The sequence below is a fragment of the Peromyscus maniculatus genome, chromosome 15, assembly GCF_049852395.1.
Source record: "Peromyscus maniculatus bairdii isolate BWxNUB_F1_BW_parent chromosome 15, HU_Pman_BW_mat_3.1, whole genome shotgun sequence".
Classification (NCBI taxonomy): domain Eukaryota; kingdom Metazoa; phylum Chordata; class Mammalia; order Rodentia; family Cricetidae; genus Peromyscus; species Peromyscus maniculatus.
This window is the reverse complement of record NC_134866.1, coordinates 82354450-82461355: the sequence shown is the minus strand read 5'-3', so window position 1 is coordinate 82461355 and position 106906 is coordinate 82354450. Positions and strand designations below refer to the sequence as shown.

At 42.4% G+C, this 106906-nt stretch overlaps 2 long non-coding RNA genes and 1 pseudogene across 2 annotated transcripts; 1 reads left to right on the top strand and 2 right to left on the bottom strand.

Annotated features, from left to right (window-relative positions):
• Window positions 1–19400: 19400 nt before the first annotated feature.
• On the bottom strand, window positions 19401–49334 carry LOC121822843 (uncharacterized). Its single transcript, XR_013044843.1, has 4 exons — window positions 49243–49334; window positions 47200–47364; window positions 20021–20156; window positions 19401–19507 (listed from the first exon to the last, which is right to left on the bottom strand). It is a non-coding gene; the product is annotated as an uncharacterized LOC121822843 (long non-coding RNA).
• A 3988-nt stretch (window positions 49335–53322) lies between these two features.
• Window positions 53323–59292, top strand: LOC121822842 (uncharacterized). Its single transcript, XR_006064121.2, has 3 exons — window positions 53323–53458; window positions 54147–54240; window positions 59192–59292. It is a non-coding gene; the product is annotated as an uncharacterized LOC121822842 (long non-coding RNA).
• Window positions 59293–96194: 36902 nt separating this feature from the next.
• Window positions 96195–97185, bottom strand: LOC107401913 (glyceraldehyde-3-phosphate dehydrogenase pseudogene; annotated as a pseudogene).
• Window positions 97186–106906: the final 9721 nt, after the last annotated feature.

Here is a 106906-nt window from a genome sequence, read left to right as displayed (position 1 = left end):
TGTTTGTTTTACTTAAGAAGGATTCAGAATAACTATAGAGGTGTCGAACACTCAGGCTACCATAAGACAGAGACACATTTTTTTTTTTTCCTATTGGGAGCTATTGACCTCTGATAGAGAAGAATCAAGGGAACACTTTGTAAAAAAAAAAAAAAATCAAATTTGCTTTTGTCCTTCAGGGAAATAGAAAATATTGAGTTTTCTGACTTTCAAGAGCAAGGAATGTAACAATTTACTCAATAAACACCTCGAACGGATTTCTAGAACTTTAAGAGGCTTCAGAGGTCATTTAGTCTACCTTTTTTACTTAATAGAGGAGACAGCTGAGGGCCAGGAATATAGACCAACTCTGTCATCCCTCTTGGACCATGACCTCCCCATAGGAATACTTTTCTTCTAACCCCTAGATTTTTTTTTTTTTACTATATGTTGTGCCTACTTGTTTATTACAAGGGCCATGTGTTGGCACATGCCTGTGATTCTAGACACTCAGGGGCCTGAGGCATGGGGACTGCAAATTCAAGGGTTGCTTGGCTATATTTGGAGATGTTGTTTCAAAGTGAAGAAAGGGCTTGGGATGTAGATCAGTGGAAGAACATTTGTGTAGCGTGTGTGAGGCCTTGGCTTCAGTCCTCAGCACTGGAGTTGGAGATAGACATAGGGCTAGACAGAGATAGGTAAACAGAATGTCCAACAGCATTAAGCTTTCTTTAGGTGACTATCATGGCAAATTATGCTTCTTGATATAGCTCTGCCAATCTGAATACACAGTCTATGATGATAATGCTCAGGAGAAATGTTGGCAATTTAGATTAAGGTAGATTCCAGAGGAGGAATATTTAGACTCCAAAATTTATCTCTTTAAAGTTTAGAGGGATAGAGGCATATTGTATGATTAGATGTTAGAAGATACAGTGAATGGAAGGGGAAAAAAAAAGAATCCAAACATGTTTTTTGAGGCAGGGTCTCATGTAGCTCAGTTTGATCTCACATTCACTGTGTGGCTGAAGATGACCTTGAACTTCTGATCCTCCTGTACTACCTCCTAATTGCTGAGATTACTGGTGTGTGCTTCCACGCCCTGCATCCAAACATTTTGACTTTAGTAATTAGGGAGTTGGTGATATAATTAATTGAGATGGGGAAATCATTGGACATGCCATGTTTGGTATGCCCAGGAAAATTCTGAGTGTATGTTGGGAGCTTGATTCTGATGCTCATGAAAGAGAGCTACGATGAAGATATAAATTTGGGAATAGTCAGTGCAAGAATATTTATGGGACTGGATGAGATCATCTAGGGATGAGATGGAAATAGAAAGGAGAAGAATGCTGAGATCTGATTCTGGAGAATTCTATCTTCTAGAGGGCTAGCAGAGGAAGAATGTCAGTCAATGAGACTCAGGGGTTATTCCTTGGGGAATTTTTGAAGATGCATTTTTTTTTTGGGGGGGAGAGTTCTTTTTAGGGTAATTGGGCTTTAAAACAAGCAATTCAGTAGGATTGTTTATAATGAAAGAGGGACATGTAGAGTTATGTGGGTGGATAGCAGGGAAAAGTGAGGGAGTGAGGACTGTATGTGACAAAGTCATATCTAAGAATGAGCTGGTAGAGGCCCAAAGAAGACCTGCAGGAGAGTATCTCACGTCCTACTCTTGTCTCACCAGTGAGGCTAAAGATCCCTTGAGTGGGTCAAACATAAAGATGGAGAGGCCGTTACGACTCAGAATGATAGTAGAATTTGAAAGGCTTGGCAAGCTGTAGAAGATGCTCTCTGTTGAAGTCTGTTGGGCTAAAGCAAGTGGGATGTGGTGAGAGTCTGGCCTGAAAGGGTAGCAGTAGGAGGACTGGATTCTATCGGCATTTGGAAAGGAAGGGTTGGCAGGGTTTTAAGACTGACTGGACATCGGTGATGAGCAAAGAAAAGAGGCCTGTGCAGTTTGAGAGCCCTGCAATTGCTTTGGGGGTGATTTTGACTTTTTCCTTATTTTTGAAAATTTCACACATGTATATAATGAAATATAATCATATTTACCTCCCACTTTGCCATCCAGTCCCTTTCATACGCCCCTCCCAAATTCATATCTTTTTTTGATGACTCGTCAAGTCTAATTGGTGCTACCCATATGTGTATAGGTGTGGTGCCACTAACCATAATGTGGGAAACCTGCCAGAAAGATGAATACTTTAAAAAGGAAAACATGAATAAGGAAAGAACAACTAAATCATTCTTCCATGATGTCTCTCTCTCTCTGGGTTTCATGTATCCCAGGCTGGCCTTCAACTCACTGTGTAGCAGAGATACCCCATTTCTCCCATCTCCTGAGTACTAGGATTATAGGCCTGAGTCATCATACCCTGTTTACTCAGTGCTAGGGGTCGAACCCAGAGTTTTGTTCCTGGCAGATAATCACTTTACCAGCGAGTGGAGTTACAGCCCCAGCTCTTCGATGACCCCTTCCCACATTTCTATGCTTCGTGCCAGTGCTGAGAATTGAACCTAGGGCCTTACGCGTGCCAGGCAAGTGCTCTATCACTGAGCTAAACCCCCAGCCCCTGCAACTCATGCTTTACCACAACTGTTAAGAGCTGAGAGTTTGATTTCACCCACTTCGTTCCGTATATTGACAGCATAATAAAAAATTTAGCAAAAAAGTATAGTGAATTGGCTCTTCAAATCTTAAAAGATAGCTAATTAGCCGATTAATGTGTTTCTGTTTGCACAAAGGCCTGTAGCTGAAGCCAAATGATGTAATAAGATCAGCTCAGACTTCAGTTTTTGATGGTTTGCCAGGTGAATATTGACATGACTGCATTTATTTATGAGGTTGCTGATCATCTGAATTGCCCTGTGAGGGCTTGAGTTATTTTACAGCGCCATTCTCTCCTGCTTAACTAAATGACATTAATCTTACCCTTCGGATAGCAGTGACTGTGGGCCAAGTTGAGATTTCTGCGAGTTATGGAAGATGCTTTCAGTGACTGGAATGTGTGAGCGCCTTGCCTGAAAGACCTGGAGTTCTTCCTGTTCCTTAGAGACTAGTAAGCTTCTGAGTGGGCTTCACGAGGAGCAGTCATGCTCAAAATTGCTTAAGGAGAGAGAGAGAGAGAGAGAGAGAGAGAGAGAGAGAGAGAGAGAGAGAGAGAGAGAGAGAGCGAGCGCTCTTTCAGGTACATATTTATATAAGCACTCATTACCATATGATCTCTTTCCTAACCTGGTTTGCACTGGTGTATTTCCTTGAAAGGAATGATTATTATTGCTTTAAAAACTCTCAGATTTGGACTCTCCCAGCAAGCATTCTCTCTGAAATGAGTCCGAGTTCAAAAGCCTTGCTATGTATGTCATTTTATGAACTTTCTGAATTGCTATGAAAGAACACGAACTACTTAAATCCAAAGAAAAGCTTGCTCCCCACTTGCACCAAATTCTGATCAGGACGGCACCCACTTAGGGGATTTTAATAAATGTTAGAATAGTAGAAACTTAGACACGGAGCAGAAATGAGATATGGTCCGTTCTGTTTCCTCTCTTTTTCAGACAAGGGAGCAGAAGCCTAAAGAGGCGAGGCATTTGGCCAAGTTCATTTCCCTGATAGATTACAGCAATGTTGGGTTCTCACTAGTCTCTATCAGGAGCTCTGTGATTTTTTTTTTCATTGCTGGTAATGTTAACTTTGTGTGCTGGCTACCTTTGTGCCAACTTGGTACAAGCTAGGATTATCTGGCAAGAGGGAACTTCAATTGAGAAAACGCCTCCATGAGATTGGCTAGTAGGTACATCGTGGGGTATTTTCTTGATTAATGATTGATGTGGGAGCCCAGCCCACCGTGGGTGGTATCATCACCTGTAGGCAAGTGGTCCTGGGTTAAATAAGAAAGCAGGCTGAGCTGTTTTTTTTTTTTTTTTTAACTCTAACCCTTTTGAGTCTGCTCTTTTGGGGGCCTGCCACCCAGCTCCCAAATAAATCACACACGGAGTCTTATTATTTATTATATTAGTTATGAATGCCCAGCCTTGGCTTGACTTGTTTCTTGCAAGCTTTCCTTAACTTAAGTTATCCCATCTGTCTTTTGCCTCTGGGCTTTTTCCTTTCCTTATTTTTGTATAGCTTACTTTCACTTTTTCTCCGTGGCTGACTGTGTGGCTGGCCCCTAGTGTCCTCCTCCCTTGTTTTTGCTCCTTAATCTTTCTTGCTCCCTAGTCCCACGTTTTTCTCCTTCTATTTATTCTCCCTGCCTGCCAGCCCCACCTAGCCTTTCTCCTGCCTTGTTATTGGCTGTTCAGTTCTTTATTAGACCAATCAGGCAAAGTAACACAGTTTCACAGAGAGTTAAAAAAATACAGCTTAAAAGAATGCAATGCATCTTTGCATCATTAAACAAACGATCCAGCATGAACAAATGTAACACATCTTATAGTATTCTACAACGTTGAGCAAGCCATGGGAGCAAGCCAGTCATCAGCATTCCCCCGCGATCTCTCTCCGCTTCAGCTTTTGCTTCCACGTTTCTGCCCTGCTCAAGTTCCTGCCTTGGCTGCCCTCCATGATGGATTGTGATCAGGATGTATAAGCTCAATAAACTCTTTCCTCCCCACATGGCGTCTTTGTCACAGAAATAAAAACACTAAGACACTATGGCTACTTGATTAAAGGGATGTTTGTCAGAATTTTTTTCAACAAGGAAGATATTCTTTCCCTTCTGGGATCGTTAAGTACTTGGTAGGGAAGCGTTTTTTGGCAGTGTATCTATTTTCTCTCTAAACTTTGACTATTCCCCATGGGCACTTCTTGGTTGGATTAATTTTTACTGTGGTGCTTACCAAATGGCATTTCCTGATTCTCCCATTCCTTCTACAAAGATTGGTTGGAATTTCACTGAAAAGAAGTTTTTTTTATCTTTCTGTTCTTGGACTCATGGTTTTCTATTTATCCAATGGTTTATAATGTCATCATAATGTATATCCATTTCTACCTCTCCACTCCCATTTAAAGACAGGGTCTCATGTAGCCCAGGCTGGCCTCAAACTTATTATACAGTTAAGCATGACCTTGAACTTGTGATCCTCCTGCCTCCATTCCCCAAGTGCTGGGATTATAAGCATGTGCCACTGTGCCCAGTTTATGTGGTGCTGGGGATTGAACCTGGGGCTTTCAGGCAAGCACTCTACCAACTGAGCTATGCACCCAGCCTTCATTCCTACTTATTTTGAGGAACTGTTTTCCAGAAACATTGGCGCATCTTACATTCCCACTAGGAACACTTGTAAGAGTTCCAGCTTCTTCAGGTCTTTGCTAGCCCTGTTTTCTCTATGTTAAATTATAGTTGGTCCTAGTGATGGGGATATAATATTTTGTTTTTCCTACTACCAACGCCATTAAGTATCTCTAGATGTACTCTTCTGACATTTCTGCATATTCATTGCAGGCATAAGTAGTTAATCATTTTTAGTTGGGTTGTTAGTCTCTTTGTCATCAATTTTAGGTATTCTTCATAGATTCTGGGCATCAGGTCCTTATCCGATACATGGCTTGCAAATTTATTCTCATTCTGCAGGGATGCATTGTCATAGTCTTTGATGAACCAAATGTTTTTAGTTTCAGTGAGGTACAGTTTGACTCTTTTCCTTTGTGGCTGTTGTTGTACCTGAGAGGTCACAAACACCTACAAGGTCAGGAAGATGGTTCTTGTATTTTCTTTGGAGTTACATTCTAGCTCATACGTTTTGGATCTTATACATTGCGAGTTAATATTTTTGTAAGCTGTTTGCTAAGAGGAACTCAACCTATTCTTTTGCAAGTAGATAATCATATTGAAGAAACTGGTAGCCTGCCTGTCCCTCCCCCCCCTTTTTTTGAAATTTCTTGAAATTTAGACCAGTCCAGTACTTTGGGCTTTTTCTTCCTAGCCTTGGAATAGCCCCCCCCCACCCCGTCCCCCCTCACAAGAGGCCCTGGTTCTTTTTATTGAAGAATTGTATTCAGAAACCAATATTTTGATTGGGGATATAGTTAAGTACTGAAAAATTTATTCTTTGCATTCAATTTCTATCTAACACTGCAAAAATTTTTTAGTGGAAGTTGTTTTGTATTTTTTCTTTCCTCCCAATGCTTATTATGCTTAATTTAATGTTTTTGTTGGGCTATTTTACAAAATTAATTTTCTAGCTAGAAAATGTAGATTATTAAATTTTTTTCTTAGCAACCAGGTCTTCTCATTTGCTTCTATGGCTAGCATTTTAACTAAAGGACTTAGTTATCCTTTTCTTTTTCTTTTTTAAAAGATTTATTTATTTATTATGTATACAGTGTTCTGCCTACAAGCATGCTTGCAGGCCAGAAGAGGGCACCAGATCTCATTACAGATGGTTGTGAGCCACCATGTGGTTGCTGGGAATTGAACTCAGGACCTCTGGAAGAGCAGTCAGTGCTCTTAAGCACTGAGCCATCATCTCTCCAGGCCCAGTTATCCTTTTCTTTATGTGTATGTGTCTGTATGAATATGTACTACTATTCTCCCTCCTTCCCTCCCTCCCTCCCTCCCTCCCTCCCTCCCTCCCTCCCTCCCTCCCTCTGTCTCTGTCTCTGTCTCTGTCTCTGTCTCTGTCTCTCTCTGTCTCTCTCTCTCTCTCTCTCTCTCTCTCTCTCTCTCTCTCTCTCTGTGTGTGCTTGTAGAGGCCAGAAAATGGCTTCAGATTCCCTGGAGCTGGAGTTACATGCAGTTGTGAGCTGCCTGGCATGGGTACTGGGACCTTAGCTTCTTTGGAAGAGCAGCGTGCTCTTAACTGCTGAACCATCTTTCAGACCCTCTGATCAGCTTTTAAAAAATACTTATCTTTGAGATTATAATTACATCATTTACCCATTTCTCTTCTTCCCTCCAATCCCTCCCATCCATACCTCCTTGTTCTCTTTCAAATCCATGGCCTCTTTTAAAAAAAATTTTTTTATAGCTATGTACATACATACATACATACATACATACATACATATTCCTAACCATAACCTGTTGTGGAATATTTGTTTAACCAGGCAAAGATGTGTTACATTTGCTCATGTTGCATTTGTTAACTATGTAAAGATGTGTTGCATTTGCTTTAATTAAATAAAATTAACCTGGGTTCAGAGAGGCGGAGTTAGCAATTGTTTGACAGGAAGTAGCAGGGAGGAGCTTAGTGGTTTTTTTTTTTAAGTTGGGGTGGTATGGAAGGGAGTGGCTCCCCGGATACCAGCAAGGAGAGAAAGTTAGCTAGTGGCCACTCTCATTCTCTAGGCTCTCAGGTTTTCACTTTAGCCTTTGAATCTTGAGTTTTATTAGAACTATAGAGACTTAGAACCACCTTCAACAGAGCCATTGTCTGGGGGAACCCAAGTCCACTCCACCCACGTGCAGCCACTGTAACGAAGGTAAAACAATAACCGGGTCATTCTGCTTAATGTTACTTGTATGTACGTTCTCAGGGTTGACCATTTGGCATTGCCATTGGTGTGCTCTTCCCCGGAGAAACTTATTATTCCCACTCTCTGCATCTTTAGTTGCCTGCAGTTCTTTGTTTAGGGTTGAGTTTTCGTGGGCTCTGTCCTGTCCACTTTGTCCGTTGTTTATGTCTTCATTCAGCTTATGTTTAGGTAGTCTATGGTGATATTGTGTTCTCCAATATAATGCACCCTAATAAACTTATCCGGGGGTCAGAGAACAGAACAGCCACAATATTAAACACAGAGGTTAGGCAGTGGTAGCACACACGCCTTTAATCCCAGCATTCCAGAGGCAGAGTTCCATCTGGATCTCTGTGGGTTCAAAGCCACACTGGAAACAGCGAGGCATGGTGATTCACACCTTTAATCCCAGGAAGTGATGGCAGAAAGCAGAAAGATATAAGGCATGAAGACCAGGAACAAGAGACTGGTTAAGCTTTTAGGCTTTTGAGCAGCAGTTCAGCTGAGATCTATTCAGATGAGGACACAGAGGCTTCCAGTTTGAGGAAACAGGATTAGCTGAGGAATTGGCAAGGTGAGGTTAGCTGGGGCCTGTTCTGTCTCTCTGATCTTTGAGCATTCACCCCAATACCTGGCTCTGGGTTTGTTTGCATTAATAAGACCGTTTAAGATTCGTGCTACAGTAGTCATGTGGTGAGACTTCTGACATTTCTAGGAGACAGTCTCACAGCAACCCCCCCTCAACCCGATCTTCTGACTCTTAGCAACCTTTCTGCCCCCCTCTTCTAAAATGTTCCCTGAGCCTCAGGTGTGGGAGTGTTTTGTAGATGTATTCAGTGGGGCTGGGCTTCACAACTCCACATTTTGATTAGTTGTTGTTTTCTGCTGCAAAGAGAAGCTTCCTTGATGGAGGATGAGGTCTACACTTAGCTGTGGGTGTAAGGACAAATGTTTAGAACGTAGTGAGGGACTGTGCTGGTTTAGTCAAGTGGTGGTTTTAGATTCTCCCTTAAGATCCATGACTTGATTAGCCCTTGGTCGTTGGCTAGGTTTCCAATACCAGGCATGATTTTTTTTTCTTCTTGTTGAGCAGGTCGTAAGTCCAATTAGAGAGCTGTTGGTTACTGCCAAGGTGTGTAGGCCATTACTGCTGCACTCTTAGGGTCATTGTGCCATGCTGGTCATTGTTGTGGTTCACAGGCCTCATAACCGTACAGGACTGTTGGTTGCTTTCTTTCTTTAGAAGCTTTCATGGCACTTTCTGATGTGAAAGCTAATCTTCAGAGAGGAGGCAGTCAGGTCGGTTCCAGCTCCGGGGCCAGTGTACCCAGTTTCTGAAGCACAGTATCTTCAGCAATAGTGATTTACCTTCTACCTCAAAGAGGCAACCAAGGGCAATAGCAAGAGACTGCATGTCTTGAACAATCCTGGACCAACCACTCAAAAGAAGGCTTCTCACGCCTAGTATTGGGTTTTTTGTTAGGGGGTCTTTTGCTCTTGGAAGGGAGCATTGCCAGCTCAGATGAGGAAATTTCATTTAAACTATATATATACTTATACTTAGAATTATGTGTATTATAGGTTTTTTAAAAAGATAGTTAATAGTATGATTCTTTGACTCTTCCAAGCATCTTTATCATTTTTACCTTCCATTCTCCTTTTGTATTTACTTCCTTCTCTCTCCTTAATTAGAGCCCCCCCCCCTTTTCCCATTTCCCACATCAGATCACTTTGTACCCTGCTATTCTCTCTATTGTTTCACGATGCCCGTACTCTGGCAATGGTCTCTCTTTAATTTCCTGGTTTCCAAGTTATTCTAGGATATGTACTCACATATGAAGATTTGGAGCTAGGAGGGTCCACTGAGGAAAAAAAAAGTGATATTTTTCCTTCCAGTCTGGGTTACTGTACTTAATGTGATCTTTTCTGCTTCCATCTATTTACCTGCTAAATGCATGCTCTCAGTTTTCTTTACAGATGAATAGTATTCCATAGTGTATATGTACCCCGTTTTTATTATCCATCCTCAGTTTGAAGAATGTTTAGGTTGTTTCCTAGCTCTTGCGAATAGAGAGGCAATGAATATGGCTGAGCAAGTATCTGTGGAGTAGGATGTCAATCAAGTCTTTTGGGCACATGCCACAGAGTTACATAGCTGGGTCATATGATATATTTATTTTCAGCTTTTTGAGAATTTTCCACACTGATTTCCATAGTGCCCGTACCAGTTTGCAATCCCATTGATAGTGAATGAGGAATCTGTGTTTTGTCCACACTTCTTTAGTATTTGTTGCTGATTGTTCTGTTGATCTTTGCCTTTCTGACTGGGGTAGGGTGAAATCTCAAAGTTTTTTTTTTTTTGAGAACTCTGTTCAGGTCCAAGGCCCATATTTGAATTGGTAATTTTTTTCATACTTTGTTTTTTGAGTTCTATACATCTAGATATGAGGTTTTATATCCAGAATATACAAATAAAACCTCATATCCAGATGTATAGCTGACAAAGATTCTCTCCCATTTTCTGTACTTCCTCCTTACCTGCTCTTTAGCCATTCAACAGCTTTTGAGTTTTAGGAAGTCCCAGTTGTCAATTGTTGGCCTTAGTTTTTGGGCAAACGGAGTCCTATTCAGAAAGTCCTTTCTTGGGTCTCTATCTTGTAGGGGACTGCCTATGTTTTCTTGTAGCAGTCTCAGGTTTCATGTTTAAGTTTTGATCCATTTGGAGGTAGTTTTTGTGCAAGGTTATAGAAATGGGTCTAATTTCATTCTTCTGAATGTGGACAACCAGTTTTCCCAGCATCATTTGCTGAAGATACTTTCTCTTCTCCAGTTTATCTTTGTCAAATTTTAAATAGATGAAGCTATGTGTACTCATGTTTGGGCATTTGATTTTGTTCCGTTGGTCTATATGTCTATTTTCGTGCTCATACCATATTTTTATTACAATAGCGCTCTGTAATCTACCTTAAGATTTGGAATGGTAATTAATCCAGCATTTTTTCGTTTTGCATAGGAATGTTTTGGCTATCTGGGGGTCTTTTGTGGTTCAATATAAATTTTAGGATTTTTTTTCTAACTCTGTGAAAAATGAAATAGGAATTTTATTGGGATTTCATTGAATCTGTAAATAGCTTTTGGTAAAATGGTCATTTTCCACAATGTTAATTCTACCAATCCATGAGCATGGGATGTCTTTCCATTTTCTAGTGTCTTTCTATACCTATTTCTTCAAAGGTTTGAAGTTTTCATTGTAGACATCCTTCACTTCCTTGGTGATATTCCTAGATATTTTATTTTCTTTGAGGCTACTGTGAATAGGGGTGTTAGCATGATCACCTTCTCAGTAGGTTTGTTGTTGGTGTATAGACGAGCCATTGGTCTGTACAGGTTGATTCTGTATCCTGACTCACTTCTGAAGTTATTTATTGTTTCTAGAAGTTTTTTTGTAGAATTTTTGAGATCTCTAAGATACAATAGTATGTCATTTGCAAATAGGGAGAGCTGGACTTCTTCTTTTTCTACTTGTTTCCTGTTAACTTTCTTCTCCTGCCTTATGGCTCCAGCTTGTATTTTTATCACAAAATCAAAGAAGAGTTGGCGTCTTCATTAGGGTTTCTATTACTATGAAGAGACACCATGACCATTGCAACTCTTACAAAAGAAAACATTTAATTGAGGTGGCAGCTTACAGTTTCAGAGGTTCAATCCATTATCATCGTGACAGGGAGCATGACTGTGTGCAGGCAGACATGGTGCTGAAGAAGGAGCTGCTACATGTTGATATGTAGGTAACAGGAAGTAGACTGCCTCACTGGGCATGGCTTAAGCGTATATGAGACCTCAAATCCTGCCTTCACAGTGACATACTTCCTCCAACAAGACCACACCTACTCTAATAAGGCCACACTTCCTAATAGTGCCACTCACTTGGGAGATCATTTTCTTTCAAACCGCCACAGTGGGCATAGTGGATATACCTGTCTCATTCCTGAGTTCAGTGGGATTGCCTTAAGCTTTTCTCAATTTAGAATAATGTTGACTGTGAGTTTCTCATATATAGCTTTTATTATATTGAGGTATATTCCCTCTAGTCCTACATTCTCTAGGACTTTTATCATGAACACATGTTATATTTTGTCAATTTATGTCTGTTGAGATGATCATGCAATTTTTTTTTTTCCAGGAGCTGAGGACCAAACCCAGGGCCTTGCGCTTGCTAGGCAAGCACTCTACTACTGAGCTAAATCCCCAACCCCAGATCACTCAGTTTTTACCAAGTCCATTTATGTAGTTTATTATGTTTGTTGACCTGTGTATGTTGAACCTTTCCTGAATTTCAGGGATAAAGTCAAATTGTTCACGGTAGATTTTTTAAAATGTATTTTTGTATTCTGTTTACAAATATTTTATTGAGCATTTTGAATCTATGTTCATCAGGGATATTGTCCTGTAGTTTTCTCTTTTTTTTTGGTGGTGTTGTATCTTTACCTGGTTCTGGTATTAGAGTGATATTGGCTTCATCGATGTAGTTTGGGAGTGTTCCTTTTGTTCTATTTTCAAAAAAATAGTTTAAGAAGGATTAAATGTAGATCTTTGAATGTCTGGTAGAATTCTGCTGTGAATCCATCCATCTGGCCCTGGACTTTTTTTTTTTTTTTTTTTTTTTTTGGTTTTTCGAGACAGGGTTTCTCTGCGTAGCTTTGCGCCTTTCCTGGAGCTCACTTGGTAGCCCAGGCTGGCCTCGAACTCACAGAGATCCGCCTGGCTCTGCCTCCCGAGTGCTGGGATTAAAGGCGTGCGCCACCACGCCCGGCTTTTTTTTTTTTAAGTTAGAAGATTTTTATTACTATTTCAATCGGCTCATTTGGCCTATTTAGATTGTTGACTTCTTGGTTTAATTTTGGTGGTTTGACTGAATCTAGAAATTCATCCATTCCTTTTATGTTTTCTAGCTTCAATGAGTATAGTTTTTTTTTTTTTTTAATATTCTCTTATAGCTGGCTGTAATGGTTCATATCTTTAATCCCAGCACTTGGGAGGCAGAGGCAGGCAGATATCTGTGAGTTCAAGGCCAGCTTGGTCTACACAGTGAGTTCCAGGATAGTCAGGGCTATATAGAGAGACCCTGTCTCAAAAACACCAAAAAAATTCTCTTATAATATTCTGAATTTCTTTGGTGTTTATTGTAATGTTTCCCTGTTCATTTCTGATTCTGTTAATTTAAGTCTTCTCTTTCTTTTTGTGAATTGGGCCAAGGGTCTGTCAATATGGTTCTCAAAGAACCAGCTCTAATATTCATTAGTTCTTTGTATTGTTATCTTTGTTTCTATTTCATTGATTTCTGCTCCGCTTTTTTATTTCTTGTTTTTTTTCTGTTTCTTTTGGTTTTTTGAGACAGGGTTTCTCTGTGTAGCTTTGCGCCTTTCCTGAGACTCACTTGGTAGCCCAGGCTGGCCTCGAACTCACAGAGATCTGCCTGACTCTGCCTCCCAAGTGCTGGGATTAAAGGCGTGTGCCACCACCGCCCAGCTTCGCTTTTTTATTTCTTGCCATCAATAGTGTTTGGATTGGTTCATTCTTATTTTTCCATATATTTGAGTTGCACCATTAAGCCATTTCTTTGTCCTCTCCCAAATAATGTTTTCTTCTGGTTTTATGTCACATGCATTCCATTGTTTTATCCTTCTCTGTCCTTGAAACCACACACACACACACACACACACACACACACACACACACACACACACACACACCCCTAGAATCCACACAGAAGATAAAACATGCAATGTTTGTCTTTCTGAGTCTAGCTTATTTTGCTTAACACGGTGATCTCCCGTTCTGTTTTCCTACAAACTTCACTCTTATACGTGGCTGAAAAATTCTGTCATATGTATGCACCACACATTCTTTATTCATCTGTTGAGGGCCAGCGAGGCTGATTTCATTTCTTAGCTGTTGTGAATCGTGCAGCAATAACCGTGGGTGTGCAGGTGTTCATGGTGTCTACCCAGGAATAGATGGGCATTCTATTTTCACTTCATGTGAGGAAGCACCCTCCCTACTGACTTCCGTAGTGACAGCACCAGCCTATAACCCTGCCAGCAGTGAGTGAGGGTTCCTGTCTCCCCACATCCTTACTAGCAGTTACTGTCATCTGTTTTCTTGATGACGGCCATTCTGACGGGGATGAGAGGGAACCTCAGAGCAGTTTTAACTTGCATTTGCTTTATAGCTAAGGCTGCTGAACACTTTTTCAAATATTTATTGGCCATTTGTATTTCTTCCTTCAAGAGTTGTCAGTTCAGTCCATCAGTCCATCCATTGATTGGGTAATAAGTGGCTTTGGAGTTTAGTTTTGGAGTTCTCTATATATTTTTGTTAGTTACTGACATGTCCAATGTCATACAGTGGCTTTATGAAGTCTGTTTGAAGATATCAATGAGCATTTAAAAATACTGTCTTGATTTCTTCAGAATGCTTTCAATTTTATTTCAGGTGTTTTCCTTTTCCATTTAGATGCTCTCTCAGAGGCCTGGTGATCCCAGGTGGCCAGTGCATGTCATGAATGAGGCACAGAAAAGCACACGATTACCTTTTACCTGCTTATTTCACTTTTATTAATGCAAGGCCGGAGAATTTAAGGTTACATATTTAAATTTTTATGTTATGTTTCTATCAGCCAGTACTAATTCAAACAACTATTTGGGAATGTATCTGCACAATCCCCCAAATGCCTCTAGGAAAACTTGCTCAATAAAATATGAAGACAGTCTCTTTGCAAAATCGTGAAGACTATGCAGAAACTTAGATAAGGGAGTTGGAAAAGCAGATGCAATAACGAAAACGTATTTCAGAACCATTTTTAAATATTTTTAGAGCAAGGGCTGGCAAATTTAGTTTTGCCTTTTGGTTCAGCAGGTCTGTCTTAATTCTTTAATCCAACTACTCAGAACAGAAGCCAGCCATGGGCAGTCCTTGCACAGACGGGTGTGGCTGTGTGTTGGTAAAACTCAACTGAGACAGGTTCCTAATTTTCTCTCTGTTCCACAGTTTATTAGTTCTTACTGTTGATCAAATTGCTAGGAATTCATGTTTCAAAATTCCCGACAAAATAAAATTTAAAATGACCTGGTTGGTTTCAAACAACCAGATACAAGTACAAGAAAGGTCTGAATCAGTGAGAAAGGGAATGTTGGCCTTATTTGAAAAAAAAAAAAAAAAGATACATTTCACTAAATGAGACAAAGGTGAGAAAAAAATGTAAAAGTTATTTCTTTTTGGTACCTGGAATGATTTCTTTTGAAGTCATGAACAAAAGTCAAAGATGACAAGCAGAAAGTCTTCCTGATATCTGATGCACTTCTCCCTCTTGTCACTGGAGTTAACTCTGGTCATGAGCTGCATGGGATGGATGGAATGGCTGTGGTAATGAAGAGTGTGGAGGCTCTGGCTTCTGCTCAGCATGTTCTCCAAGCTGTTTTGAGGAACTTCATCCCAGAGGAGGCTTAAAGATCCATGGTCCTTAGAGAGATCTGGACCGTAAAGCTGTACCACCTAAGATGAATTTTTTTTTGGGGGGGATGCAATTCTTTATTGGAATATATATTTTTAATTGTGTTTGCAAACATTGAACACAAGGGGAAAACAAACGGTCCTCCTCCTCCTCTCTTCCAACTTCTAGGTCAAAACAATCAGAAAAAGATGTCTGGAGACTTCGGCAGGGGTTAAAGACCATTGCCTCATTCATCCCACACTAGGCTGGAACTAGGGAACCCCTGCCTCTGCCTCCCAGTGCTGGGATTAGAGGTGTGTACATTTATCCTGGCTGAGTCACCTTTATAAGGTGGTAACTGGTTCCCAGGCAGCCTTTGGAGGCTTAATACTAACATCCAAAGACTGCTGGGCTCCAGACTCATGGTTCTCCACTAGACAAATCTAGGTACTCTCCCCAGGAACATCCCCTCCGCCCCCCATCCTTGCCCACCCCCACCCCAGCCAAGAACCACCTCAGAGAACTCCACAGAGTGCTGCTGGGGGTGGGGGTTTGCAGCCTCACAGACTTCAATGGGAGACTGCTTAGTGACATCCTGATGGACCTCGCCTGAAGTGTGCATGGTGGCACCTTTACTAGCCTCCTCAAGGATCGCCACAGGACCCAGCTGGGTGGCGGCATCACCAACCTCCACCAGAGCCAGCTGGCTGGCATCACCATCTTCCACAAGAGCTAGTTGGGTGGCAGCATTAGAGTCGGCCACCGGAGACAGCTGGGTGAAAACCTCAGAGTCCTCCACCGGAGACAGCTGGGTGGCGGCCTCAGCGTCCTCCACCGGAGACAGCTGGGTGGCAGCCTCACGAACCTCAACCGGAACGGCCACAGGAAGACCCTGGGTCTCAGTCTCTTGAGAACAGTCCTCCTCTTCTATTACTTGCTTGCAGAAATAGTCAACCAAGTTCCAGATCATCTGGGAAACGTCCTTTTGGTAATCAGGAGGCCCGAATATCAAAATCTCAGCTTCCTCTTCAGGGTTCCACTAGTTCACGTGAAGCACGGTACGTGTCACACACTCGACATGCGGGATGTACTCTCCATCCTTACCAAGCATCTTTTCCACGAGCCAAGCATTCACGTACACTGTTTCTGGATCATCCAGATGCTCGCTATGGAACCACTTGGGCAGCTTGCTAGAGTCTCTGACCACTTTAAATGAAGACCCTTCTTGGTGTTGCAGCTGGACGAGCGACTTAAAGCTCTTAAAGGCAGCCATACTGCACCAATATCGTTGCAAACAGCCTGTGCAACTCCAAACTCAGTAAAGCAAACCCCCTAAGATGAATTTTAAGATAGATCTGTGTGCTATTCTTGGGGTGTGTGTGGTAGGAATACTCTCAATTCTCATCTTCTTGAAGGAAAGAACACAGGTGAGACACAGAGGGAGTTGAAGCAGAAGTTTATTTAATAAAGGAAAATAAAGCAAATATTCCAAAGAGAATAGTAGGCTTTTGTGGTAGGTGTCAACATTTGTAATGAATATTTATGAGGTGGGTGGCATGTTCATGGTGTCAGATGCCCCTTTCCCCCTCCTAAATCGTGGTGGATGGGGTCTCCCTTGTAGGTTATTTTTTCCCATGATCCTCTAGAAAAAGGAAGGGATCAAAACAAGAAGTACTGAGGCTGAAGTTTTGGAGGATTCAGACCCTTTGTTAGTGTATACATGTGTAAAGATGTCCTCATACTTTAGTTTTTGATGTAATGGGAAAAATTTATCAGAAGCCTCAAGGACGTTTAACTACAAAGTGGCGTTCTGACCATCAGGGGACAGCTACCAAGATACAGCTGCATGTTTCTTGGTTACTTCATATCTTATTCCTTTTTGAGATTGCTCCAGACCCCATAATAAATCTCATGACTGCAGGGTTAAGACATTTTCTTATTTTTAAAATCAAGGCTTTATCGTGGAAGCTGGGGCCAGGCTTTTACAATAGCTTGTGGGGCTTTAAAAACAGGAGCAGGCTTTGGATGTCATCTAGATCCCCCTTTTCCAAGCTCCCCTCCTCATGTCTACTTTCTTCTAGCTTCCTTTATGTTTATTTGCACGAGACTGCCCCCACCTAGAACACATGGTAGTTGGTTGGTGGACTTTTGCTCTGGGCTGTGCCCACCCAGGGCCTGAAAAGCTAGTTAGAAGCCAGGCAGACTTGGGTAATGCTGGTTGAGTGATAGGGTTTGCCTTTGGATCACTGTGCCAGGAGACCTGCTTGATGGGGGGATCCCCATAGCTTAAAAAGAGGCCTTCTTTTTGACCGTTGTACACACGAATTCAGCTATGGTTATCTATACAAGATCTGCCTAAGACCAAGCCAATAAAAAATTCCAGCATGAAGTGGGCAAGGGCTCTGGAGGTCCCACTTCTAGCTGAGGAGCTATTAGAAGTAGATGACTGCCGGGGGAAGGGAGAATTACTATTTTCTTTCCCTCCCTCCCTCCCTCCCTTTTGAGACAGGGTTTCTCGGTGTAGCTCCAGCTGTCCTGGAACTTACTCTGCAGACCAGTCAGGCCTTAAACTCAGAGATCCACCTGCCCCTGTCTCCTGAGTGTTTGCATTAAATGTGTGAGCCACCACTGCCTGGCAGAGAATTTTTTTTCTTTCTTTCTTTCTTTCTTTCTTTCTTTCTTTCTTTCTTTCTTTCTTTCTTTCTTTCTTTCTTTCTTTCTTTCTTTCTTTCTTTCTTTCTTTCTTTCTTTCTTTCTTTTTCCGAGACAAGGTTTTTCTGTGTAGCTTAGGAGCCTAACCTGGAACTCGCTCTGTAGACCAGGCTGGCCTCAAACTCACAGAGATCTGCTTGGCTCTGCCTTCCAAGTGTTGGGATTAAAGGCACGTGCCACCACCGCCCAATGAGAATTTTCTTTATCCGTGTGGCCATTGGTAATCTCCTTGTGTCCCAGTAGATGAACCTACACCCATGTGCCATATTGACAGCACTAATTAGACTCAGTGGATTAAAAAAAAAATAAGCAAAAAAAATTATGTAAGCAGGACATGAAGTTGGGAGGGAAATGCAATCTGGGGTCTTGGGGGGTGGAATTAAAGTTGGGTAATGGGGGGTGGATATGATCAAGATACATTGTATACATGTATGAAAATTTCAAAGAACAAATAAAAATTAAGAAAAGAATATATGTGGGAGATGATAATTATTTAAGTTGGCAAGCTATAGCTATTGTAATTTTCTTCTTTTTTTTTTTAAATAAAAACATCTTCACAGAAAGGAAGGGAGGAAGAAGAAGGGGTTCTTTTCAGTGGAACGTCAAGAGAAGTGTCTTCTAGCTATCTCCTGACTCTCCTGTAGGGGTTTGAAGGAGTTGAGAAAGATGTGCAGTTGAACCATTTCCTGTGTATGCTTTGAGCCCTGAGCTGTACCGAGTGAGCTTTGCGTCCTCAAGTCTGTAGACTCTCCTCCCTTTGATTTCCCCGGAGAGTGAATCTCAAGTCTAGGCTGCCTCAAGTACTTTCTGGCTAATGGAGTTCTGAGGGTGGGGAGGGAGGAGGCAGAGGCAGATCAACACTCGTTACATAAACTTCCAACTTACCTTCATTATTCTTTTCTTCACCTTGTCTCGTTCCTGCCCACCGCTGCCCTGGAGCATCTCTGGTGTTTTTTTTTTTTTTTTTTTTTTTGTGGTACATTGTCTCTGTGAGCACATCTCCCCTGCATCACCTCTTCGCTAAGTCGTTCTGAACCCTGACGTCTTCCTAATGTAGATCGCTGGTGCCTCTGACTCTTAGATTTAATGCACTTGTTTTTAAGAAGAGAACTTCGAGCTTTAACAAGGTTTGCAAGGACTGGAAAAACAATGGGATTGTTTCTTTTTATCAGAGACATTTATTCCACATTTTTTTTGGGTTGGCTTCTCTTGCTATTCATAATCACTTAGGAAACATTAAAAACGCAGACAAATGTAAGTGAAAGGAAGTCACTCATAGCTGTGTCACATGTTTGATATATGTCCTAGCTCAAAAATGCAACTATCTGTTTAATAAATAATTCCCATCTATAGGAGTGAGCATGCTCGAGTCATTTATCTGCAACAAATATTTTCCTCAGTTATTAATAGGAGAGGGGTATTCCTGGCTCAATATCTATGGATCTATGTCATATTTTATTTTATCCATCATTTATTTTTAGTGTTTTGATTCTGTCTAATGCTCTGCTATTTTAGACACTATTTCCAAGGACATACTGTTCACAGTTTCGTTGGTGGGGGAGAATTCTCACATCAGAGTTCTAGAGGCTCTCTGATGATCTCTTTGCAGGGAACAGAAAGGGAAGGGATGTGGAGACCATGCCCCTGGGAACTCCAGGCATGGCACAAGACTTGAGCAGATCCGGTTAAGTGAGCAGAGTGTTAACATGAGTATAAGGCATTCTTGTAAGACGGAGAATAAAACAGCTCCGAAGATACCAAGGGAAACAGTTTAGTACTTCTAAAAGGCGGCTTTGTGAGGCCCTGGAAACCTGGAACTGTGTTTCATGGCAACGGTTCTTTCCCCTTCATCCACCATGATCCTGAAACAAAGAAACGCCCCTCATAGGCTCAGGTGTTTGAATACTTGCGGGCATTTGGTGGCGCTGCTTGGTGAAGTTACCAAACCTTTAGGAGGTGGAGCCTTCCTGGAGGATATGTACCCAGCCACCAGGGGAGGGCTCTGAGGGTCTCCCTCCCTCCACTCCCAGTTTGCTGTTTCTGTTTCCTGTCTGTGGAAAAAAGATGTGAGCTCTTAGCTTCCTGCCACCATCTCCTACTGTTGCCATGCCTTCCCACCCCACCCCTGATCTGGACTCTTCCTCTGGAACTGTAAGCCAGCACAAACTCTTTCTTCTGTAAACAAACAAAAATCAAAATAAAAAATGCTGGAAAAATAAAAAGAGGCCAAAGTCACCAAATGGCTCCATTAACTTTTCTTTCCCAGTATTTTGGACGGATCTAGGGCCTATCATGTGCAATTACTCTACCACTGAGCCACACCCCTGCCCTGACTGCCTTCGTAATACATTATGTCCTCCCTATGTGTGGATTACCTTTCTCTCCCCTTTGCACCAACTCTGGATGGACTTTGCAATTTTTCATCACGCACTCTGGTGGTCTTCCTTATCTTCTGGAGGAGCAGGGTTGAAGTAGGAGGCAAATATTTGAAAAGCTGAGGCAGTCAATCAGCTAGGGAAGAAAATAAGCCGTGAAAGCCTTGCTCTGGATGAGTCATCAAGAAGTTCAGTTCAGCAAAATCTCTTTGGGGAAGCAGAGGGCACAGACTCTAATGGAGACGGATTTCCATTAGCACTGTGGATGTCATGGAAGTTTCAAGGCCAACAGGAGGAGAATCTGTGGCTGTCTAGAAAGCTGGGTTTGCCCCCAAGGATTCTGGGTGGCTAAAGGATTCCGAGTAGTTGAAGTCGTCGCCTTTTCTCTGATTGGAGAGTTGAAACCACTCAACATGTGGTGAAATATGGGGTGTTGGTCCCTTCCCAGAGGGAATTGCATAAATTGTAAAATTGAAGCAAGTTTAAAGCAAAGTGCAGGAATGTGGCACTGGGCTCAGAGTAGGGCCTGAATACCTTGTGTAAGTATGTAGAATCAAGGGAATTGTGTGGTGATTGGAAAGAAAATGACCCCCAAAGGGCATGGCATTATTAGGAGGTGTGGCCTTGTTGGGGTAGGTGTGGCCTTGTTGGAGGAAGTGTGTCACTCTGGAGGTGAGATTTGAGATATTAATATATGTTCAAGCCATGCCCAGCAAGACAGACCACGTCCTATTCTGCACACACAAGTTCTAGAATTCTCAGCTACCTCTCCAGCACCATGTCTGCCCGCCTGCACGATGCCATGTCCTACCTTGATGACGATGGACCGAACCTCTGAACTGTAAGCCACCTAATTTAATAGTTTCTTTTGTAAGAGTTGCCGTGGTCATGGTGTCTCTTCACAGCAATAGAAACCCTAACAAAGACAGAACTGCTTTCAAGAGTGACTCTCCTCCAAAGCTCGTTGTCTAGAGAGAACGTTCTGGAAGATGGTTAAGGGGTGGGGAGATGAAAGTTTGCCTGGGGAATTTGTGCAGCACAGGCCCCAAGTTGAAGTGTGGTGGCATGGAGCTGGCTGGTGGTAGCCTGCACTGCCTGTGCCATGGTTGCTCAGTGTGGCATGAGGTCCTACAGGTGCCCCACTGGCTCAGGAACTTAGCTAATCCGTAGCTGGACCTGGAGGTGGGGCTGCCCTGCCATCCCTGGGGCTTTCTGGTACTGGCTAGTCCCTAGAGGTCAGCTGTGTGGATAGCAAAGCAAAGGAACCCTGAGCTTATGATTTCAAGTCTAGCTTCCTTTCCATAATCCTTGCCCCAAAGAAAAATTATTTAGGTTATTGAAGTAGATGGGTTTCTTTTTCCTTGAATTATTCACAGGAAATAATCTCATAATTCCTTGAATAGAGATAAGAGAGATAAGCTTTGTGTGTGTGTGTGTGTGTGTGTGTGTGTGTGTGTGTGTGTGTGTGTAGGAGTTAATGAATGTGTGCGTGCGTGCACCTGTATGGGTGTGGGTCAGAGATCAGCATCAAGTTTTTTGAGACAGGGTCTTTCTCTGAACCTAGTGGTTGCCAATTTGGCTAGATTGGCCAACGAGACAGGATTTTCCTGTCTGTCTCCTCAACGCTGTGATAACAGGTACACGTCATAGTGTCTTCTGGCTTTTTAACGTGGGCACTTAGGCATTGACTCAGACTCTCATGGCGTGCACCAGGTACTTTACTGATTGAACTGTCTCTCCAGTCCCAGATTTGGGTTTTTAAAAAGGAAAACGGAATTAGTAGAGTTTTAAAATACAAATTCCACTAAAATACCCAATAGTAGTTCACAGAGCATCGGTTTCTCCGAAGTCTTTGTTATGAGAACTGCACAGAGGTCACACAATCCTCTTGTGTGATTTACAGCAATTGTTTCTCATTTACCAGTCACCCCTTTCTTCTTTCTCCTCCTCCTCCTCTTCTTCCTCTTCTCCTCCTCTTCCTCCTCCTCTCTCCCCCTCCTCCTCTTCTCCCTCCTCCTCTCCTCTTCCTCCTCCCTCTCTCCTCATCCCCTTCCTCCCCCTCCTCCTCTCCTTCTTCCTCCTCTCCTCCTCTTCCTCCACCTCTCTCCCCTCCTCCCCAATCCTCCTCTTGTCTACTGTACAGGAATCTCAACCTCTTGAGCTCAGCTGATCTTCCTACTTTAGCATTCTTAGAAGTCATTTCTTTTGTTCTCTGTCTTTCTTATTTTATTATTTTTGCAGTGCCAAGGACAGAACTCAGAGCCTTGCTCATGCTAGGCAGGCATTAGACAAGTGAGCTACACGCTCAACTCTTCAGTTTTTCTGAGACGAGATTTTGCTATGGTAGCTCAGTCTGGCTTTGACCTCTAGATCCTTCTGTCTTCATCTCTTAAGTGCTAAGACACAGGAGTACACCACCATGCCTGGCACCCTAGCAGCCATTTCTTACTGGGATCAATTTAACCATTTATGAGAGTTTTGTGAGAAAAGCAGTATGCTTCCTACTTTCACAGATAAAGTGAAATGAAGCCTCCAGGGTTGAACTAATTGGCGCCAATGATTACTAGAGAGGAGCTAATTTTCCAAAAAAGGAAGAATGTTCTCTGTAGTTTTTAACCACATCTTCAGGAGAAAGAAAAAAATGATACTATCCCTTTATTTTCTATAAAGACAAAATATACCTGGTAGATACTTTTCTGTGTTATTCAATAGCTTCTGAAAACACTTTTCTTTTTGAGACAGGTTTCATGTAGTCCACACAATCTTTGCATTTGCTATGTAGCTGAGGATGGCTTTGAACTTCTGATTCTCCTACTTCTACCTCCTGAGTGCTGGGATCACAAATGTGCATCATCACCACACCTGGTTTTTTGTGGAATCATCTCTCCAGCTCACAGTTGTGTGTAACTCCAGCCTTAGGAGATCCAAACTTCTCTTCTGGCCTCTGTGGGCACCAGTCACACACATGATACACAGGCATACGTTCAGGCCAACACTCATATATATATATAAAGTAAAAAATAAATAAAAATCTAAATTTTTAAAAAACAAGACAGCTCTTTCATACATTCCAGTGATTTTTATGTCACCCTGTTAACAATGGTAGCCTTCTGTCACTCAGTTTCCCCAGATGTGCACACTTGAATTTTGTTTCTGCCACGCTTGGCACCCCAGGCAGCTGGTCTCTGAGACTCCAGGTAGTTCTTCTGGCTCTGCCTTCCATCTCACCAGAGGAGTGTGGGGATTACATGGACACATCATGGTATCATGGCCTTTTCAATGTGTGTGCTTGAGATCAGGCTTGTGTAGCTAGCACTCTTACCCACGGCGCCATCTTGCTGGCCCCGTAATTAATTTTTATATATGGAATAACTTCAGAAGGAGCCTGTGCTTTGATACCCATTTATAGGCACCAGACAGTAAAACAATGCACCGCATAGATGGAAAATGTCTTCGGCCTCCAGGGTTTGAAACACTATAGCAACGAGAAGTTCAAGGGCTGTTCTCTTCTAACCTGGGAGCACATCCAAGAGGGAATTAAAAGAGTACATGTAAAATGCCATTCCTCATTCTTCTCTGAAAATATTTTGCATCTAGAATATTTATTTGCAGGTCACTGCTCTGAGCACACTAAATGATTTACTGGCGGAACAAAATGTTGGATTCACAGTGGCTTCATATCCTCAAGGGCCAGCAGGATATGTGCTTAGCTTATCCTAAGAGGTTGTGTGGTTCCCTGAGTAGATGGAAGGGCACACCTTTTCCCAAAAAGCAATATCATGAAACTATCGACTTACTATGCTGAGAAACTGGGAACAGGTAGAGCAGAAAACAGTGTTTCCTTAAGGTTCCATGGAAGAGAAAAATCTTCATTGCCACTGGCCCCAAGTAAAAGATTGAATTGGACAATATGAAGCAAGTTAGGTTGTACAGGATAGAAATATGGCGCTCCATAGTTTAGTTTAGAAAGTAGTGATAATAGGTCTGAGAGAGACCAAGTAATCCATAGCTAGAGTGTATATCAGGACCGACACTCTGGCATTAGAGCCAGAGAATGCTCTATGTGAGTATGTATATGTGTGTGTGTGTGTATGTGTGTGTGTTTGTAAGCATGCACACACATGTGCATGTGCAAAGGGTGTGTTTAATCAATGGAAATGTATGTTTGAAACCACTAGTTAGGGGTTTCCCAAACTTAACAAGGTGCAATTCCTGGATTCTATATTTCTAACAATCTCTAGTTCCAGCTTTATTGTGTTGGACAAACCTCTGGGATCGCTTCCGGGATCACAGGTCAGTGCAAGCTGACGTTCTTTATTGGTCAAAACTAGGGTGAGTAATTGAACCTTTTTGTTTCTTAGTTTCCTTGTCTTTGGACTGTGGATAACAAGAGTAGTTCCTGCATTACAGGATGGCTTTGGGAAGGTTAGAAAGATGAGTGAATATATGCAAGACATTTATAAAAATGATAACTCATATACATATATATATGTGTATATGTGTATAACTCATATATATACATATATGAAATGCATAGTTTTCTTTCTTTTCAAAAACTTTTTTGAACTTAAAGATATATAGCTCTGTCCATATAAAGAACTCTTTTTCATTTTTAAAAAGTTGTATAATATTCCACTCTTTGGATGTACCATAACTCAACTTTTTTCTCTTGAGGGATATTTATTTAGGCTGTTTGAAATTTCTCCTAAACCATTTGTGTGATGCTTTTAAGTCTCAAATACTGGATGAAACCCTCTGCATGAAACATTTCTGTAACACAGTCCACAGAATGGAACACAGTCCACAGGAGGAAGTTTCTTGAACCCTCTCTCCATCCCTTCCTTTTTTTCTGGTAGTAAACTACAGCCAGCTGGAGTGTCGTGTGGAATTTGCGCTTTGTATTATCAATCTCTGTCGAATTACATTGTCATTTGCTTCTACCATGGTGGAGTGGGACTAGAAAACAGCCACTAAGGAAGGAGTAGCTGGCAGACACAATCCAGAAAGAAGCCCTTTCCCAGCAGAGTGTCAACTCACCAGTAGAGGGCTCTCTCCTTTTGGGAAAAATAATGTCTCTGGGAAAATTTTCAGCTTAAAACCCAGGCATGGACTATAGTCTGAGGACTATGCCACTGAAGATCTAGGGATTAGCTCATTACTGTGCGAGTCTGTCTTTTGGGGCACTGACGTACATGTAGCTGTGGGGAGGAAGAGAGCCTGGCATTCTCCTAAGGTTTTAGGGGCAGGCTGTGGTTTGATCTAGACCAGGGCATTATGGTTCTGGCCTTCGCCTGTGTTGTCATATTAGAAGTCACATGCAGATCCCAGGTTACGTCAGGGTGTATTCCCTGGGGGTATGCTTATAAAACATGTTAAGAGCAAATTTAACCCTGTTGGTGAACTCCTGTTTATGTAAGTGGGTAAGTTCTCTCCCAACCATGAAATCCTTTTTATCACCTCAGAGAGGAAGAGCTTGACAGTGTCTTCAGGGACAGTCTGGCGAGGTGGAGCTGAGCTATTACTGCTCTTCACTCTCTGTGCTGTTCTCTTCCTGCCCTTCCCTTTCAGTAAACCAAGGCTGGAAGAGTGCAGATCGCCCAACGTCACCCAGCAAGTGCCTACTTCGCAGGAAGTTCGTAAGTTCCTGAGCTGAAATGGCGCTACTCGCTTTTTAAACTAAGAGTAGAGGCTGTTTCCCAGAGAGGTTCTCAACATGTGGGTCATGACCCCTCCACCGGGGTCACATGTCAGATATCTCGCATATCAGATATTTATATGCCATTCATAACAGTAGCAAGATTACAGCTATGAAGGAGCAACAAAAATAATTTTATAGTTGGGGGCCATGACAACCTGAGGAATCATATTAAAGGGTCACAGCATTAAGAAGGCTGAGAACCACTGCTATAGAGTGTCTCCCTCCCTCTAGGCCCCAACCACTTGCCCTTGTCTGAGAAAGTCAAGGTCACTGACCTGGCCCCAGCGAGGAAGTGTCTCCTCTACTTCTCAGGACAGTATTCTCAAGACAGAAGGATGTTCACGTACTTCAGTTTCTCCGCTCTTCAGGGCATATCCTGGCTAATACTGAGCGAAGCCCCAAAGACACCGAAGGCACAGGCCGACTGCGTAGAACATGCTTCCCTGAAAATGGTCTGTCCCGGGCGATGATGAGTCATTGGCACAGGCACTCAGTCTACCTGAAGCTGGCCTGGTGCGGCCCTGTGAACATGTGTGGGAAGGCCGGGGCTGGCTAGCATTTCTCAGGCCAAAGCTGCCCTTCCTGTCTTATTTGGGATTAAGAAAGAAAGAGCACAGAACGAAGAAGAAAGGTGAGCTCCCCGTTCGGATTGTGGGCACCTGAACCCTACGGGAACTTTTAACAGCTCTCTGCCAATCTTACACACGGAGGGCACTGGTTAATGGAACTGATTAGGAGTAACCAAGTTAGATGGCCTTTCTGTGCCGTTAAAGCCCTTCACGGCTTTCAGACCCCACAGGCAACCTTCCAAGATTTTGTGTTTGAGGATTTTTTTTTTTTTTTGCATAGATTACCTCATTTCTATTCCTAGTGTTATACACCTGCCAAGCATTCACCAATAACATTTGCTTGTTCAAGTCTCTCTCGGGTTGCAGTAAAATGACATGCAAGTTTCTAACTGAAAAGAAATGATTCACGGAACTGATGTTAGGAAGGGGGTTATAGCTCACCCCCCCAACTTCAATAATCTGCATTCATACCTGACTTCAGAGAAGCTTGTGTTTTACCAGGATAGTTGGGAGGGACTTGCTGAACTAGGGCAGGGCCCACCCCAGAGCTCCTCATCTGTTATGTTTGGAGTGGGGCCTGCAGTGTTTAACAAGTTTCCTGGGGGTAATGATGTTTCTGGTATGGGGACTGGACTTAAAACATGGTTGGTTTAGTTATTGTAAGGTTGAAAAGCCTGAGAAAGCAGAAATATGGGTCCTTTGTAAAGCTCTGGAGGCGGAACTGGGTTCAGAGTCTTCTAATGCTTCCAATTATGTGATCCTGGCTAAGTTCCCTTCCTCTCCCTTTCCCTTTCCCTTTCCCTTTCCCTTTCCCTTTCCCTTTCCCTTTCCCTTTCCCTTTCCCTTTCCCTTTCCCTTTCCCTTTCCCTTTCCCTTCCCTCCCCTTCCCTTCTTCCCTTCCCTTCCCTTCCCTCCCCTTCTCTCCCCTCCCCTTCCTTTCTCTTCCCCCCTCCCCTCCCCTTCTCTTCTCCCCTCCCCTCCTCTTCTCTTCTCTTCTCCCCTCCCCTCCCCTCCCCTCCCCTCCCCAACACCTTCATTTTCTCATACCCAAAGCAGGGATTATAGCTTCTCGTTCACAGGGTTGTGAGTATGAAGTTGCATGTGATTGGTTTAGCAGATAATATGTACTTACTGCATTGACGTGTAGAACATGTATAATGAAGTGCTGGGCATGCAGCTCGTTTGGTAGAGTGCTTGTCTAACATATGTGAATCCTGCTTTTTTCCCCCCTAGCACCACATAAGCATGGGTATTGGTGCTGCACGTCTGTAATCCCAGCACTTAGGAAGTAGAGAAAGAAGGACCAGAAATTCAGGGCCATCCTTAGCAACATATTGAATCTGAAGCCAGCCTGGGCTACACGAGATCCTATCTAAAAATAACCAAAAAAAAAAAAAAAATCAAAACTCAAAATGAAACGATAATGAACAACTATTCATTAAAATATTTTTGTGTATCTTTGAAGGAGTTTATTATGTTTACTAAAAGTAGATCAAAATAAAAATAGTTAACTATAAGGCACAGGTACTTTAAATAAGTGTGAGGTGGTAGTACACTTTTCCCCCTAACATAATATTTCTATTGATTATTTGGGAATATCACATAATGCACCCGGCTCACACTCCCTTCCCTGTCCTCCCAGGCACAAGGTGGTGGTACTTTATTAAATTAGGGAAATTTCCTGAAATGAAACATAGCTTTTGTATTATCAGCCTTTGTTATTCCTGAAGTTAAGAGCAGTCGAAAGCCTCTGCCCGCAACAGCGCCCAGGAGAGCGCAACATCAATCAGCACACAGCTTTCACAGAGTCGTGATCGGCAGCTTTTGAAATGACGACGAAACCCGACCCGACGAAACCCGGGGCTTCCCCAGCTGGAGGAGTGGGCAAAGCTGCTTTGAATTTTCAAATTTGTTCTTGAGATTCCCACCCCTTGTAACATTGACTCCCTTCCTGGCCTGTCTTTGGTTAAGGCTGTGGCTTTCCAGAAGGCAAATGGTATTTTCTAGGCGTAATAGCACATTCATCCAATAATACGCACTGACTCTTTCAGATTAGATTATGTGAGATTAGCTAGGTGTTACCTCGGAAAATGCAGTGCCTTGCCCCGAGGGGAGGGAATAGGATACAGGCAGCTGACTCTGAGGAAAGATGTGGACTCTGTGGGGACATGGCTACCCAGGGCACGGGGCGGGGTGGGGGTGGGGGGATGGGGGATGGGGGCAGGAGTGAACTGCTGTGTCTCTGCTCAGACAGTTCCACTTTCCAGTCCTGAGACCCTTCTATCTTACATGGTTTATAAGGCCTGTTGTGTAAACTGTCTTGTGCACCGAAAATGGCTTTGGCTTTGGAGATTTGGGAGCCTCAGTTGTACCAGCTCTTCTTTGGACCTTTGCCCCAGTGGACAGACCCACTGGTTATGAGGAGAGTAAAACGCAGATCTAGGAGATAGTTATAGAGTTAAGCCTTGCTTTGGGGCATGCAGGTAGCAGTAACCCAGGGAGTTCGTCTCCTGCTCCGTTTTTAATGATGACTAAGTCACCTGAAGCAAACATTACATCAGCCTTATCCTAATATCATGGGAAATCCTGAGCCGACTGAAAGATAAGGCTTACTGGAGAGCAAGCTGTGACTTTGTTTCATTTTAATAGTTTGTGCTGACTGGGAACCTTTAAACAATCCCACTGGAGAGTTTTAGTGACATTTTCCTGGCTAACCTATCCGCTGGATCAGTACACGAAGCCTGCTTTCTATGTTGACAGCAGCCCATGAGGTTTGTTTAACTCATGACAGAGCACCATGCGTCCCTTCTCACTGTTAAGTGGGAGGTCCTAGGGAGGATCCCGGAGCCCTTTTCAAGCCCCTGGGCTCTGCTGCAGGCTGGTTCTAACCTGACGGCTTTCCTGGTTCTTCTGCTAGCTCTTGGCAGCCAAATGGCCCTTCCCTTTGAATGTAAAGGAAACGAATGTCCACTTACCGGAGCCTGCGACAATACAATGCTGCCAGATGGGTTGGTTGATGGGACTGAGCTGGGGTCCGGCTGGTCAGTCCCTACCTTATCCTCATTTGGCAAATAGTGGGTGTGAATGAAGGGTGGGCCATCTCTGTGGCCAGTACCTTCAACCTACATGAAGTCTGTGGAGGTTGAGCCAGCGCTGTGGCCTGGGGAGGGAATGCAGGGGGCAGGGAGAAGGGGTGAGGACAGGCTGGGATCGTTCTCAAGGCCAAGTGCTACAATTCTGTGTACGTATCCACAATATATTTATAGAGAATATGGACTTTCACGATAAATAGTAAGTGAATAAGAGGGTCGGAGAAACTGAAGATAGTTGAAAAGTTTATTTAGCTCCTGATGTTTTATTGATAATATATGATACGATGTCATAGGATGATATTATATGTATTTAGTCACTAAACTCATGTAACTTTATACAACACACATGTATGTATGTGACTACAGTCCCACAAAGGAACCGATCAGTCACATTATTACCTTTTCGTGGCAGAAGTATCTAAATTGAGTTGCTGTGTGAGCACATTTCCAGTATACAGTGTTGCAATGGCAGACTCATGCCGCCAAACACACTTGCTAGTTCTGCTCTGTTTTCCTATATATTCTACCTCTCCCAAGCCTGGTTCTTTCTCCTTTGATGTCTTTGATTCTGTCTCTTTGTCTTTTTTCTTTCTTCCTTCCTCCCTCTCCCTTTTTCCCCCTCCTTCCTTCAAGTACCTGTAAGATCACGTAGTACCTTTGTTTCATTTAACATAATGCTCCCTAGGGCCATCCGTATTCCACATGATGAGATCTTGAGCACTGTCTAAGAGGTCCTAGGAGCACTTCCTAGAAAGAACTCAGATTAGGCATGTCAGTGAAGCCCTTGGTCACCTCTGGAGCTGTGGAATTAGAGTCGGTGATCAGTTCTAGCAGGCAGTCTACAAATGCTCTGGCTAACTCTTGTTTTCTGGATCATATCCAGGCTTTTCTAGGCACATTTGCAAATAATTCTATAGATGATGTTACAACTCACACTCCACGTTGGGCAGAGCCTACTTTGGAGTTTGGATTTATCGCAGAAATGAATATTCAGGGTTCTTTTGGATAAATCTTTTAGAGCAGTTCTCAACCTGTGGGTCATGGCCCCTTTGCGGGAGGTTGAATGACCCTCTCAACCTCTTAGGGGTCGCCTAAGACCATCTGCATATCGGATATTTGCATTATGGTTTGTAACAGTAGCAAAATTACAGTTATGAAAAATTACAGTCATGAAGTAGCAACAAAAATAGTTTTATGGTTGGGGTCACCACAACACGAGGAACTGTATTAAAGGGTCGCAGCATTAGGAAGATTGAGAACCACTGTTTTAGAGGAACCTAAAGCAATTCAGTTGAGGTTTTCGTGCATTTTACTGGAGGTGACCCTTCCGTGCTAAGGGTCTTGTAGCATGTTACTATTCCTCATTGATTCTCCCTCCAGGAGGAAATCTTTTCATGTAAAGCAGAAAGGCTCATTTTTCTTTTGTCAAAAGTACAAACATGTCCTAATACTATGGTGAAGAAAAAGGTCAATGGCACTGTTTTCTGTTGCTTCTCAGGGTTGAAATTCTTGCTGATGGGATAGGTGGAATTCGTAGAGTTTGAGGAAAATTATCTTCCTGACCTCACAAGATCTCTCTTTGTCATTATAAATGTTTATCCTCATAAAAATCACTATGATTAACCCTGCAGAAGCTCAGAGAAGTGCCTTGGCCAAGGTGCTCTGGAAAAGAAGTGGTGGATGACTGGTCCTTCCATTACCCCAAGCCTTCCCACGTGATCCTTTTATGGTGACTCTTCTCCTCCTGTCCATGCCCTGGCTGTCCTCGCATGAACCTGCTTCCTCCTGTGAACTTTTCACTAGTTGCCACAATCCTCCCAGATGTTTGCATTTTCAGATGTTGCGCCTGCCCCCTGCTTCTGCAGGAAAGAGCAACTTCTCCCTAACTTGGTTGTGACCTTTTTTTTTTCCTTTGGTTTTTCGAGACAGGGTTTCTGCATGTAGTTTTGGTGCCTGTCCTGGATCTCGCTTTGTAGACCAGGCTGGCCTCAAACTCACAGAGATCCGCCTGGCTCTGCCTCCCGAGTGCTGGGATTAACTTGGCCAACACTTTTCTTTTGGGACTTGGCTTTCTCATCTTTTGTGTGTTGTGGGGGAGGGCAATTGACAGGCACTGTCTTGCTTGTTACTTCATGTTTACAAATGCTTCTTCACCAGGAGTTAAGAGTCCAGCTCTGAGACTCTTCAAGATTCAGTGAGGCTCTGGGTAGACAGAGAACCCTGGGCTCCTTACCCCCAAATTCTTATGGCCTTTGCCCTGAACCTGTGGCATGTCACCGTGGTCAGAGCACTTCCGGTGCTCTATCTTGTCTTGTCCCTGATTCTCATCTTCATCACACAGTAGGTGTGAGACCTTGGACAAGAGTATAACTTGTCCCTGCATCTGTTTGTTCAACTGTAAAAAAAAAATGGGTGAATGATAATTGACCCACACAGATTAGTTGTAATGATTCAGCCAGTTAATATTTTATTTAAAAGCACCAGATTAGTAAAGCCTTCATTTTTGTTAGTTTCTATCTTTCTTTTTAAATTAAAAAATTAAAAAAAATTTACTTATTTTATATATATGGTATTTTGCCTTCATGCATATCTGTGTATCACATGGGTACCTGGTGCCTGTGGAGGCCAGAAGAGGGCATCATATCCCTTGGGACTAGAGTTCAAGACAGTTGTGATCTGCTATGTGGGTGCTGGGACTATAGCTTGAGCCCTCTAGAAGAGCAGCCAATGCTCTTAACTGTTGAGCTGTCCCTCCAACCCTCTTTTTAAACTTTAATTTTATTATTTACTTATTTTTTGAGGTGTGTGCATGCATGTACATGTGTTCATGTTTGTGAAAATGCCCATGCACATGTATGTGCAGGTGTATGGCAGCCAACGGTCAACTTCTGGTTGATCTTGTTTTTTGAGACAAGGTCTCTAACTGGTCTGGGACTTGCTGATTAGGTTAGCCTGATTGGCCAGGAGTTCTTCTGCCTATGCCTCCCTAGTGCTGGGATTACAGACATGCCTGGCTTCTTGTTTTTTGTTTTTTCCTTTTTTTAGAACTTCAGAACTGAGCATTGTGTATCTACATAACTCCTGCTTCTCCCTCCCTTCCAACTCCTCTCATGTCCCCTCTTCCAAATTCATGACTCTTTCTTCTTTGTTATTGTTATCTATATATGCAAATGTATATTTGTGTGTGTGACACACCCCTGAGTCCATTTAGCATTGCTTGTATGTACATGTGTCCAGGACTGACCACTTGGAGTGGGACAACCTATGCAGGAGCTTGTCCCTGGAGGAAACTGATTCTCCTATTAGCAGCCATTGACTACTCTTCATCTAGGTGTGGACCCTTTCAGAATTTTCCACATTGGCATGCTCATTGATAGTCTATGCTGGTCTTGTTCAGTATGCCTGGTTTTCAATGTGGATTCTGGGGGATTGCATTCAGTTCTTCATGCTTACATGGCAAATACTATTCTAACCGAGCTATCTCCACAGCCCTACTTTCTATTTTTCTTGATATTGGACTTAGAGATAATTTTTTTTATAAACAATAAATGACCAGTAGATAATCTTTTAAACCTAGTCTACCCAATGAGACACTCAAGCCTCTTCATATTTTTTAACCTCCGTGTGTCAAAGTACATAGCCACTCTTCATGGTCACTGATCCCAGGTCTACAATGCCTCCCCTATATCCCATGCTAGGGACTGCACACAGCCCTATTGCACATTCTAAGCATGTGCTCTACCACTGAGCTACACGTGCAGCATTCAACTTGGTGCTTTTGATGGCATTGGTTTGGGGACCTTTCCCTGTCTTCCTGTGGTACCTTCACACTTGCCTTTAGGCTTACTTCCATGGAAGTCATCTTGCCTTCAGAGCTAGATGTCCACTGTGATAACACCTGCTTTGTGTGCCTCGGGAATTAGAGTGAGGACCAAAGGCGATGATTTCCATGATGAAAGTGCTGGAGAAGATGGGCCGCATCCACGGGGGTTGTGATGATGGTACTTATCATTCCTGGCTGGTCTTCTGATGACTAAAAATATCTACCAAGTCTGGGCCTTCTCAGCATAGTTTTATCTCTCTTGGACTTCCCCATGCTGGCCAAGAAGCCTGACAGTTTAAGCAGCTGAAGAATTTGCTGGTAGACGGCACTGTTGGGGGTGGTGAATGCCTGGGTAATGAATTACCTTCTTTAGGGCCCCAACGGGAAATCTGGTACCCTGGAAAGCGTTAATTTACTTCACTTGAGTGAATGCGTTAGACCCAGCAAGCATTTCATTTGCCCAGGCAGCCCATTGTGATGATGACATTAAATAATCATTATCATTACGTGGAAATCCTGTCACCTTGGGGATTTAGAAAACGTTTCTCAAGTCACAGACACACAAGCAACCCAAATGAGCAGAGTGTGAAGAAAACATTTGTTTGTAATTGTCAGCATTTGGCAAAGGCAGGGGATGAAAGAATGAAGTGAACTATGGCTTTGGAGTCCTTCCAGTGGGTATTTTTTTCCCAACCCCAAAACACTGGAGATGAAGGAGAGAAGCCTTCCTGTCCTGGACCATGAGCTCTAGGGAGGAGGGCAGGAGCTTTCAACTCCCTTACCCCTTGGTCCAGGAAGTCATTTCAAAGGGAGCTGTCTCTAGGGAAAAGCAAGAGCCTGTTGGCCAATATTTATTTATAGTCTTATACCCTGTAAACTTGTCTTCTTTTAAAAAATTAAGAGCAAAAAAGCATTTCGGCTCTTGTTTGCTTGGACCACCTCCAAACAGCACTATCTGCTTTCTTTATTTCCTATGCTGCTTGCTCAACATCTGTGGTCTTGACTCAATTGGTTTCATTCCTACGTCCTCCCTTATTATTAATGTTCTTATTATTGGTTAGTTCTACATTTTCAGTGTCCTTGACAATCTTTTTTATTAGCTGATCTTTACAACAGCTCAGCGAGGTGGATCAGCCTCATGGACTATTTATCTAACACATTGTCCAACGTTTCCTTTGGTTGGCTTTTGTTAGAATTTATTGCAGCCATTTTGTTATTTCTGTCTGATAGCCGTCCTTCTCTGAGAAACTGCTTCTCGCTCTTCCTCGCAGGGCTCCATAAGCCAGGGACTGTGTCATCTGCTTTTAATTCATTCTGGGTTCGGTCTCCCCTCTTCCTGGCATTCTCACGCTCCTCAGAGTTATTGTTGCTTCTGCTCTCAATGCAGTTGGAACCCAATTAATGGAAGGCAGGTGTGAGCCATGGGCTTCCTCTTTGCTTTCTTGGCCTGAAGTGCATCTCTGAGTGGCCACAGACCGTTCGTTCTTGCTTCTGTGGCTGGGCATCTATTGGCTCTAGGGTGAACCTCGGGAATGTCAGGCTTGGAACTGGTTTGGTGACAGTTAAGGGCACTGATCCTGATTAACCATGCACTAGCCAAGTCTTCTGAAAACTTACCATCTTTGCCATCCCCACCCCCAGAAGCCCATTGACCATAGTGGCTGCCACTCTCTGTCTTTCTTGCTGCAGCCATCAGACCTACCTTATGTTTTCAGCTGTGCATGCATCCCTAGACATCCTTGATGTCTGGGGACTTACAAACAAGTAGGATCTCCAGAAAACCATTTTAGGCTTTGAATTCTTTCTTTCTTTCCTTCCTTCCTTCCTTCCTTCCTTCCTTCCTTCCTTCCTTCCTTCCTTCCTTCCTTCCTTCCTTCTTTCTTTCTCTCTCTCTCTTTCTCTCTCTCTCTTTCTTTTTTTGTCTCTCTCTCTTTCTTTCAAGATGTATTTATTATGTATACAGTATGCCTGTATGCCAGAAGAGGGCACCAGATCTCATTATTGATGGTTATGAGCCACATGTGGTTGCTGGGAATTGAACTCAGGACCTCTGGAAGAGCAGTCAGTGCTCTTAACCTCTGAGCCATCTCTCCAGCCTAAGGCTTTGAATCTTTGACCATCTACTTTCTTTTCTCTGTATACATCTACTTTCTCTTCTTTGTATATCAGCCTGTCTTTACATTTCTGTATTGTTTCTACCCATTATAATTTGTCTTTCTTACCCACTAGCCTCTAAGAGCAGAGATTGTATCTTATTGAATGTTCATTTAAATGAATAAGAAAGTTCTTTTTATAAGTTATAAAGTGTTTTATAAATCAATGAGGGCTTTATAAATACAAGTTTAAAAGTGATAATTGCATTCGTTTATGTATACAACATTGAAGGATAGATGTGAATCCCATTTCAATGGACAATTCACAATACTCACCTTTCCATTTTATAAAACAATAGTGATGACAATTAGTCCACACTTTAAATGAAAATCATCGGCCATGCTGTTTGGCTAGTTTCTGCTTATGACTTGCCTTTGGGAACTGATCGAGGTCATCAGTAGATAGAAACATGAGCTCATATGTCATGTTCTGTGTTGTGCCATAGGAAGCCAACGGAGTGAGAACGGTTAAAGCAGTCAAGTGGAGTCACAGGGTTGAACACAGCTCAGTGTTCTAGAATTCTCTCCACCGCCCCCATCTTACAGAACTGAGAGCTTCAAAGAAGGGCAAGATTCTCATCTTTTCCCCCATCTACCATCTCATGGCACACTGTTCCAAAATAGTGGGCTGGTTGTTTAGGTAGAATGAACATTAAAATGAATGATTAAAAAAAAATCTTATTTTAAGATGAGTGGACTTTTGACAAAGGCGATAAATTCAGACATTGTGATCTAATAAAGAGTAAGCAGAGTGTGGTTAATGCATGCATGTAATGTAACTGGGAGGCTACGGGAGTTTGAGTTTGAGGTTTGAAGGCAGTTTGCAAGGCATAGCAAGCTTCAAGGAAGCTTGAGATACATGGTAAGACCGTCTGTCTGTCTGTCTGTCTGTCTCTGTCTCTGTCTCTGTCTGTCTCTCTCTTTATATATATATGTATATATATAAAATCTTTGTGAATTTAGTACACTTCAGGTTCTAAATAAAAGTACTATGTGAATGAATGAAATTAGCCCTTAATCCGACTGTCCAGAAGTTTAATATCTGCAGGGGGAAAAATACCCTGAGAATGACTTTGTTGGCTTTTATCCAAGATACTCTGAGATCAATCAGCCACAGGGGAAGAACTCCGAGCTCATGCCAAATTCACTTACAAGAAGCAGCTTTTGATAAAAGCTCCGTTCTGTTATCAATATCCCCTCAACTCTCTCAGCAACCCTCCCAAACAGGTTCTGGAAAAAGCAAAATGCATTGGAGGCAGACGCTGAGCTGGAAGGTCAGAGACAAGTCCCATTACCATTGGGCAGCAAGGAAGTCCCAGCGGCTGTCTGTTCCTTGTTGGGGGAATGGGTCTCTAGGACTTTGGCAGTATTTCTGTGCCTATGTGTAGAAACTGTAGACGGACTGTGTGAGGATCCAGACCAGTTTACTAGAGTGGATGCGTGTGAAATGAAGTTGCCAGGAGGCAGCATGGCAGGATTCTGACTTCTCATGTGTTACGCTCATCTCTGCTCCCTGGCACACTTGTTGGCTTTGGATGCAGTGATTTGGATAAGTCAGCGGCTACAAGGCTAGGGAGCCTCCTTCCTTCCTTCTTGCCTGCCTTCCCATCCCTCATTTCCACTACTGATGCTGGGTCTTTTCAGCTGGTAGGGACGGGTTAGCAGAAGAATTTGCTTCTTGGGGTGCTGAGGGTTTTTTTTTTTTTTTTTTTTTTTTTTTAGCTAATTGGGAATTGAATGGAAGAAAGAGTTAAGGAGAGGAGCCTGGCATGGAATGGATTTTTTTCTGTCCCTCCGAGGTTTGCTGTGAGCAGATACAAAGTGTCTTTCCCACTCAAAACTACCTCTGAGCATTTTCACAAATCAATTAGCCCCTGGCAGGGCAGAGGGCAGAGGCAGAATAAGGCATGTGGTGACAGCCAGAGACCCTGGCTGCACTCTCCCACAGGCACGCTGTCCTTGATCATTAGATAACCACAGTGACACTCCATCCCCTGGTGACTCTTCCCATGACAGTCAGAACTTCAGAGTGAGGGTGCAGCTCTTGGGGGCTTTCTCGACTCCATTAATAAACAAACACCAGGGAGAAGAGATTGGGGAAAAGGGAGGTTGGCTCTCCCTTCCACAGGCAGAGCCAAGAAAAGGAAATAAAAGGGAATCAACTTTTATTTGCTCGCTTTGACTCCAGGACATTTGTGTATTGTCTGGAAGGGTTTGTCATCCATCGGCTGAACCCACAAAAGCCTGCCGAAGATTCTTATTTCTGAGAAGATGGAGCTCTTGACAGGAACTCTCCTAAGCTTACAAAGTAGGTGTGACATGCCTCCTGCCAGCTGCACAGCAGGCAAAGCCTTCAGCATATGCCTTTGGGGCCTGTGAGGTACAGGCTGAGGGCGGAATCTGAAGAACACCTAAAAATGTGTCCAACTGAGCTGTCAGATACTCACTCCGTAGGAACAAACAGAGGCTCTGAAATATGTGCCTCATGCTAGGAGCATTTTTGGAACTCAGAGTTCCCAGTCTGTCAGTGAGAGGGCCAGATAGATAGATGATAGATGGGCAGAGCATGGAAGACGGGAGTACAGGGGGATCCTGGCCGCAGGCTCCAGGGAGAAGATGAGCCTTGACCATCAGGAGAGTTGGAGACTTTCCCACCAGTCAGCAAGCAAGAGGCCGGAGAGAAAGCAGCATCTTATATAATAGCTAGGAGTTCTTATCTCTCTCTTAGGAACAAGCTGGGGGGTGGTAGGTGGTAACTATTCTGGTCTTTGGTTTTGCAATCGGCAAAGCTGAGGTGCAGTAAAGAGAACTGGGTTGCCTTAGCCCACTTAGCCAGATGTGCCTGTGAGGAGCCCCTCCTCCACTGCCCCTTGGCAGATGCTGCAGGAGCACCCATCCTCCATCTCGGCCATTTACAACTTACACTCCAATGTAGCCCGAATCTTAAAGAGTCTTATTAATAAAATCAAACCTGAGCCAGGTATTGGGGTGAACACTGGAAGATCAGAGAACCAGAACAAGCCACAGACACCTCACCTGGCCAACTTCTCAGCTGGTCTTGTTTCCTCAGACTGGAAGCTCCTGTGTCCTCATCCCAATGGCTCTCAGCTGAACTGCTGCTCGAAAGCCTGAAGCTTAACCAGCCAAATGCTTCTAGTTTCTGGTCCTCATGCCTTATATACCTTTCTGCTTTCTACCACCACTCCCTGGGATTAAAGGCTCACTTTCTGGGATTAAAGGCATGAGTCACCATACTTGGCTGTATCCTTGAACAGATGGATTTCTGCCTCTGGAATGCTAGGATTAAAGGCGTGTGCTACCACTGCCTATCCTAAGTATCTAGTGGCTTTTCTGTTCTCTGACCCCAGATAAGTTTATTAGGGTACACAATATTTTGGGGAACACAATACCACCACACTCCAACTTTCCTGTCCTGCTCCTGGAGAGGGGATTTGCAGCATGACTGAGGTTGCCTGCCATATCTGGAGTTCCTTAAACCTGACCTTGAGTTCTAGCCTGTCAGCGGTTTTGGGAAGTTCCTCAATTTTACTGTTGCCTCAGTTTACTTCTCTTTAAAATGAGGATGACAACAGTCATAGCCACTTATTCTGAGAAAGAAGCATCAGCATGCTACACACACCCATACTGACAGGTATATAACTGTGGGAGACCAGCTCCCACTTTTTCCCCCCAGGGTACTCTTGAGGAGGGTGAAGTGAGAAATATTTAGATAGAAGGATAGAGGGGAGAGAAACAGATAAAAACATAGGATAGCCTCAGGAGGGCCTGGATCCTTATTCACTGCCTCCTTCTCTTCTGAAGAGCTATTTATAGGGATGCCAAAGGGGTGGAGCAAAGACCCTCCTCCCCCCAGCTCAGCCAAGTGTAGACCCTTTCCAATCACCTAGTAACCATGCACATGGTCAAGCAATCCTCTAATGCAGCCCTGCTGGGTAAAGCAAGCTCAGATCTTACTAAGAAACCTTTTTGGGCCTCCACAATTCCTCCTTATAGATATAATAAAGAGCCCCCAGGTTCCTCAGATAGATTGTGCCTGTCTTAGGTTATCCTTCTTGATTGATCTTCCTTATCCGTCAGGGAGTTATACTTTCCATCAAGCATACTCTGGTTTAGGTTGGAAGCTATCAAGAAAGTTGCCCATCTTTAGCTACCAGCCTCTGGCGGGAGGGAATACAGAGCTTAACTCAGCTCTGTCCCAGGTCCCTATCAAGAGCTTGCAAACATCCACAGTGATCTCCAAAGCTGCCACACCTCCCAGTAAAGGAGTAGAGTATAATAAAGATGGAATATCCTTTTTGAAATGTGTCTAAAGAGACTACAGTAGTCTTAGCTACCTCAAGCCCTTTTCTTGGATCAAAGCTTTCTCCTAACAGATGCTCAATAAAATTTTCAAGAGACTATTTTTATTCCCAGGAGAAAGCAGTCATTTCAAATCACTTCAAAGTATCCACTCAAGTAAACAAAAACCCATGCTAATTATAAAAACACATTTACAAACTAATTCGATTGTGGGAGGCTTACACCTTTGTGGGAGGCCTACCCTTTTCTAAACAGAAACTGAAAGAGTAGAAACTTGTAGGAAGAAGACAGAAAAGCTCCCCCAATTATGATGCCTTCACTTAGGTTTTCCAGGGGCCACTGAGATCATAAAATTATATTTTTGGGCTATCATGAAAAGTGTTCAAATATATCTGAAGATAAAACATATTTCTTTAAAAATTAATGCTACCTAATTTGTCTAGACAGATATTGATGGAGTAATAAAAATTCTAGTATGAAGATGACTATACATATTTACACTTTTTACAAACTTATATTTAACATTTACTTTTTACAAACTTACATTCAACATTTACACTTTTTACAAACTTATATTCAAAAGGAAACTAGACTATTTTACAAACTTTAGAACATGTTTAGAAGAGATTTCTTACAAGAACTATTTACCAAACTTATTCAAATTTTTTTTCAAAAGCTTATTCAAATTAAACTCTATAGAACTATTTTACAAACTTTAGCACATATCTAGTAGCGATTCTTAAAATAACTATTATGTTTTCTTTCAACTAGACAGGAAGTATGTAAATCATTTTTGAAGTTTATAGTCAGCTTTGATATCAAGCACAACCCAAGTTTCTTATTTTTAATTTGCCTCTAAGTATTTTCCATACTTAAAGCAATTTCCCAGTGTATGGACTGCTTTCCCTTGTTTTCTTAAGGGTTTCAAAGTGACTTGAGAAGCATCATTAGCATCTTAATTGCCTCTTGACAGGCATCACCTGTTTCTCATTTTCAGGAGGTAAGGCTAATAAGACTTGTGGAAAAAGTCATGTTTTTAACTCCTTAAGCTTTTTAAAATGAGTTAAAACATGTATTTGCTCGATATTCACCTTGGGCATCTTGCTACTCTGCTATGAGGAAAGAAAGCTTTTGTCTCAGCCTGTCTACATTTTCTTCTGGGCCTGCTTGCCTATACCACCTTGCTTTGGCCTTTCTCTATAGCATCGAGCTATTACAAACTACATTATGGCCTACATTTTCTAAGTTGCCTTTCTCTATATTGTCATACTATTATGAATGAACTACATTTCCAGTGCTACCTTTCTGGGATCTTGGAGAAAACTCCCATTCACATGGTCTGTACTTGTGCTGAAGCCAAAGTCAAGTGTTTGCTTTTATCATGGGAGATTTTTGTCTTCCTTAGCTTGCATTAGGATGCCTGCACTATGGTTTGACAGGTGTACCTCTCTAATCAGATCTTTTACCTGACACTGTTCCCTGAATGGGTCATATCTCTCCGTGTGCACTCAGACAGGCATTTGTTGCCAGAAGCGAAAACCCTTGGGTGCTTTGCTCCTCACCTCACTAGTCAGTGAAAAGGAATAAGAATACTTGAAAAAAGAGTTTTTTTTTAGAAAGATCCCCCCCCCCCCCCTGAGAAAAAAGAAAGAGCTTTTTTCACAGCCATGGGCGCTGCATAGCCCCACCTACCAACTCGGGGCTGGCAGTCACAGTTGGGCAGGCAACTCTCTCTGTTCTTGCCGGCCTTGTTTGTACGGCCAAATTTTGTCTCAGCTTTTCTCATGCTGTCACTACTGGTAGAACTCAGACCTTGCCTCCCTCAGTACAGGGAGGATTTCAAAGCCCCCATTGCTGCCTTCACACCAGTAGCTTCTCCTCAGCTGCTGTTCCACCCTTGGGGGGATATTGTTCCTGCTCGACTCTCTGCCTGTGCTTTCCTGGACATCTCTCCTGCAGGGGATTCTGGCTAGGGCCTAAAGCATCTGTTATTTTTCGAATACCAGCTTGAAGGGGAGATAGGGCTAGCAGAGAGGATTTGCCCTGTTCCAAGAGGTTTTTTGTTTTTTATAGAGCAATTACAGGTGATTTTTCCCATACAGATATATGTTATTTCCAGGTGAGTTAAATTTTTTGCCCTTACAGAAAGAAATCTGAGCAGGAAAAACTGAAAAGTTTTCTTTTTTTTTTAGAGAGAGAGAGAGAGAGAGAGAGAGAGAGAGAGAGAGAGAGAGAGATTACTAAGTCCCAAGAAAGCTTTCAGTTTTTGAGAAGAAAAATTAAGTTTTTCCCAAGACGTCTGTTTCCTAAACTTTGGCTTCATGGCCAAGAGGAAACTAATTCTGATGGTACGATGTTTTCATACAGTAGCAATGTCATCGAAGTGAAGTGTTTTATTTCATCTGAATCCACCTCAGGGAAAATTCTTTCCCTGCCTCTCAGGACTCAGATCTAAGCCAAAAGCTTCCACAGAAATCTTTTTCTGCCTGTTTTTCTCATAGTATTTTTTCATGACTCTGATTCCTCACAGGAGTTGGTATTCATAGTCCCATAGTTCCTCTGTCTTGTTGCTTATCCTAAGTTTTTCTGACACTATATTCCTATATTCTAGCTTACATTTTTTTCATTTTTACCCTAAGTTTTTTCTATACTATATTCCTATATTCTACTTTATATTTTTTCTTTAATTTTTATAGATAGAAATTAAGAGAGAGAGAGAGAGAGAAAAACCTAAATATATATAGAGATATATTTGCCGCAGCCTCACTTTTCACTTGGGCATCTTTTAGTCACTTTATTTTCACTCCCGAAAATAGAATAACCCCGCCTTAATTTTACAACATAATTGGACATGTCCAAACTTCCTTCCCTCAACCTTCCTTTTGCCAGGTCTCTGGTCCCTGTTCCTGGCACCATCTATGGGCGACCTGCTCCCACTTTTCCCCCCAGGGTACTCTTGAGGAGGGTGAAGTGAGAAATATTTAGATAGAAGGATAGAGGGGAGAGAAACAAATAGGAACATAGGATAGCCTCAGGGGGGCCTGGATCATTATCCACCAGCCCCTTCTGTCTCTTCTAAAGGGCTATTTATAGGAATGTCAATGGGTGGAGCAAAGACCTCCCCCTAGCTCAGCCAAGTGTAGACCCTTCCAATCATCTGGTAACCAAGCACATGGTCAAGTAATCCTCTAATGCAGTCCTACTGGGTAAAGCAAGCTCAGATCTCACTAGGAAGCCTTTGTGGGCCTCCACATATAACTATACACACTATACAACACAGGCACACAACACACATATATACTCATCACCAGCAGCAAACAGAAAACCTTCTGAGTCCTCAAAGAACAACAAGAGGGAGTAGTCATGGGTGGTCAATGAGGAGGAGAGGGAGGAAAGGAAATAAACTTGAAGAAAGTACATATGAAAATGCAGTAACAGGCCTGGGGAGACAGTTTGGCTTGTAAAATACTTGTTTTGCAAGCATAAGGACTTGAGTTTGACCCCCCCAAACCTAAGTAATAAAAGCTGGCCTTAGTAGGATGTGGTTATAAACTTACCACCAGGGAGGCCAATAAGGGAAGATCCCTGGGACTTGATGACCAGTCAGCCTAGCCTACGTTGTGAGTCCCACACCAGCAAGAGACCATGTTTCAAAAAACCAAAACCAAAAGCCAAAAAACCCTCATATACATACATACCACACAAAGAAAATGCTATAGGAGTCTATGGAGCTAATAGAAGAAGTGGCCGACTCGGAACATGAAGAACGGCAATGCTGGACTGTGCAGCGACAGAACACTCGGAAGGAATGCACAAAGGGAGGCATTGAGCACCGACGTGAGAGCTATGGGAGAGGCTAAATTTACCTGCTATTCATAAAGATGTTACAGTGTTGTTGATGCTATTGAAATGATATGGGAACTGCTCTGGAAGGTGAATATGTGGTAGAAAGTTTGGATATTTTAGAAAGTAGAGATAAACTTTGATCTTCATTTTTTCAAATAGAGGTAGGGGTAGGAGTTTTACTCCATGACTAATTCTTCCTTTGTATCATGTAACTTCACTGACTTTGGAGAGCTGAGTGAGAATCATTACAATTTCCTACTCTACATTCCCACTCTTTGTGCTACGTTTCTCTAGAGGAACAGAATTGATAAAAACAAATACACATCAAAAGGGGATTTATTAAGTTGGTTTATACAATATGGTCCAGCAATGGCTGTCTTCACACTGGACAGACTCAAAACTACTGGATGTCCACATGGCTAGATGCCCACATGGCTGGATTCTCAGCACACCTGATCTGGACCTGAAGGCCTGGGGGATTCCTGGAGAGTCACTTGTATTTAGTCCATGTTGGAAGGTCAAAGAAGCTAGATTTTGATGTCAGTGAAGGATGGCAGTGACCACAGCAGCAGCAGTGCCAGCAAAAGGCAAATATGGTAGATGAATTTGCCAGCGAGATGTAAAGGCAACCTGGTAAAAAGCAAAAATGTTCCCCTCACACCTCTTTTTTTCCCCTACTTTAATTATTCCAATTAAGAAAAACTCCTCATAGGTGTCTCCTTGGTTCATGGGTGATTCTCGATCTATTAGCCCTTATATCCCATCTTTCCCTTTTCAGTGGAAAACACTGGATCAATTTTCAGTGTATTAAGAAGAATAGAATAGTTAGGACTAAAGGCTTCTGGGTATAACTCAACAGCATTGTTTACTGACACAAAGTGAAGGGTCAGAGATGCAGCCTCCTGACTCTGAGTTTGGTGCTCTTTAAACTATTCTCTGACAGAAGTGACTCTCTACACTCTCAAGATTGGTAATCACAAGGGTTGGTAATCAAGGAGGGACAAGGGGCACCATGGATTGATTATTTTCCCAATATAGACCTGTTAAAAAGACCACATGTATGTGGGTCAGTATTTTATTATTCTATTTTTGTTTAAATAAGGATTGTGGAGTTTGTCTCATTATGTTTTTTTAAAATTAATATCATCTCTCCAGGCCCCGACTTTGGCCCATTTTAAATAATTGTAGTCACCAAGGAAAGGGTGTAAGTAAAAAACAAATAAACAAACAAACAAAACAAAAACCAAACAGCAAACTCCAAATAGCTTCTGTCTTTTTGGTGAGGAGCTCATGACTTACAAACCACTAGCTTTGAATTGCTGTCCATCATGCTCTTCACATCAGTGGACAGAAGAAAGTGGCACCTTTTCCTTGACATCATGTTTGCTCATCATAGCACTTGTATTTCCAGGAAAAACACTATTTTCTCCATACAATGTCTTTAAATAAATCTGAAACATTCCTCTTTGATTTGGGCTTTGGCATATCAGGCATTTCTTAGTATTCCTTAGATTTTGCTTGGCGTTCTCTGACAGTCTTAAGTGCCCAAACAATAAGGCAAATGATTTCTTAGATGTTCAGGGAACATCACATTCAGCCAGCTTTTTTTTTTCCTTTCTCCAGGATAATGGGAGAAAACCATGGCTTGAATTTCTCTAAACCAGGCAGATCATCAGAATAAACAAAGTGGAGGAATGCATGTGTGGGTGTTTTTTAACTCTATTTCATGTTGACATCTTTCTTTTGTCAGGGATACTCTGTGGTAAGGACAAACTTGAATGTTTATTGTACATAAATATCAACAGTCTCAAAATGTGCCTATTTGTTGGCATGCATTATGTGCCAGGTACTTTTAAATATCTCAGTTATTGTCCTAAACTCTTGGTGAAAGGAATTTCATCTCCATTTTACAGCCTTGGCAACCTCCAGTAGTTTGTCACAGGTCACATGGGAAGTCAGTGGAAGGCCAAGATTTGAATGGGCTGACTGGCTCCATGTTACTTTTCAAGGCATAGTTCTCCAAGCCTCCTATTTGCCAGTGAATACAGAATGTCTCTACATGACAAGATGGCCCCTCATCTTCATATAAATGCAAGTTATGATATTACTTAGTCAAGGAGAAGCCTGGGCCAGGTGTCTTCCTGGAAGCCAGGTCAAAATGGTCACAGATCAGATTAATTGCCCCTGGGAGAGCAAGGAGAGAAGCCCTGGGGCAGGTGGCTAAAAGCTGTGGTGTCTCTGAGATGCTGAGGGTTAGCTTCTCTGAGACAAGTGTAGACAACTGCTTAGCTTTAAACTACACAGGGCTTTGGGATGAATGCCCCCCCCCCACTCTGGGCTGCTAGCCTCCTTCCCACCATTCTCCACACGGCAGCAAGAATGGCCATCTTATGGTCAGCTGCAAATGCCCAGAACACTTCAGTGCATCCTATTGTACTTAGACTAGAACCCGGGAGTCCCGATCTTTGTCAACGAAACTGTTGCAGGAACTATCCATATCCTGCCTCTGTTCCTCATTGAAATTCACTGTGTCTGAATACTCGGACTGCTTATCACTGCAGCCACCCGGAGCTCTTCATCCAAGGTCTTCTGGCTCCTAGCAGAACACCTCTGGGAATTAATGCCTCAGCAGGAGGAGGTCCAGCCATCACGGGCAAGGGTTAGTGGATATATACCTGACCATCGTGACCCTCCTCCAGTGGGAGGGTGCTGATATGTGCTCTACGCTGTTTTCCAGAGCCCCTCTTGAGGAATTCAGCTACAGAGGTCTGCAATGGGGAAAGTGCTGTGGAGTACACCCTGTCCCACTTTCTTTCCCTTCTAGTCTCACTTTCCTGTTTTTTCTGTCGCACGAATCCTGAATGGTCTTATAATAAAAACCAGGAGCCAGATATTGGGGTAAATGCTGATAGACGAGAGAGACAAAGGAGCAAGCCACAGCTACTTCTCACCTTGCCAACTCCGTGAATCCTTTGACTGAATGCCTCTGAGTCCTTAGCCAAAAGGGCTGAGTTCCTGTCTCCTCACGCCTTATATGCCTTTTTCTCCCACCCAGCCATATCACTTCCCATCTCAACCTTCCTAGTGCTGGGGATTAATGGCATGTGTGCTTCCCAAATACTGAGGTTAAAGGTGTGTGCCACCACTGCCTGGCTCTGTTTCTCTTCCAGATTGGATCAATCTCATGTAGCCCAGTGTGGCCTTGAACTCACAGAGATCCAGAGGGATCTTTGCCTCCCGAGTGCCAGGATTAAAGGTGTGTGCCACCACTGTCTGACCTCTGTGTTTAACTCTGTGGCTGGCTCTGTCCTCTGATCTTCAGGCAAGCTTTATTTCTTAGATTACAAATATCACTACGCTTTTCTTTCTTTTTTCTGTGTTTCCTTCAGAATCCACAGATTCAAGTCCTTGCTCATACCCTGATTATTGAGAGCCCAACATTGGGTAAGGCCCTTGTTTGATATGGCACCCTTACCCTCTTCTACCTGCCTCTCATAGGTCCGTTCTACCCAGCAAGACTTTCTGATTCTCCTGCATAGGGTCTTATCACTTGACCCAGGCTGGCCCCTAGATCAACTGGTCCTCCTTGTCTTACCTGAGTTCTGGGATTAAAGGCATGTGCTTACGTTTTAACCACTGATCATGGCATTTTTTTTTTTTCCTTCAGAAGCAACATACCTAGTGTTTTGGAGCAGTATGCCAAAAGATGGATTTCCTTGAACATTCTCATCTGCCAGCTTTGTCTTGTTCTTTTGCACCAATTATGCGCTCCCGTGCTTCTTGGGTGTCGCTCCTCACCGGGTTGCCTTTGGATTGGATGGCACCTCCTCATAGCCGGATGTCCTGGAAAACACAGTTCGTCTCCTTTTTCTCTGTGAGGTCTCCTGTGGCTATCCCGCCTTCTTTGCAGTGGCCTACACTGTGGCAGGCGGTGCTCAGTCTCTGTGTGGTTTGTACCTCTCCTGAATGTCACCAGGATTGAAATTGAGGCTTTAGGCGTTATGAAAGAATGGAAGCATGGCTGAGGGGAGAAACATGGATTCTGGGTATTCTGAAAGTCCGACAAACATTAGGGAGACCTTTGGAATTAAGACGGTCTTTTCCAGGTTCGGTTCTCAGTGCTCTGTCATGGGCCCTGCTCTCTAACAAATGTCCTTTTCAGTCTTGTATTGCTTTCTCTCACAAAGGGGAATCCGTTCTTCATCGCTTCTGTATCACTTTTGTTCTGTTATTGTTGTTTAAATGAAGAAACAAAGATGGAATTCTAGATTGTCTCCTACATATATTTTCTATTTTCTTACCAAATAGAAGGAAGGGTACACACCAAGGAACATTTTACAGTCAACTACTGTTTTAAAGGAGGCTAAAATTCATCCCTTTGGGTGAATTAAAGAAGAAGCTGTTCCTCTGTCTGCAGAAGGCTTTGGAAGGCTGTTGTGGAATACTATTTTAAGGTGTGTTACTTTTGTTTATGTTGTATTAGTTTAACTCTGTGAAGCTGTGTTACTGTGCCCGTCTAGAACACCTGATGGTCTAATAAAGAGCTGAACGGCAATAGTAAGGCAGGAGAGAGAGAGAGAGAGAGAGAGAGAGAGAGAGAGAGAGAGAGAGAGAGAGAGAGAGAGAGAGAGAGAAGAGAGAGGGGGGTGGGGCTGGCAGGCAGAGAGAATAAATAGAAGGAGAAATCTGGGAGTAAGAGGAAGAAGTATCCAAATGAGGACGAAAGAGGCCAGTCACCCAGCTGCACACCCAGCAACAGAATAAGAAAGAAAGATATACAGAAATAGAAAAAGGTAAAAGCCCAGAGACAAAAGACAGACAGGATAATTTTAAGTTAAGGAAAGCTGGCTAGAAATAAGCCAACCTAAGGCTGGGCATTCATACTTAATAATAACTGTCTGTGTGTGATTTAGTTGGGAGCTGGGTGGCGGGCCCCCCAAAAGAGTGAAAACAACAGAAGGGAGCCTCTGTGTCCTCGACTGTGCAGGACCCAAGTCGTCCAACTTAGGAGAAAAGTTGCCTGCCACTCATCAGTTAAAGTTCTGAGATCTGGGCTTTTGAACCAAACTCTAACTCTAGGTTTAAGCTCTAACTCTAGGTTAGAGCTTAAAATTTTCTCCTCCTTGAGCTTGACTGAGAATGGAATATCAACACCAGGAGCTCACTGTGGTCTGAAGGGTGTGTTTTCCCAAATTCCCACATTGAAACGAACCCCTAGTGTAACAGTCCTAAGATGTGGAGCCACTGGAGATGATTAAGTCATGAGAGCAGAGTCTTCACAAATGGCTTTAGTGCCTCTCCCAACCAACCCTCTTTGTGGTGTTATTGCTGGGATGCTACACCCTGGAGGATTTCTAAAGAGAAAATTCATAGATCTGGAGGCTGAGAAGTTCAGTGTCAGGGTATCAGCATGTGATGAGGGCTGTCCTGCTGTTTTTTTCCCCCATGTTGAAAAACAGAGTGGGAGCTGGGCGGTGGTGGCGCACGCCTTTAATTCCAGCACTTGGGAGGCAGAGGCAGGCGGATCTCTGTGAGTTCGAGGCCAGCCTGGACTACCAAGTGAGTTCCAGGAAAAGGCGCAAAGCTACACAGAGAAACCCTGTCTCGAAAAACAAAAAACAAAAAACAACAACAAAAAAAAAAGAAAAAAAAATAGAAAAACAGAGTGGGAAGAGAAGGCAAGAGAAAGCAAGAAGTGTGTAAGCATGATTGTGAGTTTACCATGTGGTGGCTGAGAATTGAATCAGGACCTCTGGAGGAGCATCCAGTGCTCTTAACTGCTGAGCCATCTCTCCAGCCCCTGCGAGCAAGTTTGTAACATCCCCCTTGTGATGACCAAATCACTCCCATGATAATGACATTGACCCAGTGAAGGCAGAGCAATTATGACCTATTCACCTCTTGTAACGCTCTACTTCCCAACAGTGTCTCCCTGGGGAGCAAACCATAGTGCTCTTAAAAAATATATTCAGTGAAGTTCATTTGTACCTAAGATTCTTATAATTTTTAGAAAATTGAAAAAGGGGGCTTTGTTACTATGTGAAAATACTTTAGGGAACCTTAAGGGAAGTTTCTCTTTAACAGTAGTTATTATTGTATTAATCACATTTGTATCTTGGCCATTTCATACATGTACATGATACACAGTGACCACCCTCCCCAACCCTCTCCCATCTCCCTGATAACACCATATGATCCCCACATCACCACAGGTTTCTTTCTTATGTTCTTGTCTATTAATTTTGTGTTGTGACCCACTGAGTTTAACCAGGGCCCTCTGTGTGACTCTGGGTTTGGAGTTATCTGTTGGAGTCTGGTGAGCTCAGCAGTAGGTACATAACTGAAGACAATACTCCACCTCTCCCACGCTCCATTAGTAGCCATTTGTTCAGAAGGGAGAGTTAGGGCCCCATGAGCCCCTTTCTTTCCATGACTGATTATTGACGAGGCCAGTCTTGTCCAGGTCTGGTGTAGGTAATGTCAGTTGTGATTACACAGCAGTGGTTGCGTTGAATCTAGAGGAGGGCATGTTACAGCTCTTCACCCTATCTCCTGGCTCTTCCTCACTGCCCCTCTTCTACAATTGTTGCCCGAGCCCTAAGGGGGTGGTATAAATGTCTTCTTCAGGGCTGAGCCATCAAGACCTTCATCTTTGAGAATCTGGTAGAATGTCCCTACCCCTTTTATTTTGTCTTTACAAGTTTTTACTTTGGGGTCTCAAGATTTCAAATTTTGCCAAATAACATTTTGTAAACATTTCCAGATTGTGATTACTTGCCTTTAAAATTATGAAAACCAACATATATTAATTGATGTGCTGATTACACAGAGAATAGTAGTGATGTATGGTAAGAACTGATGGTCAATCTGATTTTTTAAAAAAATATTTCTTTCATTTTTAATTATGGTGTATAGATATGTCTCTGTGTGGATATGTACACTTGAGTCCAGGTGCCCATGAAAGTCAAAAGCCTTGATCTGGTGGAGCTGCAATTATAGGAGGTTGTGAGCCACTTGATGTAGGTGCTGGGAACTGAATTTGGGTCCTGTTAGCCTCTGAGCTATCTCTCCAGTCCCTGATATTTTCCCCTCAATTTTAATTAATAACAATAATGAACATATTTAATTTTATTATTATTTGTGTACAATGTGTGCCTGTGGATGCAGGTGTGTGTGTACCATACCATCTATGTAGAGACTGGTTGTAACTCCAGGGAGTCAGTTCTGTCCTTCTACACCATAGGACCCAGGGATCAAACTCAGTTGTCAGGCTCATGTGGTAAGTAAGGGCTTTCACCTCACTGGTCCCTGAACTTTTGTCCAGGTAGGAGTGTTTCTTTCCCGAAGTCTTCAAAGCTGGTTTTAGAACTCTTACGGAAGCTTGACTCACTGTCATTTGAAAATTGTTTTTGCTAGGGTCTGAAACAACTCCGTGAATAAGGGATTTCTTTGACAACAAAACAAAAGCCAACACTTCGTCCTTTTGAATAGATAAGCCTTCATGGAAGAGTGGTAAGATGGGCATGGGGTTAGATCTGTGGGGCAGTTATTAAGCAATGAAGACTGAATCCACCTTCTTTGGGCTCAAATGGAATTGAGATTAAAATCTCTTCAACAATAGATCTCTCCCCATTCTGTGGCCTCCACACCTCCCACTACCCACCATCTGCCGCACACCACTGAAGCAAACACTGTCATTCATTTAGTTAATTATTAAATACTCATTGAACACATATCCCATTATGCACAGAGTCATTACATTCTATCATTCCAAGTAGGAGAGAATCTAAGAGCTTGCATGCAGAAACAACTTGTGTGAAGAAATGAAATCAAAAGAATATGGCCTCTCAAATGAGCGTGAAAATCACCCTTCATAGAAGATGGCGGCTTGTGTTTATTGCATTGTTTCCATAATGGGACTGATGATTTGTGCTGAATAATTCATGCTACTTTGCCCACGTCCCTTGAAAGCACTGGCATTTCTGAGGGACAGCTGGCTGAGGTTATGGTGCAGACTGTTGCCACACACTTGCATGTTGCCAAATGGCCTCTCTGGGAGGTTTAGGGGGAGGGGAGTACCACATTTGAGAGGACTGCCTGTGGAATTAAGCAAGCTCTGGTTCAAATTCCAGCTCCACTCTTTGACCTGGGCAAGTAGTTCTATAAGTCTCTATATCTTCATATGCAAATGAAGGCAAAAATTCATCCTCATTAGGATTTATGTTTCTGTTGTAGGCAAAACTGCATTGAGTTTGTGAAATTTCCTTCTTAAGCAGGGAGGGTGAGCTGGTTTAAAGGGAAAGCCCCCTTCCTGGTTAATGCCTTGGATGTGGCTGAGAAAAATCTAGGAACAGAAGTTGGGGATTAGTGGGCACAGGGAAGAAGACTAGAGTGAGAAGAGGCAGGAGGAACCAGTAAAAAGGAGGGAGTCGGAAACAGTGAGGTTTTGATACTTTATCATTGACTTGACTGGCTTTGAATCACCTGGGAGACACACCCTTGGGTGTGCCTATGGGCGTGTTTCCAGAGACGTTGAACACAGGAGGGAAGGTATACCCTAAATGTGGGCAGCACTCACTTGTGGATTGGAGTCCTGGAATGAATGAAAATAGGAAAAGGAGCGAGCAAGCTGAGAATAAGCATCCGTCTTTCTGCTTCCTGATTGTGTATACAGTGTGACCAGATGCCTCATGCCCTCACCTCCATGCCTTCCCCACCGCAGTGTCCTGTGTCCTTTAAAATCATGAGCCCAAATAGACCTTTTTACTCCTTAAACTGCTTCTCTCAAGTATTTTGTCCCAACCATTAGAGAGCTTATACAGTGGTGGTGGCCTGAGGACATTTAAAAATTGTGGTGGTCCTGGGGCTGGAGAGATGGCTCAGAGGTTAAGAGCACTCGCTGTTCTTCCAGAGGTGCTGAGTTAATTCCCAGCAACCACATGGTGGCTCACAACCATTCATAATGGGATCTGGTACCCTCTTCTGGACTGCAAGCATGCATGTAGACAGAATGCTGTATCCCTAATAAATAAATAAATAAATGAATAAATGAATAAATAAATAAATAAATCTTTAAAAAAAAATTGTGGTGGTCCCCAATTTAGTAAACTTGTCCGGGCTCTCCTCTGGGGAAGGCTGTTTCTCCGGCTCTCAGCATTCTGTAGTTCTTTGTGCAGGTTGAAGCCTGATGAGCTTTCCCGGTCCATGTTAGCATGTCTGCTAATGTTCAGCTCATGTTTAAATCATCGTATTGCGAGAGAGACTCCATGGGTGCAGCTTCTGACATTCCCAGGAGACACCATACAACAGCAAACTTCCTGTTCCTCTGGCTCTTACAATCTGTCTACCACAGCTTTCACAGTGTTCTCTGAGCTGTACGTGAGGGAGTTGTAATGTTAGGATGGGTCTCCACAATTCTGCATTTTTTTCTTGGTTGTGGTTTTCTGTGCTGGTCTCTGTCTGTTGCAAAGAGAAGTTGACTATCCAATATCAAATAGTCATCCCTGAAAACATACATGTAATTAACATTATACAAACTGAACAGGTTGTATTTATGTATTTAGAAATATGTATGTATGTATGTATGTATGTATGTATGTATGTATGTATGTAACAGCAATTAATGAAAAAGGAATCCTTGAATTTGAAAGGGAGCAAGGAGGGGCATATGGGAGAGTTTGAAGGGAAGAAGGGAAGGGGAGAATGATATAACTGTACGATAATCTCGAAGAATACAGGAAATAATCTAAAAAGTTGTCAGTTCTACTCTGATGTGAGCCCTTCTTCATTTTCCAGGTCTTACTAGTCTGCTTTCCACTCCTGTCCCTGGTCCAGCCTTTGGTAAACTCTGTGAAGTTCACTAGTGTTCTGTGACGGGTTTTGTGTGTGTTGTGCAATTGAAGGGGAGATGACCTAGATGTCAAGGACAGAGACCACGGTAATGCGCCAGGAAGCTAGTGAGGTCTTGCGGTTGTCTCCAAGCTGACTAGATTTCAAGGGGACAGGTTTGCACTGACATGTGAATGTCATTAGACAATCTTTATGAGCTTTACTCTGTTCCAGATACTGACATATGAACACTGTCATATGAGTCATATGAGTGTTACTGACATATGAGTGTGAGTTATCTCCTCCCAGTCACTCATTGAGAGTCCAGTTTAATCTTTGCAGCAAGTCCATGGAATATCAGAGTACCATGGTCACCCTCATTTCAAAATGAGGAAGCTGAGCTTGATAGAGGTTATATAACTGGGCCAAGTTCACCCAGGATATATTTATGTGTATGTGCACATGCACACACATATGTCTTTTTTTTTTTTTTTTTTTTTTTTTTTCAAGACAGTAGTTTTGGTACCTGTCCTGGATCTCGCTCTGCAGACCAGGCTGGCCTCAAACTCTCTGAGATCCACCTGGCTCTGCCTCCCGAGTTCTGGGATTAAAGGCGTGTGCCACCACTGCCTGGACCATATACGTCTTTTAAGATATGTCTTATCTCACAACCCATTCTAGTAATTGTTATGGTAGACTAATTCCTACTATGTTATTCTGCTTTATCTGATGAAAATGATGGATATTGATGTCTAATATTCTTGACATACCGTTGATTTTAAGTCATTTTTCCCTAGAAATGAGATGAGGATTATAGTTCAAGCAATTTGTTTGGAGGAACATCTCAGAAAATACACACAGAGAAGAGAAGAGAAGAAAAGAGGTGTGATGGTAAGTCTCATTCGGTAACTTGACTGGCTATCTAGAAATCAGGCGTCATTCTGAGTGCCGTGTGCTTGTGAGGGTGAGGCTGGAGGAGATCAATTTTTGTATGAGCAGACTGATAAAAACAGACTGCCCTTCCCAATGGGATGGGCTTCAGTTAACCCACAGAATACCTGAATATAACAGGAAGGCTAAGAAAGAATTCCCTTTTTCTTCCCCTGACTCACATAGGACATCAGTTTCCTTGCGTTTCCCTCAGACCGGAACAAACATCACTGGCTCTTCTAGGGTCCTTGGAATACAACAGGAATTATACTTTTGTCAATACTGCGTCTGCAGCTCTCCCACTACAAATAGGGGGCTTCTCAGCCTCTATTGTTATGTGAGATAATTTCTTATTCTCTCTCCCCTTCCCCCACCTCCTCCCATCTTCCCTTTCTTTCCTTCCTCTTCCCTCACCCTTTATAGATTCTCCAGTGGGTTCTATTTTTCTGTAAAACCATAATTCAGCAAGGGAAAAGCAAAATAGTGATGTAGTGTTAGTGTTATCAGCTTTGGCCGATCCTTCCTGGAGCTCTAGAGCGCACATTACAGGTCGGTTCTACTTTGAGTCAATTAATGGCTGAGGTCCGCTTCTATGGTTGGGTGGGGACAGTGGGTTAGCTCCCTGGAGAAAGGAGAAGGTGTGATCTATCTGTGGACACAAACAGTGGGGATGGAAGCACTAGATGGGAAAGGGACCTGAATTGGATGCTAATAGCTGCCACTCCAGTGGACAATTAGCAGCCATTATCATCTCCTCTATTTTGATTTTCTTCTCATCTAATAGAACATAAAAGAAATAAATCAGAATGCAGAAAAAAATTGTTGATGGTCTATTCAAAATATAAATTACTTTTCTCCCATCCATGTATTTGCCTTTAAAAAACTTAAGATGTGATAATAAAGTTCTAAAATTATTAAAAATGTAAAAGCAGGACTGGAGAGGTGGCTTAGCGGTTAAGAACATAGACTGCTTTTCCAGAGGACCTGAGTTTGATTCCCAGAACCTTTCTCAGGTGGTTTACAATCTCCTGTAACTCCAGCTCCAGGGAATCTGACACCTTTGGCATCTGTGAAAACCTGCACTCATATGCACCTAACCACACACACCACACATAAAATAATAAATATTCATAAGATAAAAGCAATAATAATACAAAATGTTTCAGTAATACAAAACAATACATCAGGGACAGTCTTTGGCAATCTCGTCATGCCTTTTCTCTTCCCCAGATGTAATCCAGTTACTGTTTAGTATGTAGCCTTTCTTATTTCTTATTCTATTTTCTTATATACACATGGATACTTACATGTATACTTTCAAAGTTAGATTTGAAGTTATCTTCTTTGGCATAGTGACTTGGGCACTTAAGTTTTCACTCAGCAAAATGTCCTGAAGACCTTCTGGCAGCACACACCAGCCTTCCTCATTCTTTTGAATGGTACTGTGTAATTTCCAGCCTATATGTGTCATAATGTGTTCACTTACCTGCCTATTATTGATGTCTAGGTGCCTCCCGTACTTCTCTCACAAACAATGCCATAATGAAGTAGATAGAAATTTGTGTTGAGCATGAAGTTGTGTGGGTAGGGAGATCGGGAGGATCTGGGAGGACTTAGGGGTGGAGAAAAAGTATGACTAAAATATATTGGGCAAAACATTAAAAAAAAGAAATAAAATTCGTGTTCTGCATTTTCCTCTTAACTCTGCATCATTACACAGTTCTAATTATGTTACTATTGATTTATTCTAAAAATTTTGCTTTTATATTTTGAGACAGAGTCTTACTATGTAGCCTAGATTGGTATAGAATTTGTGATCCTCCTGCTTCAGCCTATGAGTGCTGGGATTTCAGGCAATTGTTTTAAACTTGCTTCATAATGGTCTATTGAGTTAACAAATCATCATTTATTTAATCATCTTCCTGCTTCTGATTGCACAGGACATACCACAAATACTTATATTTTTAATATATGTATATATATATACATTATACAAATTATGTATATATATTATACAAATGCTATTTGTATAGAAGTATTTAAAAACATAATAATATGAAGCATATATGATATAAGGTAATATAAAAATTCATTATAATCATAATATATGTATTTTTCCCTACTTATTTTGGAGTATTTTCTCAGGAGTGGGTTTAGTGCATGAACTTTGCAGAGTTTCGTATACTAAGTCATGTACTGCACAGCCTCCTCAGGAAACCCCCACTGCAAAACACAGACATTGTATGATTGCTTTGTTGCCTTAATAGTAAACACAGGTAACCCTACTGAGAGGGGAACTGAATCTTTAGGAACTAGGTCCTGTGGTCAGTGAAGGAGAAGTAGAAACCTGACCATAAAGCTGAGTTCTCATGACCAGACGGGCACTTGACACATGCAAATTCTGGTTGTGCCCAGAGGGGCACAGGTACAGGGTTTCCAGTGCAGAACTTCCTCAAGCAGAATTGACTTAGAGGTGCAGCAACCCAGGTAATGAAAACCAAGAACTGGATAAGAAGAGAATAAAGTGGGCCTGGTCACAGGCACAGCTGTAATTCCAGCTACCCTGGAGCATGACAATCCTCTGTAGCATTCTTGGGCTACAGAGTGAAATTTAAGACCAGGTTGGGGAACTTAGCAAGACCCTGTCTCCAAATAAAAATTTAAAATAGGGTTGTAGTATAGCTCACAGGCAGAGCAGTTCTTAGTGTGTTTGAGGCTATTGGTTCAATGCCCAGTATCAGAAAATCAAGACAAAACAAGTCATAACAATATCTGTAAACATCCACACATCTTACCCTACATCTTAATGATGTGTTATTAATATTATAGCTGTAAAATATTAATGTTAATAGTACTACTGTTAAGGCTTAAGTGCTACTACATACCAGGTCTCTTCTGAGTGCTTTATTTAGCACTTCTTTAATCCTGTAGCAACTCTTGGAGGTGAGTTATTTTTTAAAAACTTTAATCTGATAGCTAAAAAATTAATTGTACATTTTTATGGAGTACCACGTGCTTTCAATATATGCACATGTTTTATATTTGAGTTCAGGGAAAGACGCTTGTCAACACCTAACAGTGACCATGTACTGTGGTGAAACAAGATGGCTGTTTTTGTCCTCATTTTATGGACAAAGTTCTGTTCTGGAACTTTCCTAGGTCTTCCATTGGATAGATGCCAGGCCAGAGAGGTGATCAGCTCTGCCTTTGTCTCCTGACCACAATGCTCAACTGTAGTCTCCTATTCAGTGGTCACTGCATACCTTCTCAGACGGTGGGTTTTTCCACCAAGTAGCCATCATTTAAAAGAATGAGTAATGGTTAAGAGGAACCCAACTCTAATACTGTAGCTGAAGTTCCCACAATGAAAAGGGCCAACAGTTCAACCGTCTTTTAGATAATTCCAACAATGACCCTGAGGGTGTCCATCTCGACAGAGGTGTTCACCGGAGCAAATTGGTGGATCTTAGACTTGAGTTTCAAAGGAAGCCATAAAATTGCTGATGTGACTGTATGTTTTCCACAAGAAATAACTCAGGTATCCAGAGACTTGGTGAAGAGGTTTAAAAGCTAAAAATACCAACCCTGTTTCACTGACCTCACACGGGCAGGAGATTTCTGAGAGAGCCATGTTTTCCCTCATTCCATCCAGGCTGCCCTGGATGGAAACAAGCAGATCCTGGTGCCTTGTTATTTCAAGAAAAGTTGGGGGTGGGTGGCTTAAGGATTCTTAAAAATGAGGAACATGCCCATTTGGGACTCTGAAGCCATGCTTTTGTTTGAATCTGTGTAGGGGGCATGGAGGTCTTTGTTCTTATAGACATGCACTAGGGGAACCTGGAATGTTGAGCACACAGGATTGTTCCTTCAAGGGAAGGAACACAAGACCTGTTTTTGGCACAGATGGCTAGAGCAGGTGTGGTTTTTAGCCTACTGACCTTTGTGCAGCTGGTGTGGCTGAAATCTTTCCTGCTTTAGATCCTCTTCCTGATTATTCTTGTAAACTTGTTTTTCTCAGCCCATAGAACCTATCTAATGGAAGGTTCTGATGTCTGATCTGTAGTTAGCATGCTTTGTTTCTCAAAGAGATGTAGGTATGCTTTGTTGGGCACAAGGGATTGAGTTAATCATCATAAGAATATTTTTTAATCAGATTGTGCTGTTTTAAAATATTCCTAAAATAACTTGGAGTCAGATTCCTGAAGTTTGAATCAACAATGGCTACTAAATCATGTTGTGCTGAATTTCCTTCTTACCTCTCAAAACTCACACTCTGCTGACCTTGAACATCCCAGAGACATTGCTGTGCCTTTGAGAGATTCCAGAATAAGAAAGAAACTGATACTGAAAGCAGCAACCATGTTGCCATTGGTCCAGAAATGCTTGCACAGAGTGCAGGTAGGCTTGAGATATCATTAAAAAAATGTATACATTCACCCTATTTAAATCCTTCCTTCATTTGCATCTTCTATGTACCCAAGGAAAAGATTTATTTCTGAGCAATGAGTGATAACATCTGAAGCTATTAGTAATGCTAGTCTAACACCCTGCAATGCATCTTAGAAGGAGCAATTTAATTAGACATTCTTCCTTCTGTACTTGGAGCCAGCCCAGATATCTCTTTTCTCTCTTCCTATGTGTTTGATTATTCCCCAACTTCAACACATATCCCTTAGAGACTTGGCAACAAGAGTTTTTCTCTTTTACCTTTTGATTCGTTTCTTTTCCTATCTGTATGTCTGTCTGTCTGTCTGTGGTGGTTTCAATGACATCAGCCCCTGCAGGCTTATATATTTGAATGCCTGGTCCCCAGTTGGTGGAACTATTTAGGATGGATTAGGAGGTGTGGCCTTGTTGGAAGAGGTGTATTATTCACCATTTCAAAAGCTCTCTCTCTGCCTCCTACTTGCAGATAAGGATGGAAGCCCTTAGCTACTGTTCCAGCACCATGCCTGCCAGCCTGATGCCATGCTCCCCAACCTTGATGGTCATGGACTCACATTCTGAAACTGTAAGTCTTGATAAACTCTTTCTTCTATAAGTTGTGTTGGTTATGATATCTACACAGAAATAGAAATGTAACCAAGGCATGCGCTCTCTTTTTCTCTCCCTCCGTCCCTCCCTCCCTCTCTCTATTCATCTACCTATTACCATCTTCTATTTATCTGTTTCTATCATCAACCATGTCTCTGCTTCTACTTTTGATTAATATGCTTCCATTATTGCTTCTATCATTGCCACTGCCACCACCACATATTTTTGCTATAGATTAAAGATTTAGCATTCTGCTAAATACATTATGCAGTTCATTGCATTAAAATATGTGTAATGTGATACATTATCATTGTATATATATTTATAGAATACAATGTGCTGTTTTGATATATGTATAACAACACGGACTGACTAAATCGAGCTAATTAACATATCCATCACTTCAAATACTTGTTTTAGGTGGGTGAGAATATTTTAAATCTACTCTTAGCAGCTTTGAAATGTGCAATAGACTATTATTAACTATAGTTGCCATGCTGTAATAGGTATCAGATTCTTCCTAATGGAAACTTGGTTTTCTTTGAGCAACATCTTCCCATTGTCCCCACTTCCTCACACCCTTTCAGCTTCTGGCAACTACCATTCTACTTTCTGCTCTAGGTTAATTTTTTTTAAACAATTTGTAATATAAATGAGATCATGTAGCATTTGTCTTTCTATCCCTGGCTCATTTAATTTTGTCCAATGTCCTGGAGGTTCATCCATGCTAGTTAGAAAGACTGAATAGCACCCCTTTGGGTGTCTAGAACACATTTTCTTCATTCATTAATTGATGGAGACTTGGGTTGACTTAGTATTTTGACTATATGGAAATGAACAGATGGAAAGATAGTCTGTAGTCAGGATCATCAACATTTCCTCTTCCCATGATCACAAACAAGGGAGCTGCCAAAGCCAGAGACCCCAGAACATGTCCTGAGTGGTCTTTGTTCTTTTAGTGGTGCCCATTGGCTTGAGAGAAGCTAGTTCACTGAGCGGCTAGGGCAATTTTGGACCTAGAAGACTCCTTCAAGTATATATCTCTCCTTCCTCCCAGTGTGATCCCTCCTTCTCTCCCAGTGCGTATCTCTTCTTCCCTGCCAGTGTATAGCTTTTCTTCCTTTCTCGTGCATTTTCCCTTCTGGTGTGCACCTTTTGGTATTCACTAGGATTTTTGTTGAAATATTTAGCGGTTCATTAGGCTTTCAAACCATTTTCAAAGAATGGAATTTTGAACAACACCGATCCTTCAAACATATTTCCTCACAGTTCTCTGGGTGTTCTGTGTATTAAGAGAGGGGATTCTGGGTATTTCTTCTTTATTGAAACAGGTATTTCAGCTTTCTAGTAGAGGCAATAGTTCTTTTTTTCCCCCTTTGTCCTAGCAGCTTTATTTACAGGAAAATTCAGATTAGAAGGAATGATTACAGTAAGAACCCATCCCTAACAGTAATACTGATTTTTTTTTTTTTTTGGTTTTTCGAGACAGGGTTTCTCTGTGTAGCTTTGCGCCTTTTCCTGGAACTCGCTTTGGAGACCAGGCTGGCCTCGAACTCACAGAGATCCGCCTGCCTCTGCCTCCCGAGTGCTGGGATTAAAGGCATGCGCCACCACCGCCCGGCAGTAATACTGATTTTAAGAGTAATGCTATTTTTTTTTTTTTTTTTACTGATTTTTAAGATTGAGTTAACACTGTATAATACCTACTCAGTGCTCCAGAGAGAGAGATAAGCCCCCTCTCATCTGTCTCAGCCACTGCTTATATAAACACCCCTATTAGGATACACTACCAAGTATTTTTAAACCTGTATCTCAAAGAGTCTTTGGAGGTATCTGTAAGTAAGACATACTTACTCCCATTTTCTAGGTAAGGAAGCAGATATTCACAGAAAATAACTTACCCAGCTATGAATTTTTTAACTTTTTTTTTAGTTATTTCCTCACTTCTTTTCCTTTTTAAAAATTTAAAATCTATTTATTTATTTTACACCCTGACCATAGTTTCCCCTCCCTTCTCCCAATCCCCCCTGTACCTCACCTCTGACCCCCTAACCCCATCCACTCCTCCTCTAATTCTATTCAGAAAATGGCAGGAGGCAATAGATCTTGAGTCAAGATGCTGATCAGAGGGTTTCTCTGATAAACTGGGATAATCCACCCCAGGGCTTCCTTATGTGAGATAATCAACAAAATGAACTCCATGGATAAATCTATCTAATACATATGAATTTCAGTGTACTATCTTGATTGTACAGGGACATATTTCATTTCCTAATTTTCTATACTCTGCCATCTGTCCAGGTCAATGGGAAATTCCCATTTGGACATACTTGGGTCCCTTCCAGTCTTCTTCCCCAGAAGGGTTCTGCAAGACTCTGTGGGCTTACAGAGCACCAAAGCAGTTGAGATGTGTGGTGACAGTGTGTCCCCCAATATATTGTGTGCCCTAATAAACTTATCTGGGGTCAGAGAACAGAACATCCAGTAGACAGACATAGAGGACAGACTCATACACCTTTAATCCTAGCCTTCTGGAGGCGGAGATCCATCTGGATCTTTGTGAGTTCAAAGCCACACTGGAAACAACCAGGCATGGTGACACACACCTTTAATCCCAGCACTTGACAACTCATGTCTTACTTGGGAAAGACACATGCCCTCAATACCAGGAAGTTATGTCAGGAAACAGAAAGGTCTATTAAAGCGTGAGGACCAGGAACTAGGTTTTTTAAGCTTTTAGGCTTTTGAGCAACAGTTCAGCTGAAATCTATTCGGATGAGAACTCAGAGGCTTCCAGTTTGAGGAAACAGGATCGGCTGAGAGTTGGTGAAATTCGTCTACAGAGATGCTGCCCACAGCAGTTTCTGCTCTAGAGATGCTCAACAGTCCAACCTACACCCTCTGTGGTGGGCTCCCTGATGCTTCTGTACTGTGGGACACAGGAGTTTGGGTGAAGTTGGGATCCCCTGCTAAAGATTTGACTCTGTTAGGAGTAGGGAATATTGTCTCTGCTCTCGTGGCCCCCAAACCAGCTTCTGTAGCTCTGATCTGGAGATGAAATCCAACTGGTCTTGCCACGAGTCTCCCCTGAGACAAGTAAGGTAAGTCTGCCTTTTCCTTCAATGGGGAAGAGAAAATTGAGAAGACCAGACGAAAATATACTTCCCTCAGAGTCTTATCGCTTGGTATTGGGAAACACTGCACATCTAGTTCTACTTTTGTCTTTCCATATCAAAGGCTCTTGAGAAGTCCCTTAATATGAAAATATATTTACATTTATTTAAAACAGAGATCCCCAGATTTATTTGCTGTCCCCCCCACCATGTTTTGGAGAATGCTCTTTAGGAAATCTGGGAGCTCTATGCAAATCTGTTACTACCTGTACTTTGGAGGCCCTAGAACAATACTCTGACACCTGACAGAGGGACATTTGTTCTTGTTGTTTAGAGCTTAAGTCATCAGAATTCTCCCCACCAGCCTCTATTTATTTTTTTCCCCCCAGCATTCTTTCTTGTTTGTTTTTTGTTTTTCGAGACAGGGTTTCTCTGTGTAGCTTTGCACCTTTCCTGGAGCTCACTCTGTAGCCCAGGCTGGCCTCGAACTCACAGAGATCCACCTGGCTCTGCCTCCCGAGTGCTGGGATTAAAGGCGTGCGCCACCACTGCCTGCCTCCCCCAGCATTCTAAGACCTCCCTAGGCATTATCCATGGCAAAAGCTCCGCGTTTCTGGGCACTTGAATTATATCCTTAGGACCCAGTGCATAGGCATGGATGGTTTATCCACATGGAGAGCTTAACTAAGCCCGAGGTAATAATCCAAAAACGAGCATGGTTCTGAATGACTGCTGGCACACAAGCCTACTGAGTCTCTTTCTCACTTTAGCAAGCAGCATACACCGTGACTTTGGTGGCACAGCTAGCTGAGAAGAGAGAGAAACTCTGGCTGGAGGGCGAAGACAGAAACCACCCTTCATCACTGCCTGTGTATTCCAGAATATTCTTTTGAGGCGTGTTAGTCCCTGTGTCTTTTAGTTCCTTATCTATAACTGGGCTTTTTGTTTCCCTGCTCAAGGTCACCCCGTGAGCCTCGCACCCCATCTTGGGTCCTGTTTTGGCTGCATTTTTTTGCTCCAGAATGATTTCTCACCCATGATTCATAAGTGGGAAACCTCCCAAACCTTCGCTGCTGTCCTACCCTTGGCTAGCAAGGGAACCTAAGCCAAGTAGACAGAAGTACCCTGTGGGCAAATGCCTGGGGCCTCTCTTGGCATTCCCAGGGCACTAGTCTGTGAGCCCCACTAATGAGGAGGATTTCAGGGGAGAAACTTTGGGCAGCAGGCTTTTCTGAATCACATCTCTTGATGTTTTTCCCCAGAGTATGTCTGGCTTTCAGAAGGGAGTGTTGAAAGGAAGGCGCAGCTCTTAGAAAATGGCTTCTGGCACCTTCACTGCTGGAGGGAAGAGTCAGGCTTCTTCCAAGCTTCCAGTCCAAAGCCTGGGGTCTGAGCTAACCTTGTTGACACCTTGTCCTCTGTAACAGAGAATACCAAATGTACCTGTAAATGCAGGAAGCAGCAGACCTTGGGACCTCTGGGGGTAGGCTCAGCTGTCAGCTTGGAGCTTTCTGGAGGCACAAAGCAATGGGAGGCTCCGCAGGGCAAGAAAAGACTTGAGATCCTCCATGTTAGCAGATCCAGAGGGTTTTCAGTTGGGCCAACTACTTCTTACTCCACTCAACTGACCCTAGAAATGCTTGGCTTAACTGCAGAGCTATATCAATTACAGTAATTTACATGAATTATTTACCAATTATCTTTAATTACCAGGCTGCATGATAGTGATTATGCATATCATCAAATGTGTGCCAGATCAACTTGGTTGCAAGATTTATTTGATTGCAATACTAATCATTGTGCACATCTGCTTAGTGTTTGGGAGTTGCTTACAAGTATGAGCCTTTTCTCATACCTTGAAAACAATAGAGCTAACACTGGAAGGCACTTGCTGTTCATGGACAGGTTGAAGGAAGAGAGAAAGATAAGCAATGATAATTACTATCTGCTCCCAACCCCATAAATTTAGATGATTAATTCTGGAGACAAAGCAAGGCCAACTGGACCTCATTAGAACATGAGCTTCTATTCTTGAGGTCAGGAACTTGTTTCTTATTCATATTTCTACCTTAGTTTCCAATAGGTAGGATTTCCACAAAGAGTGGTTGAATTGAATTGAGCTGAATTTGAAATGGTAGCAGGCTTCATTTCGCAGCCAAAAATTTTTATACTGAGACTATCACAAGATAATGTACTGAGGCCATTTCTTCCACTACTCTGACAGCTCATAAGATCACATCCATGGGATTTTATGGAGGCAAAAATATTACACAGAATGAAAGGCAGTACTGATGTGCTTTGCGTTTATGACATCTGTGAGCTACAGAGCTAGCATCTCATTCCCCAAGAGAGGAAGCTGAGCTCATTAATTGCTTAAATACACATGGCATTGGGCGAGGCCACCATTATCACAAAAGTCATGTGCTAACAGCATCTAGTAACTTGTGTTTTTTTGGTTGTTAATAAATTATTTTTATCGTTTTAAAAATAACATTTTCACATGGCATACACTGAAGCCATACAATAGTGAAAGGTGGATCTCTTTCTTCTACCCATGTCCTCAGTTGATTTCTCAAGGGCAAGCTTGCCTACAGTTTATTTATTTATTTATTTATTTATTTATTTATTTTATTTTATTTTATTTTATTTTATTTTTTTTGGTTTTTCGAGACAGGGTTTCTCTGCGTAGCTTTGCACCTTTCCTGGAACTCAATAGGTAGCCCAGGCTGGCCTCGAACTCACAGAGATCCACCTGGCTCTGCCTCCCGAGTGCTGGGATTAAAGGCGTGCGCCACCACCGCCCGGCCTACAGTTTATTTTTAATTCTTTATAAAGATCTTCTGTGCATATACTTATATGTATATAGGTAGTTTTCCTTGAAAATCAGGAGATTAGTTAATGGTTAAGATATGGAAAGTATAAAGAATAATACTGCAAACAAATATGTGTCTTACTGCCACATTTAATAAATAAACCCATTGCAGCTGAAGCTTTGGAATGCCTAGTTCCATGTCTGTCCAGGAGGTAATTACTTTCTGAACTTGGTTCTCTTGTGAAGTCATGCTTTTATGATGCATTTATATTTCCTAAAGCAATGTACAGCCAAACTTTTAAACAGTGTATTTATGGAAGGACGTTGCTCATATAACTTCTTTCATGGGATTTTGCACTCAGCATTCTGAAAGTCATCCATGTAAACATCTACAGCTATACTTTCTTCATTTTATAAATAAGCTATATGATATTCTAGTATATGAATGTATCTCAGTGTATACATTGCTTCACTTTTTTCATGAATAATTAGGTTGTTTTATGTTGTTATCATTTTATTTATGTGAATATATGTGTATATCTATGTGAGTGTATGACATGTGTGTGGGTGTGTGGGTGTGCCCACGGAAGCCAGAAGAGTGAGTCAGATCTCTTGGAGTTGGAGTTGTAAGTAGTTATGAGTCATCACACCTGGGTACTGGGAACAAATTTGTGGGTCCTCTGGAAGAGTAGCAGCTGCTTTTAACCACCGAACCATCTATCCAGCCTCATTTTAGTTTTAGAGACACAAACAATATTGTAGCAAACAATCTTGTGTGTTCCTCCTGATATAAGTGTCTAATTCTCTAAGTTTATGCCTAGGAACAATATTATTTGGTCATGGACTACGTATATTATGAATCTTTGAAGATATTGAGAAATTGTTCTTTAATGTGGTTCTGTCCTTGCAAAATTTGTTTTTAGATAAGAAAATTATTTGAGTGCAATAAACAGCCGGGTGGTGGTGGCGCACGCCTTTAATCCCAGCACTCGGGAGGCAGAGCCAGGCGGATCTCTGTGAGTTCGAGGCCAACCTGGGCTACCAAGTGAGTTCCAGGAAAGGCGCAAAGCTACACAAGAGAAACCCTGTCTCGGAAAACCAAAAAAAAAAAAAAAAAAAAAAAAAAGAGTGCAATAAACAGTCAGAGTTCGGAATTGAACTGATTTAGATGTCAAGATTCTTTTCTTGGAAGAGGTGAACTGGGATTTGAACCCAGGAACTCTACTCTGTATCCTTTCTATTTTTTTTGATATCCTATCTCCTTTTTATCCAAAGGTGCTCTAGCTCCTTGCTTGTGAATTTTGAGCCAGATGAAAATACAAGTTCATATGTAGCTTGAATTATATTTTGTGTATGTGATTGTAGAGAAGACCCCAGTCTCTGCCTTCCTCCTTTCATATTTCCTGGTAATGGGGTTCAGGACATGCTCTCCTCAAATACAGCATCTTGGCATTTGAGCAACAGGCAGAAATAGGAAGGTCACTCTTAACTTGGCCTGCTGTTCTCCTCTGAGGCATGTCATAAAGCCTAGGTCAGAGCTTTTGATCTTGCCCTGAAGCGGGTCACCCTAAGATGCCCTCCCACATATTGAGGGAAGGAGCATTCTTATTTCCAAGCACAGGGACGCAGCATCCAGCTGGCCTTGCTAAACCCATAACAGTTTATTGCTATTGGATCAGATCCATTTTACGATTGTGCTTCTCCGAGAGTGACTGTTTCTTCATCAGCTCTATCACACTGGCACTGTGTAGGTCTGCCTCTGTTCAGGTCTTCATTTCCTTATGACAGCTCCGTGTCACCTGAAATTTTATATTAACTCAGTTTGTATGTTTTCCCCTCTTGTCTGATCTGCCTACTATGGGTTCCTTAGCCACACCCTGTGAAATAGGTTAGGAAAGATTTCTTTCTCCCAGCACTGTTACGGACATTTTTTTCCCTGCTTCTTCTTTCTAAACTTTGACTCAATTTCTTTGAGATTCACACTATATATGGCTCCTGTTCAATGCTTCTGATTCTGGTCTTAGACTAAGTATTCTTCAGTCTCTTTCTCTCTCTCCCTCTTTCTCTGAGACAGGGTTTCTCTGTGTAGCTCTGACTGTCCTAGAACTCACTCTGTAGACCAGGCTGGCCTTGAACTCACAGAGATCTGCCTTGCTCTGCCTCCCGAGTGCTGGGATTAAGGCGTGCACCACTACATCTGGCACCCATCAGTTTCTTAATGGGTAGCTAGCTAGTATCTTATGGGCATTTTTGAGACTATGATAATCTTATTTCTCATCCTACTTTCACCCACTAATTCTAGCATCCATCAGTGATTACTCTGCTTAAAAAATCAGTGCTATTTTGGTTGTTAGTTGGTGATATATGACTTCTTTAAATCTGAAAAATTCCCTACAAAAGGGTTTAATCATTATATTGCAAGTACAGACAAAACAAAAATGGAATTAGTAAATATGAAAGGCTGTTTGTTACCATCTAACTTACAAATCCTGACTGAATATATGAAAAGCAAACAAAAGTCTAACAAATCTCCCTCCCAAATTCACTAGGATTTGGTTAGTTTGCAATTGTAATAGGCTAACATTGGAAGTCTTCAAAGTAAGAATTTGCAAAGAAAGACACAAATAAATGGCCATCAGGTATATGAAATAATTTTTAACATTACTAATCATCAGGAAAGCTCCAATTAAAGCCATAAGGAAACACTACCTCACATATGTTAGAGTGATTGCTATGAAATGGATGAATAATAACAAGTATTAGCAAATATGTGAGAACAAAAGAAACATTGCACATAGTTGGTGGGCAGAATGCAAATTAATATAGCCTTCATGGAAAACATGGTTTCTGAAAATTAATTAATTGATAGACCAACTACAGCATGATTCAGCCACCCTACTACTGTTTTTTTAATTTTTTCTTCTAGATTTATTATTTTTTTTCATATGAGTGCTTTGCTTGCACATATGTCTGTGCGCCACATACATGCCTGGTGCCTGAGAAAGTGGTGAGGGTCCATGTGGGTGCTGAGAATTGAACCTGGGTCCTTCACAAGAACAAGTACTCTTAACACTGAGTCAACTCACCAGCTGCCACTACTGGGTTTTCGTCCAGATGTGCATCAGTGTGTCAAGATATCTGCACTTCCATGAGTATAATAAGTTCTTTGGTGGTTTGAATAGGTATGGCCCCCATAGACTCATGTGTTTGAATGTTTGGCCCATAGAGAGTGGCACTGTTAGGATGGCCTTGTTGGAATAGTGTGGCCTTGTTGGAGGAAGTGTGTCACTCACTGTAGGGGTGGACTTTGAGGTCCCATATACTCAAGCTATGCCAAGCACACAGATTCCTTCTGCTGCCTGAGGATCAAGATGTAGAACTCTCAGCTCCTTCTCCAGCACCATGTCTGCCTGTGTGTTGCCATCTTCCTGCCATGATGATAATGGACTGAACCTCTGAACTGTAAGCCAGGCCCAATTACATGTCTTCCTTTATAAGAGTTGCCATGGTCATGGTGTCTCTTCACAGCAATGGAAACCCTGAGACAAGGATCATTGATAATAACCAAGATAAGTGATCAGCCTAACTGTCCCTTTGTGGTTGAATGGACAAAGCAAATGTAGCACAAATACAGAATAGACTATCATTTGGCTTTAAAGAGAGGGAAGCCCTGTCTTGGCAAAAATACACAATGAGGAGGACAGTATGCTAAGTAGAATAAGTCAGGCAGATACTGTATGATCCTGCTTAAATATGAAACATAAAAACATCCAACATAAAGAGAGTAAAGTGATGTTTGCCAGAGGCTAGAGTTAGAAAGATCAGGCAGGTGATGTTGGTCAAAGAACTCAAAATTTCAGATTGTTGTTGTTTTTGCTCATTTGGGGGGCCTGCCACCCAGCTCCCAAACAAATCACAGACAGAGAACTATTCTTAATGATAAATGCCTGGCCTTTAGCTTGGCTTGTTTCTTGATAGCTTTTCTTAACTTTAAATTATCCATCTACCTTTTGCCTCTGTTTTTTTCCTTTTTTTTTTTTTACTTCTGTAATCTTACTTTCACTCTTACTCTGTGGTTGGCTGTGTGGCTGTGTGGCTATGTGACTGGCCCCTAGCATCCTCTTCCTTCTTCTCGCATTCTTTCTTCTCTTGCTCTTTCTTTCTTTCTTTCTTTCTTTCTTTCTTTCTTTCTTTCTTTCTTTCTTTCTTTCTTTCTTTCTTTCTTTCTTTCTTTCCCTTCCTTTCTCTCTCTCTCTCTCTCTCTCTCTCTCTCTCTCTCTCTCTCTCTTCTAATTCTTTCTCCCTGTCAGCCCCGCCTATCCTTTCTCCTGCTTCCTTATTGGCTATTGGGTTCTTTATTAGACCATCAGGTGTTTTTTTTTCTTCCCCCCCTGAGGACTAAACCCAGGGCCTTGTGCTTGCTAGGCAAGTGCTCTACCACTGAGCTAAATTCCCAACCCCAACCATCAGGTGTTTTAGATAGGCACAGTAACACAGCTTCACAGAATTAAACAAATGCAACATAAAAAAGTGACACACCTTAAAATAACATTCTACTACATCAGATAGACAGCAGAGTATGTTCTGTGATCTGTGGTAGAGCACAGTGATTAGAGCTGATAACAGATATCATGTGTTTGAAATAGTTAAGAGTAGAGTTGTGAGTGTGCTCATGCACATCTGTGTATACATGTATGCAGGTGCAGATGAACATGTGTGTATATGTGTATGCATGTGTGTAGGCTAGAGGTCAACATTGGGTGTGTTGCTTAATTGCTCTTCTCCTTTTTCTTTTTTGCACTCTTATTTATGTCACGTGTGCTTATGCAGTTCTTGCCAAAGTGTATGTGTGCAGGCCAGAGGACAATGTATGGGAGCCTGTTCTTTTCTTCCACCCTGTGGGTCCCAGGGCTCGAACTCAGGTCCTCAGGCTTGGCAGCAAACACCTTACTTACTGTGCCATCTTATTGGCATAGTCACCTTATGTTTTAGGACAGTCTCTCACTGAACCTGGGGCTTACCGATTTGGCTAGACAGTCTGGCTGGCAAGCCACAGGGATGCTCCTGTCTCTGCCTTCCCAGAGCTAAGGCACCAGTATGCTGCTATGCCTGGCTTAATTTTCCTTTTCATGGTACTGGGGGCTGAACTTAGATCCTCATGTCTGTGTAGTAAGCACTGTTGATTGTAGCATGAATTTAAAAGTTCTTATTAATAAAATCAAACCTGAGCCAGGTATTGGGGTGAACACTGGAAGATCAGAGAACCAGAACAAGCCACAGCTAACCTCACCTGGCCAACTTCTCAGCTGGTCTTGTTTCCTCAGACTGGAAGCTTCTGTGTCCTCATCCCAATGGCTCTCAGCTGAACTGCTGCTCGAAAGCCTGAAGCTTAACCAGGTAAAAGCTTAATCAGCCAAATGCTTCTAGTTCCTGGCCCTCACGTCTTATATATCTTTCTGCCTTCTACCATCACTCCCTGGGATTAAAGGCATGAGTCATCATGCCTGGCTGTATCTTCGAACACATGGATTTCTGCCTAGCTCTGCCTCCCAAGTGCTGGGATTAAAGGCGTGTGCTACCACTGCCTATCCTCTATGTTTAATATTGTGGCTGTTCTGTCTCTGACCCCAGATAAGTTTATTAGGGTGTAAAATATTTCGGGGAACACAATACCACCACAGTTGATGAAGACATCTTCCAGGCCATGTAAGAATAGATTTTAGCTGTTCTTGGGAGTGTGGATGATACATATTACAAGTAGTTTGATGTAGCTAATCCATAATATATATTATGTATATAGTATATAGCATAATATATATAGCAAAATATCATAGTAATTTATATTATTGAGATATTCAACTTGTACTTGTCAATTAAAAAAGAAGTGCAAAGTACAGAAGGAATAATAAAGTCTCTTTATCCGCCTCCAGGAATAGGATGCAGCAAACTTTCAAATATGCATAAATTTTACTCTGTACCCTTAAAGTGCTTAGCCTAATTCAGAGTAACACGGTCCCAACAACTTGCATTTCATCTGAATGCAGAATTTATTTGCTGAAGTTGCAAAAAAAAAAAAAAGATTCTTTTAAGATGTTCTGCAGCATCAGATCCCTGTAGGATCCAAGAATCAAACTCAAGAGAGCGAGCACAAGTGGATGCTTCATTCCAACAGGACCTGCGGGGGTCAGCGTCTCTTCAGAAAGAAGGTTAAAATTTCAGTGTGCATCCAGAGACGTGTTCCTGTTTCTAATCTTCATGTTTAAAAACATGTATATCGTGGGGGGGGAAAGAATGCTTCACGGCCTTATCAAGTAGGGCATAGCAAAATTGCAAATTGGTTTGTGATTTATTGCACCTCTGGCGGCACTCTGAAGGGTGTAGTGAAATTAACTTTTGGTGCAGACAGTAGCTGTTGGCACAGCGTGACTAAAGCAAGACCTAGTGAGTAGTAGGAGAGGTCGCAGATGAGTAAGGGCAGAAACGGAAAACTTCTACCAGCTCGGACAGCACAAATGAGTGTTGTGAGGCTCTGCTAACATTTGCAGTGGCTCTTTGTGGCTACTGGGAACCCAGTCACAGAAGGCTCTGCAGGTCCCTCTCTGTTCTGCCCTCTGGCCACCTGGACCTGGGAAAGCCCATCTGATACAAGGGTCTCTTTGTCTGTTGACAAGCTAGGGCTGCCACTGGTTGGTAAGCAAAGTGAGTTGACCAGAAGTCCAGATTACAGTTGCACAAGACCGTATTGTTGCAGCCGTGGAGCTGGGAGACATATTTTTGGCGAACAGGACACATTGAACACCCACAGGAGCTTGGGGTTGTGGACATTGCCCATGGTTAGGGAAAACATTTGATAGCAGGGGTTTCTGGAAATTCCCATGTGGTGAACAAGGATGTGCAGTGTAATTTTGGTTTCATATTAAAATTCCTTGAAGCGGGTCCTAGGTCTGTATTGGATTCTCAGATCTTTTCCTTTAATGAAATTCCAAATACAACACTTTAACATTAGGATTGCATTGCAGTAATATAAACCAAAAAAGGGGCTAATTTACATTTGTGCCCACACCATTAATGTAAATTGGTTATTAGCTGTTTCTGCTAAAGAGCAGCAATATAAAACATAAAGGTGGTTTTATTAACTGCATCCTGCCCTCTGAAATGTGCTGTGCGCGGGGTTTACAATCAGTGATTCCCCCTGCATGCCAAAAAGACATTTACTCTGCCTAATTAACATATTTATTAACAAATTACTGCCCCCTTTCTGCATTTTGCATTTTATAACACATCACCACAACAAAGTTAATAAGACAGTCGTGCATCTGCTCTTGTGATTCTACTGGAATATCGCACTGGCCTTTTTTGTCTCTCCTTGCTTTCATGTATCTTGAGGTAGGGGTAATTAAAGAAAGATGGTGTTTGCAAACAACAAGGATGCAGGGATAATGAGGATGTAGGTGTCTTGGCCATCATGTCCTTTTCACAAGACTATGGGCAGGTATGAGCAGAGATGTAGAGGGAGAGGGACCACATAATTCAGCTTCGTCCTACCCATCATCTCCTTCAGACTAGCCTGGTAAGATGTCACAGTGTCGTTTTTTACACTGACTGCTTGAGGACACAGAAATCTTATGTAAGATGTCAAGAGCAGGAGGAAGGGAGAATAGTTTTTTTGAGACATTAAGAGAAAACAGATTTAAGTATATGTTTGTTATTAAAAGGCTTCTAGAACTGAGTTTTTAACTTTCACAGTACTGATACCTAATGCTCAGGCATCGGAATGGAATAGAACTCTCGAGAAGTGTGTCCCAGGAGATCCTGAGACACAGTTGAAGTATTGATTACCTCTCTCGAGGAAGTCTAAGTTCTTTCAAAATGCAGCAAACGCTTCCTTTTTTCGTTTATTTTAAAAAGGACACCACCTAACTGAAAGCATGTAAAAATTTAACATTTATTCCTAAGATTAAGATGAAGAAAAGTGAACTTAGTTTGATAATGTGGTATACAATTTCTTATGAAGCCTAACTGGAGTCTGTACCTGAGGGCCATTGATGAGCCTTATATGGCTCCACTTTATATTTAACCCTTAGCACTCATGAATCTGATTGGGATGGCTGCTTCCAATAACCCTGTTGGTCATAATGGCTTTCCAGCTGAGCACTCTCCTAATGCCCCTTTTCTCCAGTTCTGTGCTTGTGTCTAATTTCTTGCCTATGCAGGTAATATTTCCTTGCAAATGGCTTGAAATGCCACAAGGGTCCATTTGTCCACAAGGGTCCATTGCCATTTGGAAAGAACTGGTGGTTGAAAGGACCCCTCTGACATCGACACTGGGATACTGAGACATCTTGGTGGTAGCACCGCCACTGAGCACACTGATTTTAATTGACAGAGGAAACACCTCAGACATTTCATCATGTCTTTGTGTTGGGAACATTCCAAGTTCTCTCTGTTCGATACGTTGGAAATTTAGTTGTTTATTATCAAACATAGCTACTTTACTATGCTGCGGAACATTAAAGCTTTTTGTCATTATAAAGAAGGAATGAAAGACAAAAGGTGATTTCTCCTCTCCTTGTATCCACCGTCTCCTCTTTTTTTCTTTCCTCCTTCATACTTTATCTTTAAGATCAACTTTTTAGCTTCCACATGGAAGTGAGAGCATTTAATATTGTTTTTCTGTGATGGACTTATTTTACTTAGAATGGTGTTATCCAGTTCCATGCATGTAGCATATAGAAGGATTTCACCTTTAATGACTGAACAATGCTTCGCCATGTGGACACACCATTTTGTCTGTTTACTCACGGATGAGTCCTTAGTAGATCCCCTATCTTGACTAGTCTGAAAAGGGCTCTAATAAACATGAATCTAGATCTCTCTTTAACATTCTTATCATGCCACCTGGGGATAAATATGCAATAGCAGGGTTGTTGGGTCGTATGGTACCTCCAGTTCCAGGTTTTTGAGGATCTTCTGTACCATTTTGCATACTGGGTGCTCTATTTTACACTCCTACCAGCAGTGTATAGGAGACTTCCCCTCTCCCTACATCCTCACCAGCACTTACTATTTTTCATCTTTTTCCCCCACTTCCCCTGAAGGGCTCTCACTATGTAGTTCTGGATGGCCTGAAGCTCACGATGTAGACCAGGCTGGCCTTAAACTCACAGAGATCCGCCTGCCTCTGCCTCTGGAGTGCTGGCCTGCCTCTGATTCCTGGGTGCAGAGATTGAGGCAGGTTCCACCATTCATACTGGAATGAGATGTCAGCTACTGTGGCTTGGTGAATATTTTTGTCATACGTCTGTATTCATAGGTAACCATGGTCTGGGACACGGCCCAGGTTAAAACCCACAGTCCCATCTCCTCATTCTGCCTCCGTGACTCTCTACTCATGGCTTTCCAGGGCTTCTTAGTTCTGAGGTGGATCCAGTTGAGATGTCCCAAACTCACGTGATGGGTCTGTACTGACTCCACAACACGCAGGTACCGTTAAAAATGTTGATTCCTTTATGCTTTAAGAGTAAAATTAAGATAAGGATTATGTTTATTTCTTAAGAACCAATGATACCTCCAGGCCTTCAGAAGATACTATTTTTGTGTTCCCATTTCTAGACAAAAAGGACTCTCTGGAGTACTTGCTGGTTATCCATGGGTGTCTTTTTCTCCCTCCCTCCTTTGCTACATATTTGTGGCCATGTCAGGAAAGCCCTGAGGAAAGTCCATCCAGCCTTATTAGGAAGTAAATTCTTAGCTGTCAGGTCATAGGCAGTGCCACAGTGCTAGTTTCTTTCTGTTCTGGTTGTCTTGACATACACTGATATATACAATAGCATTAATAAGCAACAGCCCATGTCAATTTAGCACTGTAACTCTGGGCTCAAAATTAAGTCAGTTAATTTTAATGCTGAATATTAAGGAAAACAAAGTAGCCATAAGGCAGGTTTACTAGCTTGGGATGAGTTCATAGGCTCTCTGAAGGTCTGGCTGACCTTTAATATGTTTGTGAACCTCTTGGAATTTGATGAAAAAATTCAAGTGCTTTTGCATACGTTTCATGAGAACCCTCCATCACATTCTCCAAGTTACTTGTGGCCATGAGCAGATTAATGACTACTATTGATTTTAGGTTTTAGGATGATAAGAAATGAGGGTAATAACTGGGCAGGGTGGAGCTTTTCAGTATAAGCTTTTAAGAACAAGTATTTATAGCCATCATAGATGTGCTAAATTACAGAGATCTGGCTTTCCAGTTTCAAAGCTCTTTGGACTCTTGTTCTTGGTGTCATGTCATGCTATTCAGAATGTGGACACGCCAGAGCCCATGGATGTTGGGTCTACAGAGAAGCAATGAAGTATCGTAGAACCAGATAACTGCACGGAAGCCGAGAGGCTGTCTTGAAGGATGGAGAAGCTGCCCAGACTGACATTCTCATTCGTGGGAGTGAGTTTTTAGAGAAAGCAAGCAGTGACGACTTCATTCCTCTGAAATAATGGACTCCAGGGTTCTCTGAAGAAATATAGAGCCACATGGTGCTCCATCAATTTCATTACTCTTATTACCATCACTCTGATTTTAATTCGATTTAAAATTTTTATTGGTACTAATTGTAGCAGTTATGAATGTTGATGTTATTTTCTGCCATTTCTAATTTCTATAAAGAGCACAGATCTTTGCTTCTTAATAATTGAAAATGAGTCCTTAATGGATTCATGCATTCATATGGAATTCCAATCTGTGGCTTTGACATTATAGGCTAGCATACAGATTCTCAACTCTTTTTAAAATGATCTAAACCCAGTAAGGTTCTGTATGTATGTGTTAATAATCAGTTTTATTTCATTATGAGGGAAAATAAGCCAATTTAGCAAAAACAATTGAAATAAATGTATTTTGTATGCAAAAATAAGAATAGTATTTGAGTGTATTTTTGCTATTTGCTTTTGGTAAAGTTTTTTTTTCTCCTATTTGCATTACTGCCAGATGGGGAACTCTGTAGAAATGGGCGGGGTGTGTGTTCCACTGTATACCAGGTGGTCTATAAGGATGAAAGAGTTAAAACACACTAGGTCCCTTATTAAATAGACTATTATATGTAGAGGACCTGCACAAACACTCAGGAAAAGCCTTGCAAGAGAATGTTCCACTGTACTCTGTGTTATGGTCACCATATGTAAAAGCTAATTTTAAATATCAAAACTGTAATTATAAAAGACCACTTCCCTGAAGGGAAGGTCATTTGGGGAAGGCAGAAGGGTGGCTGCTTTTGGAATGACACACAGGGTCTAGAGAGTGGGTATGTGGCCTCTGGAGGATCATATCTTGGGGGAACCACTGTGTCCCGGGGGGAAAAAAAAATCTCAAATTAAATTTGTTTTTCTAATTTTAACTTAGAACATGGTCCTGGGATAGAGTACATCAAAAGAGAGACCTCAAATTTTGAAAACAACAAAATCACACCACCACTCTGGCTCAGGGACAGGGAGAGAAGGAGCCCCCTGGATGGTATAAGTATGTGGTGTACCCACTGGTGTTGGTTCAGGAATGGTTATCGGGGTCTATAGACAGCTCTTCTATTATTGAAGCTGTTGGGTCAGACTCCTTGATGATCTGTCAGATCTGGTGCATTTTCTTCACTTATTTCCCCTAGCATCTTGGTTTTAAAGTAAATGTCACTACCTACCTTGGTTCTACTAAGGAAAAGCCAGCAGACGCAGGAGGGAATGTAGCCTGTGCTTGTAGATGTGGGTCAGCATGGCTGCATTCAATTGGTCCATGCCTGTGCTGCGTGCTCATGTGCTATGTGTTCAAGATAATAGGTAAGGCAGAACAGGTGGGTTGGTTTCTTTTCGCTTTAAGATAAGATTTCTCTGTGTTGTCCAGGTTGACTTTGAACTTTTGAGCTCAAACGATTCTCTAGCCTCATCTTCCCAGTAGCTGGAACTCCAGGCATTGTGCCACCACATCATGTTTAGTACCAGGTTTCTGATGTAGGATTGAAAGGCTTTGGGCAAAATTATCAAACTGGACCATTTAGGATTTGCTCATGAATTTGTTCAAGTATTAGAAGAACTAAGATAATGCGAGTCAGTCCTTAAAGGAGGCTGGTCTTATGTTACCATAGAAGCTGCTGTAATTCTTGATTGAATGTGTTGTTATTTCAGTACTATTTTTAATAATTGGAAAAAAATTGAAATTAGAATATAATCACGTCATTTCTTTCTTTCCTTTTTCTCCCTCCAGCTACGCCCATGTTCACATCCATTGCTCTTTCTCGAATTCACTGCCTCTTCTTCCTTAATTGTTTACACACACACACACACACACACACACACACACACACACACACACACACACACACTCACTCACTCACTCCTAAGTATATAAATACAATCTGCTCAGCCTGCATGCAATTGTTTGCATGCATATCACTTCAGGGCTGGCCATTTGGTATTGGATAACCAGCTGGGTGGCTCTTCCTTGGGAAAGACTTTCTCTCCCACTCTCAGTGTTCCTTAGTTGACTGTAGTTCTTTATCTAGGGGTGGGGCCCCATAACAGTTCCCCTTCCATGTTAGCATGTCTGCTGGTGTTGGCATTGTTCAGGTCCTGTTTAGGCAGCCATGTTGTTGAGACTCATGGGTGTGACTTCATGATATTTCTAGAGGATACTCCCTCACAGCAGACATCCTGTTCTTCTGGCTTTTACGATGTTTCTGCTTTCTCTTCTATGGTGTTCCCTGAGCCTTAGTTACAGGACTTGTGTTGGAGATGTGTAAGCTGGGGTTGGGCACCATATGAACACTTGTTCTCTGTATTTTGATTGGTTGTAGTTTTCTATAGTGGTCTCTGTTGGATGCTAAGAGAAGTTTCTTTGATGCACCATTTTTTATTGTGGAGGGTATGTAACAATTACCTAAATTATTCTATTATTAATAAAAAGCTCAGGAGTCAGATATGGGGATGAAACCTAATTGATCAGAGAAGTGGCGGAGAAGCAACCAATGACCTCCTCTCTGTCTCCTTCCTCGACCCAAAAGGCCACTCATCCATCTAAGACCCTCCCTAGTACTTCCTGTGTCTCTCTATATGTCCTTGGTCCTCCAAAACCTCTATGGCCAATTTTGGTCAGCTAATAGCTAGCTCCACCTTCTGATTCAAGGTAAACTTTATTGGAACAGTGGAGTGGCAGTGTGAACAATCCTTCGGCAAGAGGGAAGGGTTTATTTGGTTTATACTTCCATATCAGTGTTTATCATAGAATGAAGTCAGGACAGGAACTCAAACAGGGCAGGAATCTGGAGGCAGGAGCTGTTGCAGAGGCCATGGAGCAGTGCTGCTTACTGTGGTGCTTAGCATGGCTTGCTCAACCTGCTTTCTTATATAACCCAGGACCACCAGCCCAGGGATGGCACCACCCCCAATAGGCAGGGCCTTCCTGTTGTAGGAGAATTCTTCACACTGCTGTTCGGAAACTGCCAATAAAATTAAACCTTAATTCTGAGGGCGGAGTCCATGTTCAGCTGGCTAAAACAAACCATAGAGTTCTTGGTGGACTAAAATGAGGAGAGAGACACACAGGGAGGAAGAAGGGGCTTAAAAAGATTCGTGGGTTTTTCAGTCTGGAAGACAAGGAGAGGTGGGTCACTCCTCTGCTGTTCTTTGGATTAACCAGGTTCTTAATCTCAGTTTCTGACTCCTGAATTCTTATTATTACCAGAACAATTAGGGTAAATACTTACCTTCCCACATCAATCATTAAGAAAATGCCCTCAAGGCTTGCTACAACCAGATCCTTTTTTTTTCTTTTTTAAAATTTATTTATTTATTTATTCTTTGCTCATATATTACACCCCAAATGGAGTTCCCTTTCTCTCCTCTCCTTCCAGCCCCTCCCCCACCTCCCCTCAGAAAAGAGCAGGCCCCCTCCCCAGGGATATCACCCAAACATGGCATAGCAAGTTACAATAAGCATAGGCACATACCCTCACATCAAAGCTGGATTAGACAACCCAGTAGGAAGAAAAGGGTCCCAAGAGAAGATGAAGTAGTCAGAGACACCCCCACTCCCCCTGTTAGGAGTCCCACAAAAGCCCCATGCTAAACAACAACCAGAACATATATTGATATACCATTTTTAATGGAGGTGGAATAAGATGTTTTATTGGGGCATGGGTAGTGTTTTCCCTCCAGTCTTTAACTGATCTTACATTCTAACAGGAGGCTGAGTCCATCTCCTGTTCCTTTGTTTCAGGGAAGGTTGTAGGTATCATTCCCTCTCTTTTTGTATTGTTACATTTGGTAAAAATTTTAGTGTGTGTGTGCGTGTGCATGCATGCTCTCAAATGCATATTTGCATGAGTGTATGGTACACCTTGGGAGGTCAGAAGATAACCCACAGGAGTCAGCTCTTTCCTTCAGCTATGTAGATCCCTGGGATTGAACTGAGGATGTTAGGCTTGGCAACAAGCTTCCCTACTGCTGAGCTATCTCACTGTCCCATATCCTTGCATTTTCATGAAATTCTAAACGATGACTACTGGAGAGAAGACCCAGAGGGAACAGGGACTAGGAAGAGGTTGGTGGATGCTGGACCTGCATCAGATGGGACATGGCAGCTGCTCCTTAAGGAGGGTAGCTGCTCCAGATGCTAGGTAGAATCATGCAGACAGAGGCTCTTGGAACACAATAAGGTATTTCATCTGTCTGGCTGCAGATTTCAGGATACCATGCATGGAAGAGATGCCCTGAGGCTGGAGACAGTAGCATCTCGACAGTCACTAACTTGTATGAGGGGAAGAAGGATACTGAGGAGAGGTCTTGGTGCAGTACCAGGAAGAGAAGATCGTGCTCAACTGAGACAGGTTTTGGCCAGTGCATTAGGATGTATCCTAGGGGTTAGGCTAAATTCAATTTCAGCAAAATGATGACACTGGCCTTTTTTTTTGGGTGTGGCTTATTTTGGCTAAAATTTATATCAACAAGTTAAATATCCCTTATCTGAAATGCTTAGGACCAAAAGTGTCTCCAATTTTGAATATTTTTCAGAATTTAGAATGTTTGCATCTGCATAATGAAATATTTGGGGGACTATAAATACAGGATCACTTGCATTTCATATTCACCTTATATATTGGATGAAAGCAATTATATGTACATTTTTAGTGTGCTTTGCTTTTGACTGTGACTTGTCATATGAAGTCAGGTATGGAACTTTATACTTGTGGACCATGACACTGAAAACTTGCAGATTTGGGGCATTTTGTTTTTATTTTTAATTATGAATTCTCATCACAAAGCTATTTATATATGGACTTCAAGAGAATGAAAAAAATCATACTTGACCTGGGAGGATAACATGAAAGGATTCCTTAAGGATCTGACACCTGGGAGAATTACCAAACATGATCAAGGGCTGCCTGTGCAGAGGGCTAGGACAGGACTCCAGGCAGATGGGTCAGCATAGATTGAGCAGTGCCTGAGACCTGGGGCTTTTTCTGCACGGAGAACTTGAGGCAGACAGGTCAGCATAGATTGAACAGTGCCTGAGACCTGGGGCTGTCTCTGTGGGGAGAACTCAAGGCAGACAGGACAGCATAGACTGAGCAGTGCCTGAGATTGGTAGGTAATTTAGAGCTGCAGCAGCGAGGCTACGCAGATGTTCTTCTAGAATTGTGGTGTTGTGCTTGTCTTCTATTGCTGCTGTAAAGAAGTTACCATAAATCAGTACCTATGATAATACAGACCTATTATGCTGTAACTCTGGAGGTCAGAAGTTCAAAACAGGCTTCACTGGGCTAAAACAGAGGCACCAGTAGGGCTGTGTTTGCTATGGAGAATCTGGAGGAAAACCAATTTCATGCCTTTCCTAAACTTCAAGAGGCTTCTAGTTGCTCTTCTGTATCTTTTCCTCATCCTCAGAGTCTTAAACAGTACCACCCAGACATGGAGTTTTCTGCCTCCCTTATCCATTTAAGGACATCTGAGATTATATTGAGCCTAACTGATAATGTGGGATAATTGCTCTGTTTTAAAGTCAACTGATAGCAACTTTATTTCCACATGCTGCCTCAAGTCCTTTAGTCTGTGTAATATGACATATTCCCACAATCCAAGATTAGGGGATGACCAATGGAAGGGCATTATTCTGCTTAGCACAGGTGGAAATATTCTGTATCTGCCCTAATATAGTAGCTACTATCCACATAAAGCCACCATTCAAGGGCCAGAGCCACTTGTGGTTGTTGGTAACCATAGAGACAACTCTGCTCAGAAAAAGTAGATAATGTCAGCCTAGGAGGCCCTGGCTCTTCTCATCCTCTTCCATGGGAACAACCTCTTGAGAGTGGAGGATCCTGCAGCACAGCATCAAGAGACCCAGGAAAAGCCCGGTGAGAAATAATTCAAATCCCAGCTTTCATATTTTTTAATTTTTTCTAATGTGTGTGTGTTGCATACATGAGTGTATGTAGGTTCACATGAGTATGTGTAGATATGTATATCATGTGCATAGGCCCGAGCTTGATTGGTTGAAAGGCCTCCTTGATTGCTCTTTGCCTTATTAATTGATGCAAGATCTCACAATTGAACCCAGAACTAAATAACATGGCTAGTCTCACTGGCCATTTTGCTGTGGGGAATCCCGTTTCCTCCTTCCAAGTAGCCGAATTACCAATGAGCTGCTATGCCCACCTCAAATTTACAAGGATTAAGAGGCTCTAAACTCCAGTCCTCAGGCTTACCTGGCAAATGCTTCCACCATTGGGTTACCACCCCAGCCTTCAAATACCAGCTCTCTTTGAGACATCTACTGATTTTCATATTGCCCCCAAATATATACTTGATTTATTTTATTTAAAAAGTGTCCATGTTTCTATATCTTCAAGTAAAATTGGCTTAATGGAAAACTGTTTATTCTGAACTTCTGGCCCATTACTACATACTTACTTCAGTTGTGATATGTATAGCAATGGGAGAAGCTCAGCTATGGAGTGCTGTGGGATGTTCTGTATGGCAAATGTGTTGCTCTGATTGGTCAATAAATAAAATACTGATTGGCCAGTGGCTAGGCAGGAAGTATAGGCGGGACTAACAGAGAGGAGAAAAGAAAGAACAGGAAGGCAGAAGGAGTCACTGCCAGCCGCCGCCAGGACAAGCAGCATGTGAAGATGCCGGTAAGCCACGAGCCACATGGCAAGGTATAGATTTATGGAAATGGATTAATTTAAGCTATAAGAACAGTTAGCAAGAAGCCTGCCACGGTCTTACAGTTTGTAAGCAATATAAGTCTCTGTGTTTACTTGGTTGGGTCTGAGCGGCTGTGGGACTGGCGGGTGACAGAGATTTGTCCTGACTGTGGGCCAGGCAGGAAAACTCTAGCTACAATGGAGTTTCTGGGCAGAGGAGGAAGATGTTCAGATTTGATGTGCCCCCTCAGGATGCTATAGGGATGGCGATGGTTTTGACAGGAAGTAGTTTACAAGAGACCAATTAAGAGGCGAGGCCATAGGACGGGAATTGCTTATCCTGGCTATCTGGAATGCAGGTGACATGGCGTGGCTTGATTTGGCCAATGAAATACAAGCCAGAGTGATAAGTGTGACTTTGGGGCAGAAGTTTTCAAAGTCAGTTCCTGCTTGGAGATTCTCATTTCCTCTTCGGAATACTTGCTTCCCCTGACTACAGAAGCCTTTCTATTGAGAGCCAGTCCACCATCCCATGGCAGAATGATCTTATCTCAGCAGAGGCATAGCTGTTGGAGATAGACATATAATGTGAGCAAAATTAATTTACATTTTTGTCAATGAATGAGATTTAGGAATTACTTGTCACCACATCAGAGCTTAGCTTTTGGTGACAAATGGAGATGGTTCAGGACTCTTGGACACAGTCATTGATTGTAAGAAATGTTTATTGAGAAAAATGTTGAGGCTGGGTGTGGTAGCACAGGCCTTTGATCCTAGCATATGGGAGGCAGAGGCAGACTGGTCTAATATTGAGGCTTGGGGACATGGCTGACTCAGTTGGTAAAGCACTTGTCTTCCAGAATAAGGGCCCAAGTGTAATCCCCAGATCCTTACATAACAATCTTCAGTGTGGTGTGGTAGCCTAGGCTTGTAATCTGAGTGGTGGTGGGCAGATACAAGAGGATCCCTGGGATTCATTGACCAGCAATTCTAGCCTAATTGGTGAGCTCTAGGCCAATGAGAGACCATGTTTCAAAGGGGGAATTGGTGACACTTTTGAGGATGACACCCAGATTGTTGTCTAGAACACACACGTTCACCTGTACACATGAACATGTACATATACATGCTGTACACTGCTTGAATATATGTTGCTATGATTGGTTTAACAAACAAACTGACTGGCCAATAGCTGAACAGAATAAAGTTAGATGGGAAAGCCAAACAGAATGATGTGATGAGGAAGGGAGGAGTTGGAGAACTATCAGCTAGACACAGGGAGGAGCAAGATGGGCATGCTGTATTGAGAAAAGGTAAGCCATGTGCAAAGCATAGATAAGAAGTATGGGTTAATTTAAATGTAAGAGTTAGCTAGTAACAAGCCTGAGCTATTGGCCGAGCATTTATAATTTATATTAATTCTCTGAGTCAGTTATTTTGGAAGTAACTGCCAGTTATTTGGGAACAGGTGGTAGGGGCAGGAAAACTCCATTTACATATGCATGCATTAAAAAAAGAGGAATGTTGAATTTTAAACATAGTTATAGGCTATGGGTGAGCAAAAGCATCAAGGCTACATATACTCTTTATTTTACTTATGTATTTTTTTGAGGCAGGGTCTCACTGTGTAGCCCTGGCTATTCTAGAACTCACAGAGATCCACCTGCTTTTGTTTTCAGAGTGCTGGGGTTAAACACATGTGCCACCACACTTGGCTTGTTTATTTATTTTTAAAAGCCACATTCCCTTGCTCTCCCTTTTCAAGCTAAGCTTGCTTTTACTATTTGATTTATGTTTTTAGATAAATTAAGTTACACAGTGCCCCAATCATCTTATGATACCACCCTTTGATTGGATTTGGGCTGTAAGAACAGAACATGGAAATGTAATTTAGCAAACATAAGTTTTTTTTTTTTTTTTTTTTTTTTTTTTTTTTTTTTTTTTGCACTGGACTTGTTGGAGCTTGAGCAGATGTGTTTACTTTTTGGGTATTTTCCTCCCTGGTTTATTCAACTGAGCTGTCTTGAGTTAGAAATTATCCTTCAAATCCCAAGGAATAGTTTTACTGGTGAGCCACCTTAATATTTAAATCACATCTGAGGGATGTATGTTATTGTTTCTGACCTGCTTATGTGACTAAACAAAGGTGTGGCAAGTGAGTGGAGTACTGGATGGGAGAAACAGGGATTTATAATGACCTGACTGAGGTTCACTGTGTACATAGATGGGCTCTGTTTCCAATGTTTCAAAAATAGTCTCTGGTATTCTTTTGTGGCCAAAGTATGAATCTTAAAAACATAGGAGCTGCAATCCAAGGAGTTTTTCATGGTCTCTTAAGTGACAGTGGTGATGAGGGCAAATAGGGTTGGAGTGCACACCCCCACCAGGACCTCAAATGCTGTAGACCCACCTCTTCCCTTCTTCCTCCTCATTCTCATCTGCTTCCTCCCTGCCTTTATCTTCTTATTGATGTGTAGGTGCACACACACACACACACACACACACACACACACACACACACACGTGTGCATGCATGCATGTGTGTGCATGCAGTGACTATAGGAGGGACATTGAATATTTATCTCTTGCACTCCCCACTGTATTCCCCTGAGTCAGGGTCTCTCACTGAACCTGGAGCTCCCCATTTTTATCTGTGCAGGAGGCCAGTATGTCCCAGAGATCTCTTGTCTCCCTCCCTCTGACCCCAGACCCTGAGGTTTCAGGTATGTGAAACACAACCAGCTTTATCCGTGAGTGCTGGATCCAGATGCAGGTCTTCATGCTCATGCATCAAATGCTTTTACTCAATGAGCCATCCCCTAACCCTGGTTACTGCCTTTGAGATAGTGTGTCATAGAGCCCAAGCTGGCCTCAAACCTATTACTGTAGCTGAATCTGGCCTTGAACTCCTGATCCTCCTGCCTCCACCTCCAGAGTACTCAAATCCCAAGTGATACCATCCATGGTTTTGCAGACTCTTTGTCAAACTCTTCTGTTCAGAGGAAAAATACCAGGGAGGACAATACTTTAACTAGCCACTTTGTTGTTTTTCATATTCTTAAGGCGTTTTTGGAAGAGGTCAGGGACATGGTCATACATTTCCCAATTCTAGGCATATTCAGTCATAAACTATGTATCCTTTAGGGTACACTATTATATACCTACTCTTCACTCAGCACCTAGAACAGAGCTGATGTTTATTTCACTTGGAAAGGGAAATTATCTATCTCTATCTATCTATCTATCTATCTATCTATCTATCTATCTATCTATCTATCTATCTATCACCAATAGAAACCTTTCTATGCAACAAGCAAAAACTACTTGCTAAACTACATACTGTCACAAAGTACTTCATCTTTCCTTCTAGGGGTTATATTAAAATTCAAGATGCTTTTTTTTGAAAGTGAAGAGCTATACAATAAATAAATCACAGAACTACAAATATATCACACATGAAAGATACAAGTTGGACTTCAGCAATAATTTAGATGGTAAATTAATAAAGTAATAAAATTGATATAAGTCCACAAGGGGAGGCGAATGTAAGGCATGTGTAGGAAATTAGAAAACCTATGCATCATGAATTTTGTCCCAAAATTAATGATAGCTATAACAAACATTGATTAAACATTAAATTACCCACACTTTCACTTATCTCCTTGGGAGTGATTTAAGTGCCCTGGGTTTTTAAAAGAGATAATCCAATGGAGTTTCAACCAATGTTTTCGTTCTCCAGTGCAGTAAATTTCCACGTGGAAGACAGGCACCATTGACCTTTATCACAGATCTTAAAATAGCAGGTATTTCAAGTTGAGTGTTTTTGTTGATTATAGGACTTCTTCTGAAATTGTTTTCTAAAATGAGACTGATTATTCCATTTACAATTATACAAAAATATGAAATACCTGGGAATAATCTTGGCAGAAAGGCTCCTGTCCAATATGAGAAAAACCATAAAGCTTTCCTAAGGAAAAAAACGAGAAAGTACTCCATGTTTTGTAGCAAATATCTTCAAGACATGACTTTTATTAATTCTTTTCAAAATAAATGAACAGAACCTGCCTAAGTTATGTTGTGAACTTAATAAAAATTGTGGTGGTATAAAAACAGAGAATGCCCCCTCCCTCGCAAATCCTTGACCAAGAATCGGAATGGCAGAGCATTTGTGCTGTCACCCACGGAGGTGCATTCACACTACCCCCGGTCATTAGTCTCGACACGAAAAGCCCGGAAGTCAAATGTGGGTAAGCGTGTAGAGGAGGTGAACACGTAGGCCCTGTGGGTGAGGGTGTCAGGTGGTGCAGCTCTCTTGAAAATGATGTGCCAGCCCCTCAAAAATGGGGTGTCCCCACTCCTTACATCCTTTATTCTAAACTTGCAATACAAAACAAACATTCTCACTTTCATCATACCAGATACTTTCTTCCTTCCACTTAAAAATAATCAAGCATAGAATTATTCTTCAATTTAGCACTACGCTGCTGGGCACATATACTAATTGCACAGAGGGAATGAATCAACAACATACGGTATATCCATGCAGTGGAGTAGCTTTTAGCCTTCAAGCCAGATGCAGTGAGGCACACCTATAACCCCAGACAGTATAGAAGCTGAAGCAGGAGAATTGTAGGTTTTAGGGTCTGTCTGGCCTAGTGAGAAAGTGCAAGGCCAGTCTGGACCGCTTATGGATACTGTTTAAAAAGAAAATTTAAAAGTTGGCTGGGGATATAGTTCAGTGACAGAGTGCTCATGTAGCACGTAGGAGGTCCTAGGTCCAATCCTGCCAGGAGCAGGGAACAAAAACTTAAGACAGGAGGAAACAAAATGACCAGGCAACAAAACAAAACACACGGGGAATGAATCCTTACAGATGTGGGACTCCTCTCACGTGAAGAGTTACGGAGGGAAAGGGCGGTGTTTGGCAGCTGTGGGGAGCATGAGAGTTAGTGTTCACTGGATGCAGTTGTAGTTGGGAGGCTGAAGAAGTGCTAGAGATGGATGGCTGGGATGCTCAGACAATGGTATAAATATACTCGATGCTACTTCCTGAGCCATATACTTTAAAGTAGTTGACTGGTGATAGTTCTCACCTTGGTGTGTATTTTACCACAATAAACAACTAAATATCTTATTGCAGAGTTGTTTTAGCTCTTTTTCTTGCTGTGACCAAATGCCTGACAAGAAGCCAGTTCAGGGAGTGTAGCTGGAGTTTTCCTGGTCCTGCCTGGCCCACGGTCAGGATAAATCTCTCTCACCCACCAGTCCCACAGCCACTCAGACCCAGCCAAGCAAACACACAGAGACTTATATTACTTATAAACTGTATGGCCATGGCAGGCTTCTTGCTAACTCTTCTTATATCTTAAATGAACCCATTTCTATTAATCTATAAGTTGCCACGTGGCTCGTGGCTTACCGGTACTTTACACCTCACTTGTCATGGCAGTGTCTGGCAGCGTCTCTCTGCCTCAGCTTTCCACTTCCCAGAATTCTCTTCTTGGCTTGTCCTGCCTATACTTCCTGCCTGGCTACTGGCCAATCAGCATTTTATTTATACAGAGAGATATCCACAGCAAGGGAGGCAGGGTTTACTTTTGGCTCACAGCTTGAGGGTACACAGTTCACCATGAGGTGAAATCTTGACAGCTGGTGGATCCGTGTGGCAGGAGTATGCAGTTGAGACTTCTAAGATCTTCACTGGGGTGGGTTTTCTCTATTCAGTTGAACCTCTTTGGAAATACCCTCACAGATAGACCCAGAAGTTAGTTTCCTAGGTGATTTAGTTTCCTAAATCCCAGTTGATATTCAAGATTGGTGATGATCAGAGTTCTAGAGGATAATTCAGCAGAATGATTGCTCACGACTGGTGCTTAGTTCAATACAGATAGTCAAGGAGATGCTAAATGTTAATGAATCTAATATCTGATAAAGCCATCATTAGGAAGATTGGAAAAGAAATATTTAATGAATTCTGGGAAGAATCATTGAAGTATTTCTGGTAAAAAGATATATGTAAGCCTTTACTGTAGTCTAAAATACCAGGTGGATCAAGAGGCCCCATTCACAGAATGAAGTATCAGACATCTATGTGAAAAGAATTGAGGATTTGTTTCATCTCGGGATGGAGAGCTACAAAGAAATACTTGATGAATTTTATGCATAAAGTATTTCTGTGTATCAAGATCAACATGAAGAGACAAGTGATAAACTGGGAAAATATTCATAGACAAAAGGCTTATTAACATCATTCTATAAATAGTTCATATAAAAATAGACAATTTGCAGAAGGGCAAAGATGAGTTAATACTAATGTTCAACTGCCATAGAAATCTAAAATCTGCAATTTTTTGAAATATCTCGGAACAAATTAAAGAGTAAAGTAAAATCTTGGTGGCATCGAGGGTTCAGAGAGGTGGGTACCCTCATTCACAGCTGCTGGCAAAATGAATTTGAACAGGTTTCTGGAATGCTTCCTAGCAGAATTCTGAGTAAGGCAGAGACTTAGCTTAGACTGGTTTAAACAAAGAAGGTTTTTGGGGGCAGGGGAGGGGAGAGGGTTATGCAACTGAGAAATGTAAGGATGGGAGTGGCTTTATGCAAAGCTGGATCCAGTAGTTGAGTGGTTCTCCTTGTAGCTGGTATCTCTGGCCTGCTTGTCTTCATTCTTAGGCTCTTTACAGGATGAAGGGAGCTGTGGGCAGATCCAAGTTTACATGATCCTCTCCTCTTGTTCTTTCAGAGAAGGAGAGAGCAAGCATGTTTTAAAAATGCTTTACTGAGATGTAATTTGCATATCATCCAATTCACCCACTTAAAGCACACAATTAAGTGGTTTTAATATATTCACAGCCTTGTGCAACCATCGCCGCAATCAACATTAGAACATTTTCATCACCCCAAAGGAAACTTCATACCAATTAGCAGCATTTCTTGTTTCCCCCAACACCTCAGCACCAGGCAAACACTAATCTACTTTCTGTTTCTATAGATCTGTCTGCCAGCAAGCCTCTTTTATGGCGTCTCTAACCAGAGCCCCTGGAGTCTCCTTGCTGATGGGGCTCGGGGTTAAATAGTCACCCCTGACCCAATGTCTGGGTCAAGGGGATTGGTCCTCTCATTGGCTAGGCTGGGTCACCATCTTAGCCTTAGCATAAGAAGGCTAGATCAGAACCCTTTGAGCCACATGCTCTGAGTAGGGTGACTGTGGAATAGGAAAGGGCCCTCAGAGGCTGGGAATATGGAAAAGCAAGCATCTCCACACCAGGCACCACTTGGGAGTCTGCATCCTGATCTTTAAGATGACACTTTTTCCTAAGAAAGGACCAGAAACAAACTCTCCTTCATGCTCCCCCAGTGGTGATCAGGTGGGGAGTTGAGAAGAACAGCTTCTCTGCTGTGGGAGGAGCAGGGAGTGGAGGGGAGCTAGAGCACCCTGCTTGATCAGGAAGCACATTTAACCCTTGAGACAGCTTCCCCCAGGGTTCCTGTGCACCCATAATAATGCCTCAGCCACAGGGGCTGGATTCTTTCACTCACAGAACAGAATGTCCACCCTGAGGAAGCAGGCTCTGTTAGAGCTCAGGTAGGGTTCTGGGCTGCCTTCAGAATCTTGTCTTAGCTAGGAGGGCACTGTTAGAGCCCAGTCCACATACAGCAATAGGTAAGAGGACTGAGACCACATTGATAGCCCAGTTGTCAGATGAGTAGGGTGCCTTTGGCTGTTCAGTGTACCTCTTGCCTTTTAAACGTGGCAGGCCTGGCATGAGGGCGACAACTGAGTTCTCTGCAGTCATAAAGGACCACTATTGTGTGGCAGATCCCCTAGGAGGAATACCATAGAGCAGTGCTGGTTAGTTTTATGCCCACTTGGCACAAACTAGAATTAGCTGAAAGGAGGGAACTTCAGTTGAAAAAAATGCCTCCCTTAGATCCAGCTGTAAGGCATTTTCTTAATTTGTGATTGATGGGGGAGGGTCCAGCTCATTGTGGGTGGTGCCATCCTTAGGTTGGTGGTCCTCGGTTCTATAAGAAAGCAGGCTGAGCAAGCCATGAGGAGTGAGCTGGTAAGCAGCACCGCTCCATGGCCTCTGCATCAGTTCCTGCCTCCAGGTTCCTGTCCTGTTTCAGTTCCTGTTCTGACTTCCTTCAGTGATGGACTACAATGCAGAAGTGTAAGCCAAATAAACCCCTTTCTTTCTAAGTTGTTTTGGTCATGGTGTTTCAACACAGTGACCCTAACTAACTCAATAGCCTACAGGCCGTACTTTTTTTTTTTTTTTTTTTTTGAGACAGGGTTTCTCTGTGTAGCTTTGCACCTTTCCTGGAGCTCACTTGGTAGCCCAGGCTGGCCTCAAACTCACAGAGATCCGCCTGGCTCTGCCTCCCGAGTGCTGGGATTAAAGGCGTGCGCCACCAATGCCCGGCCCAGGCCGTACTTTATTGCTTGCATGTGTGCTGTTGTGCTGTGGGATGTTCTGTAGGCTGTGAATGTGTTGTTCTGATTGGTTGACAAATAAAACGCTGATTGGCCAGTAGCCAGACAGGAAGTATAGGCAGGATAAACAGACAAGGAGAATTCTGGGAAGTGGAAGGCTGAGTCAGCAGATGCCAGCCTGCCGTCCAGGGAGCAGCATGTAATGGCACACAGGTAAAGCCATGGAACACGTGGTGACATATAGATTTACAGAAATGGGCTGAGTTTAAGTGTAAGAGCTAGTCAGTGGTAGGCCTGAGCTAATGGCCAAGCAGTTATAAATAATATTTAGCCTCTGTGTGATTATTTTATAAGCAGGCCACGGGACTACAGGGCCCAGGCAGGACTTCAGCTACACTGTTATTGTCCCCCCCCCCCACAACTCTCCCCCATGCACATGTACTTGCACACAGGTGTGCATGGCTTTCTCTCACCCTGGGGCTCTGATAGGTCAGGACCTTTGATTTGTGCTTGTTCCCTGTTACCAGTCCCCCTCTAAGCCCAGTTCCAGGATGGGTCAATAGATTCCCTCTCAAAGTGGCGGCCAGCCACAACCCTCACATGGTCTTTGACAAAATGACCCTTCTCTCTCCTGGTGGCCCTGACACTGCAGGAGTCACCGTCCCACTGAAGCCTCCACCAGGGTCAGAGGCTTGAGGAACTGAGGGCCTGTTCTGTGGGTATGGCTGCTAGTCTTTTCGTCCAGACCATCCAGCTTCCCTTTGGATGGGGTGGTTGGTTCCCCCCCACCCACTGGTGAATTGGGTATTCTTGGCTGCACTACCCTTCTGTTCTTCGGCGCTTTTCAGCTGTCCTGTTTTCTTCTTTGCATCTTCAGATGTTCTTCCAATCTCCCTTCTTTGAAGTAGAATTATTCTCTGTTATCCGACTCTCATTCACGGGGCCACACGGAAAGCAATTTCTAATTTCCCATCACCCATCCTACCTCAGATTTCCCTAAACTCACTTTTATTTACTTTGCTCTAGGAGGCTCACACACCTGCCTGGTCTCTCTGTCCCTTCTCAGGGGCAGTGGGTAAGGGATGTGTGCAGCGATAGCAATGTGAGTGATACTCATGTTCCTGCTGTCACAGAATAGCTTTTGTCGACAGCGAGTCTGGACATGACAGAGCTTGTCTGCTGAATCAGTTAGACGGACCTGCAGACTGTGTTTGCAGGTTAAGGGTTCTTTGGTGGGGGTGGGGAGGAATTCTTCAGGAAGGCAGGAGGAGGCTCATTTTAGCCTCAAGACCAATCTTAGATTTAAAAAGGTCATGATTTGTGCCTATAATCATGTCCCCTCCTCAGAGAAGCCTTCTTAGACACTCCATGGATATCTCCCCATCCCGTTCTCCTCCTCCCACCTTTAACACTTACCTCGGTGGTGCTTACTACATTTGACGTGATTTTACCTGGTGGCTAGTGAGCTTATTGACTGCCTCCTTCCTCAAGCGCCCTGATGTTTGAAGACCTGCACAGAGTAAGGTACACATGAAAAATGAACTTTTTTCCTGAGTTTTTCTCAGCTTCATGGATGTGTTCTCAGGAAGGAGAACTGAAGGATTAGCTTCACAAAACTTAGATTAAACACTGGCATCCATGGTGCACCTTATTAGACCTGCTAATTCAAAAGTGGCTTGTAAACCTTCCTTGAGCGTGATATGCCAGCAACGTAGACAGACACACTTTTGTCTTCCTGCAATGTATTGAATAGCAATACATTCACAAGGTCCAGTGGTTTCAATGGCCACCATTTGTCACATAATCCAGGCTACCTTGGTAATCTGTCTGAGGCAGGTTCTTTTATTCTAATCTTAACCACCGATATGAACTCTTAGTGCACACATAGCTAGGTGTGTATATGCGGTTTATAAAATCATTCTAAGTTAAGATGCTGCAGTAGGCTTCCGCGGTTTCAGAAGTGGGCTGAATGAGAGTCTGCAACGATAAGACCAGTGCTGGGAGGAAGTTGTGGCCGCTGGAGCCAGAGGTTGAGAGTGAAGCTGCACAGTTCAGCTGTGAGGGAAAAGGCTGAATCAGGTTCAGGAAACAGCAGGTTCCGGGCCAGGCCCATGGTGAACGTGTGGGTGGGTAAGCAGTCAAGGAGGCTACATCAACAGTGGGGGACCAAGCTGAGCTGAAGCTTCAGGGACAGTCAGGGAGTCCTCCGTGTCTTGGTCCTTGACCTATACACTAAGTATGAGCTGACGGGTGGTGTAGGACCATGCCATTGTAGTGTTAGGTATCCAGTCCATTACTTTATGGGGTCCAGATGAGGGAGTTATTCCCTTTCCTCAGTCTGGTATGTCTGACAAGTTCTTGGGCCCGGGTTCCCTGATATATGATTTTAACATACCCATGGGCACTTATAGTTTCAAGTCATCCCAATAAATGTATAGGGTGGCTCTCTTTCTACTCCCAGGAATGCCATTTGTTAGTCTGTGCTAGATGGGTGCTATGTGACAGATGGTGGTGTGTGGGTCCATTTAGGGACTTCAGTAATCCTCCCTCAAAATGGAGTGAAATGTCTCTTGTAAAATGGTGCCTCCTAGCGCAAGACACAACCTGAAAAACCAATCAACCAACCAAACACTCATCATTTTCTGTACTATGGAGTACCTTCGAATAGAGTCTATCCCAATCTCAGCAAGCCCAGAAGCCCTTCCTCAGCTCTTGGAAGCTCCAGATCAGGTCTGTTGAGTCCCCCAAAGGTAGATCCCACTGATGATCGTCTAGGAAGCTGGTCTGGGGCTGTCTTAGAATCCTTGGACCTAGAGGTCCTGAAGTCTTGCTTGGTGGTTTACGGTCAGACTTCTCAGTCAACCCTTGGACCCTAAGTCAGAGAGAATGACTTAGTCTCCTCATTGTTCTCTAGGAGATCTAACAGGGCAAAGCCATTGTATGATTAGGTACAGGCTACATGAGGACACAGGGTGGGAGCGGAGAAGGCCTGAGGCCTTGGTGTTAGCAGGGTGGTGACTTGAATACTAGTTCTTTTATTTGGTAGCTTTGGAATGAGCTCAGGGTATTTACCTTTCAGCCTCACTTCATCTCTCTGTCAAATGGTTTGTTATGTTTGAATATGAAATGTCCCTCTTAGGTTCCTTTGTGCTGTGTACGGTTGCCAGCTGATGAGCTTTTGGCAAGTGACCGCTTGTTAAAGTGAGTGCTTTAACATCATCAGTGAATTAATTTCTTTTCTTTTTAACATTTATTTGTGTGTGTGTGTGTGTGTGTGTGTGTGTGTGTGTGTGTGTGTGTGTGTGTGTAGAGGTCAAAAGACAACTTTTGGGAGACAGTTCTTTCCTTCCACCATGTAGGTTCTGGGCCTTGAACTCAGGTCGTCAAGCTTGGCAGCAAGTGCAATGAGCTGCTGAGACGTCTCACCAGCCCTGGGTTAATTTCTTGATGGATTAAAAATGTGAAAGCATAAGTGAGAGGTAATGAAAGACTAGAGACAGGGCCTATTTGGAGGAAATAGTGAGCATGTCCTTGGTGGTCCTGGCCTCACCTGGGATCTCACTCAGTCTGCTCTGAGGAGGACAGCCTCCTCCACATGCCCACTGGTGCCTCACCCACAGGTCCAGGATCAAGCCAGCCCAGGGCTGTGGGCTGAAATCTGTGGAACTGTGTCTCTTGTTTATGCCAGGTATTTTGGTGATAGCAATAGAAAGTAATTCATACAATACCCATGGTAGTCTTGTGGTAATCTCACTGAGCTTGTGGTTTTGCCCTGATCTTACTCTCCCTGCCTTTACTGGGGATGGCTACTCGTTAGTGATCCAGGGCAGCCATTGGTAGAGAGCAATGGCTTTCTCAGCTGGTGCAGATGAGAGTCTTTTGTTCAGGACAGACAGATCATCATCTTTCCTAGGCACCTGGCCATGCCCACCTGCCCTCCCAAGGGCCCCTTAGTCACACTTTTTTTCTCTCTTTTTCCTAATACCTGCTTCATGGTGTTGTTCATGGCAAAAAAGGGGTAAGATTTAGTCATCTGTTTATCCACAGTGTGAATTGGGGAGCTTGCTCTGAGGGGCCACTCATGGCCTATGGACCTTAACTGAATGGATTGTCCTTGGTCTTGCCTGGCTAGGTTACTTTCTAGCTACATTTACCTTGGATTTTGGACTGCTTCTCCCCTTCCCAGCTTTCCATGTATCCTGTTGTCTGACATCTAAATCAAGGGAGGGATCACATGATCCACCCTCCCCCAACCACCCTTCATGAGTATCATTAGATACTCAGTTCTCCTTTGATGTACATTACAGAAAATACTAATAAAGTGTGAAAATCATTTAAAAGTAATAACTCACCTGGCTTGTTCATGTGCTCTTATAAATTCCTCTTTAGAAATTTCACTAGTTGCCTACAGAGAAGAACTATGTCTGAGCTATAGAATTCCAGTCTAATACTTCTGGGGTTTTTAGTGTCAGGATTTCCACACTTGGATGACTAGATAGTTGGGGTTCAGTTGTCTGTCATGAGAATGCACAACACAGTCTTGTGCTGCCGTTTACTTGTGTGAAGACTGCTTCCGTGCACACCTTCCAAACTGATGTTCTCAGGGAACACTGTCGGCTCCTTAGTTTGTGGATAAGGAAAACACTAATGATGCTCTTTTGTTTTAAGCAAAAATAATGAATGGTTTTCCTAATTGGATTTTCCCTTCATTTGATTATACTGTCACAGTAGTTTCTTTTCTATTGCAGGGATAAAATCCCCTGGTGAAAAAGCAACTTAGGCAAGAAAGGTTTATTTTTCCTATGGTCTCAGAAGGATGGAGTCCGTCATGGTGGGGAAGGCACACGCGGCAATAGGCAGGGAAAGCATGGCGAAGCCTGCCTTGAGCCATCTTCAGACTCTACCGCTTACAGGTTCCACCACTTTCCCAGACAGTGGTGCACAGTGGGGTTCAAGTGTTCAAATACAGAAGCCCACAGTGGACATTTCTCACTGAACTATTACAATTGTCCTGCTGATAGAGGGGGCAAGCTGGTAAGTAGGTATGCAAAATGAAATGGAAAGTGTATTTATGAAGTGAGTCCTCAAAAAATTTAGCATGCAATCAGTTTCTTTTCTTTCTTTTTTTTTTGGGGGGGGGAACATGCAATGAACTTTATTGATGGTACTCAAGAGAGTAGGGATTCCTGAACCCCTCCATATCTTCTGGGGGTCTGGGATGGTGCTGTGAGGGAGATGCTTAGTGTTGGGGGCTGAGTTAGGACAGGGACTCCTCAACAGCTGAAGACCTTTCTCTTGCTCTTGTGTTCTCACTGGGGTGGGTGGACCAGGATGTCTTACTCCTTGGAGGTCATGAAGTCTACCACCCTGTTGCTGTAGCCATATTCAATGCCATACCAGGAAATGAGCTTTAAAAGTTGTCATTGAGACCAATACCAGTCCCAGAATCAAAGGTAGAAGAGTGTGCATCACTGTTAAAGTCACAGGAGACAACCTGGTCCTCATCATAGCCCAGGATGCCCTTTATTGGGCCCTTCAATGCCTGTTTCACCACCTTCTTGATGTCATCATACTTGGCAGCTTTCTCCAGGCAGCATGTCAGATCCATAATGGACACATTGGGGGTAGGAACACAGAAGGACATGCCCGTGAACTTCCTGTTCAGCTCTGGGATGACCTTGCGTACAACCTTGGCAGCACCAGTGATGTCGGGGTGATGCTCTGGGTAGCCCCATGGCTATAACACCTCAGCTTCCCAGAGTGGCCACCCACAGTCTTCTGGGTGGCAGTGACAGCATGGACTGTGGTCATGAGTCCTTCCACAATGCCAAAGTTGTCATGGATGACCTTGGCCAGGGGGCCTAAGCAGTTGGTGGTGCAGGAAGCATTGCTGACAATCTTGAGTGAGTTGTCTTACTTCTCATGGTTCACACCCGTCACAAACATGGGGGCATCTGCAGAAGAGGCAGAGATGATGACCCTTTTGGCCCCATCCTTCAAGTGGGCCCCAGCCTTCTCTATGGTGGTGAAGATGCCAGTAGACTCTACAGCATACTCAGCACCAGCATCACCCCATTTGATGTTGGTGGGATCTTGCTCCTAGAAGACGGTGATGGCCTTCCTGCTGATGACAAGCTTCCCATTCTCAGCCTTGACTGTGCCGTTGAACTTGATATGGGTAGAGTCATACTGGACCATGTAGACCATGCAGTTGAGGTCAATGAAGGGGCCACTGATGGCAAATACATCGACTTTGCCAGACATGAAGGAAGCCCTGGTAACCAGGTGGCCAGTACGGCCAAATCTGTTCACTCCAATCTTTACCATCATGTCTCAGGGACAAGGCTGCCACTGTATGAGAAGATGCATCTGTCTCTGGAATTGGGGAGGAGCAGAGAGCCTGTAATCTATTTCTTAAATATATGAATATGCATAAATCTTATAGTTAAACTTTACTGCTGGCTAAATTATTCTTTATGAGATAATTCAATATATATTGAAATTGACATATATAAATAACACAAATTAATATAAAAGTATGCTTAATATATACATGTACTTATGAACATTCATTTACATATTTCATTATCTTTTGGTAACATTATAAATGAGTCTTTGCAGTCATAGTTGAGTGTGCAATATGAGTTCATATCAACGATTAAGATTAGAATAAAAGAACCTATTGCTTCAGGTGTGGCAGACAGGAGACTAGGTCTGGGTGTAAGTGTGGCATGACACAGAAAGTTTCTTAAGGAATTCACTTTATTGATTAGATTTCCTCCGGACTCAAGGCAAACATAAGTTTATTCTTCATACCGTTTATCTCAGGGGTGGGAGATCAAGAAGTTCAAAGCAGTCAATTGCCACCAATAAGTCTGGAGATAACCAGAGACTCTCTGAGGCCAGATTTGGAGTAACAGTGGTAAGCGCTCTACTTCTCTTCTCTGCCTGTAGGCTGGTGAACATCCCCCACACAAAGTCAACAGACTGAGATTTCATGGGAAGATTTACTGTCAGCAATGTGACCTTGGGGAAATGCCTGGTTTGCTGCTGTAGTTTAGATCTGAAATGTGCCAAAGGACCCATGTGTTAAGAGCTTGGTCCTCAAACCACGATGCTATTGGAAGATGTTAGAACTCGAAGAGGTGGGGCCTACTTAGAGGAAATCGTGTTACTAGGAGCATGCGCTTGAAGGAAATCTTGGACACAGCCCTTTCCTATCCCTTTCTTTGTCTCCTGGATGCCTAGCTGTGGCTTCCATCTATATCCCACTATGATGTGTTGCTTTATCTAGGCCCCAAAGCAACAGGCCAAATGATTATTGAAACTTCCAAGATAAATCTTTCTCTTTATTAATTGATCCCTCCTAGATATATGTTACAGTAACCTAAGGCTAAAACCTTTATCTAAGTATCAGGAGACAAAACTCAAAAGATCTCTTCTGGCTTTTAAGCTATATGGATGGGATGACTTTGTCTGAAAGCCTGTAGTATAGCTGTGAGATAGATCTTTGTTGTGTCCATGATAGTCATAGGGCCTGGTAACCAGAAAAACCTGTATCTATTTGCCACCCTTCCTTTTAGTTTTCTAGCAGAAGGAGCTTTTGAGAATGGTAACTAAATGGCTATCAAAGCCCCGCTGTGTCAATAGCTGACCAGTGAGTACTGACTCCCACAAAGAATGCCCCTGGTAGAAGCTGAGAGTCCACCGGAGGCCAGAGGACTCACACGAGGTGCCTATCTTCCCATCTTTGAATTTCAGATGGCCACCATAGGTGTGGAGCTGGCCCTGCCCCAACCTAGCGGCATATGAGGAATGTGCTAAACATAATAGAGAGAAAAATTGACGAGGCCGATCTTTTCAAAAGGTTTAGGCCTGCAGTAGAGGGTGTGGTGGGGGTGAGAGTTTAGGTCAGGCTTCTGGAGGTAGATGTGGGGGATAGGAGACAGCTACAAGTGATTTATTAAGGAAAGGCCCTTAGGGTAACCCGCACAGCTGTGGAGGAAGAAAGTAGGCAAGGTGAAAAAGCCAGGCAAAGGTGTAGTTCTAGGTGCGTGCAGCAGGCTTGGTCTTGCAAGGAGCTGGAGGGCAGATATGATTGACATTGCAGAACTGGTTTAAACAGAGGGGAGGGTGTTGTGCTCTTATATTCCTGCACATTCAGCCATCAGGGTCAGGGGCAGTGTGGTAGGACATCAACTGAGGGATCGGCTCCTATGTCTCTGTTTATGTTTGGATGAGGCGTCTCTAGCTTAGTCATCTGAAGGAGGAGGGAGACTCATCTGTTAGGAACAATGCAGCCCAGAGAAGTGGGGGTGGGGTGGGGTGGGGTGGAGCTCAGAGCTGTACAGGGAACTGAAGTGAGTGGAGAGGATGCACAGTGTGATGGAGGATAATCCAATTAAGGAAAGAGGAGTTTCAGAGGGCTTGCTTGGAGGGAATAGGAAGTGTGAAAGAGTGCAGTGTTATGGTTCTCACCTTTCACCAATGATTGGTTGCTCTGGGCTCTGATTCAAATGGTTGCTTCTCTTTGTTGGGGAGAGGAAAGTCTATGGACAGGAAGGAAGGGAGGCGAGTAGAGAGCAGAATCGTGTGGTATTTGTCTCTCTGATCCTTCCCTGTGCCTTCCTCAGAGAGTGGTTGCTGGACCTAAAAACCATGAATGTGAACTCAGAAATCCCAACTAATATAAGTTGTTGTTGAGAAATGATTTGCCCAGGTTATCTAACTATGGCATGGTGAACGTCGGACATCATGACTGGAAGCTAAGGATGTTTTCATTGAATTATGTGATCTCCTTGTAGTTAGCACAGTTCTTTGTAAACCAGGATAAGGAAAATAAACTCTGCAATGGCTATTTCGTGATGTCATTCTATAGCTACTCCACCCCCTCCAAAGACTAAGTTTCTCAAAAGCTTTAGATTTCATTGCTAATGGTGTAATGGCTTTTCCAGAACATAAGCACATATATTTTTTATTAACTTTGGCACTGTGGGTTTGACAGTACCCCATGTAAGAAGTGACACCATTTCAGGGACAGATGATCAAGGCTGGAAATCTCTAGTTTATGGGTGGAGGCAAGGGTAGTGTTGTTAGTGACACTAGAATATTTGACATTGGGACTACATGTTTTGAGTCAAACATTACCTCAGACAATCTGGTGGAGACCACTATTTGAATATTTGAAATTCGAACTAACATAGGATATATGTTATATATAATCCCCTTAAATCTATATTCACCAAACTTTTCATAACTATAAAACCCAGTGTAAGGAATGTAGGAAACAGGATACTTCAGCAATTAAGAGCATAGAGTATAGCCTGGATTGCCTGCATGTGAGTCCTCTCTCTGCTGTTTGCTAGCTGGCTAGTCTTGGGTACACTGAGCAAGCTTTTCGTGTGTCAGTTCTTCCAACTATAAAACTGGTGTAAAAGTACTTCGGCCTCATGGAATGATCATGGAGACTGAATGCATTAATGCATGTGAAAGTACTTGGCAGTCCCTGGCAAATATTAAGCATTATATATGTGTTAGCTAATAATGTCTCTATATTTGATCCTATATACATATACTTACACAATTGAAAGAGAAATTAGCATGAATAATACACACAGATATTTTATTCTTCAATTCTCTAAAACATACTTAGCCAACTTTTAATGTTCTTAAAAATGTACTCATTTTTATTTTGTGTGTGTAGGTGTTTTGCCTGCATATATGTCTCTGTACCATATGTGTGCCTGGTGCCTTTCGGAGACCAGAAGAAGGCATTGAATTCCCTCAAATTGCAGTTCCAGATGTTGTGAGTCACTCTGTGGTTGCTGAGAATTGAACCTGGGTCTTCTGGAAGAGCCACAAGTACTCTTAACTACGGCATCATCTCTCCAGTTCTATTTTAATTGGATTTTTGAACTACACTGTTAAAATAGCATTTCACTGAATATAGTGGCTCTTGTTTGTAATCCCAGCATTTAGGATTAGAAAGTGCTTGAGGATGAGGCAGGAGGATTGATCTGAGTTTAAGGCCAACCTAGGGTATATAGAGAAATGCTGTTTCAAAAACAAATAAGCCCCAAACCAAATCAAACTTAAACATCAGCAATTGTCTGAACAGCAATGCTATGGCTTTATTTAAATGTTTGTAATTTCATCTGTTCCCCTCACATGGTAAATTAGACTTCTAGAATCAAAGGAAGAAATAGGCTGATGCTTAAGGGCTTGGCTTGGCCATTACATATTTGAAAGCTGCAGAAATGATGGGGCTTGGTTCCTGGAAGGGTTGGGGAATTCTGAAGGTCTGGAGAGCAGAGGAAGAGAGCAGGACCTTCTAAGATCTCTGCTCTGCCTGGAGAACTCTTGCTCCCAGAATGAGTAATGAATGTACCACTCCATAGCCCCTTTGTCTCCTGCGTTTCCTGAGGAAATGTGCTGTTTAGGTTTCAATGATTGGAAATGGCAGATAAACGAAGAACTTATTCTTCTTCTCCAGGCCCCAGGTAAATTGTCTGAGTGTGAATAAAGTGCTCGCGTGCTTGTTAGAATTACATGATTTGTTTCCAAATGGGGACGAAGTTATTCTTTCATTGTGAAATGTCTCTTGTCGCTCCCATAATGATTGTAAGTGTCTCTAGCGGTGAGATGAGCCTACAAACCTAATTCATAATCAGTGCAGATCCACAATAAAATTATATGTATCTTTAAAAATGGCTTCCCTTCATATAATTGCTCTGATGCAACTGCTATAAACTTTTGACTTGAGATATTAAATGGGTGAAAGGGAAGCCACGTCACACTCACTCAAATGTGTTAGACTGATTAGAGATGAATTTTGAATGAGGATGCTTGTCAGTCAAATCATAATTAACACCGTGCTTAGAGTGATCTGGTGTTGCTTTGATTTTATGTTTTGTGCACAGATTTTCCCAGAAGGTTATGACTGTACGTGGTAAGAATGGAAAATGGAGACATGAAGATGAGGTCATGTCCAAGTGGGTAATAGGCAGCCACCATTGACAGTCCAGCAATATCTGCTTCCTATGCAAATGATGGCCTAAGGGCCGACAGGAGAGCCATTAAAGTCTTTGTAAAATCCTGACTCAATGCCATCTGCTCTCAAGTAGTGCTGTAGAAACGGGCAATGTTGTAACATCTGGGATAAAATTTTCTTCAGTGCATTCTGATTTGAGGTGCTTAAACAGGTTCGATCTGATTAAAAATTGGTTTACTGTTGCTTATTTCTTGAAACTTTCCTCCTTTTATACCCTATTAAATTTTCTTTTGCTAACCTTCTATTTATTTTTGCAGTGGAAAGGTCGCGTAGTTTGGAATGATGTTAGTCTGAACTGAGGTAGGGATTGCTATGCAGTTTTTCTTCTTTTTGAACCTAGAAGGTCATTCATTCATTCATTCATTCTTGACTATGTATTGAACAAATATTTATTGAGCATTTGCTCATTCTTGGAGATTGTTATAGGGCCGAATAAACCTGGTGAACAAAGCTCAAGGGGACCTGGTCCCCATGTGGATAATCTAAATGGGAACAGTGGACAGCAATGAGCAAATATATGTATTTTTGGTTTTGATAAAACTGTGGAAGAAGCAAGTCCATTGGTTAGAGAGTTTTGGTGTTGGGGGTCATAAATAGGTAATGGAAATCCTATTTTAAATGAGCTGGTTAGGAAGGCAATAGGTAAGGTTACTAAATGTCACTTAGTTAAAAGCCAATTCCCAGAGAGTGGATTCATTTTGTAGCCCAATTCATTGTAAGACTCATTCACCAAACCCAATATGTGTCATCTGTATCATTTAGTTTTGGTTTTCATTTTGATTTCTTAATAGTATTTTGAGGGCTTTTTGGCAGCTTTTTTTCTAGTCAGGTTTAATAGCCTGGGGGATAAAAAACAGGGGAAACTGGGAGGCAGAGAGCGTGTCCTGAGGACTGTGGCAAAAATATATTCATAAAGGTACATACTCAAACAGGGAGATTATATTTGAGATATAATTTTTATTGTTATTATCATTCATAAGGGAAATGCATCTATATGAACTCTTCACATTTAGGGATATATGCAAGAAGACACCATTTATAAAGAATATATTCATAAAACTATGTATTCATAAGGAGAATATATTCATGAGAACACATTTAGTTTTCCTGTGCCCTGCTTCTCACTGTTACTGCTGGATGATTAGAGACAGAGGAGAGAGAAATTGAGGCACCAACAGAGAGAAAAACTGAGAGGCTTAAATTTCTTTTCTAGAAATTTTATTTTTATTTACTTTTTTTTTTAGTAATTGTTTCATTGTTTGAAAATTTCATATGTGCATATGATGCACTTTGATCAAACCAGTCCCTCTTTCGCTCTCTTCTAATTCCTCCTATCACTCTTCCCTCCTAATTTCATGTGCTCTGGCTTTGGAACCCACTGGTCTACTCAGTGCCCCCAGTACGTGTGTACTCGTGGCTCGAGTTTCCACCTTAAACCTGAGAATATTTAATAACCAATTCTAAACAGAGCCAAAACCAGGTTCCTGCTTCTTGTCTCATACAGCCAGCTAGACGCCGCAAAACGCATGTTTGAACACTGGCGGGTTCCTGGCGTGTGCGTTTGACCCGCAGTATGGCAGAAATGAGGCGTCTGCCAGCGGCACATTAAGCTGTGTGGTAGATTTAGTCTTTACTATTATTTAAAAAAAAAAAAAAGAGGTTTCTGGGCTACACGCTGCTTTGATAAAAGCTTAGACCCACTATTTCTGAGACTTGATGACTCCCAGAGCTGGCGGAAAACGTACCACTGCCATGTTGGGAAGCTGAAATGGGCGGAGCCAGCAGCCACAGCGCCGTTTCAGGCTTAAAAGGCTACAGTTTAAAGCAATAAGTTTGTAGTAAGACTGATTCAGATAAAATAGTTTATAATGCATGTAAAAATGTACATAGGCTTAAAAGAAAAAAATATATACTATTATATAAACAAATAGTATCTAAAAATAAAGTGTTTTAAAAAAAAAAGTGAAGGTAATAAGCCACATAAAGATGGCTATCACACATAAAATCTGGATTATGTTGTCTTTGATATTCGTAACTTAACAAAAACATTTGATTACAAAAGCTGTTGAGTTATGCCAAAATGTATATTTCAAAGGTACCTTGACTTCAAAATTTGGATTTAAGGATATGTTGCTTTGGAAAAGAGGTTCTGCTTTTGTTTCCACAGAAAGCCAGAGGCTGTGGATTTGTTCCAGATTAAGATACATCAGGTTTCACCAGCCAAGACCCTCTGAAAGGTCTCCGATGACACCATGGCCCAGATGATCCAACATCCAGAACGGCTTCAAGGCAACTGGCTCCCATAATACAGCCTCATGGACTACCCCATAGGCCTAAAATTTTCTTTGCGTCCCCATAAGATACAGCGCCCCCCTCCAGCAGGAAGTAGTAAGAGATGCTACGCCCAAATTCCCAAATATACCAAGCTGGCTTTAGAGGTGGAATTGGCTCACTCCCCCTCTAAACCCAGACATATTGCTTTAAAAAAAATGATTAAGAGATTCTTGTGTCCCAAATCAGAAGAGCCCTCTGGTGTGGGACAGAGAAAAACCAATATTTTTATTTAAAACAGGTTGATTATAAATGTGATCTCTTTCTAAAAAAGAAAAGGGGATATGATATGGATATATAGGATATGGAGATGATAAGATAAAAGGGTAGATTAATGAACCTACTTTTAAAGAACAACTTGTTTAAAATGTTTTACATTGGTATAGATTTTAGTTTATGTTTAAAATGTTTTATATTGGTATAAATTTTAGTTTATTGATACAAACTTGAAGTTAATTTTGTTATACTGTATATATATATTTCTATTCTTGTTTGAGGTATTATGTTTATGTAACTCATTTAAAATTGTAATGGATAATTAAAAATAGATTAATAATTAGTCATCTGTGATAATCATATTTGTAGCCATGTTGTTAAGTCCTCTAGGTATACATAGATATATTTCAGATAGATAGGTAATCTTCAAACACTTCATAGACCTAGAGAATATGGCATTTAAATAACTTAGAATTCTGTTGACGTGAGACACAATTGCTCCTGGCTGCACCAATTGATCCCGAGAGAATGTTGGGCTTCTAAGACATTTCCATTTGGAAGTTTGTCTTTTGGCACAAAATGGCCTACTGGGCAAAGAACTGCCCTTGCCTTGATGGCTGACAGTACAAATGCAATGCTGTCCTTTCTGGACAAGCGGGACACAAGGAAAGCGACCACTGTACTCTGCCAAGACAGGGTAAGATAGTCTTTCAGAAATCCTGCTTCTGAAAATGGTCTGTCAGATACTCTAGGCCTGTAGCCAAATTGAATGCACAACAATGCTGAGAAACATTAGGTGACTGTCCAGGCTGCCAGCTGTCTTGGTCTACTCTTGCAAGATTCCCGAAAGTTGCTTGCATCCATCTACCATTTCTCAGGGACCATTATGTTCCTTCTCAGGTCTTTGATGGGACTGAAGACTAGCAGTTATAGTTACAACTTAGTATATATAATATCTTAGATAGAACATATTAAGTATTAGATTCAGGTTCTTTAGGATAGGACACCTTTGAATGATCTTTATAACATGCTGTTTACCTATGCTCTATACTTCTCTGGATTTTAGTATGTGTTTCTTGCTTGATATTGTTTGCATTGGTTGTAGTTACATCTTATCTAGGTCATTATCTCTCATTATTTCTCGACAATATTTGATAACCATTCCTTTGTATATAGTCTTGTATTAGTTTAGAACCTTCTTATTTAGACAAAAAGGGGGAGATGTAGTGGGTAGCCATTCCAGCTTGGTTCTGGAAGTTCCAACCCCCATTGAGACTCTGGCAACTGTCACGCCTACGAGGCGGGGCGAGGGGAGGCGCCTGGGGACCAGAGAGCTGGATGGGCCAGCGCTCTCTCTGGGCGCTCTCTCGGTGCCGGAACGCTGACCGGTGGAGATTGACTGTGCAGAGCTCCGGAGAACACCGCTGGACTGCATTACACCTTCCCCAGACCCTGCGACCTACCCATTACTTAATTTGTGAGTTACGCCATTAAATAAATATCCTTTTAACTACGTGGAGTGGCCAAAATAATTTCTCCAATAGCTGTCTACTGGAGCATGAGTAGCCTTTCAGGGGCTCCTTTTCCCATCAGCCATTAATTGCCTACAGCAACTCAGCTAGGGGTGGAACTTTGTGACCTCCTTCCTAACTATGCTGGCGTTTGTACGTGCAAGACATCTTGCACAGTCTTGTACATTCAGCCACAGCCACTTTGAGCATATGTGTGCAACTTTTCATGTCCAGGAAACATCTTTGCATTGTGGTCTACTATCTCTGGCTCTTATAATCTTGATAGCTTAATCATGGTAGAAAATGATCTGATACAGATATATCATTTAAGGATGAGCACTCTGTAGTCTGTTGTTATCTGCACATCGACCAGTTGAGGGTCTCTGCATTAGTTGGTATCTACAAAGAGAAGCTTCTCTTATGTGGGCTGAGGGATGCACTGATCTATGGGTATAAAGACACATACTTAGGAGGTGATTTAGTATTACGTTCATTTAGCAGGATAATAGTAATAGGTTCTCCCTTAGGGAAAACGACCTACTCGGTCATAGGTTCTTGGCTTTGTTAATGGTGCCAGGTATGAATTCCATTTGGTGGAGAGGGCCTAAAATCGAGCCATAAAGTTATTGGTTACTGTCTCAGTTACCCTTCTGTTGCTGTGGAGAGACACCATGACCAAGGCAACTTATAAAAGAAAGCATTTAATTTGGGGGCTCATGGTTCCAGAAGGTTAGAGTCCATGGCCATCATGGCAGGGAGCATGGCAGTAGGAAGGTGTGGAGCTAGAGCAGTAGCTAGGAGCTTAGATCTGATCCACAAGGTGAGGTAGATAGACAGATAGATAGATAGATGATATATATATATATATATATGATATATATGTATGTATATATGATAGATATATGATAGATTATATATATGTATATATAATAGATAGATA